The sequence below is a fragment of the Maylandia zebra genome, linkage group LG7 (genome assembly GCF_041146795.1).
Source record: "Maylandia zebra isolate NMK-2024a linkage group LG7, Mzebra_GT3a, whole genome shotgun sequence".
In the NCBI taxonomy this organism is placed as follows: domain Eukaryota; kingdom Metazoa; phylum Chordata; class Actinopteri; order Cichliformes; family Cichlidae; genus Maylandia; species Maylandia zebra.
Genome location: NC_135173.1, coordinates 19,066,924 through 19,211,102, shown reverse-complemented (window position 1 = coordinate 19,211,102; position 144,179 = coordinate 19,066,924). Strand labels below are relative to the sequence as shown.

Sequence of the window (144,179 nt, the reverse complement as noted above, 5' to 3'; positions counted from 1 at the left end):
TATGCGTCTGAATGTGTGAGGGGAATGGTGAAGGATAAATTAAGGACTTAAAGTCTTTATGTGTGTAAGAGACACAGAGCACAGCGTGCACAAGCTGAAGGCACGGATGAGTTTTCTCACCTTGTGACAGTGGTGCACGGCGGAGACTATCTGTCTGAAGAAGCGCCGCGTCTCCCGCTCGCTCAGGCGCCGACGCTCGCTAATGTAGTCATACAGCTCGCCCTTGCTGGCATACTCCATCACAATCACGATCTTGTCCTTGTTCTCAAACACTGAGAAATGATAAGAAAATAGCAACACATTATTACCGACTTTCCAAAAACATAGAGGTATGGGAGGACAGCTTCTTAAGTCTGCCCAGGTTCATTTTGCCTTCTTAATAAAAATATTAATGAGCATTATTAAGTAAAAAAGCAGGAAAAAAAACGTTTACTCCGCCCTTTGTTTTTTTTGGAGGGAATTGGGAATCCAAATTCCAAAGCAACACATTACATCTCTACATTTCTCCCAGGGTTACATCACCCAGACCCCACCTCATGTGCCTGGCTCCTTCACAACACTACAGCAGGGAGGGGCTGTTAACTCAATCAGGCCTTGCTCAGAGAGCAGAGCAAGTGGAGAGCAGTGAAAACAGACCACAAAAAAAAAAAGAAAAGGAGAAAGAGTTACCTTCACAGGCTCAGGTGGAGGTTCTGCTACAGCTTGAGCTTTGCATCATGTTGCCACTTTTCACAACACAGTCCGATATTTCTAACAACCAACCTATATTCTTCTATCTTCTGTACCTACTCTTACAAAGCAGGCTTTTTCTCTTTTGGACCTTGAACTTTTATTACGACCGAAGCAAAATGAATAAACCTGGTGACACGTGTGCTGATTTTTAGAGGAATGCTGTTTCATTTTTATCGCCATTGAAATACAGCTCACCAGACATATCATTGTGTGTCAGTTTTTAGCCATCCGCTATATAATTTCAGTTTGGCAACATGCTTCTTGGCATGAAGAGTATGACAGCGGTTAGGGAGAGAGAGGAGAAGAAGAGAGAGGGGAAAAAAGGCTAGAAAAACACAGTCAGCCATGTTGCTACATATTGTCCGTGTTGATTTTCCCACACAGCAGGGTCACTGAGGTGGGGGCCTCCGCTTTCTGTACTCTTGAGTGAGCACCTTCACAGTCTGTCACACTACTTTCCTCAGCACCCCACCCCTCCTCTCCTGGGGTTCTTTTAAAGATATAATCCTCTACAAAAACACACAGTTGCTGAGTGATGGTAATGCTCCCTGATTGTGACTGTCTGGCAGCTCGGGAAATAACAGACGGGATGTAAGCCAAGCACTTGGGAGGGCAAAAGCAGACTCAGCTCTCTGATTGGTGGACAGAGGAGTGACCTGGGGTGACATTCACGGCGAACCTTGATGGGGTTAGGCTGGGGGAGCCAATTCTCAGCTTGCACTCCCATTTACCTTTGAGCACTTGCGGTGAGGTAATTACCTGGCTTACATAACTCGAGTTTGTTACAGCCCACTGGGCACGCCAGCCACCACTAAAGCCTCGCTGTCACTCACTGGGCTTTGTTCACAGGTCATGCCCTCACATCTGACTAATTAGCGCCTATTGTCCTAGTGTCTGCACTGATGATAGACTGTTGTTGAAAACTTGCACAAGGGCCAAAGAGTCACACAGAGGAGTGGAGGGATAATTCTAAAGTAGGCCATAAACAAGCACATTTTAATTAATCTGTAGGGTATTTTTCCCTTTGTTTATCATGTTTACTTAAGATATTTGGAGATATAGGCTGATTTTTGCCTAGATTTAGCTGACAAATTTAACACCATTGCAAATATAGTCAGCGACTTAGCTTAGCTTAGCACAAAATCTGGAAGCAGCACTGAGAAAGTGAACTCCTGCCAAGGTAACAGAATTGGCAAGATCTTAGCTTTAGCTTTGTATTTTCTGTGGGGACACAAGAAGAGTGATCATTTTTTATTTTGTTGTAAGAAGGTAAATTTCTAAAGATTCCCCTCACGCTGAAGGGTTTGGGTTTTTTTCCCCCCTGGCTGAATCAGTTCATGCTGCTTGAGCATTTTGTAGGGTTGACTATTTCTCTTAAAAGGAGGGCACTGCATAGCTTCGCCTGAGGAGCAAAGAGCAAAAAAAAAAAAAAAAAATACTTTAAATGTCCCCACACAGCATGCTGATGGATGCAGAATGTGAGGGAGTGGTAAAAATCAATCTTCACGCACACATCTGGTTCAGCTTTGCTTCACACAAGGCAGTTAGCAGGGGCTGTTGAAGAGGGTGTTGCCGGATACACAAATCTTTAGGCCTCCTATACATCTCTAAAGCAAGGCTGGGCGGAGGCCAGGCCACAACAGTAAACGCTGGGTTTGAGGAGAAACACCAAAGAGCGAGAGCAATGAGTCTGGTTAGGTTTGTTGGTAGAATTGACTGCTTTTAAAGGAAGGCAGCACACATAGAAACACCATGCAGGCTCGCCTGAGTTTATAAAGCTGGCTGTTCTTTAATCATTCTCTTGCAAAACACATAAAATTCATCGGTAATTCAGCCCTCTGACCGACTACTGGCACGTTCCCATGACAAATAGTTATGTTTGTTACATATACACATTGCTGATAATGACCTAAGGACTTTGAAACTGAACAAAGGACAGTGGCTAAGCCAGTTAGGGAAGTACCACACAGCCTGCAGCCGCTATGCCAGGGCAGCTAACCTGAAAATGGCATTGAAACTGTTGCTATGTTGACACAATAGTCACGAGTCACAAATCACATGACAAAAAAACAAACAAACAAAAAAACACACTGCAGTGCGTTGTGAATGTAGGAGACGGAAAACAGACCCATACTACATATTATCAGATGATTAATTGCAAGCACTATGTTGAAAAAAATCAATGGGAACTGTTCAACCTTTAGAGTCGCCATCAATTCTAATCTAATGTTTTCTTCCGGTGATGTAAAGGTCATTCGTGAGGACTCATCAAAAAAAGGAGGCCCAAAACAATAAATATGTTGTCAATGTCTGACTTGAAGTCTTTGATATTTAGTGAACTGCTTCCTGGGGTAGACATATGTTGATATTGCTCCAAGGGAAGGCTTATGGTCTTTCCTCCTGCTGCATAGCACTGGATTGGAGTCAGACGGGGAGCAAGCCCGGGTGACTGAGGCCAATCCAGAGTCTCCTGAGCTACACACACAAAGGTTCATACACTGAGATAAATATACTGGGATTTATACAGACACATATGTGCAGACACACACACATGCATGAGTATAGTCTGGTTCCCAGCTGCTGTTGTCTCTAAGTATCAGCAGATGTCTGGCCCTGAGATCAAGACCAGAGAAGACAAGGGGATGTGACCTCTTAGATGTGGGAGAGGCAATCCCTTAGAATATCACCCCTCTTATAAACACAAACTTTCACAAATGTGAATGCAATACACACACACACACACACACACACACACACACACACACACACACACAAAGAGAAGAATCCAGATGTAAATTGTCAAAGTCATCCAGACTTTTACTAGACCAGGCAGCCAGACGGGAAGAAGATTAATAACATCCCAGAGCTGTAGTCCAGGACTTATTATGACATCTGCATGTCATAACATGACAGTCCTACAGCTCGGCCACGAGTGCTAAATGAGCTGATGGAGGGAAGAATTCTGGACATGTGTGATTTTGTTTGCATGTTCAAATTAAATAAGTGTCCATGATTTTTCACAGGTAGACATTCAAAGACCCTCACCTTCATATATAGAGATGATGTGGGGGTGGCGGAGGGACGACATGATCTCAATCTCTCGGCGAATGTGTACCATGTCCTGCTCATCCTTAATCTTCTCCTTCCGAATGGACTTGATAGCCACCTGGAAAGAGAGGACAAACACTTTTCACTCATGTGACTTCAGCAGCAAAGGAAAAAAAGCAAAAAACAAACAAACAAACAAGCAAACAAAAATCCCCCGCCTAGATATACAGTATCTTGAATGTGTCACATTTAACAGTTTAAAGTAAAAGCGGATTTGTCTTTTTTTCCAAGAAAATTGATTTGAAAAATAGGCTGATTTAATCTGGGAAGAGACGTGACTGCAGAAAGTCACTGAAATGAGATTAAGCTGCAACAGATTTATCTGTCACATGCGATTTGTTATCAGTGAACTTTAAATTGTACACTTCATCCACAGTACACGTCATGAGATGTCAGTCTGCACACAATGCTTGATTTCATTATCAAAGAAAAACAAACCTCCCCTGTCCACCTACAGAGACTTTTAATAACCTTTGACCTTACGAAGCCTTGCTGAGGTCAAACTATTGCAAACTGAAACACAAGTACCAACATTGTGGCCTGTTTTGATATTCAATCATCATGATTACAGAAGCATCAGAGGACAGATTCACACAGTGCAACATGGCAGTTTCCATAGTAAAGACTTCTCTGGGAGCAGCTGTTGTTAACTAATCGCCTGTGTCCAAAATCACTCCCCTGACTCAGTCATTCCCTCATCAGTATATAATGGTCACTCAATAGTTCACTCAATACGGCGCGCTATCTTGGAAACAGGGAGCGTTTTCGGAGCCAGTCTGGGACTCTGCAGCCATACTAGCACATAGTAGCGCTTTGTGTGAAATGCTAAAGTCTTCATGCTAATAAAACTATGCTGATATAATTATAAGGTTTAATTTAAGCAGTCATGGTCACTATTCTGCTTTGCTGTGTTAGCAAGCTAACATCTGTGCATTAGCACAACACACAGTGCAGCTTAGGCTGATGGAAATGCCATTAGGTTTGCAGGAATTTGGCAATAAGGTAATGGTTAGGCAAATAGCCTCTAAAGTACTGCCGTTCATCCAAATTGGTGCATGGATGTCTGCACTAACTGCCACTCCAACAACTGTGGAGAAATTTCTTTCGAAATCCCAACCACGTACAGCAGGCGCGGGGTAGAAAAGCCTATAAAGTCTGCACCATGTATCCCTAAAAAGCAGTGAGAAAGGTGTTAAGTGTTCACCGATTTTAAGAAGAGGAAAGAGAGAGCTGAAGGTTAGAGTGATCCTCCATCAATCGGTCAGTATTAACTTACAAAGCAAATTTCCTCCCTTGTCAAAAGTCCCCGAGAAGACCCTAACCACTACCCCCGCCTTGTATGTTTAGTTATTCTGATTAAACACAGCTAATGGCCCGTATTCGAAAAAGCCTGAAAAGATGGCCTGCTGAGAGTTTTATGGAGGTATCAGGAGAACGGGCAGGGGATGAGGAAGTGATTCACTCCTTGCCGTGCCAAATGGGCCCGTTAAAAGGAGCTTAACAGTCAACAATGACACTTGATTTGATGATTCTTCAGTGTCATGGCAAAGCCAATTCAGTTAAGAGTCAGCCGCAACAGGATGCATTCAAACCACTAACCTATGTACTCCATAAATGAGAGGTTAGCATCCTTCTTCAAATAAACCAGTGGAGAGCCCACGGTCTAGCACATCATTCTTGTAGCCTAAACAATCTGGATTGAGCCCCGAGTTGTTCTTTGATCAGGTCTGTAAAGCATCTTTTCACTCTGAATTATGTTAGTTTAAACTTTTGTCCTCCTGACTAAACTGCAGTATTCTGTGGAGCCCAGCTTTATTCCATTCAGCGAAAAACCACAGGCAGTAGCGAGTGCCAAGCTAATTACCGTGTACATCAATAAAAATAACCCCAAACCGGAATAGCTGCCTTCCAGAGCATGCCTTGATTACATAGAATTTAAAGAAATGATACCATAATAAACAAGCCAGGGTCCAGGGGGTTCACATGCTGTGTTCATAATTGGGAAAAGTTGTTTGTGTCTTAACACTGATGTTTTCCTTTACCTCATCAAAATCATCAGGATTTTATCACTGATCCCCAAAACGTGACTGACACTTGACTTTGCAAAGCTGAATGCAGCTTGCCTTTTTCAGTTGTTGTGGGATGGATGGATGCATGCATGCAAAAAATACCTGATTTTTTTTAAATTAGGGAATGAACTAAGAAATTGCCTACAAAAGTTACACACAAAGACAAGTAAAATGTGTAGAGAAGTTAATTCTACACTGCATGATAAATCAGTGAATGAGACAGTTCCCCAATATTGGGCTAGAAAGCCAGATATCTTTTGTGTATCTCCTCATGTTGCTTTGCCCTGACCTTGATGCGGATCATTACACAGGACCGCAGATCAGCTACTTGCCAGCTGGCGGAGCTGGCTGACGCAGCTACGCTTGTTCTTAAGTGGACCCCCCTATTACTGTCACTCACAGTAAACGGGCGCTGCACTGCTGCCCACGTCGATCCCTGCCAGGTATGGGGCGGCCTCGTCTGCCCCTCCCGTCGTCCAGACTTTGTTCTCAAAAGAGCTCGTTTGAAGTGAAAGTCCATGTTTCGCTTCAGCGGAGCCTGACATCGTTCTGGGCTTTCTCAGGCCATTAAAATAGATGAAGTATTCATCACAAACTCACTCGTCCCTGCATTGTCTAAAGATCATGATCATCTGTCGTATTGACTGTGTGTCTGAGTCAGACTTAGGAGGACGCAGAGAGAGGGAGAGTGAGTGGGAGAAAGAGGCCCGTCACTTTTCCAGAGAAGTGTATTCTCAAACAGAGCCAGGAATCATAATGCCTCATCAGCTGTACAACATAGAAAATAACAGAGGAATGCCAATGTTTTTCCCTCTTGCGTACCTCCCTATTGAGTCCATTGTTGGGGAATGATGTAATCTGGTGCTTTAAGCACATATTAATATGACTCTTTACCCCTTTTAACTGAGCCGGTTTCTCTCTTGTTATGGTGGTGAGCTTCCCTGTATCTCTGTGCTAACTCCCCAGCCCCTGTCTGTGATGGATCCTCCATACAGGATATTAACATTACCTTCTAAATCTAATTTCCTGCTGTGGATGGCCTTTCATGTGTCAGTGTCCATTATAGGCCTGACTGTCACCATAACCTTTTCACTATAGTCCTCTCTAGATGGCATGTAATACTTAATGCAGCTATTTGAAACATAGCCACAGGTCTCCTTTTACCTTTCACACACATGCACAGAAACACGGGTTGTGCACATCCCACAAAGCCACACCAAGTTCTCTGTGATCTGCTGCACTTCACTTAATGTTAGGTGTTTGTGTTTTTTACTGAGCGTGCAAATTGTACAACAAACGGGCTTCCAGGTGAAACCAGCTCTACTTTCACTGACATGCTGAATATGCTTGCATCTAATCTGTCGTTCGTTATTCCCATGTGTGTGCATGCACACACAGAGAGCTTCATCAGTTTATCTCTCCACTTTGTTCTTCTCACTGGGTCTGTGGAACAAGCCAGGAAAAGGTTCAGGGCAGCTGAGATGATTAAATAACGTTCTCACCACACTGGTTTACATGCCAAATGGACACAAGGGACTCCCTCTGGATCAGAGGTCAAGTAAACTCTAGCAGCGTAGTGCCATATGCATAAGCTGCGAGATGGTGAGTACTCTATGTGCACAGACTTGGGTCCCATATTAATAGTTCTCTATTTTAAGTTTTAATGCTAAGCTCAGCTCAGTGCTGTAGATAATAGGAGAACTGGAGCCACTGGGCTATAGTTTTTTGACTTACACATAAGTATGTTGGGTTTATTTATATATTTAGTGACTGGCAAGTAGTGCTTTATGGCTTAGTAACAAAAATATAATAAACTTGCCAACTATTTGACAAACATTGTCAATTATTTAACAAAAGATTTCCAAGATATCCAAAGCCAACAATCATGCAATACACTTTGACCTGTCCAGTTAGTACAATTGCACAGTTTTATGATGCTAGTGAAATTACATTAATTCATATTACACTTGCTACCATGGCAATAATGCCGAAAAACAAACGGAAGAAAGGAGAAGCTGGCAAGTGGGACAGGTCAAACAGGAATGTCGTACCAGGGGGTTTGCTGCCCCCCTTCCCCTATTAAACATGCATTTGCCAGGAGCTATGAATCCGCTGGGGGACATTGTTGGCCTGTACTAAGTTTCAGTGGAAATTTCCTCATGCCCTGCCAGAATGGGCACTGGGGTCATATTTTGCCACATGTGGAAATAGTTGGTAGAGATCTGCCGGTCTGCAAGGACATCACAGCAGATGGTGGGTTTACTGCCACAAATATACAGTTCATCACTTTCAAATAAAAGAAACGCAAAGTGCCAGACTGAGCCATGCAGGGGAAAAAAAACTTGGCACTTTAAAAATAGAAACAAAACGGGAAGGGAAAAACTGTACGGCACTGTGCAGAGTGATGAATCAGTACAAGTAACCTACTACTTTAAAGACTGAGACTATGTCAAATGCTGGTCATTCGCATAAGAGTGAATTTGGGGTTGATCTGAACTTTGCAATGCATGTCTTAAAAACTTTACAAATTATGAATGAGCGTGGACGCAGGACACTTCTGGGGAACTTTTGTGAAGCTTGTGAGGGTCAGACAAGTCCCCATAAGTCTGTCAGTAGCCGGAATTGCACTCCGGCATCCGGTCGTGAGGCCCTGCATGTGTGCAGCGTAACTCCCTGGCCCCACTGGCCTTTTTGGAGCATGGTGGGGGAATTCCCAGCGGGGGTAGGTCGTGCACACGCGTCTGGGAGCAACAAACCACTTAATTTGGGACCAGTGCTGTTTGTAGTGGCTGCTAAAGGGCGTTACAGAAGTATTGTGAATTACAAGCGTCTGGGTTTACTAAAAGCATCGTGACAGATGTTTGCAGCTGCTTGTGTAAATGGCTCACCTCTCTGCCAGAGTGCCGCTCAATGGCCTTCTTGACTTTGCCATAGGTGCCTCTTCCCAGCGTCTCCAGCAGCTCGTAGCGATGCTTCAGGTTGTGCTTGTGATGGTGTTTCTTCACGCCCGAGTTTCTCCGTCCATCACCACTCGTCGGGGTCTCCTCAGGTGAGCTGCCGGCAGGTGGAGTTGAAGGTGGTGGTGCAGCGGAGGGCTCACCCGCCGAGCTTTGGCCCTTCTGGGCCTCGGGACGGGTGCCCCCCCGGTGCGACGATAAATAAGCGGTTTCCATCTCACTATAAGGAAGGGTTTAAAACAGCCTTCCCACTGTTAAATATATCACTACCTACCTAAAAAATAAATCGATAATATAATACTTATAGGCCTAATAATAGTAATAATAAATAAATAAATTACAAGGAACGACGCCAGTCATGTTATCACACGTGGAAACTGACATTTCCAGATTGTCTCAGTTGATCAATAGGCTTTGATCATAGTGGCCAGAGATCTCTCCTTCTACCTATTCATATTAATAATTGCTATATACTAAAGGATTACTACATGAGCGCGGAAGTCTAAAAGGATCGGACCTTAATAACCTGGTACATACTCTATCATTGGTTAAAAATACATTCTAGTGCCAATATAGTTAAAAAAATATAGTGTATTATTCAGATTTCGACAGCAGGCTGCATGCCGGAAGCTCAGCACACTTTCGATTCAGAGATGCTATACTGGCTATAAATATGTGCAAGCTCTCTATCCCATTAAAATAAAATAAAATAAAATAAGACAGCCTAAATAAATTGCTACGATCCCCTTACTCCTCAATTTACTCGCATGATCTGGCTGTGGTTAGCTCTGGCTCGTTCACATCATCTGTCGTCCCAAACACTGCCAACATCACGAGAAAGGCGAGAAAGCTGCGACGAAACCGGCGTTTTGGATGAAGATGACCCTCATTTTGTCCACGGCCCAGGTAAAGCTCCTCATTCATCAGGACTCTGTCTATTGTGCGACTGCATGCTCCGAGCCGGGGTCGACGGTGGTGAAAGTGCGCTGGGATCGGACTCTATCTCAAGCTGAGACGTTTTGGATATTGCCATGGTCGTTTCACTGCTCCCCCTCTTTTTCTTCGTGGCCTTCTTGTTTCTCCTTCCCTTTCTTTCTCTATCTCCAGCGTGAGGGGCTGTGAAGAAGGAATGCGAGAGGATCCGAGACCGGAGGCGGAGTTTAGGCAGATCTCCTCCTTCCCTGTCCTTTCGCTTCCCTTCTGTCTTTGTGCTCCCCTCATCATTCCCTCTCACATCTTTTATGATATGCCGAGTCTCACGGGCGTAGCCAGCGATCATGTGCACGGGAGGTGACACCTCCCTCCCCCCACCCTCAATGCCCTTTGTGTCTTATTGCCACTGTCACCCCTTCTACCAGACAGATCTGCAGTTCACCTCCACATATTTTATGTAGTACCACTAATAGCATATATATATATATATATATATATATATATATATATATATATATATATATATATATATATATAGTAATCAGGTTGTCATACACTGTGATGAGAAAGAAAGAAAGAAAGAAAGAAAGAAAGAAAGAAAGAAAGAAAGAAAGAAAGAAAGAAAGAAAGAAAGAAAGAAAGAAAGAAAGACAATGGTGCATTCCTTAGTTTTATAAATTGAATGCATATGCTGCCTGGAGGGAGCCTAGTCTGCTGAAAAAAATCAAGTTTAAACATAAACAATCTGTCAGATTTGTTAAGTATTACATTATTGTCAATTTAGATAGGTGTGGTTTTGCTCAGTTTTGGTCACAAAAAAAGGAGGAAGTTACATTTGTCAGGGCTCGTGTGCGGAGGCGAGGAAGGGATGACCCACATGCAGGACTCGTGGTGCAGAACGAGGTTTATTGAATATGTAGACAACAGATGATAGGATGGATGGATGGCTGGCTGGCTGGACTTAGCGGACTGGTAGACTGGCTGGCTAACTGACTGACTGGACGGAACACACGACAGAAACAACATCATCAATGACCGACACTGAATGGGTAGAACAGAGGGCTTAAATACACAGACTGGTGATAATGATGATAATGAGGGACCGGTGAGTACACAGCTGAACATAATGAACAAATGATAATGGGAAGAGGATTGAACATAATACACACAGACCAAGGCTAACACAATAAAACAGGAAGTGGAACAGGCAGTAGATAAACAGTGAGTGTGAACTGAAAACACTGGGTCACCGACCCAGGAACCCTGACAACATTTTAAAGTGTGCATTGTTTCTGGAGTCGTAATAATCGTCACAACAACATATAATGCATGGGACATGGTGTTTTACACATTTACCCACTTTTCCACGGGAATTGTGTGATTATTCTTAAATGTTTTAAAAAGCCATTTCAGTCTGTTTTAAATATATGCAAAAAGTTGAGTGAATTTTACTGTTGGTAACACTAAACAAAGACTGATGGACAGGTAGGGACTAAAACTGCAATTAATGGTGTTTAATAATCTTTATGAACAACTTCACTTGCTAGAATGAAGAAAACAATCTCATACAAATATTATTATTAATCATTGTTGATGTGTGTTTTTGGAGTCACGAACACAATGTATTTCCATCCAACAACCACACCAGGCTTGACTATGCTGGTATTTGCTAAGATGCACATGTATTTTAGCTTCTCATGACAGAAAGAAAAGGAAAAAGTTGTTTGGGCTCATGTAATCTGTTTTTTTCCTTTGGTTCTCACGTAGTTGGCATAATTTCGCATGGCATTTTGTTGTCACTAAACAAAGTTTAGTAGTGTCCACTTATAACAACACATACTCTGAGATTATCTGATGTGATACTTCCCTTGGCCTCATTTGCACTCTGTTGTGCAGCCTGTGGGACGTCTTGTGTACAAAAAACACCACCGCTGCCCTCTTGTGGTAAAAGCTGGGACCAAGAATTTCAAATTCAAATTAAATCAAATTCAAATTTTATTTGTCACGTACACAGTCATACACAGTACGATATGCAGTGAAATGCTTAGACAACTGCTCGTGACCTAAAGAAAAAAAGAAAAGGCTATGAATAAGATAGGAAATAAATATGAAAATTAAAAAGGGTAAATTTAACTAGGAAGGAATAAAATAAAATATAAAAATTAAAGTTAAAAATGAAATAACTGTACAACACAAATTAGAATGAAAGGTAAATTTAACTGGGAAAGAATAAGATAAAATATATAAATTAAAGTTAAAAAAATAAAATAACTACAACAAAATACACAATACACAGTATAGAACTATATAAGAATGTATGAAGAAATATAAATATATATATACACAATAACAGCAGCTGTACAAGTATTAACTGGAAATGAAGAATATAATGTCCAGTGTTGTGCAATCCACATTATGTCTTGTGCAGTGCAAATATGCTTAAAGTGATTTAAGTGATGAAGTGAAAACAATGTCCAGAATGTCCCCTTGTGTAAGAACTATATGTGTGGGTCAGTACTGTGTGGTGGTGTGATTGAGAGACCGTATCGCCTGCGGGAAGAAGCTCCTCCTCAGTCTCTCTGTGTTGGTCTTCAGGGAGCGGAATCGCTTTCCAGACCTCAACAGACAGAACAGTCCATTGTTGGGATGGCTGAGGTCCTTCACGATCTTCCTGGCCTTGGTCCAGCACCGCCTGCTGTAGATTGAGTGCAGGTCAGGGAGCTCGGAGCGGATGGTGTGCTCGAAATTTCGAGAAAATAACTCGGAATTTTGAGAAAATAACTCGAAATTTTGAGTTATGGATCCTTTTTTTTTAGTGGCTTCCATACCCTTCAACCATGTTATGAGAGTCGATTTTTGATACTTTGACCGCCAGAGGGCACTATGCAATTTCCCTTTTGACAGCAGGTGTTTCTGAACCAAGGAGTTAGGCAGAGTAAGCAGTAACTAAATAACTACTCATTACAAATCTTAGAGGCATCTGTTCATGGTTCACGAGTCTGAAAGAAACAAGTATTGGATTTCGAAATCAGTAAATATCGGCTGTGTCCCAATTAAGAGACCGCACGCTTGAAGTACGCATTTTGAGTGCGATTACGTCACCGCCACGCGACGACGGCTGTCCCAATTCGAAGTGTACTTCAAACGCGTATGGCTGCGTCCCAATTCAGGGTCTGCACGCTTGAAGTACGCGCACTACGCGTACTACGTAGTGCGGAAGTGAGAGGCTTGTGAAATGGGACGGTCTAGCCTTCGTAGCGCTGTTCAGGTTGCCTAGGAACCATGATACTAACCGCGAGAAACGTCTCATACAGCTTTGTGTGACAGAAATGAAGGAGAAAAAATGTTTTGTTGGTCATTCATTTTTGTCATGACATCACTTTGATTAGTTGAGTATCTGAGGCTGAGACCACAGGACTGGAAAACATGATAGTTGGGCTTCATTTCTGTACTGAACAGTCATTTCAAGAGTAGTTAGTAAATAACAATTAGCTCTTGTTGTTCATGTTCACTAAAGCCATCTCACTGTGGTAATGTAAATATAATATGGCCAATATCATAGTATTGTCAGATTATTATGATATCTATCTATCTATCTATCTATCTATCTATCTATCTATATATATTTAAATATATATATAGATATATATATATATGTGTGTGTGTGTGTGTGTGTGTGTGTGTGTGTGTGTGTGTGTGTGTGTGTGTAGAGGCTTTAAACCCAAGTTAAACAAGTTACAAACATCACTAATGTCACATAACTTTGCTGATATGTGGCCAACAGCAATGTTTTAATGTTCTTCGTTATTAAACATTCGCACATAAATAGGTGACATCATATTCAATACTTACTTTTGACAGTTCACTCTTCGGGGGCTCCCTTCTGCCGTATTTTGCGGCAAAATTATCCACACCCACCGCTGTGCTATCAATTGTGGGATATATGGGAAGTGTGCACCGGACCACGCTTGATATTTGGGGAAATCGACGGCGCATTTGGAGTATGCATTTGAAGTACACTTCGAATTGGGACAGCCGTCGTCGCGTGGCGGTGACGTAATCGCACTTAAAATGCGTAGTTCATGCGTGCAGACCCTGAATTGGGACACAGCCCCTGAATTGGGACACAGCCATTGACTGTAGAAAACATGGACGACGCGACCCCGCCTCCTACCATTGTGCAAAAATGAAGCCAAAATACCCCGCTTGTGGAGGCTGCCAAATTTGGAGACAGAGGCTGTATCCCAATTCAGGGTCTGCAGCCTTAAAGTACGCAGCCTCAACGGTCCTCAAGGGCCGCGTACTCAAAGACCGCTAAGGCCTGAAGTGTGAGGCTTGTGAAATGGGACGGTCTAGCCTCAGTCGCGCTGCCCAGGTTGCCTAGCAACCATGATAGCTGGAAACCTGTGGTTGACAGAAATGAAGGAGAACATATTTTGTTCATTTGTTTGTTTCTACACGAGCTTTGTGTGATTTAATAAGTATCTGAGGCTGAGACCACAGGACTGTAAAACATGATTGTTGGGCTTCATATCTGTACTGAACAGTCATTTAAGATTAGCTAGTAAATAACAAATAGTTAATGTTGTTCATGAGACTAAAGTCAGTGTAAATATGAGATGGCCAATATTATAGTTATTATATTAATCATTATTAGTTATTACAGCAGTGAGTTTGAACTCACAAATCAAATCACTTCTATTGTCACATCACATGTGCAGGTACACTGGTACAGCACATGTGAGTGAAATTCATGTGAGTGAACTCTGTGTCAAATACTGAGCTTCAGTAAAGATCCAAGTTGCAGCTATTCATATGTCCTATCACCTTAAATCTTCACTCAAAGATACTCAAGTATCTTTGACAGTGTATATATAGATGTATTATATATAAGAGACAAATGTTGTTTCTTCAGTATGTTGACATTACTAAATTTGGCTCAATACTTACATATATGTGTAAAAAGCAAATGTACGAGCTGTGATAACTGTGTCTGATAGAATGAAGAGTAGACTGATATATTAAATATTCCTTTATTGGGTGAGAAAATCATACCATGTCATAACTGCTTTAAGTCATACAGAATAGATATCAGAGCTTTAAATAGGCTGTCTTCTGCTAAATGGGTCAAACTGGGCAGAAAGTAAACAAACACAACATCCTTATAGAATATGATGTAACACTATAGATCAACTTACCTCAGAATATATAAAGCATATAAACAATTACAGCAATATGATGCAACAAACACAGCAGTGCTACTAATCCAAAATACTCAAAGCTTCATAGAACTGAAACAAACATTTATTTTTAGCTCCATTCTGCTGCTGATACATACTTTATGTTTCTGAACATTAAACTTGTTGCTGCATTTCATAGTGTTTAACGTTAAGGCCCTGAGTACTTTCTCCCACACTGAAAACACTGGAATGATAAACTTATTTGAACATTACCTAATAAGACTGATTCAGGACAGACAGTTAGTTATTTTAAACCTTTCTAGCAGTCCTTCACAAACAGGGAACAGTCTGTCTATTCTCTCCATCTGTCAGCTGCTGCTGGCTCTTCCTCCTCCTCTTCCTCACACACTGCTGAGTTTGTCCTGGTGGATCATCAGGGGTGCAAAACCTCACAGATGATGTGCAGCAGTGGGTCCCTCAGTCTGTCCTCACTCTGGACACTTGCAGTTTTGATTTTGATTTTTTTTTTTATTGATTAGCATTCAAATATCTCAGTGAAAACAGAACAAAGATCTACCACAAAGCAAGAAAGCATGAGACAAGGCTAATCAAAAGGTATTGGCTGAAGCATTTGCTTATTACGCCAACCCTTTTAACAAAATATCTTTTTGCATGCAGCTCCTGTACACAGGGCTCGAAGCAAATAATAAAACAAAGCAAAAACAAAAACAAACAAACAAACAAACAAACAAACAAACAAGAAAAAAAAAAACAACTTTCCACCTTAGATAAGTAACTACATCAAAGCAAAAGAATCAAGAGGGTTTTGTTTTTTTTTGCTCTTTTCATTCTTGATTTATATATTTTTCTAATACTCTATTTTAAAACATATTTTTAAACAAGGAAAATGAACTACACCTTTTTAAAATCACTGTCATAACTATTCCACAGGTTAACTCCTCTAACAGAAACACATCTCTGCTTTATATTTGTCCTTATCTTGTTTTTTTTAAAGAAATCTGTTCCCCTTAAGTCATATTGACTCTCTCTGACTTTGAACAGCTTCTGAGTACTGGGGCAAAGCAAGTTATTTTGTGCTTTATACATTATCTGTGCCATTTTATATTCAACTAAATCATAAAATTTCAGGGTATTCAGATTAATAAACAAAATGTTAGTTGGTTCTATATAGTTTGATTGGTTTATAATTCTTATAGCTCTTTTTTGTAACTTGAAAATAGGAAGAGTGTTCGTTTTATATGCATTACCCCATATCTCCAGACAGTAAGTCATATATGGAAGAAACAGAGTACAATAAAGTGTGTATAATGATTTTTTGTTCAGGACATGCTTTGTTTTATAGAGAATAGCAATGGTTTTTGACATTTTTGTTTTCACATGGTTTATATGAGACTTCCAACTCAGCTTATCATCAATTATCACTCCAAGAAATTTATTTTCGTACACTCTTTCAATTTCAATTCCATTAACCCTTATTTTAGATACAGTTTTCATTTGTCTAGTGCCAAAAATAATCAATTTTGTTTTCTTTATATTTAATGATAACTTATTTACATCAAACCAGTTTTTTTAATATATTTAACTCCTTTTCCGCTGTAGTCAGAAGCTGTTCTAGGTTTTTAACCTGAGCAGTACAGATTGGTATCATCAGCAAACAATACACATTTTAACAGTTTGGAAATGCTACATATGTCATTTATATATAATATAAATAATTTAGGGCCCAGCACAGAGCCCTGAGGAACACCACAAGTTACCTTCAACTGCTTAGATTTTACATTATTGAATTCGACATATTGATATCTTTCATCCAGGTAACTTTTCATCCACTTGTATGCTATCCCTCTTATGCCATATCTCTCTAGTTTATTCATTAATATAGAATGATCAATTGTATCAAACGCCTTTTTTAAGTCTATAAAAACACCAACAGTATATTCCTTATTATCTATAGCATTCGATATCCCTTCAACAAGTTCCATCACTGCCATCGAAGTGGACCTTTTCACTCTAAAGCCATATTGGTTATCACTTAGGAGATTATGCTTCTCAATATATTTATCAAGTCTATTAACAAATAACTTTTCTATAAAATTTTTGAGAACTGTGGGAGTAGTGATATTGGCCTATAATTGGTAAACTGACATCTCTCTCCGTTTTTATGGATTGGAATAACTTTTGCTATTTTCATTTGTGAGGGAAACACACCAGTTTGAAAGGACAGATTACAAATGTATGCGAAAGGTTGCACTATATATTCTATAATACTTTTAACTAATATCATGTCAATACCAAAACAGTCAGTGGACTTTTTATTTTTAAATGTCTTCACAATGTTAATTATTTCTCTATGAGTTATAGCACCAATAAACATGGAGGACACATTCTGAGTAATATGTTTATTCAGGTTGTTATTATTTCTTGACTCTGGAATTTCTTTTGCTAAATTAAAGCCAACATTTACAAAGAAATCATTAAATTCATTTGCAATGTCTTTAGTTTTATCAAGCACAATATCTTTATCTTTTTTAAAATAATCTGGATAATTCTTATTTTTTGAGCCCTTTTTGATTATACTGTTTAATATCCTCCACGTTTCTTGTGTGTTACTTCTACTTTGCTCCAATAATTTGTGGTAATATTCTTTCTTACTTGTTCTTATAATATTTACTAATCTATTTTTATATAACTTGTACTTTATTTCAGCATCTTTTGTCCTCTGTTTTATGAATCCCTTATATAGATTATTTTTCTTTTTACATGCATCTTCTATCCCCTTTGTGATCCATGGCTTATTTGATCTGTGATGCTTTCTAGTGATCTTCATTAAAGGACAATGCTTTTTCATATAGTGAAATTACTGTTGATAAGAGTGCATCATATGCACTATTTGAATCTTCATTTGCAAAAACCTCATTCCAATTGTGTTCCTTTAAGTCCACCTGGAGGGCAGCAATGGCTCTTGTTGTTCTATGTCGTATCATATCAAATATTTGATTCTTTTGTTTCGTTTTAATCCCAAAATAATTTTGAAAAATTGCAAAAACAGGAAGATGATCGCTTATATCAGTTATAAGAAGTCCACCTACTATTTCATGGTCAATTTTATTTGTGAATATATTATCTATCGATGTAGCTGTATCAGTTGTTATTCTACTTGGTTTTATAATGACAGGGAAAAGGGAGTTACTATACATTGTATTGATGAAATCTGTTGTTTTCTGATGTCCATTTGGGTTTAGCAAATCTATATTAAAATCACCACAAATTATTTGCACTTTTTTATCATTTAAGTTGCTAAACATAGCAGCAAGTTTTTCATTGAATATCTCAAGGCATGAACCTGGTGTCCTATAGATGCAACTTATAATTATATTGTTAGCTTTTTCAACATAGATTTCAATAGTGACACATTCCAATACGTTATCTATGGTGCTTGACATACATTCAATCAGACTACATTTCAAAACTTTATCTACATATAAAGCAACACCGCCTCCTTTTTTATTCACCCTGTTCATTGTAAATCATTCGTATCCTTCCAGTCCCATTTCACTAACTTTCTCATTATCGAGCCATGTTTCTGATATTGCAATTATATTAAACTTTTTTAACTTACTTAAACATTCTGTAATTTTAGAACATTTTTTATACAGGCTTCTACTATTGAAATGTATGACCGACAATGCATTTGCCATTTTAATATTCATATTGAATTGGTCATCTGTATAGTACTCACAAGTATTATTGGTGTTATTGTAGAAGTGGGTATCTGGGTCAATGTTACTTTCAGGGTCATGCATGTTGTGCTCTGCATAGTTAAACGTTTTGAAGTTCGTTTTCTCAGTGTGTGTGGCAAAATAACCACCTTGACAGTCCTTCTCATAATCAAATTCCTCCTCTTCAATATCTCTGAATGGAAACCTATAATCTGTGTCCAAACTTGTCATTTATGTGTTTTTGTTGTTGTTGTTTCCATTGTTTTTGAGCCGTAAGGCCAGAAACACTTTCCATACCCATTGTTCATTATCCAATCGTCACTTTTCCAATAGATTCCATAGCAGATTCCTGATTATTTATATTGCTCTAAGTCTTTGAGTTCTCTTATCATCACAACTTCTTCGGGATTGCCATTTAGTCTTATCATTACTTTGCAGTTCCTCGTCCATGTCGCTTGTATCTTATTTTGTTTTCTCAGGCGGCCTGTCTTGCAATTTCAGCAGTCTTTTTTGTTAAATGTTCATTTAAATACACACCAGTCCCTTTTAGCTTCTTACCCTGTTTCAGTAACTCAATCTTTGTTTTGCGACTCACAAACCGAAGAATGATTGATGGCTTTGTTTTACTGTCTTTTCTGGGGAGCGTGTGGCATGCTGCAATATGATGGCTCTGAATACTTACATTCTTCGTTTGAAGGAATTTTATCACTTGCTGTTCAAGCGTTTGCAGCTCCTCTACCGGGGCATCTTCACCGTCTTTACCTCCACCAGCTGGCGTAGGTTCGGTGTTGCGTCTCCAGTCCACTTATGACTAAATCATCCATTCTTGTGTATTGTTCAAGGTCCTCGATTCGCCGTTCCAAGTCGTCTATTTTCTTGTCCTTGTCCTTTATGAGGTTTTTTAGTTGTTTTATTTCATCCATTAGGTCATGTAGCATACCTTGTTGTTTAGCCACTTTGCTCAGTTCATCAGACATGAAAGTAAGCGATTTCCTAATCTCCTCCAACTCCTCTTCAACTCCTGGGTTTGCTTTTTTAGGCGGCATTTTGAAAATGATGAGATTGGTATTTCCTTGTGATGGCCCGTTGAAGTCACTGTCGATTTACTTGTTGGTGCCTTGCTAGAGGAGCCTGGGCCCAGTGGCTGCTGGAGGATCCTGGGCCTGGTGGAGCAGGAGGATCCTGGGCCTAGTGGCTGCTGGAAGAGCCTGGGCCCGGTGGCTGCTGGAAGAGCCTGGGCCCGGTGGCTGCTGGAGGATCCTGGGCCTAGTGGCTGCTGGAGGATCCTGGGCCCAGTGGCTGCTGGAGGATCCTGGGCCTGGTGGAGCAGGAGGGTCCTTCTGGTCACTCTTGGCTCCCAAAAAACCCCCAAAATAGCAGCAGCCAAATGCCAACCTGAGAGATACAAGACACCCAGCAGGATCTTCACAATCATCATGCTGCTCAGTTGTCACACATGGAAATCAAATGTGTGATAAGCTGCAGGATTCAAACACAAGTGTAACTTATAAATACATGTTCATACTTTTATTCCACAATCAGAGAGAAAGAAACAGAGAGAGAGTGCAGGACAGACAGACAGGTGACAGTCTCAGGTGTATACACTGCTACAAAACAGGAGGATTTAGTGTTTGTGTTATTACGAGTGCTAAACAAGAAGAGTTCCCAGATGGTACAGTGGACACATGTGTGACTCCTGTGATTAAAGCATCTTTCTTTCAGCTTAACGAGTGAACCGTCAGCTCATTCAAACACACGTTAAAGTCCGTTTGGCTCGACACCACCGAACAGAGGCAGCAATATAACATAGCTAACATTAACAGTGCAGTGGATCCTGCTTGTGCCGTGATATTCAGGACTGCAAACCGAGCAGCATCACTGACTTTCAGCTTGTTGTGTTTGTGGATATATGACTGACTTTAATTATCCACAAAATCATTACATTCTCTGTAAGATTAAGGTCGACTATTGTATTATTATATTTTAAAGGCTTTGAAAGCAAGTAAAAGCTGAACGTACAAACATCGCTAATGGCAAATAAGTTTGCCGACATGTGGCCAACAGTAATGTTTTAATGTTCCTCATTATTAAACATTTGCACATAAATAAGTGACATAATATTTAGTACTTACTTTTCACAGTTTACTCTTCGGCCGCTCCGCTTCTGCCATCTGCGGCAAAATTATCCACACCGACTGCCGCGCTATGAATTGTGGGATATGTTGGGCGACGAAGTCTACACTGCCACAGCCTTAAATTCAGGGAAATGAAGGACACATTTGAGGGCCGCATTTCGAGCAGCCTTTGAATTGGGACAGCCTTCGGCGCGCCACTGTGACGTAATCGGCCTTAAAATGCGGCCTTTAAGGCTGTAGACCCTTTTTAATCATTGGCTACAGCGAGACCTGTCATTGAAGGGTAGAGTTCTGCTATCGAAGGCTGAAGGTATCTCCCGTCTAACCTATGCTGCCCAGTCACTACATGTTGATAATACAACCTGTAAGTCAATTAACAAATTATTATACAATTTTTTATGGAAAAATAAAACTCACTACTTACGTAAATCAGTAGCTTTAAATTCATATGATAAAGGAGGCATAAATTTTATTGATTTCGGTGCTCTTAACAACACCTTTAAAATAAACTGGATTAAAAAGTATTTAAGAAATCCCACTTCTATCTGGAACTTTATCTCACATCATGTGTTCTCTAATTTAGGCGGCCTTAACTTCCTACTGCTCTGCAATTACAGTATTCCAAAAATACCACTGAAACTTTCTCACTTTCATCAACAAATTCTTTTGGCATGGGCGCTGATTTACAAACACAATTTCTCTCCACAAAACTGTTTTATTTGGAATAACTGCAATATTAATTATAAAAATAAAACCCTTTTTTAAATAACTGGTTTAATAATGGAATAATCTTGGTTAGTCAGTTATTTAGAGAAGATGGACTCTTTTATAATTACTCTGAGTTCCTCAGGAGATACAATGTACCGATAACGCCTAAAGAATTCTCAATAGTGTTCGATGCCATCCCATCTGGTCTGTCCATGTTACACAGATGCTCCCACAGTGCTCCACTACAGGTCACTCCCCCGGATGTGTTACATTCTTCTCTTGGCAATGTTTGCTTTTCCTCTCATAAGTCTATAAATACCAAAATAAGATCTCTCTTTCGGGATGCAATGGTCTCTGTTCCATCAGCCATATTTTATTGGGCCAATTTTGTAACAGATATTGAATGGAAAAAAGTTTGGACTTTACCACAAAGGTTTTTCTTGACAAACAAAATTAAAGAGATTTCTTTTAAGTTGATTCATAAGTTTTACCCTACCAAACAATATTTGTCCAAATGTATGGCTGAAATAAATGTAAATTGTACCTTCTGTCAAGAGCAACCTGAAACAGTTTCTCATCTGTTTTGGTCATGTAAATTTACGTGTAAATTCTGGAAGGATTTCCACAAGTTTATTACTGACTTTGTTCTCCCTAATCTTCAACTGTACTATAAGGATGTTATCTTTGGCTATTATAATTTTAAAGACAAGGACAATGATGCTTTCTTTTTTATAAATTTGGTTTTATTTTTGGCAAAATTTCATATACACAAAAGCAAAGTCCTCGGCAGAAAGCCTGAACTTCTTGTATTAAAAATGGAACTTGCACAATATATAAGGACAATCTCCTCATCAAAGAACACTAAGGCTCTCAAGACTGTTAACATCTGTAACCTATTGAAACTGCTAACTTGATTTTGGCTCTTGCAAACTTTTGTTTATTTATGTTCCCCTTGATTTATTTTATTTTTTGTACTCACTTTTGTCTTACTGTCTTTGTCACTCTTTCTGTTCCTCATTGTACTACCACAATGTTATCTTTTATGTGATCCCTGTTTTACTTGACTGTATGTCTATAATGTGATAAATAAAGTTAAAAAAAAAAAAAAAGCGTGCAGACCCGGCAGTCTTTCCTTCTCTTCTCACTCCTCCTATCACCTGCTTACTGTGTACTTTACAGCGCCCCCGTTTGGTTAAATCTACCCTCTCTCTCCTAGCGCCGCCCTTCTTAAAACTAGCCGTGACCGAGCGTCCCTGCGTACCTCCAAAGTGTCACGGATCTTCAGGGTGGAAGAGCCAACAGGTCTCGAATCAGACATTTGAAAATTAGTTTAATGTCACTAACTAATTTATTATTAACATATTCTCACTACCTTTATTTGTTTAATAATGTTTTCAATTGTTTTCTATTTGCGGGCTTTTAAAGTGAGGTAGCTTTTAGCTAACTTTTCCTGCGACGTGTGAACTTGTTAACTTTCCTGCCCCAGCTAATTAGCAGACATTGATAACTTATTCAACTTTATGACTTCACTCAGTTGTGTGTTCGATTAATAGTCTGTTAGCGAGTTAAGTGTAACAACGGCAAACGTACAGCCTGCTCTTAGGTGGATTAAGCTGCCACTGGGCGATTAAGAGCAGATCTCCTGTGTCCTGTTTTCTTAGTGCGGGTAGCTAGCTGCGTGAGCTAGCATTTTGCAGATATGCTTACTGCGGTGCGTTGTGTGCTGTCCAAGCTGGTTTCTCCACTGTGGAGGACAGTCGAAGTGGAAGGAGACATTTTCTCCCATGAATCAGGTAAATGCAATATTACTTCAAACCACCTCAAGGTAAAAGTTTGGTCAGCTTAATTGTGTGTATTGCTGATAGCAGAATACTAACACATTAGATTAGTCAAGTTTGGTTTGCATTTTTTTTTCTTGACCAGGTAGGGAAGACATTCGCCACCTGAGGGGCCAGGTGATAACCCAGCTGTGTCTTGACTATGGCATGATCGACGATGCCATCTACTTCACTAGTGGTGAGGTCTTGGGTGGCGTGCCACTGAAAGAAGGAGACCTGGTCAACTGTATAGCAGTAAGAGATGGTTCCGAAGGGGGATGGAAAGCTTTAAGGGTGAGGAGCCTGTGCTTCATGTGATCAACAGCTTAAATTTCTGTTTATTTCGTAGTGTGAAGTTGTTTCTATTGAGAACTTGTTTGTTGTTCCCTCCAATAAGGCATTCACAGTGAGCTTTGTTGAACCATGTCCTTTAGGTGGAGAAGAGTGCAGACGCTTGGGAGGATGGAGGAAAAACCTCCTTAGAAGCTGACATTATGCAGCTGCGGCCTCTTGTTGGCATGGTCACATCATTTGATGGAGATGGTGGCTACATAAATCAAACCACATACTTCCCATGCCACAGTCTTTGGGAAGGTACCTCCCACTTCACGTTACATGCTAAAAGCTTCTTCCACCCGTGATGCTTTGCTACACCCATTCTTGGTCATTCAGCCCCAGCCAGTATTTTGGACTGATTTAACCAAGCATGATCATTAAAGCATGATCTTTAAAGATCATGCTTTCAATCTGCTGAAGGTTTACGTTTCTGTCTTCTCGCAGGTTACGAGCCAATGAAAGGAGACTGGGTCCAAGCAAAATATTTTATCAATCCTAACCAGTGGACTACAAAGGCTCATTCTGTGGTCCCTTTACGCTATTGCCGCCTAGACCAAGTAATCGTATCATTGTTTTTTAAAATGCAATACATGCTTATTTTATTGGAGTCCATTTAGTTGTACTTTACTTTTCTGCTCAATTATTTGCAATGGTAAAACTTTGTAAAAACCCCCCCCATTTGTCATTTTCACCTCCTTTCTGTAGGTGCGTGTGACCAGTATCTATGGTCGTAGTGGAGTGGTGGATGACAGTGTTTTCTTCAGCTTGGACTCTCTCCTGCTCCCTGCCCATTACGAGCCTTTAGTAGGAGATTTGGTTAACCTGATAATGGTGGAGAGCAGTCAGTCACTCTATAGCTGGAGGGCTCTTTGCATGGCACCCTTCTCTCAGAGGTATCAGCTACAGTTTTTAAGCTTGAAGTGATGACTGTATATTTTGTGGGTTTGCTTTTTACAGTTTCTGCTTGAAAAATAACTTCATTGAGCAATCATCAGCTAGCGATCCGGCGGTGTTATTCCCATTACCCGCCGGGCAGCGTCCGGGAAACCAAAGTCTTTGGGTTCCGGGGGGAGTATGGTTGCAAAGCTGAAACTTAAAGAAATTGACGGAAGGGTACCACCAGGAGTGGCGCCTGCGGCTTAATTTGACTGAACACGGGAAAGCTCGCCCGGAGACGGAAAGGATTGACAGATTGATAGATAGTTAATCATAATGAGTGTATTTTTTATTCTTATTGCAGTGCAAATCTTTCTGCTACACCTCTCAGAGAGGCTGAGCTGAAGAGCATCTTAGAAGATAAAGGAGGGCTGAATGTAACAGACTACGGACAGTTTGGGGAACTGATGACTGGGGAGACGCGAGAGCTGGTGCTCTGGATACAGTAAGTTAATCAGGGAAGAAATAAAATCTTAAGAGCACTCAAAATGAAATCTCTTTAAAATTTATGTACATCTTATTAAAAGCACTGATTTAATTCTGCTTTTGTACCTGTCAAAAGTGAAAGTGCAGCTACTTTGCTCTTTTGTTTGATAAATGTCATTGAGAGTAAAAACATTGTAATACTTTTTCCACGTGTTCATATGAGCATAAATTAAATGAAACTAATTTTCCAGAGGCAACCTAAATGGGAACCACAGCAGACAGAGCAAGCATGTTGGCACTATTTATAAGGGCACATAACTTGAAAACAAAACAAATGATGTAGTCTCTTGGAGATAGAGGTCAGCATTGATCAGCACAAAATGCTCCCTGTGCACATCCTTTTAGAAGGGGAAATGAGTGCTTAATCACAGCAAATTGTGCTACTGCATCACAAACTTTCAGAGAACTGTGGACTATATATTATTGAGAAAATGCGATTTTAATTAGTATTCAGTAGGATTGCGTTTTAGTGTCTTCATCTTTCTCTTAACAGAAATAAAGGTTCAGAGACCCACAAGTTTACACACTGCGACTTTGCTGGCTGGGACTCAGAAGAACAGTTCACTCTGGTTAGTGTTAAAGGATTGACGTCACTGAGGCAAAAAGGGCAGCAGCTGCAAGAAAACCCTGTCAAGTCTTCAGAAATCCAAGTAAAAGATGGAGACAAAGATAATGGCGATGCGCAGAAGGAGGCGGTCCATTCCCCTGGTCTAAGAAGACAGGAAAGCGAGTTGGATATTTTACCTGGAGAGAGACTGCCAGTTGTTGTAGCCTGCGAGGCAAAGTAAGTTTTGTTTTTATTCCTCATATCAAAACAATGATAAAAATAATACAATCACTAATATGGGTAATGTATGAGAAAGAAGAACTTTGCTTAATCTCACTTTGGATTTACTGGTTAACAATTTATTAGAGTTTCACCGTTGGAGGTGTCGTGTGTCTCTATTGGGCCTTTGTTGTTATGATTTTTATGTACAGTTGAATTTTGTTTGGGAAATTTCTCAAGGAGCCTGGGAACTTGTGCTGAGCTGCTACTGCTGCACTTCTCTTCTTTCACCATCGGGAGGCGCCTGGAGGTCACCGTGCGCAGTGAATGTGAAGATGTGCTTCAGCCCTCTGTGCCCTACGCTCCTACTGATAGTCGCCCAGTGGCAGTGAAATCTTCTCACGTGATCACAGTAGCTGCTCCGAAAATAACACCAAGGTATCGAAAGAGCTGATTCCAATGATTCTGATCATGTGGGGGATTATTGGTGGGCATAATTATTTTTCCCCCCCTAAATTAAGTTTCACAACAAACCCTTGCTACTTGCTGTGTAAGGCTGACTGTCACTCTTCTAGGCTTGCTAATCGACGGTTGCCACAATTTCTACCCAACTACCCTGTGCCTCAAGCTCTAAGAGACTGTGTGGAAGCCCAGAGTGATGTCCTGGTTGTTGAGCCTTGCCTTGGAGAGGTGAGCTTGCCTGTGGTCAAGTTAATCTGGTCCTGAAAAATAATGACAAAAAACATTAGATTTTTACATGATTCCGAGGTGTTGTTTATGGTTGGCTGACAATAATTTCACTTTCTGAATCAGTAAAATAACAAACTGTGGATCTTGAGTAAGGAATTAACTTTTAAGCCTTTCTGTAAGCAATGTGATGTAAAATGTTAGGAACTGCCTCAGGTGGCTGGTGTCTTGTGCCCTATTGAAAATAGAAAATCAGAATTTGCATGAAGTGAAACAGTAAGTTTTTGCATTTTGCTCAGGTGCTGTCCCCGTCAAACATGCAGTCGCGTTTCTCAGTCCTTCTGTGGCTGGAAGAGTTGAATGCAGAAAGGGAACTGAGAGAATTCTCTATCAGCGGAGCGCTTCTCAGGAAAGGGGCTGTCTACCTGCACCTCGAGGTCCCGGGTTTGGCCGAAGGCAGACCTAATCTCTATATAGGTAAGGTGGCCTTAAGCGCCTTTCATCATTATTGTTGCTTTATTGTTACTGTTCAACAAAAGAAGAAGGTTGACAAGCTTCCTTTTCAGGGGACAGAATAATACTAAAGAAGCCACAAAGTGATGGCGTGGTAATGGAGTACATTAGCTACGTCACAGAGGTATGGAGATATTTCTTATTGTAAAGCATATTTTCAAAAACTTAATTTTATGTTAGTCTAATGCTCAGTTGTTACACAGATCAATGATGAGGATGTGAGTTTGCGAGTGAACTCAGACTTTCAGCGCAGCTACCTCGGAGAGCCACTAGATGTTGAGTTCTCTTACAACAGGTGAGAAAATGAGTAGAATCCTAATATCATAATTAATTTATTACTTCACATTTCAAATTTGTCTTTCACCTGAAAACAGTTTCATAGTTGCTGTGCCTCAGGGTTTTTTGTTTACCTTTTAATGTTTTTGATGTTTGTTTATTCAGATTGACGATGAGGCGGTGTCACAGTGCACTTGAACAGACAAAACACTTCGGGGAAAGTAAGTTCAATCTAAATTACTGTGAGTCTACATTCCAGACTCATTTTCTTTTAAATAATTTTATATAAAAATATATTTTGATGTAATGAAATTATATTTTGTGTAATATGTATCGAAAAACAGAAAAAGGCTAAACAGAGGGAAAACAAGAGTAACTGCTTGAAAACTCATCTTTAGTATGACACACATTGTCAGGGCCACAAAAGTGGCACTAGAGGGTGCTGTTTGACTTGTCTTGACACAGGATGTACTGCAGCGACAGCTTGTTCAGATGCCTTCAAACATTTTGTAAAAAGAAACACAAAGCTTGTTTTATTTCTCCATAGCTACATATTGATTACAGAATACCCAAGCATTTATGACTAACTTTAAAAGCAGTTTTTAAAATTGTCGGGCAGTTCTCTTCCCCTCCAGAGTGACACCCCGGACCCCTCGGTGGACTGGAAAATGGATGGATAAACTAGATGACAAAACGGTAGGGCACAATATGGGGGGGTGACAGTAAGACATTACTTGATTAAATTTAAAGCTTTTAATCAAATGTAAATATGTTTAAAAAAAAACAAAAAAAAAAACAGGCACCAGCCACTGAAAATGGAAAAGTGTCAGGCATTACCATTGACATGAAGTCAAAAGGCACACAGACTAAAGGTACAGATATTTTCAGTATCATATTGATTTTGTCTGTGTTTTGACTGATAACGTCACCAGCATCATCATTAACAAATGTGTAATTGTATCTAGATTGTGCACCAACATCTAAACCCATCCCCACCAAAGGGAACTTCTTTAACCCAGACCTGAACCCCCCTCAGAAGGAGGCAGTGAAGAGGATCCTAGCAGGGGAGTGCCTGCCCCTTCCGTATGTGCTCTTTGGACCTCCAGGCACTGGAAAGACGATCACCATTATAGAGGCCATACTCCAGGTGCACATACTCAATGCAATATAGTCACATGAATACATAGAAAAATATAATTTTGTAAGTGCCACTCTTATTCACACTGTGGCTGTACTCATTTTTACGTTTTGTCCATTGGTATTTAGGTTTAAGTCTGGATTGTCAATAGATAGAATTGTTGTTACCCTGCCTGGTGGGTGAGCAGGCAGCGTTGACACCCAAGTTTGTGAGTTCGATAACTCAATAAATTGACATAGCAGTTTCAAATTGATACCATAGGTGTATCTACTAAAAATCTTGATGAATTTGAATGTCAGTGACCATGGCCTCAAGGTTGGAGGTCAGAGGTCACGTTTTCTAAAAAAATCTTGTGAATGCAGTAACATGTGAGAACAAGGCAACGTAGGTTTTTTTTTCTTTTTTTTCTTATTTAAATTTGTACCCTAGGTGCATCTACTAGGAGGCTGAGGGGTACCACTGGCCGCTGCTGCCGCCAGTATTTTTTATTTTTTTAATTAATTAATTAATTTTTATGACAAAGTGAATAAAAATCCTTAGCACTCAGTCTTTTTTAGACTCTCATTTGCAAATGATGGCTGTTTGATTCCCATTGCTTGTATGAGGTTTAATCTTTTCCACATCCAGGTTTACTACTTTATGCCCAGTAGTCGGGTACTTGTATGTACCCCCTCCAACAGTGCTGCTGACCTCATCTGCATCCGCCTGCATAACAGTGGCTTCCTGCATGCTGCGAGTATGGCCCGTGTTAATGCGTCCTGTAGACAGAATGAGGTATTTAATATAGTATTTAGGCTAATGTGTTTGACTATTTCAGATTTAGATTTTTATTTCTTTATTTTTTTTTCTCTCCACTCCTCCCCGTAGTCTATCCCAGAAGTGCTGAGAGTGTACTCCAGGGCAGGAGAGGACATTCGTCAAGCTGCTTTCCACAGGATTGTGGTCAGCACCTGCTCCAGTGCTGGCATGTTCCATAATATAGGCCTACCGTAAGGCATGGGTTATAGTAGAGAGAAGTTAATCAGTTTTTCTCCCACTTTAGTCCTTGTTTACTAACCCTTTAATAATCTTCAGAGTTGGACACTTTACTCATCTGTTTCTGGATGAAGCCGGTCAAGCCACTGAGCCAGAGTCCCTGATCCCGATGAGCGTTGTGTCAGAGAGAGATGGACAGGTTAGCACAAATACACATGTACTGATTTCATTAAGACCTTAGTGGGTTTTTACATATGAGCTCTGGGAGAATCGGGTTCAGATGTTGTCTGTTTCACATATGTAGCCCCGCGAGCGTCTTCTTACTACTGGAAATACTGTGTGGATTAAACAATGGACCTGCCTGACTTGAGTGTTGTCAGACACTAGAAAATCTCAGGGTTGGGGTGAATTTGATGACTGGTTAAACTAATTTTCCACATATTTTTGTGTACTTACTTTACTTTTTGGCCATGACTGAACTGAGCTTTATTAACAATGACTCTTTTTGTTGTTGTTTTTAAAAAAAATACCTTATTTAGATTGTTTTAGCTGGAGACCCCTGTCAGTTGGGTCCGCTTGTGAAGTCTAAGATAGCCAGTGCCTTTGGCTTTGGGGTGTCTTTGTTGGAGAGGCTGATGGCCAACCCTCTGTACTCCAGACAGGACTGGGGCTACAATCCTAAGCTGGTTAGTGTTCTACATAAAGGTGTTTATGCTGTTGAGCATTTTTAAGTTGTTTTTTTTTTTTTTTTTTTTTGCAGAAATGCATCATATTACAATGTGTAAAGATAAAAGTTTTAAGATACAGTGCAGATCTAATGATAAATGAACTTGACTGGAATCTGTCAGTATATTTTCAGTCTACATGATAATCACAGGAGTGCTGTTTCATTACAACAACAGGTAACTAAGCTGGTCTACAACTATCGTTCTCATGAGGCCTTGCTCACACTGCCTTCAAAGCTCTTCTATCAGGGAGAACTGTGCTGTAAAGGACCCAGGCCTATTGTGGACTCCCTGTGCCAGTGGAAAAATCTGCCCAAAAAAAGCTTCCCACTTCTTTTTCATGGAGTCAGGGTAATGAAAGTGATAGGTTCCTTTACTGAGGAACGTTATATGACACTTTGTTGGGATTGCTAGCTTGCATTTTTATTTTGTTGCATGTTCTCTCCTCCCCCCCCCCCCCCCCCCCCCCCCTTTCTTTCTCTAGGGCACAGAAATGAGAGAAGGTAACAACCCATCATGGTTTAACCCAGTAGAAGCTGTACAGGTCATGCTATACTGCTGTCAACTGGCAAAGAAGCTCTACAATCCTGTCCATGCCTCTGACATTGGCGTTATTGCCCCCTACAAAAAACAAGTATGAGTTTACGATTCATCACTGTAATGTTTTTTTTCTTTTACTATTTTATTAGACAGAAAAAAAACCAACAATTTGCACAATTCAAACTGTTAGTCCTAATGGCTTTTCAACTTAAAACTGGCCAACTGCACTCCTGTAGACCCTAAACTCTTCTGGCTTTCCTCACCAGTGTGAGAAGATTCGTGTCCTGCTGGGGAAGGTGGGCCTGTCGGACATCAAAGTGGGCTCTGTGGAGGAGTTCCAAGGACAAGAGTTTCTGGTCATCATTTTGTCTACGGTAGGCAAAAACATGCTTTTAATTACAGGTAGAAATATTGGACTGTATTTTCCTCTAAGTAAAAGGCTAGCTGTTTGATTTTTATTTTATTTTTTAACATACATCTGTGTTATCAAATATCAAAATATGTGCAGTATTTTGATATTAATTTTGCTATCATTTTATATAAATGATAGCAAAATTATATAAACTTTGATATAATTATATATCAAATTATATCAAAGTTGAGTTTGACTTTGATATAACTATTATTATTATTATTATTATTATTATTTCTTCTTTGGGTTAATCCAAGTGGCAGACATGGGTGGGGGTTTTTGTTTTTTTTAATTGTCATTTGGATGGTTGGGTTTAGATTTTGGTGTAAACAACAAAAGCATAGATCATCCTACTTTGTATTAATTGTTCAGACTGGTGGTGATGCAACAGGTTACTAGCAAGGTGCAACTAATGAAGTGGCCACTGAATGTGTATATCCTTTAACCTCAAATTACACAGGATTTAAATAGTGAATACACAAATTAAACCTGTACCATGTAAAATTTCCACTATACTGAAGCCCCTGTTTATTTATTGAGTTTTTTAAATTTATTTTTTAATGAATAAGCAGACATGCTGATTTACCATACCACCTTTATTTATAAAGCACTTTAACATAAAACCAGAGTTCACGAAGTGCTGTACATGCTAAAAGCATAAGTAAAGAAAATTAAAATGAGATAAGATCAAATAAATAACTAAAAAAAACCTAAAATAAATTGAAACATGTTAAAACAAATTGAGTCAACCCCTCTAATCAATGCCAAAGGCTTCAGCGAATAAATATGTTTTAAGAAGACTTTTAAATTCAGAGAGAGAAGAGGCCTGCCTAACATGCAAGGGTAGATCATTCCACAACTTTGGAGCAACTACAGCAAAAGCACGATCACCTTTAGATTTATACTTAGTTTTCGGTACCTTAAGGAGCTGCTGATTGGCGGACCTAAGGGAACGGGCAGGTGTATATGGTTGTAGATTTAGTTCAACCTTGTGCCCAAACGTAAACCCGTAACATTTACATATTTTATGTTCACTGTCATGGCATTTAATCCATATAATTCTTCTATAATATAGGTGCGCTCTAGTGAGTCACTACAGAGTGATGATCTAAAGAGTACGCTTGGCTTCCTGGCCAACCCAAAACGCTTCAATGTGGCCATCACTCGACCCAAAGCTCTGCTTTTAATTGTTGGAAACCCCCACATTCTCATTAGGGTGAGTGACCTCTTAACTTTTTTTTTTTTCTCTCTCTCTCTCATCAGACTGGTTGTAATAAAATGCATTCACCCTATATGTTCTAAAATCATAATTCCTTTCCAGGACCTATGCTTCAGGGCTCTGCTTGAGTACTGCTTTATTAATGAGGCTTATCTGGGCTGCGATCCTCCTCCCTCTCTTCAAGATGTTCACACGTAAGTAAACAGGTTCATAATGGATATTCTGGACTATTGCAAGGCTACTAATCAAATATTATTTATTGTTAGTGCAGATGGTATTCTGATTTTTTTATTATTATTATTATTATTATTGTGCAAAAATGTGAACCCCATCTCATTTTCCCACAGTGTTGCAGAGGAGCAAAGGAGCACATAAAAGGGACAAAAACAGGGGGTGTACTGCAGCACAGTCAACCTGGCAATCAAATTGTGTTTATATTTGTTTTTCCTCCTTCACGTTTTCTCGGCTTGTCTCTGTGTACCTCTTAACGTAATTGCTTTAAAAAGAAAAATATCTTGTTTGCCTAAGAGCCAAATGCAGTCCCACTGGGATGAGAAATAAAGGTGATACTCATGATCAGGGCCCAAGCATTCTTGTGTCCTACCATTAAGTTGATGTGCTTGACAGTGCATAAGATGGTTCTGATTTTTGGGTGAATTACCAAGAATTGCACCTTAATGGTCCCAGTGTGTTTATCTACCCAGTCTGCACAGTAATGGTTCCACAGTTATTTGAATGGAATCGACCTTGCTTTTAAAGCAAAAAGAAAGTAATGTGGTGCCAGCTCTTTGATAATCAAGAGAAAATGGATACAACAAAACAAGGTTTTGGTATATTGAGGGCATTAACCTAAGCAGATGTCTGCGGATTTTATGGGCAAGTTGTCTGCATAAGTTGATATAACAGTGTCTACCCATAAGACCTAGAGACTGGATGTGACAATTGAGTGCTATTGAGTCTAAGTCTGCACACTCACCGTCAGCCCTACTGGAGCCCAGTGGGTGGAGTAATGGGAAAAGAAAAGACAAAAATGGGGGTTCAGTGTCTTTAAGTTAATGGGTCTATTAGGAGCAGGGAGGGGATAACGCTTATCTGAACTGTGAGAGAGCTCAGCTCAGACACAAAGTCCCTTTTCTTTTCTTCCAAAAGACACCCCCGTCTTTGATGTATGCCTCAGGTGTTTGGGTTTGTTTTTTTTTTCCTCTGGTGTCCCACTTCTCCAATAATAGCTGTACCATAGAGTGAAGAATACCCATACACATTTATATTGTTTAAAATAATGTTGCTTTGTAGGTTCTTAAGTTATAGTCCGCCAGGTTTCTCACTTAGATTTTGAAGCATGATGTGTTGTGACGTTGTTTTGCTGGCACAGTTACTATTAATGAATTATTTAAGACTTTCAAATGCACAGATTAAAACCCAAGGTCTGGAAAACAAATTTTTATTATCACATAGAAAAAAGGTTACTATTTTCCCCACAAGATGCTAAAGTCAGTGTCTGAAATAAGCAGACAGTATAAACCCACACGGGGTGTTTGTGGGTTTGTTTATTTTGGTCCCAGGACAGTGTGTATACCAGCATTATGTGCTCACATGTAGCACATAATGGGGACAGTCCGTGCCAGCTGCATTCTCACTAGTTTGTGCTTATTTTATTATAGCAGGTGGTGCTTGTAAGGAGGTAAGACATACCTGTGAATTCCTCAGAGCAGACAAGTTGGTTACCAAAGGAGGAGGGGGGTTATATCACATATGGAAAGATTGCATCAGCCCAAGCCTTTCAAACAAAAAAAACTACTTGCCATAAAGTGAAATGTCTTGGCCAGCTAAATATACAGCAAAAATGCAAAAGTTAAGATTGGTTAATAATGTTGGGGGGAAAACATGAATTAACTCATTAAGCAATAAGCTGTTAAAACAAGCTAGCATGGGCTGATTTTTTTTTTTTTTTTTTTTTTTTTCCTTTTTTTCTTGTAATCATTAGTGAATGTGCGGTTAGAACTACTAGCTAAAATTTGTAGATAAGTAGGTAATAATCAATAAATAGTTAACTTAAAGTATTCTTGTTTTTATTGTACTTATATAGATATGTATATATTAGATGTACTGTAAATACCATGTAGTTTTGTACCACTATTTTTGCACCATGACACCAAGACAAATTCCTCATGTGGGTAGAAACTTCGAAATAAACATAATTCTGAGCTAAATATGATACATTTACCTAATGAGGGACAATAAATTATATTTCTATAAGCTGTAAGCTGAAAATTTGTATTTTATGCATTTAAACAGGGAAATTCATTGAAAAACTAAAAATTCTGCGTATAAATATATATGCGTAGCTTACTCGATTTTAGGTATTTAGTGTAAGAATCACTTTAACTTAAATGAAAATGGTAACAGGTAATGATGGACTGTTTAAGTCCATATGACAGCCCTGAACTTAAAAGTTGATCGCTTGGTCGTACAGATCCTCTGCTCAATGTCTATGAAAGCCAGATGGTGCAGAATATGTAGGAAAATGGCTAAAGCTACTCTTAATTGTTGGCTTTAAGGGATAATTGTCCAAGCTAGACCGTCTACTGTATTAAGACAGAGCTGCTCAGGTATTAGGATCACTACACTATCACCTTTTCACTGAGGTAGGGGCAGGCAACACATTACCAAGACAGACACTGTGTCTACAAGGCATCCATTAGGCTCAACAATAGATCCCTGCTGGGCACTCAGCAGGGGGAGCTTGTTAAATGTGTTGACCTATTCTCCCAAATTAGTCTTGAACTATTGTTGCTCAGTTAGTCCCCATCTTACTGACTGTACTCGTCTACCCAAGCTCTGGAACCAGTCTCCGCTCATCAGATTGTAAAAGTTGACTAAGCTGTTGCTCATTGGAGGGCTTGCAACCATGGAGGGCTCAATGGTGCATTGTCCTCACAGCAGACAGCGTTGACACACACAAATGTGGTCAGTCAGAAAGCACTTTACTTTGTCATCTCTGATCACCAGCCACAGGAGGCTGGTTAGGATAGAGCCTTCTTGTTTGTAAGAGAAAGTCTTAGTGGCATCAGCCTCAGATACAGATCTAAACCTAGAGACAGACGACATCAAAACAAACATGACGATGCTGTAATGGAGTTCTGTTGTATTGACAAATGAGTGTCTTTATCTATGGTTGACAAATAAAGATGAGACCTTTGGTCTGTTGAATGGGTTTTTGGGATGCACTTTAGGCATAATTCTCACTGACGGTGAATGCTATACATTGCTGCGTTATTAAATTATTTATTGTTATTATTTTGTTAAAAAAAACTTAAAAAGGGTATTCTTTGACATATTTTCTCAGGATATTTTTCCCACCTCAAATGTACATAGGAAATTTATGGACATGTTACTAGAGAAAGAAGAATTGAAATGGTCTAAATTCTCTAAACTGATCTGGAATATGTCATTATGTCACTGCATTGGTTAATGAAACAGGAATTTTCTCAGCTTCTATTCCATGAAATGGATAAATTAAAGAGTTTACATCTGGATCTGAGGTTGGGTTATTGGTAGATCAAAGCCAGGTGTGCCAGAGGAGACACTGGTTTGCTAATAAGAACTGGAGGCTCTTCAGATGAGTCTCCAATTAGGAAGCAGGAACACATGAAAGAGGCTTGCCGTATAAGGGAGACAGCCTGACTGTCTACAAAACCTCATTTATTTATTTTTAAATAGAACTTTCAGAGATGCAAAACAACTTCATACACAAACTGCATTCCAAAAACGCTGGGATGCTGTGTAAACAGAAACAGAATGCAATGATTGTTATATATTAGAAACCCATATTTTATTAATGTTAGAACACAGAAATATTGTGGAACAGTTCCTTAACATAAATTTGTTAAGGACTGGTGAATATCTAATGAATCGTCTAAATAAAATTGTTTGAAAATTACGCAAATCTGGAGAAATCTCTGTGCGCAAGGCTGAAAATCATTGGAAATGTCAGGCCGAAGGTCATTTAAAATGGACCGAAGCGAACTGGAAAAATGTTCCACGGTTAGATGAATAGAAATTTGAAATTATTTTTGCAAAACATAGACTCCACATTCTCTACACTAAAGAGGAGACAGACCATCCAACTTATCACCACTCAGTTCAAAAGCCTGCACAAGTGAAAGCACATCATTAATACTTAAATGCACATACAACCTTTAAAACAGCATCCTGACAAAACAATTTTCACTCTTTAGCAAGACTATCCTAAACCTGTAACTGCAGCTATTACAACGTGGCTTTGTATAGTTGAAGAGTCTGTGCACTGAAATGGCCTAAATGCCATCCAGACCTTACACCAACTAAAACCATTCGGAGCATCATAAAATGAAAAATAGGAAAAGAAGACCCGGGACTGCTGAGCAGCTGAGATTTTATAACAAGCAAAAATGGGACAACACTCCCAAAAATCCAGCAGCTGCTCTCCTCAGATCTCAGACATTTACAGACTATTGTTTAAAAAAACAGTAATGCTACACAGTCGTAAACGTGACCCTGTCACAACATGTCACACCCTGTGTGTGTGAAATGTTGCTGCCATCAAATTCAAAATGACCTTTTTTCCCCCTGAATACTGAAACTTTCCTTTTTTCTTTCTCATGAACATTTTTGTGCCCTGTAGACCTATAAAAGCGAATGCAGGAGACCGTGTGACTTAACTGAGTGGTGAAAGTTGGGGCTGGGATTCCCCAGTGTTTCCCCCTCCCCGCCCCCCTATTCCACACACCATCTGCTTACTGCCACCCCCCCTGTCGTCTGCGGTCATCACAAAACAAGTCGTTATCTCCAAAGACACGTCTCTGCATCTTTGATTGGTGGTTGATAACAGACCTACAGACTCATGGGGCTGGCTGACCTTGCTGTATATATATCATGCCATTTCAGCAGAGACTGGCAACAAGAAAGCTGGTTTAAAGCTCTCCCTGTTTATCCTTGTGTCCTCTCCTGGTTTGGCTTTCTGATCCTGACATTATGGCTGTTTTCTTCACTGTGGCTCTTATGACTATGGCTTGTCCTTTACTGGCATTTGACATGGGTCAGTCTACTCGTTGTGTTGCCATTCCCCACAAGATGCATGTCTGCAAAGATGTTGGATACTCAGAGATGCGTTTGCCAAACTTTTTGGGCCACAGTAGCCTGGAAAGCGAGGTGGTGCCACATTCAGAGGATTGGAGGCCGCTGTTGCAGACAGGCTGCCACCCTCAAGCACAAGCCTTCCTCTGCTCCCTCATTGCCCCTGTTTGTCTTGACACGTAAGTAGATTTTCTGTGTTGAGCTTTGCTTTCTTTTTATTCTTTTCTTTAATAATCATGACCGTTGTAATCTTGTTTGTTCACTGTGTAACATCTTGTTGCTATTTGTTCAGTTTCATCCAGCCCTGCCGTAGTCTGTGTGTGGCAGTGAGGGAAAGCTGTGCCCCAGTGCTTGCCTGCCAAGGACACTCATGGCCTGATGTTCTTGACTGTGACCGTTTCCCTGCTGAGGAAGACATGTGTCTTTCTCACCATGGAAAACCTGGCATCTTTTCTAAAGGTAAAGACTACATGTTCATTATTAAGGATTATAATGTTTAATTCCACTGGAATAATAGAAAACCAGTTCCTTACTCTTTCAGGTTGTTTTATGATTACCACAGTTATTTTAAATAATGTTTGATTTTTATCGCAGGGTTGCCTAAATCTGCCTGTCAAAACTGTCCTTATGTGGAAGAGGCTCCTGAATCAAAAACAATCTTGGATTCTTTCTGCAGCCATGATTTTGGTACGTTCAAAAAATCTCTCAAAAAGCTGCGGTATAGTCACATCTGTTTGTTTTTGTCACAACTTCCGATTTTCCTGGTGTTTATTATTATTCATTTTTTCCTTTACAGCTGTTACTGCCAAACTCCACCGTCTTCGCCTACCCACAGGAGAGCCAGAATTTGAAATTGAGGGGCGGGTCGAGTTTATCCGTCAGGGTCCTCTGTTGCCTTATGACACCCAGCATCTGCTCCAGCAGTGGCTCCTTATCAACGTTAGATGTGCCCGTGCCCTTGTGCGTCCTGGGAGGTCACAGCTTTATGTGCTGACTGGTTCTGTGCAGCATGATGGGACCCTTTCTCTGACTCGTGTCTTCCCTTGGCACAGAAAAGATGCAAACATTGCAGTGGCATTTCGAAAATGGAAGCACCACAGATGTTGAAGGGACATGGACCAAAACAGGAGCTTGAAATCTGTGTTTTGAGGCACAGATGGAGCTCAGTGGCACTGGGTTTTAAGAAGCATTTGTAAAAGAGGGTAATTGTTATGAGAACAGACTCTGACTCAAGCAATTTGCTCATCTGAGCAGGTCGCCGTCTCATTTCATCTTTGTTAGTGCTTTTGTTAGCACACTGAATTAAGACGCACTGAAACCTGTACATAGTATTATACATATAAATTTATAGTAGATTATATTTTCTGTTAAAAGCTGTATTTATGATGTTCCGTGTGTTGTTTGGAATAAATGACAATAAAATAGTCGTCCTATGAAACCACATATTTGTGAGGTTTCTTTCCCTCATGCTTATGCTCAAAAGCCTTGCTTTAGCCTAGTATGTTTATCTCTTTATTACAACCGTTATTTAGTTATTGCTCTTACAAGAGAGAACTAATAAAAATCAGAAATAAAAACCACGTAACACTTATGTCACCACAAGGTGGCACACTAATGCCACTTGTTCTGAAACATTGCATAATACAATGTAAAACTAACACCTAGCATGCAGTAATGGTTACAAATTGGATTGCCTATAAATTGTTCTGCATAAGATGCCAAACTGTTTTAAATGTCTTGATCACTATGTTCACAGCGTGAGGCCCATTCTGTGTAATGCTAACGAGAAGATCAATCACTCCCTTTACATTTGAATAGTCTTGTTTTCACAGCTCGTCCAAACAGACATAGTTCATGAACAATGGATGTGTTTGGTACTTTTGAAAAATCTCCTTTTGGGTTTTATGTTGTCTTGGAGTTTAAAATAAATGCTAAATATTTGACTGTTTTGGTGAAAGCCAATTCAGCCTCGGGAATAGCTGTGAAGTAAAATCATCAGCATTCCATATAATACACAATGTGTCACATGTCTGATGTGATGAAGGTTACTTTGATAATGGTCATTTATTTAAAATCATTTATGTGAACTGAAAATGAATAGGAGACAAGCGCAACAAATTAAAATCTTTTATTTATCCCCAATAATAATGTTCTTTATTTGAAATGTCTGAGTAAGTCTAGTGTCTGTAATACTTTTTCCCGTGTGGGTACATTGGCTAAGTTGCTAAATAAGCAAATTGTATGACATGAAAATATCATTTTTATCCACTACAAACAAATTTGTGTTTGTGGAATTTAAGAATGGTGTTTTTTTTTTTTCTTTCTAATTGTTCATGCCTGAATTTTCAATGCGTGGCAACGCGCTGGTCCCGATGGACAGGCGGGATTCCATGTTCCCTTCCATTCAGATCTCTCTATTTCATAGAGTCACACAACAGTCTTCAAGAATGCATGGCATCTCACAGACCTGCATGCTAAATTTGTGGGGTTTTTTCATGCTTAACAATGATCATCAATCATTACCCATTAGCCTTTATCTGTCATTCATTTATCATCATCAACCACCCTCATTTGAGTTGCCATTAAAACAAAACTATAATTGTGTAGTTTGTTTCCCCGTGTTCACAAAACAAAAATATTATTTCTTTCTTAACCAACAGAAAGTTCCACACATGGTAACCAAACACCACGTGACCAAGAGAATACTCAAAGACTGAAAGTGAGTTCATGATGTTGTTAATGATAAAGACATATGGTTAAGATAAGTAATGTCACTCAATCATAGTAGCAAGACATTTTTTTGGTATGGTGACTGGAGTGATGTTTTAAAGCAACAAGTTATTTAAGCTTTTCTTTCACATGCAACAACAACAACTGACAGGGTTGATTCTGACGTTATCTGTGGGTCTGGAATGAGCTCCTGTCACAACTACTGGAGCATGTAACGGGATCACAATCAGGATCAACTAGTACAGCTTCAACAAGGGTCTAGGGCTCACTGATACAGTGCATTTTAATGATTCACACTGCAGTTGAAAATGTTTCACTTTGTGTTCACTGCAAATCTCAGACGATTTTTTATGTTTGCAGGAATGAAGTATAAAATATAATTATGGCAAATTATGAAATATATATTTTGCGTCTTCTTAATACTCAAAAGTTCACTTTTAGTCCATATATAAATCCATCATACAATGCATTCTTTGAAAGAATTTGTTTTTTCCCTTTTATTCTTTTCAGCACATATTCGAAACATGGGTTACATCTCTGCATAGAGTTTAGTTGTTCTTCAGACTTTTTCTGGCTATAAACAAGGAGGATTCGACCATCATAACCTGCTGCTTCTGCAGAGACTCCAATAAAGTCAAAAATCATCTCTGCAGCCTGAAATGCACTCAGCTGGACTGTGATCACGATAGCGCGTGATCTATATACAATTCTGTTTTAAACAACAATTCATTATGGTTTTTGATACCTTCATTGTAATTATGCTCTTCCATTAACAAGATTATATTTAAGAGCAATGAATAATATATAGTAGGGTGATCACTAAGCACAAACAATGTCTAAAACAGGAGTTATCGAAATGCTTTATTTACAGTTGGACAAAAATATTTACAAAATATAGAAAGTGAAACATGAGTTCCAATGGACTTGGATTACAAACAAAGCATAAGTGTAGAGCTTATGAAAATGTGAAATATAAAACAGCCTAATATGGAAGTGCAGTAAATGAAGTGAATCATTCCGGCCTTTAATGGACTCCAATTACAGTCTCTCCTGGAAATACTTGTCAGGGTAATAGCCATGAAACTGCTTACTGAAGCCAGTGCACTGCAATGTGATTGACCAAGCAGCTGAACCAAATTGCATTTATCATGCCAAGAAACGTGCCATACACAGACAATGTTTCATCCATATATTTTTAGAACCATCAGAGTATTGTAGTCTTTTTATTTTGTAGATGTAAAGTTTGCCCTCCATACATTATGACCTCTCATGTGTCTTTGGCACTCTTTTGCTTTGATGATCTCTCTGTTTTTGCATTAGTGTAATTCTGTGGTTCTTCTTCCTGACCAAGACCGCGGGCCATGAGCTCATCCATTGGGGAACGAATGTTATGAACCTCCTTCTCTTTACAGTTTCGCCACTTCATGCGCCGGTTCTGGAACCAAATCTTTACCTAAAGCAGTGCGACAGTGTAAAGGTTTTAGTTCAGTTTGTGAAGTCCTTCATTATAATTATGTTAGCTTCTCATTTTAAGTTGTAAATGCAGTTTAGAGATCTTGGTCACTGTGTGGAATTTAGGTTTGATCTTTAAGGTGAGCTGTTACAGCTGTCACTTTCCCCTGCACCCTTTTGTAAGGCAGGATCACATATTCGAAACATGAGCTCATTTGAATTCGATTACCTGTGACTCCTTAAGGCTGAGATTAGCTGCCAGTTTGTTCCTGTCTGTCTTGCTAATGTACTTCTGTCTTCGAAAGGTCCTCTCCAGCTCTTTCCTTTGTTCTTCAGAGAACACAGCTCTCCTAAGGATCCCTCTACGTGAGTTTGGACTTGCATTAGCAGACCACATCTGAATGTTTGCTCCCTCTGAAAGTGAATTAGAGGAACAATAACATGTCAGTTTATTGACATCAGTTTCAAGTACTAGACATATTCAATGGGCTATTTATTAGAGCAATAAAAATCAATGGTGGGTGGTTCATCTCTGCAAGGTAGGTTGTAACACATACTGTATCAGTTTAAACAAAAAGTGTAGATTCATGAAAAAACATCTTGGAGAAGGTAAGTAGCAGACAGTGGAACACCAAGGTAGTGTCTTATAAACGGAAACAGGTTATTCAAGCTTTGGATAAAATCGGATCTTCTCCACATTTATAATATATCCACTTACTGTTTCACATTTCCTACTTTTTCAAACCCAGTTGTCTTTGTCACACTTACTTTATCGCACATTCTTGAATCCTCTTTCTATTTGTCCAATTTAACAAACTGAGGGTGACTAAATGAGAATAGAAAACCATTTCAACCTGGAAAAAGGAGATTTGGTGACCTGAGAGGGCCAATACCACGCTGCTTCACTCACAGGTGCACACACAACAAAAGTCAAGTGAAACAATTTATCTGATCTATTCAACATTGCCTTTTTAATCTGTACGACAAATCTGCACATAGACCACCTCTAGAGAGCACAAAACTGGTTTGGACATGCTTTTCACTTCTCTATTGGCATTCAATAGCTTTTACTTAAATAGCTGATTACCAGGTCATTCCTGGGCAACGTGTGTCTACTCTAGTGGGCCAACTATAGAGCCATATGGGACACCAACAATAGAGCTGTTCAATGGAAATGCCATTACTCGATGGTTCAGTGGCCCAACACTAAATCTTTTCTCTTGCAAGTTTGAAGCCAGTTTGTATGTGAAGATGAGCTCAAATAAGTCTATAAAAGTCACTTTCATTGAATGCTTTATGTCCTAGTCAAGAGGTCTTCAATGGGCAGGAATGAGAGTTGAAGGACAGGAGAAAGACGGGGGGTCGGCGAACCAAGCCCTGTAGCCACACAATGGGTGGGGGATGTTACTTGTCCAGCCCTCTTCTACTGAAAAATGGGAGACTTTTTTGTGCTTAGTGGAGTTCATTGCTGGAGTGAAAAATTGCAGCGAGGTCGCGTGTGGATGGTGGAGTGAAAGTGGCAATTGGTCATGGCTAGAGTTGGCATTGTTTCGTTGCCGGGCACTGTGGGAAAGTGTCAACCTACTAAGGGGACCCCAGGGACTTGTGGGATGACGGCTTTCTGATTTGTGCTATTTTGCACGACTCTTGACAGGCATCACAGGGTGCAGAAACTAATAACTTCCAATTAATGAGGGAAAATGACCAAATATCAGAACTGCCTGACTTATTTCAGTCTTTTAAATGATGATGAAGAATTAGTACTCTTCACAAATCCTAAATTAGATACTTTGAACCATGCTTTAAAAAATGTAAATTTTCCTTCAGTGGAAGCAGTAATAGCTTTTGTAACTGTTGCCTCATTTTATTCACCTTGAAAGTTTTATTTCAAACTCTTTGTGTTGCCACCCAAACTTGTTAATGTGCTGAGGGAGTAAAGCTTTGAAACATTTGGCCTTACTCAGCAGTAAGAATCACCCACACCTGGTAATTATTATCTTAATATAGCAGAAGACAAGATGTTTATTAGTGCTGCATATTTGCACTATTAAATGTGTATTTGCATGTACAAAAAAAGGTGCGTGTCTGTGTAGGGGGGCCTCTGGGACTCTTAAAAGCCTTGCAGCCCACCCCTCTTTCCCTTTCCTAAACAACCGTGAATGCTTATGAATAGAGCTGTGCAGAACTGAACGGAGAATTAGCTCTTTGGCATTGCATCGGTAATTAGCTGTGGAGAGCATGGGAGACCCTGCTGCTAATGCTTAGAGAGTAGCTGAGGCATTGCTGATGAGGCATAAAACACTCACTGGAGAAGACAGGAGGGGGGCTGGACCCACCGCAGCATGCCAACAGATACTGCGGGCTCGGCAGGAAAACACTGCTCAGCACATCTGCAAACACAGGGACAGTCAGATAGGGTAATGCGATTGCCAGGTGTGATATCTGTGATCCCCAAAAGCACTTACCTGAATCACTAAGCTCATATTTCTGAAGGCCTACAAAACTGAGTCTCAGATTGTATTTAAACATTAACGGTTTTAAAATAAACTGGCATTTGTGCGAATTATGATTTAACATTTTCAACGATTTTTAGAAGTCAGATTTTGTAGAAACTAAGTAAATAGTAAAATTGATGCATTTACTTACATCTTCGCTTACCAGTTGTATGTTGACTAAGCTGTTATCAGTCACTAGTTTTCTGTCTTTTAACTGACATTTATTTGCAAATCTGCATAGAATTTAGAGACTGTTCTGTTAAATATTTAGACTACATGTAATGACATTTTTTAGCATTTACAAATTGATGTTAAAAAACTATTACTTTTTTTTTTTTTTTTTTACAAAATGTTGTTATTACTCAGAAATAAGTGATTATTATTTCTTTCATGCAAGGGTATAAATCTGTTAATTATCTGTTCATTTTTTCATGTCTTGGACTCACACATGACACTATTAGCAAAGATGGATATACTTACCTACTTTCATGTTTTATAAAACCTCTAAGCAGCATCAAAAGTAGCAGTATTACATTATTAATTGAACAATGTTTTTCCTCTACATATCTGGGTTTGATAGATGGTGAAAGACCGGGGGGAAAAAATTAGTGTGATTTGAATGTAAAGTTGTAGCTTTACATTCATAAAAAAAAAAAAAAAAAACTACATTACATTACAATCAAATTAAAACATACAAGGAAAAACAGTTTACATTTTGTTTAAAGGTTCACTTGCATAAAATCAATCTCTTTACCAGAACGTGGCAGATGTGGCCCTCCTAAGTCTTTCACTGGCCGAAGACTTTGGGTCCGACTTTCCAAGGCTCCGTCCTCAGGGCCCCAGGTTCTCCTTGGGTATTCACACGCTGCTCGTCTCAGGTGTCCACTCGTTGTCCATTTTGAAGCGGCTGAAGGTGTCTGAGACTGCAGCAGATTGTCGATAAGAAAACTCTTTCCTGAGCTCCCATATCCCGGTACAGCAGGAGGACAGCCAGCCATATTCTTCCTGGTACAGCTCTGAACTGAGACCATCCTGATCACACAGTGACCTGAACACTAGAGTTTCCTCTTCAGCAGTCACAGCCCAGTGACACTAAATTCTCCTTTAATCCCTTTTTGAGTGACTAGGCCAACTTCATTAAACTCTGAAAAAACAACCACAAAAAAACCCAAAAAACCCCCAAAAGTTGTCTGCTCTTCCTCCTTCGGGCCTGCACTATGCTACAGGACTGTGTCACGATTGGCCGAGGGGCTCTAATGTGCTTCTCAATTCAGATAAGGCTGGGGCCTTTCTGGAGTGGCAGAAGGTGGGTCTGGCTCATTCATTATGTCAACTAGCCTATTAAATGATCGACACCAGAGACAATGAAGTGCTGGCCAAAGTTTAGCATGCACCAAACACTCTTCTGCAGTAGTAAATAGTTCTCTCCTTTCTCCAGCCTCCTTCGGAGCTCTATTGTGCACCATGCAAGCACCTCCGTCGTTCATTTGTGCTCTGTAAGAGTTGTTTTCATTGCTGAAGGTTTAAAAAGAACATCTTGCGTTTTTCTGGAATATCAGTTGGCAAATTAATCCGATTGTAATGTTTTTGCCTCACTTATAAGCAAATTTCAGTTGGGTCATAAAAAGAAAGTGTCCAGTTGTTTTTCTAAATCACTTGCACAAGACACCTTGCACTGTTTACAAGATAACTGGGCTTATTTAAGCATGCAGTTTAATTTCTTAATAAATAATGGAAAAACCCTTAATTTTTTTAGTTAAAATAAACCTTTTGAGTGAAATTTACAATTTTTCATCGTATTTTTCTTCCCTCTGGTTGCAACTGATATTAGTTGCAATTTAGGGTATTTTTTTCTGTAACATATTATATGAAATAAACAGTGCAATGAGCAACATTTGTTTATATTAGAAGACAAACCCTCAGAACTATGACTTGTTCAGTTTTGGTAATTGTTGCAGAACTCTATTTGTCAGCTTTAAAAATTTTACATGTACAAATGATTTTACAGAGATCCATAAAGCTCCTCAGGCAGAAAAATCAAGCACTTAAATATTCAGTTTTCACTATATGGATTGTATGTGTTGCATATTAGTGTGTTGCAGCTTCGAGATATAGGTGGCCACCCAAATACACACGTGTGTTAGTGTTTTGGCATAAACACATCCAATAAGAGGCTTGTGTAACCTTTCACACTGCAGCTAATGATCCTCAACATTGTCATAGAAAGTCCAACAAGAGGGGCGACAGACCCGTAGTTTAGGCACAGTAAACAGGCATATCCACACTCATCTGGGAGCGTGTTTGTGTGTTTGTGGGGCCGACTGGGAGCGCCAGGCTGCGCGTGTAGATGCCTCATGCTGAGCATGGAAATTGGCCCAGACAGCTCAGGCTATTGTGTGATGGCCAGGGAGCCAAAGGTTGCTTGTAATCAAATTTGAGGTTTTATTCCTCAGGCTGGTGGAGAACGCATAGTGCTCTGTCACATGATGAGTGTTAGCGCGTCTGCGTGCACTTTCCACTGTTGTTAAGCGAGTTCATGTTAACATGCTTCACATAGACCAGTGGCTGTGATAGCCCCCTGAAGCTTTTTGTTCGCCAGAGAGTCATTTGTTTACATGACAGAGAGAAAGCAGGAGGGAAGCCTTGTTTAGTGCTATTTTTAACTGTTTTTGTTTCTTAAATAGCTTATTGTGTATCAAGGCATGTTTTATGTGATAACACTGAGGACTTTCACCGAGTCACGTTCTCTGTTCTTAAATTAGCATTTGAGCAAAAAATGTCAGTGTAGTAAGTTTAAAAGAGGTCAGAAACATGATGACACTCGTCAAAGCATTATGCGTGTCTATTAACTTTGTATATTTCTCTGTGTTCAGTGACTTTTTTTTTAGGTAGAACAAATCTCATCCAACTTTGTGCACATTTTAAAAGGCATCAGTAAGCACGTATCATTATTAAAATTCACCACTGTGTAATTAGCCAGATTCCAATAGAGCTCTCCAGGAGAGGGAGGTATAATTAGGCTTTTCTTGACGGGTAGGTCTTAGAAACACCCTGAAGCAAGTTCATGTGAATTTATTTGATGCCCATCTCTTTTTAGAACTGGAGGGAAAAAACAGGGCTCCCTTCATTCAGATTCCTCACAATGGGTCTGTTGAAAACTAGCACTCTGCAGACCGACTGAGATCCCTTTTCTCTCTTTTTTAACCCCACTAAAGCTCTTAAAAAGATACTGGCCCATTGCACACGCAATTGATATTCCACCACTCGAACTTAATATCGTGAATGGAGGGCCAGGTTCTATGAATCAGGAGGACAATGCGCTTAGTTTAGCAGCAAACTGGCACTTTGTGTGCAGTGTCTATGCCCCAGAACAGGAAGTTTCTAATGTGAGCCTCTCAATTGTGTGCCTATAGAGTTCTAATGAGCTTCTGTATGCTGAGTGAATGGCTGCGGGCCATTCACCATGAGGGCCCAATGAGCCAGCTCACTGCACATGTTCACAATAGGATCCTGGGGGAATGGGAGTGGCTTTGTGGAGCAACTGCTCTGCATGGACAGTCTATAAAGGCTTCAACATACCTAAGACCACATTTTCATTAAGAGTACGGCACATTAAGCTGATTGCAATGAAAAGCTTTTGTTTTTATCTCCACTTTAAAGCTTTGCATGTAGGACACATGAGTCTCTATTATCAAAAGAGAGCGCTGAAAAAAAAGTAATGAGAGTGAATAAATGTATTAAATGAAATAAAGTGCCACTATGGTGTCTTATTGTGTACCTTTCACAAAACAACGTCATGCCTGTCGGATCATATTTGTGGAGCTGTGCGGCACTTAGGCATGAGAAAAACACATAATTTTCAGAATAAAAGGCTGTCAAAGCTGTGATCGAACTTTTCTGAGTTTTCAACGTGTACATATTGCTAATAAAAGGGCAACAATGCAGCCCCATTAATATAGATTTAAAATTATGTTTTCCCTTTACCATCTAAGGTTAGATATGAAATATCTATATATAATTTAATGTAAGTGATTTTGACTCATAATTTGTAATATTCAAATATAGTGTGCAAAAATGTTTTATTAAGCAGTCAGTTTCTACAGAAAATAATAGGGCCCTTAATACAGGGTGACTCTGCTCACAGAGATCTGGTAGTACATAGTTTGTCTTGCTCATTTTTGTCATTTATCTTGATTTATGTCTCATCCCTGAACTCACTGCACTCATAAGCCACTTAAATCCTGCTAGTACCAGGTTTGGCTAACTGCCTTAATTATTTGTGGCATGGATTCAAACCGGTGCTGCAAACATTCCTTAGAGCTTTTGGTCTATATTCACATGCTAGCATCATACAATTGTTCCATCAGCTGCACATAAATGATGCAGATCCTGTTTTTACCACATCCCAAAGGTGCTCTATTAGATTGAGATCTGGTGACTGTGGAAGTGAGCAAAGTGAACTCACCGTCATGTTCAAGAAATCAGTCTGAGCTCATTTGAGCTTTGTGACTTCCCTCTGATGACAGAAACACAGTGGTTAGATTGTGATGGCTAGATCGTCAACCATACTCAAGTAGGCTGTTGGTTTAAATAATATCTGTTGTAATTAGTCTAAGTAGTTGTGTGCTAAGAAAATATCGTCCACACCATGACATCATAAGTCAGGACACAAGTCGCCATGTGACTGGTTAATTAGGTATTAACAACAGTTATACCAAGTAAGTGGCCCGCGAGTGTATGTTGCCCATTTTTCGGGTAGTTCAGCATTTACCCTTTGGCATGGTCCAAGAGTGACACTGTCTGTTTGGCCTCAGTACTGCTCCACTGTGATCGAGTGCCTGCAATACTCTGTCATGTACCCACGATGGCGCTGAGAGAACGGGGACCATCAATATTTTAACTGCGTGATTCCCAAAACTCTGTCTGGTTTTTGCATCAGCATCAAATATTTAAAAATGCAGCTTTGCAACAAATAGCAGATGACTTCCATCAGTCCACCGCAGCTTAATTTAAATATTTTTCCATTTATATTGAAAATAATATTCATAATAATTAAAAAAAAACATGTCAAAGCAAAGGTATTAGAATACATTACTGGGCAGGATGATGCAATAAAACGTTACAGGTTTAATAGAATATAATTCAAATTAGAAACTCAGAAAAGGACATTATAACATAGAAATATGAACCAAATGAATCCCAGGAGACCCCTGTGGGAACAATATGCAAAGTTTTTTTTCTTTCTTTTTTCCCAGCAGTTCATTCGTATTCCGTCACTGCTACTTTAAGTGATTTTAATTTTGTAGATCTTGCATTAGTATGTCTATATGGTATATTTATTTCCTAAGTGAACAAGCCCCTGAGAGCTTTGCAATACATCATCCATCTAGTTTTCATTATTTATTTATTTAATTTTTTTTTTTAGATAAATGAAAGTACCGCTGTTCTTCTGCCTTTGCCTTGAGAGATTTGACGTGCGAGCGCAGGTGTGTGTTGGCAGTGCGCGTGCTTATTACTTTTGATTCTTTGCTGGGCGCATGCTTTAATGACTCTTATTTTCCTGATGGCACTTTAGGAAATGACAAGTTGTGGGCAATACAAAGTAATTACATTTCCTGTGTCTGGACCCAGAAGAAATGGAATTATTAATAATGAATAGTGGGTTGGTCGCCCTCTCAGACAACAGATGTGACACTGCATGAAGAGCCATTGCTTGTCTTTGTTTTGGTCACAATAGCCACCCATTAGCTGCATGCTGTAGATGCGCTCTCAGTTGGTACAGATAATAGCCTGTTTGTCAAAAAACATCTGTTTTGCATGAATTATAATTAAAACAAAACATGTTATTGGCATTGATGAAGGCTATATTGAAGGAGAGGCACATTTAAATGGCAAATGTGCTGGTGTTAATCTAAGGTCCTTGGGATGGATCTGAGCACCACAGCGGCCCATGAATCATATCTGCTGATGCCCACTTGTCAGCTCGACTTCAGAAACCAGCATAGCCAGCAAAAGATGTTTCTTGTCATCCAGGGATTGGCCTGAGTTTGTTAAGGACTTATGATCGATTGCCTCTGGAAAAGTCTTCAATTTATGTTCCTCTGGCAGAAAATTGATCAGGATTTAATGAAAATGTAATAATTTCAAAATCAACATCACTGGCATAACATGGATGCTGATTAAACAGTTAGGTTTCAGAAGGTTAGTATGTGCCATGATAAAGAAGATGCGAGATAAATAAATAAATTTTCAACCCACAGAGCGCCTTTGCTTCAATTGGCACACAGTCAGCCAAGGACTCAATTTTAATTTGCTTTCTTGGCACCTGCTGAAAAGCCAGACGTCACCTTTACAGAAGGATTGAGAACGTGTGCTTGCAGCAGGTCACAACTCTAATCAAAAAGCAGTTTTAGCATATATGATAATCCAGTAAAATGTTGTGCTTTTGTGACAGGTGGCTTTTTCTCCATTGACTTCTTCACAAGGACAGGGAAGGCAGATGGTTTGGAAGAGACGTAAAGGAGGTTATCAACATCAACTGAAAAGAAAACCCAAACATTGCTAAAAAGGAAAGGAAAAGAGGGCGAGCCTTGACAATGCCTGAAGGATTGTTTATCATGGTAGGTTCCTACCATTTACCACTATAATCGCTGGGACTTTTAACCTCCAAAGTTGGTACACAACCTTGACAACTTCAATAAACAGGCATAACTCATAAAATAGCTTTTTGTGCTTGCTGGCCTTCCACCTTTCAATAGTAGTTAGGCCTTTTGTGCTGCAATGTACTTAAGATGGAAAATAAAAACAATTATGTACCTTTGTCTCAGTAAATTGAAAAGCAATATACTTATACTAGCAATGCTTATCTCATTTATTGTTTCCTTTTTCCCTTTTAGACTTTTTAGATATCCCATGACTTAGTTTATATATAAAAACTGAAATATATTGCTCGGTTAGCTAGTAATTATCCAATTATGAATGATAGAGAGCAAGTGCATTTTCTCATTTGATTGGGCCGACTTTGCAGCAGTAACTCATTCAAATTTCGTTTCAAACATGCGTATCTATTTATACTAGACCTATTACGGTCTTTTCAACTCTATATTTTCATTCTTGGACTCTAAAGTTGTTTTGTTTGACTCATAGTTCAAAATAATCTTTATTTATCTCATGTTGAGACTTGATGCAACCCCTCACTTCATCAGCTGCTTGAAACAAGCTGTGTCAGCCTCTCTACGGAAACACAAATGAAGAAGTAAAGTAAACAAAGTGTTTAGAGCAGCCTAAAGTCTAAGCTTTTGACTCACCTGAATTATTTGTTGATATGCTGACGTCTTCATTTGAAACTTTGATTACGTTTAACATGAGTATCCAAGCACGTCACACCAAGTAGACTTCCAAATGGACAAATCCAAATAATAATTAAGTATGTAAATTGTACATCAGTAGCATATGGAGCTTATCTGCCACATATGCAGGTGCAAGACACCTTAAGGCTTTAAACACAAACAGTGCCACTGCATGATGGATTCTGTAATACACAGTGAGCCATGTAAGGCTGCCAACACTGGAGTAATGTGATCACTCTCTCTCTCTTTCTCGTTGTCCCACTCTATAATCTGGCTGCAGCTTTTTGGACTAATTGTAAGTGGGCGAGAGATGATGGACTAACTACAGCATGCAGTGCTCTAAGTAGTCCAGTTTTAACATAACAAAGTCAAGGAGTTTTTAGTCCGGAGATGGAAGAAACTGCTTCCAGACCACAGAATTCATTTGACTGTCAAATTTGAAATTGGAGTCAAAGATCAAGGTTGCTACCCAGTGTTTTAATAAGATGAGCCAAAACCCTAGGATTATCCCGTAATAATAACAATATAATAACATACGCGCACACAAAGCCTGTTTTTATTTATTTATTTTGCTTTATATAGAATAAAACTGAATAATTAGATTTTTGTCTTGATCGTCGTTACTTCTTGCTTTCTTAAACATTTAAACATTGACCCTAACCCTGAATTTCATGTAAGCTAAGGCACTGACAAAAATTCCTTTTTTTCTTTTCTTTTCTTTTTTTTTTTAGAGAGAGATTACAGTAGACATGGGCCAGGATGAGGCGTGGTTGCAATCGAGATGCATGTAATGGATATAAAAGCTTTTCCCATCTCAGGCCACCAGGGGGCCCCTCTTTCCCCCTGTCTCTCGCTCCTTGACAGGTTTCTCCTCTCCCTTCCTCTCTCTGTCTGCACTCCTTCAGCGCACACAGCTCGTTCGCACTGCTGTAGGAGCGTCTGTTGAGCTGCCGAGGCAGAGCAGCTCGCTTTGTCCGTCCTCTGTCAGCCACCTGTGCCGCGGATGATGCGGATGGAGCAGACCCTGTGTTACATGGAATAATTTCAGCATCATTGCTGTGTTTTTTCCTCCCCCTCTTTCGGATTTGCTTCTCTCTCCCCCCTTTTTTAAAAAAAAAATTCGCATCGCCGGGCATCTAAAGTTGTGATGATGCCTCCGCTCAGCATTTGGGATTGGTAACAGCCTCCCGTGCGAGGGTGATACATCATTCGCATGTGATTGAAGAACGCTGTCTCTCGGAAGTGGACAAAACATGGACTAATTTTGCTTTTGTTTTTTTTATACATTCATCATGAGATTATTACAGCTGTTTCTGATTTCCGGTGTATTTTTCGTCTCCTCAGGTAGGACAAAAGGCTGTCACTGATTTTTAAATGAACCGTTATGTCGCAACATTTTGCTTTTTAACATGAGATCAGCTTCATTAAATGATGTGCTGTTTTGCTTAACTTGTGACCAAACCTTCTCAGAAATAATCAGCTCTTAATCTTAACCTGACCTGACACATCTCCCCCTGAAACAAACATGATATTTTTTTCTAGCATCACAAGACTCTTTTTTTTAATAACAGTGGTTTAAATAAAATAAAATGTTTTCTGTTTGTAAATTAGTTATAGGTTTTGGGGTTGACCCTGCCCTGCGCATCAGCGTATTTGATGAACTAACGCTTGGAGAAGGCTTTGATGGAGTTACTCAGGTCCAGGGCTTCCACAGCGAGTCTAGAGCTTTCCACTTCCAAGGTACCATAACACACATTCACTCTGTCTCTGTCTGAAGTTAAAATGTAAAGCAGATGAGATGATGTCCATGCAAAGAACATGTTTTCCTATGATAACTACTCATTTCATTTTGTTTATTTCCTTTGTATGTTTTGTTTACACAACTAGAAAGGCCAACATGATGCAGCCCAGTAATCCACAGATCCTGAGCTGAGATGCCCGTAGATGTCTGATGTTAGATCATCGAATAATGCTGTGCATCAGATTCCTTTATATGATTCTTGTGTTTGTCTGTTCCTGTGTAACAGACTGTAAACTGCAACATACAGTGCATTATCAGTTTTTTCTCTCTATTTGGATTTAGCTGGGGGGGGGTGGCCTCAGACTACCACCTGCCTGAACAATAGGCATGTTCGGTTTTCATGAAAAAGTGTTGTGTTGAGGGCAGGCAGAGGGGGAGAGATGGGAGGATCATACAAAGAATCATAGAATGCCTGAGCTTAATCAGATTAGGCCGAGACAAAAATCCCACAGTCAGAGTTGATATATGAAGTGAGTCTGGAGAGTGAATGGGCCCCCTGCAAGAATTCACCCATTTGGTGATCTTCTGGAGTGTGTGAGTTTGAACAGTTTGCGTCGCTAAAAATGTGAATGGGCCGCAGAGTGATCATGTTGTCAGCTGCAAGGCAGTGCGTGTAGCGTGCAAAACAGAGTTGTCAAAGATGAGGTCGTGCTTGACTTTTTAAAATGCTTTTTCACTTCTTTTTTTTAAAATTTCTGTCAGTGTTACGTCTTTGTTACTTGATGTCAGACGCTCATTACAATCCAAATGAAACTGTTAACAGCTCCATCACAGGGATGGAGATGTCTATCATAACCCAGGCAAAAGTAGCAAAAGAGGAAATTGTTTTTTGCTCCCAGATCAGTGGCAAAACAAAAGATATGGCGATGTAACACATCTCCACAAGAAGGTTCTCATCACGGATCACGTAATGTACCAAAGTGACGGCATTGTTTTGGGACAGAGAAACACCACAATCATTTGTCGACCCCGCCTCCTCGCTGATATCTTCTAATCTCCCTGCACAACCGCTGAGACAGCGGCACTTCTGCATGGAGCAGCAACTCCAGTATCTTTGTGAAGGCAGGCCATTTGATGTCCTCTGTGTAGACAACACTCAGAAGTGCTCTACACAGGCGGGTAGCAAAGGGAGAGTTAGAGAGAGAGAAACAAAGACAGTTAGTGAAAGAAGCTACCTGCAGGTTTCTTTCCACAAAATAAAAGGAGAAAAAGAACAACTATTCTGTGACTGGTACCCCTTTGTCATTGCGCTATCTTATTTTCCTACGATACCTTTTGCTAAGTACATACAGTTATCCAGGCGGAGACAGCAGTGTCTTATTTATGGTAGCTTGCCTCCATCCTTCATTTGGGATGTCTATGTTAAGTCGATGATGCTGGGTGAGGGGGAGGCGGGCAGAGCTGCAACGGCAGAACGGACCTGGGCATCTGCTTGTTTGCAATCAGGAACAGAAAGGAGGAGGCACGTTCTGTAAAAGAGAAAATGAGTGCGGGAGCTCGAGAGAAAGAAGCTGGGATGGGAAGGAGAAAGAGAGAGAGGAAGAGATAGAAATGCAGAGCAGAGCTGTCTGCCAGCTGTTTGATAGACTGTGCTGATTCCACATGTATGGAGGCTTGGCTAGCTGGGACCAGCAGACAGGCCCACAGTGACATTCCGACGCTCATTAGATAGCAGGCAGAACATATCCATGGCTGTCCCCTCCGCTGCTTGCCTGCCTGCCTGCCTGCCCAAAGGGAAGGCTGTTATCTCTGGGTGCTGGATGGAAGCGGGAGGGAGGGGGAGTAGCTGCTGAGAGCTAAGAGAGAAGTGGAAGAGTGTAATTCACAGTATAGAAATAGGTGTATGTCCACGTGCAGATAAGCGGCTGTTGTGTTGTGTGCTGTTAGTTTGCTGTATGCTGTTTCTATGCATCTCTGTTTGCTGAATGTGTTTGTTTTGAAAAAAAGGAAATAGGAAAGGAATGAGCAGTGGGGGGATTTCTGTTCAGCGAACCCCTGCTGATGCTTTTGAAGGTAGCTGTCAGAGCTACATTGCATGACATTAGGAGAGGTGGACCTCAGGGACGGGCATAATAAAGGCAGAAAAAAAGGCCCCCTCCCTGCCCCAGGCTGTGCTCCTCTTGTGCCAAGGTGATACTCAGGCTCGCCACAAAACCATCACATCATTAGCACTTCCCCCACAGTTTTTAATATCTAGACATCCGTATATCTATTGGTATACACGAGCAGGGAGGGGGGACCACACCCAGAAGCACTCCCTTCCCCCTACACACATACACCCACGCTCTCTCCCTCTATGGCTACAAGTGTATGGACCGAACTCATTCAAAGTGCAAACAACACAGTTGCTAGAAGCATTGTTTCAGCTGCAGCACAAGGCTCCCTTGTAATTGTGTTGGTCTGTGTTTATATGAATCCTGCCTGTCTCAGAAGCATGTTTCTGCTCAGGCTGTTTAAACACTGCCAGAGAGGTGTTTCTTTGTATGTTGTGGTGACGACGCCCCTGGCTCCTGTGACACTAAAGTGTAACAGGATGGAAGAGGCTCGTTTGTAATGCCTTGTTAGTGCGCGCGCTTATTTGTACATCTGTATGAAGCAGGGAGGAAATGTCGGTTTGTTGTCCGGCATTTCTGTGTACGTCACAGATGTGCTTCCAGTGCAGAGGCTACACTTACCAGCTGTTAGTAACTATGATGCAGTGGAGTACTGTGCTATAGAAAGATGTAGAGGTTCAGAGGGCAATTCAGTCCTTCAGCGGCAGAGCTCTGGAGAAAGCTTGCGTACAGGATAGCTGCACTCTGCTGAATTGTATTGAGCAGGTTCACCGGGTGCTGTTCTGCAAACCTCACACTTAGAGGAAGGACAATAAAGCAAAATGGGAAAGTGGCTTCAGGAAATAATAATGCAATTAACACTGGCAAAAAGTGGTTAGCGTAACACATCATGCTGAACTTCTGCGCACTTCTTTTTTCTCACTGCAAGTGCTGCGTTTGCTGCTTCTCTTTTATTGAAGTTTCACGATGCAAATAGATTCAATTAAAAGGAAAAAACCTCCTGAAATAGACAAGAAAATGTTATTTAATGTAGGAAAATGTGCCAAAAGAATCCATAAATAATTAAATAGAAAAATGTGCTAATGGGGTAAAACTAGCATACCAATCTAGCTCTGCAGGAGTCCTTAAAATAACTAAGAATCAACACAACTAATTTGGCATACAAAATCTACAAAACAGAAGGAAATTTGAGGTTTTTAGATGGAGAAAGATCCATTAAAAAACACCATTATTGGTGTATTGTTAAACTCTCAGTGCTTGCAGAAGCTTTCAGTTAAAATGAATATTCTACAAATCTTTTCTAAGATAATAGAATGGCTGACATCACTCAGATTTCCTTTGTCACACTGTCCATGACAGCTGCATTCACTTTCAATGAGATTGAAGCTTTTTACTCTCATATCAATACAAATATGCAGAGTTCAGCTAGATGCTTAAAACCATTTTACCTTCAATAAAACCATCTAGTTAATAACAGAAAATATGAATCCAAACAAAAACATAATCACTAAGCTCTGAGAAACCTTGGGTAAAGTTCCTCAGCCTTTTTTCACACTCTGATGCTGAATAGTTAAAAGGTTAACTTTCTTTTTTGCTAAACGCATCACTGACACGTGTGTAAATTAAAATCAGTTACATGTTAATTTGTTGATCGTATGGACTTCAAAAAAAATCTATATCCAAAGTAATAGAGGAACAGAATCCACATTCCTCCGTGCTCCGTGTGAAAATGCTCTCCAAAGTGAATCTGAAGCTAACATGAAGCTCTTACAGCCTCAGACAAGTCAGTTGGGTTTTCCTGAAGTCCTTATTATGAAATTCCTTCTTTGTGGATTCACAGAGTGTTTCCTTGATGAGCCAACGTAGAGGGATGGGAAAAGAAAGTGATAATTTGGTACTAAAAGAGATTGAGTGTGGAAAATCCCTAGCTGACTGTCTCACACTGCCGTAGCCTCACATTAAGCTGAAGTTCTGCGTTTCTGTGTGGAACAAAGATTAGCGATTTTATCCTCATCACTCATATTCTAACAGCATGCAGAAGGCATCGCTTTGTGGCAATATGGGCTGGATTACAGCGACTAGTAACACAGGTTTATTGCATATTGCATACGTGCTGTAAGTGTCCAAGTGGTGTGTATTTTATCTTCAGCGGGCGTGCGTGAAGCTCTGAGGAGATGTAGCCTCTAATTTGTTGTGATCTGGTACAATTGTCAGTGCAGATACTACACTTTAAGGGTGCAAACTGTGCATGCAACTGCCAAATGGACTCTAAGGTAATATAGTGTAATCCCAGCCTTAAAATATGAATACAGGCATGATTGTATTCAGGTAGGATGAATACAAACCTAACAAGAAGACTATAATATGTACAGAAACTCAAGAAACTCATTCTTTCAAGAATTTTCCAGGACCAAGAGTAATTTTTCTTGAAAGTGTAAGGTAACAAAGGTCTGCTTTATTCTGCCTGAAGCCAATTTTCCCCAAAACATTTTGAAAAATTGTGCAGTGTGGACAATTTTCTTTAGCAGGTTTCAGAATAAAAACATTTTTAAGACTCAGGGGCTAATGTTAGACATTAGATGTTAACATAAATGTTAGATGTGAACTTTATTCTTAGCAATCTTTAACACCATAACATTTTGTTCTGCTTAAAGATGAACCAAACAGAATTGTCGGTGAAGCTGAAGCTAAAAGCAAAATTTACCTGAGGTCAGAGCTTGCTTGATCCATTCCACCTGCATTTTATATTCATATAAAATAATCCCATATCCTTCGATATACAGCAGTCGTTGTGTCTTGTGCTGTATTTCAAAGAAAAGTTGTCCAATCTTTCCTGATGACTGACATTATCCACAACTCCCTGTGGCCAGTCATTTTTGCTTGCTGCCTTCTGAGGCAAACCTGATCCTCTGTTCCACACAGGAGCTCCAGTGACCATGGAGGGGGAGATATTTCTATCCCCCCAGGGTTGTTATACAGTTGGGTGGCTGGAAGGCTGTCATTAGCTGTGTGTATGTGTGAATGTCAGACAGGCGGTCACCGAGGAGGCGATCTGAGAATTGGGAAAATATTGCTGGCCAAGGCACTACTGGAGGTGCCCTTGGCTCAGTTTAGTATTTGTTCCAGGAGAGTGGAGACACAGCAGGGGGGGAGATGGTCCGCCGAATGCAGATTGCCTGAGTGTGGCGGAATATCTAGGAGCTGTAACGACCTTTAGGGGGCTGGTCTTTGTATATGTGTCTAGTGTATGTAGAGGTACCTTACCGCAGACCTCTGCATCCATTTCTCTCTCTGTACTGACGCAGTGTTTGTTTAGAGTTGCACAGGCTAGGCAAAATGTTGGCATTACAGTGTCTGCGTATGTGTTGCTGTCCACACCTGTTCATCTACGTGCATGCGTTCACAGGTGATTGTGCGTGTGCATTGATAGTAATGAAGGGTTTTGAGTTTGCTTCTGGCGGAGAGTTTATCATTATTCTAATCCTCCAAGAGAGATATTCTCTTGCCTGTCCCTCCCACGCACATCCCTCTACACTCAGGCCAGCAGATAAAATGTCTTGTGTAAAAACATTGTGTAATATGACAAGTTTACATGGTTTATGGCAGCGTTGGGTCTTCCCTCCTCTGATTGCATCAATGCGTTATTTGGACCCCTCTTGGCTTTATACATTCTCTGCAGCTCATGGCTCAGTCCCTCTTAACTGATAGGAACATCGCTTATTTGGAAACTGTTGTTGAAGAGTTGTTGCAAAAGATGTAGGAGGTGTTATTTTGTTCTGGCAATCCACTAGAGACCGGAGAACGAAACTCTTCATTATTCGCATAAAAACGAGGCTGTAATCTTCATACTTAATATCAGCGATGGTGCTTTTAGTAGCAATTTCACTCCGAGAAATTTATAAATCGCTAACCAATGCCTTTTGCGTGGTGGGAAGACAGAAACTCGGCGTCTGTTCACTAGAAAAACTCCCATTCTGTGAGCGCAGGTCGACATGAAAGCAGTGTGTGAGAAAAGGATTGTGGCAAAGCTGGGCGTATCTGGCCTCTCACGCTGTGCTGTGGGGGCACCTGTTCGAAATGCTAAATGTGTTAGCTGATGATTGGTGCGGTTCTGCCAATATTTTTCTATGAGAATAGAGTGCGTGGGTGTGGGTGGGGGTGGATGGGTGAATGGGAGTGCTCGGCTTGTGTACCATGGGTCAGACAAAATAAGACCGTTAGACAGTTAAAGATTAGACGTGACGCTGAGGGATGGAAATCGTGGCCTGAGTATAACTAATAAAGCAGAATGTACCCAGGAGATAAGATTAGGCTGTAGCCCTAAGCTGCGCTTCCGAGGGATGCTATTGAGCCTGAGGCTTTTGGAGATCTTTAGTCAGCTGATAAAACTCTGTGTGTCTCAAAAGCAGCTTCTTCACTATCAGCTGCTCCTTATAGCCTGTAAACATCGACAACAGATGACGTGAGATGTGTTATTGCACCGAAAATACACTGATTAGAATTTTATGCACCGTGTCATCATTTTCAAGCTATTTTGTGTCGGTAGCTCACATCAGAGTGGTCATTAGGAGCAGGTGGCTGTCCCATCCAGGCACTTGCCAATATATAATTGACCAAAGGCCCCCCTCAGCAGGGCCTTATTGATTTGGCACACGGGAAAGTTGTCCTACTCATCGCAGCACAAACTCATCTACTCGTTTTTCACGTATATGTTTAAAGGAATGCAGAGATGCTCCTAATACATATGCTAACTTAATCTTTGCTGGATTGAATTCATTCAGTGTAGACAGATCTTTTTGCTCCATGCCAACGTAGCCTCTACTCGACAAGCCCTTAAAGACCCATATAAAGATGCCCCTTCTCTTAAAGTAATAAGATGGGTGATGAGAGTTGTCCACATATAGCCAATGGCTCATAGCTGCCAAGTTGTAGAGCAGACAAGTAGTAGAGGTTCCTTGATCCTTACCATCCCCCCTGCCTCATCAACCCTGGGCCCCGCCCTGACAGATGCTCCTGCTGTGCTTATTTTGCTCATGATTGAGATGTCATTTTTACTTTCTGTTCAACTCATGGCATGGCAGTAGATTGACCGGTGCATAATATCAAAGACTATAAATGTCACAATCTGGTAGTAGGAACTCAAGCGCAGAGCGGTTAGACGTCTCCAAAAACAGTTTATTTACAGCACTAGTGCACGATATATACAGTGAAGGGAAATCCAAACTCCAGGGAATCACGGGGAAGCGCTCTCACACTCGCTCACGTCTTCTTGCCCAAACTTACACACGTTCACACGGCAGGGAGGTCACAGGTCCGGGGAGGAAAGTCTCTGTAGCAGAAGAGAGGGAAGTCACTCACAACGCACAGGTTCACAGGTGCTGGGAGAATCACTAACGTCTGTAGTACAATCATCCAGCGACGAGAGGATCTGTGTTCCAGCCTCAAATAGTGCTCCTAGGTGATGACAGCTGATTGTTGTCAGGTGTGTGGGCCAAGGGCGGGAGCCCACAGTGAGCTCCGCCCAGGCAGAGAGAGAGAGAGAGAGAGAGAGAAAACCAAACAACACATGTAGCCGGGCAGGAGACCATGACAATAAATATATGACTTTTCTTAATAAAAGCAATTAAATCTGACTACAGATTAAATTACCATTTAATAATTTGATGAAAACAAACTCATTCTGAGATTATTGTCAGCAGTGCCATTTGGAATTGGTTACTAAGTAGGATCTGTTGATAGCAGCAGATTATTGCTCAGCAGAAACCCTGTTGCAGTCATTGGGCCATCTGTCCCACCCCGGCCAATGTCACTGGGATGATACTCCACTGGTGATGCAAAATGCATGAATCCCTGCCCTCTGCATTTCCTTTGGTGTGAGACAAATCTAGTGTACGCTTTTGTTTAAAGAGAAATGACTCAAAATATGCACCTAATGGGCTTAAAAGCCTGCATCAGAAGAAAAAAAAAAGCTAATGCTTGCACTATAAGTGTACACTGCAAGTACCGCAACTGAATCGAAACAGGCCTTTTTTTTAAAGCATGCTGTCATTGTGTCTTATGTAAGTGATGAGTATGCGTATTCAGTCTTCATCACAGCGTTTCTTGAAGTTTCACATTGCATTGTGTTAATTGGCTACTCCCACCAGCTGGAAGTAATGCTAATACACTGAGGAAAAGCCACCATGCTAGCTTCCTGGAGCGCTTAAGTGTGCCAGGGCATCGTGCATGCATCCCGTAGCTGGAAGTGAGCTCTTTGATGTGATTGCTTCTGAGAAACGTCATCTTTTATTGATGCTTCCATTAAAGTAACATAGACGTCTGTGTAGACTTGGTGGGGAGGGAAAGGGGGCACGCTGGTGGAACAGGAGTTTACCAGCTAACTACACACAGAAAATACCCTCCCATCCACACCAGCACCCGTATTACTTATTTTTCCTCTAGTCCTCAGCTTAATACGGCTATTCCAATACTACACCTAGGAGTAAGTAACTTGACCTGATTTTTAAGTTAGCCTGCACCAGTGAGAGAAATCATTATCCCCTTTGGCAAATGATGACAGATGATGAATAATGTTGATCTTTTTTAGCAAGAGCACTTGTTATTTTCTAAGATATATTAGCAGCAGTTAAGTTATAGTAAACATTAGGGTTGAGCAGTTTTCTCCATAGTCTAATTATCTTATGCCAATAACCAATACCATAGCTGCCATGCAGCCATTAAGATTGAGGAATCTGCTGTACATTGTGCATAGTATGTGGTCCAGACATACAGCTGCACTGTAACTGCTGGCCAGAGAGACAAAGACAGAGAAGAGGTTATGCCCCATTTCCAGCATAAAGAGAAAGAACCAGCTGGAGAGAGACGTTCACACACAGCCATAAATGATTTACACTTAAGTTTGCTTTAGGATTATAGTTCTTTTTATCATAGCTCTGCTAACTTGATCAGTCTGTTTGATGCATAAAGGTGGCTCACCTATCTCTTCCTGCTCTGACTGTGCTCACCTCACACACAGCAGGGTCTTTTACCAGAAACTCACACAACACCTGGTGACATAAATAAGGTTAAAGACGAGATAAACTAGCATCTCTGCAAACACACGGCTACATTAAGCTCCAATTTTAGAAATAGAAATGTTCCTCTTCTGTTTTCGCTTATTTTGAGATGAGAGTGGTTCGCAACGGTAATTTGAAAGAGAGCAAATGTGGGAACGTGAACTTGTGTGTTCACACAGGAAAACAAGTCAAAAGGAAAAAAAAAAAGAGCACTTTGATTGGCAAGCTGTTGTCACGCACTCTGACTGTTGTTTATCATCATCCACTGATACAGCCTTAGTGTTGTAGGTGGGTGTAAAGGCCAGAACAACAAGGGCCAAATCATTATGGTAGATGACTAGGTTAGAGCAACTCCAAAATGACAGGGCTTGTGGCGCGCCTTTGACTAGAAGCGGTGAATAGCTGTCGAAGACAGTTTAAAAAATGGATGTAGCTACCGTGACATTACCCACTGTTTTCTGAAGTCCCATTTTGAAGACTTGATGAGATGAGTGTTTCTGACAAAACACAGGATGTGCGGGATCAACTTTGATGTAATTCACAGCTCTTTGAAGATGCTGGAGCTAAAAAATGTTTGTATCAGATACCACACAGCATTCTCAGGTCTCTTTGTGTTTATGTGGGTCAATTATCCTACAATACAAAGGACAAACAGCATATTAGACAGAGGTGGTCATCACTGTCCAGCTGGTACAGTATTTGGCAGCAAAGGGTTGTTGCAGGCGGACAACTTCAGAAGTTTTGCTTGAGGTGAGATTTACAGCAGCTGGCCTTTATTAGGAAGCCATGAGTTTACAATAAACTATATATATGAACAATTCTTGGACCAAAAACAGTACTCAAGCTGTTTTCCAAATGAATGCAGTAAATGTCAAAGGTTTTATTTGGGAAGTATTTGACTTGCAGCTTAATAAAGCTTTTAAGCTTGGCACTTTTTTGTTGTTCTTTAGCATTTTGTTCTCACTTTAATAAATAAACTGTAATTTGTGCCAGTGCTCTGAATGTTTAGTGCTGATTTTTATTTCATGAATTAAAATTTATCAGGCTTGTCTTATGTCACTACATGAAATATTTATAAAATCCCAGCAGAATGTTGTCTAGTTTTCCACAATACAGCAGATTCACTAGAGCACATTTTACTCATAACTTTCACATCGACTAATTTGTTATTCTTACTAAATTGTTAATATTATATATCAATAGTGGCAATAGAGTTAACAACAAAAGGAAAAGGAAAAGTTGTGTCGATTCACTGTTTCAACCAGAACTTCTGTTTTTCATACATCGTTAAAGGAGCTGAAAAAGAATAGATAACTCATTTAATTTTTATTTATATAGAACCAAAGCACAACAGCAACTCCCTTTTTAATGAGAAGATTCCTCATGTTTCTTCCATCTGTGGTGACTGGTTTGGGAGAGAAGGGAAGAGGGAGACATAACAGGAAACAAAGTATGGAAGAAAGCCAGTAATTAATAATAATTAATGATTAAATGCAAAGTACGTAAGTAAGTAAGCACAAAGAGTGAAACGCAGTGAGTGAAAAAGAAAAACTTATGGGAAACCCCATAAAGACTCAGGGTCTCTTGATCCAGCTCTAGCTAAAGACACATTGTTAGTTCTGGAGTTTATTTTCCCAGTGGGGATGTTTTGGTCAGATGAATAGACAGTCTTTCTGAGGACGTATTTATTGATGGTATTAATAATTTCTTCTAATCCCTGTCTTTAATCCAGGGTCCTCCAGGGAAGTAAAAGCTCCCATGGAGGTCTCAGAGCAAATGGTCCAGAAGCTAAGAGGCAAGAATGAGTTTACTGTGTTGGTGACCCTCAAACAGGATCACCTGAACTCTGGGGTGATCCTCTCCATCCATCATTCTGAACACAGGTAAGATCACTTCTCGTTTCACCACGTGTGTAAAACGGCTTTTGTCGTACACAGGTAAAGTGGAGCATTAGCTAATTTTGGATTTATTTGCAGATACATGAATGGAATACACTAAATAAAATACATTTTAAGAAAGTTCAGTGATTCATGTGTATCACTGGGAAACTAAAGTATAGCTCATTTAGTACAGTGAAGCCTGTCAGAATAAATCTCCCTGCCCAATGATTGCAGTTTCGCTCTAAATTTAGTAACTCTCTGTTCTGTCATATGAGCAGACTGGATATTTGTATTTGATAAGCATTTAGATGTTTTACACACTAGTCAAATAAACAAAGAAAATCACCCTGTATGCCAGAGTATTATTCACAGTCCATCAACGATGCAAGCGTCGAGTCTGTAATTGTGAATCGAAAACTGATGAGACACTATCTGCAGTTAGCATGCTAATGTTTTCCATTACTTTGTGGTAGCTGAGCCGTTGGATGAGCAGAACAGCAATCTAAATTCCACATAATGCGTTGATTGAACAGTCTGTACATTAAAGTCGGTCCTGAGAAGAGAGCTCACAGGGATGTTAATGACTTTCTCCCACTGATGATTAGCCTTCCCAGCCATTCATATGCAACAAAGCAGCACTGCATGGTTTCATTTAAAACATGGCAGAAATAATTCAGCATCCAAAGTGTTAGCTAGCGCGTTTATGGAGTCAAGATGAATGTGCATGCACGGCTAGGGGAGAGTAAATCTATTAGATGTGGTTTGCAGATAAATCAATTCCATTGCTACACTGTCTATTTTTCTTTTGAATAATGTTTCTTGAAAATGACTCTTGTTCAAATAAGTCTGTCTTTAAAACGCTGAGGTGATGAGTGTGTATCGGCAGCTCTTTCCATTAGTGTCACTGTGCTGGGTGAATCTCGGTGGTGTGGAGAAGAGGATTCTCCTGGAATACTAATGCTCTAACGTAAAGAGTTGAATCGCTGCATGCGGGCCATTGCTGTGTGCTGCTGATGTTGCATTAGACAGCAATACAGCACCCCTATGTTTAGCCTTTAATGTGATCAAATTCTTAATAGAGGAGTTCAGACAGTTTTGCATTTCTTTGTGTGACAAATACATTTTTTTAAGCAACACGACTTTGCAACACTGTAAGACGCAGGAAGGTGTCACAGAACTTACCATGGTTTTTACTTAAGTTGCTGGAACTATTGTGTTGCAGGTTCCTGGAGCTCGAGAGCAGCGGCCAACGGAGTGAAGTACGCCTTCATTATCGCACCAAAGGGCAGCAGGATCACACGGAGGTGTTCCCTTACAGCCTGGCTGACGACCAGTGGCACAAGGTCTCTGTCGCCGTCAGCGCATCTCACGTCATACTACATGTGGACTGTAACAGGTAAGATCCTGGATTGAGAGTCTTCGCTTTTAAAAGGAAAAATACAGATTTAAATGTCGCTTGTGTATCAGCTTCAAACTTTGCATGTACTAATCTCATGCAACATACCGCGTAAGGACCTTCATTATCTGAATGACCTGATCTGCCATAATATAATTAATTCACATAAAATCTGTTTTCTGAGTTTCTGCAATGAGTTGCATTTGTAAGCCTCCAACTCACACGGCAATAGATACTGCTATGTTAAATCATGTAAAAATTATTGCAATGACTCCAGGCTTAGAGAGATACCGATTTTAAATTTGGGGAAAAAAGAGATTTCTCATACTGAATTAGCATGTGGTGCTTTAATTTAAATAGGACTTTAAATTACTTTAAACTAAGTGATCAAATCTATTCTGGATCATCTTTCAGGGTTTTTTTGTCTGTGTCTTTGCATGGAAAAATACAATGTGTAATATCTCTCCAAAAGCAGAAACTCACTGAAAGACAATAGTGAAACCAAAACCTGTTAGGTAACAATACGGCGCTTTAAACTATGGTTTGTGTTTTTAGGCCATGACATGCTGCGTTGTGTATGGACCGTGTTCACTTGCTGACTCTGGCATGCATGTATCGACATCGGCCATATGTCTCATGGGTCCGGCGCAGGTTGAACTCACCTTGAGGAAACCGGCGTTTTTACATGCCTCTGCTGCTCACTATGACATGGGAGTCACTGTTTGCGTGTGATGATCCTTCTTGGCACGATAAGAGAACAGACGGCAACGCCATGTGCATCCAAGAAAGCATGTGGCTATCTATACCCTGCATAGGGAAAGAGTTAACAGAAGGATTTAAAAGGGCAGGACCTGCAGTGTGGGTGGGGGGGGGGGGCATCTTTTCATCACATGAGCCAAACAGGTAGCATAACTGACTTTTTTGTGATTTTAGCCGTTGACCAATTTATGATCATGTTTTTTCAGGATCTATGAGCGGGTGGTGGAACCTCCCTACATGGACATACCCGAGGATACTTCCTTTTGGCTCGGACAGAGAAACGCTGCTCATGGCTTCTTCAAGGTTAATGCTGCAATAAAAACCTCTTTTCCAGAATATATGCATGCTGATGCCTCTCCTGATCTGTCATTACTAAGCCATAAATGATTCAGAATAGCACAAACAAGTAATTCATTTCAGCTGCGGCACCATCTTTTCACCCCGTACTCAGTCTTGGTTTATACTGTATCCTTTCCCTCTTTGTTTGGCTTGTTTGTTTTTATTTATTATAGCTGTTGGATTTAATTGCATGCATTTCTCAAGGCTTACCATTTTAATTTGAGGGCTGCTCTGCCTACCCTAGGAATTGACATTTTTTTGTCACTGTTTGTTCCCTGTGACTTAGTCTGCAGCTAAGCCCAGTGCAATTATCTCAGCAACCCCCACCATGCTTATTTGGGAGAAATCATTAAATAGCCTCTGGACTATGCTCATTAAGCTTAGTCTATAGTATTGTTTTTCAGACAGAGAGACTTATATTGCCTCTTTCAGACTAGACCGCACTCCCAAATTTCCCACCTGGGGAGACTTGCTGGGGCAAAATGTCAGCTTACTAGCAATTTTAACTACTTTAATCAATCTGCTGGTGACTAGGTCTGTGTTTGATGGTGCGGTGATGGCTGTGTGTATGTGTACCTGTTAATGCTTTATACACTATGTCCTGGCATTTGAATTTCCTCTGTGTTAATTGGTTGATGAAAGAAGCTCTGGAGGTCACCCACTAATCTTGTCACACAGCAGCATCTTTCCTCGCCACTCTGTGAATCCTTGATTAGTTGCTGGGAAGACATCTCCTTTTTTTCTTTTTCTTTCGTCTTTTTTAAACACTACTTCATTAGGACACATGCACGCCCACACACATAGAGAAATGGTCAATATCTGTATGTGTTAGCTAAAAATGAGAAAATCATCATTAAGACTTTAGACAGAGCACATGCACTGTTGCTTCTTTACTCAAGAAGTTTGTTTGTTTGTTTTTTTACATTCAGACACTATAGATAACTAAATGTCTTATCTAGTAACTGAAGTTATTCAGTAGTTCACTTTTTTCTTGGCCTGGTAGGGTATCTAATTTTTGCAGATCAAAAACTGGATTAATTTTTTCTATGTGTTAATATTAAGTATTTTCTCACTGCCCATTAAAAAAATCCCTCTTTACTTTCTAAAATATTGTTGGGCACAGTTATTAAATAATAGCTCCCTTCTTTCACACAAACACAACAATATTTAACCACTAAAAATTTCCTATTCAGCGATGCAAGCAAATAACTGTAATTTGGCATCTTAGTTTAAACAAAACAATAATGTGCAAGTAATATGCAATACACATTATAACACAGTTTCTGTTTATGGTTTGTAGCAGTTGTATTTTGCAGAATTTATACTGTGCCGGTAAGTAAATAGTGTTATTTCAAATTTGATCGACACAGCTCCTATCTTCTGCCATTTCTGCACGTTACCGTGAAAAATCAGCAAATAATTTCCCCAGGATTTTACATTTATGGTTGGCAAATTGAAGTGGTGAGACAATTTAAAAAAACAATTTCTCCTAAGTTGCACTGTTCCACTTCTGTAAAGGTAATAAATGCACCCATAGAGTGAAATGGACCTGGTTACTATGGCAACAGAGTGTCTGAACACAGGTATGTGTTTGGGATTCGGACGTAGGACAATTTGGACTTGTGAAATGATTGAATCTCTATCTCCTGTTTATGCTTATCAGAGGAGATTGGAAAAAAAAAATCCACGTTCCAGCTAAATTGGCCACATAATTAACCTCCTGTAGGTTTGCAGATATGAGATGATTGATCAGAGCGACAGTCTGGGACACATATTATCCAACAATCACCCAACAACCTGTCTGTCATACTTCACAGTGAAAAACACAATTCTACCTGTTTATTTTTGTGAGGATACATATGCTTGGGTCCCACATTATCTCAAACATTAATTAGTTAGACAACTTAGAGAAATATTACCACCCTACCCACACTCCCAACTCTCAAAGTCCTCATGTATTTACTACACCTGCTTGATGTTTCTTCTATATTTTTCTTCTTTTTAGCATGAGGTGTTACTCCCTATGATCAAAAGGTTGTTATGTCTGTGTATGTAGGGAGTGATGCAGGACGTGGAGATCCTGGTGATGCCACAGGGTTACATCTCACAGTGTCCAGACCTTAACAGAAGTGAGTGCAGTAATCCCATTACTGTTGATTCTGAATAACCCTCAAACTTAGTTTACACCGATTTTAACTTATTTACCTGCAACCCCACTTTTAGATCACAGTATAGATAAAACGTACATTTTGTATTTATTTGATATTATTATTTATTATTAGTAGTATTTTTAAATCCTGAGTAGCGCTAAGGCGTTTAACAGTTGTGGGGTGTTTTGCAGTTAGTCAATCAGCAAAAAGTGGGTTTTCTTGTGTGATCGTTATCCTCATTGTTGCCACGATTTTGATGATGGTTCAGTTTTATTCAGTTTTGCGAGGACAAAGAAACCAGCTGTTTATATCAGTGCAAAAAGCTGTGAAATTTTATCTGAGAAAATATGCTAGATGAAATAAACTGTATCAGGCATATTTCAGAAATCGGTTTCACATTACTTTTAAGTGGCAATCTGTGAGACTATTTGATTTAGAAATGTTCTGATGCAATGTTTTTTTCCCCATTCAATCACTGGTTGTACAGTGAAATGTTTTATTGTGCGCTATGATGATGTGTTTTCACTAGGAACCTTTTTTATATTCCAGGTGGCTGTTTTACCTATCTCATTGTTAGAGTTTCTGCAGACAAAAACTATTTTTGCAGAGAGTGAAAACCACACACCCACACCTCATGCTTTAAAATGATTTTTCACATGGATTATATGTTCCTGTCCCTCAAAAAGTTTGCTTAATGCGTTTTCCAGTAAATTACACCCTTTTACAGAGAGGACATTTTTTTGTAATATAAAATAACAAGTGAAATTTCCTCCTTCAAAGAAAAAAACATTAGCAAGTATTATTAATGTTATTATTAATTATTAACTATTACTGTTAAACTACTGAACTGTTTCTACTATTAAACGTGTTTAAAAACTGTTATATGGTTAGACAGGTTTTTATCTGCTATAGTTATGATGCAGTTAACATAGATTTTTAGAAATGATGACCACGTTATTGCACGTACCTAAGTTACTTTTGTATTGTTCCTTGTATGTCAGCATGTCCAACCTGCAATGATTTCCATGGACTAGTGCAGAAAATCATGGAGCTACAGGATATACTTGCAAAAACATCCAGCAAGGTAATGTAATGTGTATGTTATTTGTGCTGATTTGACATTTAATCCAAAACAGAGAGAGGAACGGTAATTGCTCCTTTGAATTAAATGAGTAAAATATATCCCCTTGTCAGTACGGTTCTGTTATTAACATTCACTGCAACAGGCATTCAGAGCCGTATTAACATTTGGCTCTGCCTATTAATGAACTCTTTTCTCTTCTGATGGAGAGACTGAGAGTGTATGAGGTGTTAATAGTATGAGTTTTGTGATGCTACTGGTTTGCTTTTGAAGCTCCTTTTTTCATGTGAATATAGACATAGAATGAGGCTGACTCATGTCTTCTTTTCTACTTGGTTTTTGTCTTTCGGGTGTGTTGGGGGGGGGGGGGGGGGGGGTGTTGGTGGTGCAGCTGTCCAGGGCGGAGGAGAAGATGAATGGGCTGGATGGCTGCTATTGTGAGAGAACCTGCAGCGTCAAGGGGGTCGTCTACAGGGAGGATGAAAGCTGGACAGATGGCTGCAGGAATTGCACATGCACGGTGGGGCTTCTCACAAGGGTGCTCGACTGCTTCTGCGTGCATGCTAGTGTGTGTGTGTCTGACCATTAAAAAGAAAGGGGAGGGGACATTCGGTTTTGTGATTGTGTGCATTTGAACATACTGGGTCTGAAATTATGTACTTGTCTCGCTGTGTGTGATTATATGTTTGCAGGCATGTGAGCGAGATATGAATGTGTGCGGGCATTTGTATGAATGGGATATGCATTTGTGTCTGACAACATGCATTTTTAATCATGCATTGTTGTATTTATTGTATCGTGTGCATGCCTCAGTTGATGTGCGACCGTGTGTGCAAGCGTCTGTGTGTAGACATACATTCTCTGCTCTTATTGTAAGCTGCCTTTTTGTCTTGAACCCCTGTTGATCAAGTGTGTGAAGATAGGGCTTTGGGTGAGGTAGAGGTGCAAAGTGCAGGGGCACCGTTGTTGACAGCTTGTAGTATCATTATTTTCATGCACTAGCTTGAGGGTTGCCCTAGTTACCCAAGAAAAGATACTGTATTAAAAACCTCCACAGTACTCAGGATTAGACGCATCAACAGCAGTGCTTAATAATACGCTATTCTCTCAAGGGTCTACTTTGTGCTGCACAAAGTGTGAATAATTGCCAAAAGAAGAATTATAAGCGGCTGGAGATCTTGTGCTTGTACTACATCGACAAACAGATTTCACTGGCTTTCAGTCTACTCAGCTTCGGAACATGAAACTCATTCACTGCTACTGAACTGCTCCAACCAGCCAATGAGATGACTTTGCGCACCACTGCCCAACATGCAAAAGATAGGAAATCACATATCTCTCAGTGCACCGCACCTAATTGCACTTGACAGATGATAATTATCATCAGGGATTTGTTCTACCCACTCATCCAATGAAATCGCTTCATTCGTCGGGATAGATGTTTTGCCACTCCTGGGCTGCAATTAAGGCATTAAATGGGATATGTTCTTACCTTATGTGTGGTAATTAGCTGTGACCTTTAAAATTCAAAGGTCATGCATTAAGATGTTCTCAATTATGTGGATCAGGTTCATAAATGTTGCTGTCACAGAGCTTTCATCCGTGGAAACTATGTTAATTACAGTAACAGCCGGAGAAAAGGAGATAGTATTGAAATATGTTAGATATGCAGATTACTGTAGAAATCTTCAGTTTAGTGGATTCGCAGCACAGTATTCATAGTCCTCGGCTTGGCCAGAACCCTCTGAATATTTAGAAGATGCAACATAGGATTTGGGGGGTTGAGTAAGCTGCAAACATCTGTGCATCCTGTGATTTATAATGTATTTATAATGGCATAATTACAGTCTAAAATGCATTAATTTCAATAGCAGCCTTGCATGCGTTTAGCCTATGCCAATTATACAAATGGGGTGAACAATATAATAGAAACATCAACATAATGTAGTAGTTCATCATTACCAAAAAATCAACAAATACTAGCTTCATAAAAATATAATTTATTGATGGACCACTGTGTTTAGCTTCAATTGTATGTTGGACAGTAAGGATTTAAAAATGGCTGACAGAAATTCCAATGTATGTTTGAAGTCCAGAAACAATGTTATTAGCCAATATCAGCCTTTGATATTAGCTGTTTCATCATCATTTATAAAAGCCAGTACATAAATTAAAAAGGAAGAGATGTGAGAAACACCCTTCAACTATTTTATGAGTGTCGACACTGCATAGATTGCCCACCAGAGGGCGCTCTGTAACTTTCCTGCAGTACCCCACCAATTACCACCAAACAGTACTGCCAGGAGTTCTCGAGTATTCCAAGTAAAGATTATATTTAATTAGCATTGTTATATTATGTTAATGAGGACAATTATTGGGGAAATCTATTTGCGTTTGAAAGAAAAAACAATATTGGCCGACATATCAGATTTTTAAATCACCAAATATCATTGTGGGTATCGGTAAAACCCGATATTAGTTGTTTTTCAGTTTTTCCAGTCTTATTTTTTAATGTTAAATCCTAATTATTATATATCTTGTTCAAAATGTAGTATTTGCCCAATTTAGGCGATTATTTCCAAAAAAGAAAATCAATATAAATATAGTCAGATTTTTAGAATTGTTGATACTGAAGTAATATGTATCAGTTCAAGCACCAAACGCCCAGTGTCACTTGAGTTCTACTAGTCACTCTTTAAACTAAGTGTTGTGTTTCTCTCTACCAGAATGGCACGGTGCAATGTGAGGCCATCTCCTGCCCTCCCCCTCAGTGCCCGGCGGGCACAGCGCCTGCCTACGTAAAGGGTGCCTGCTGCAAGGAGTGCCAGCGTGAGTGAAGTACCCTTAACCTCAGCACCCTCCTACACTCATACAATCATAGACACAATTGCGCACAAACGCGCACACATAACAGCAAAACAACCTCCATCACCAGATTTAGAGCACATATAACGCCTCCACAAGGGCTGCCTGACAATTGACCAGGGCTCTGCTGTGTTGCTAAGCTACCTCCTAACATGTCTCTTGAGATGAGTCCATCCTTTTTGCATATACATGGACCAATCAATTATTCACTAGCTGGCTTTCAAAACACAGATGGCCACCAGTCACACAGACATGAGCCAGTAAATCTGGGATCGCTGCATGTGATGTAAACTAGTTCCTATTTATGGCATGGCATGTTGAGGCTGTGAGAAAAGTGAAGAGGAAGGGAATGTGAAGGGTCTAAAACGATGCTCATAATCACACTGGCAATAGTGTCTCCATAAATGTCCATTTATTAACTTTTGAACACTGATATGTTCTAGCTGGATAAATAATTCCATTTCATCACATTGCTACATAGAGGGTCTGTTTTTTTTTCTTTTTTCCGAAAGACTTTGAGCTAAGCAATGAACTCTTATTAGCCTCTTCACCGCAGCACTCTGCATCTCATATTCTCTCAATTCCCCTCTCAATAAAAATGGATTTCAGTGGGTATTATCGTATTATCTTTTTTTTTTTACATTCTGCTGATAGTATCCCAAATGAAACTTTAACAGATGTGATATATTTTCTTTTGAGAGGCAAAAAGAACTGCCCGCCAACTTATAGAACACAATCTAGCACATGCATTAAGCAAAGGAATTTATTACCGTACGTCTGAGTGTTTTCAATAACTGGTGTTCTCACCTGAGATGTGTTGAAGGTTACACACCATATGAGCGATAGAAAAATGTACCAGACTTTGTGCGTGTGTATAGTATTTCTTAGCAGATTTGACTCCACGTCTTGTGCAGGCTGACTTCATTTGAGAGCTTCTTCATCACAAGCACCCACGCACTTCTGCCATCCCTCTTCCTGCTTTGCTTGTAAGCGAATGACACAGTGAAAATGCTGCAAAAGCAAATAATAGACAAGATTTACTCTCTATCAGGAAGAGACAATTAGTCTGGGATGCTAATCATCTCGTGTCAGCATCTTTTTCCACGGAACCATAGGCCTAGGCCGATACGCAGGGGCTTTAAGCGGGACTGTAAATCTGCTGCCGTGTTACCCAAATACAAACACGTAGCAAGTAATGCCCTTAAACTCAATATCCCTATTCTCCCTTGTGTCAATGAGGTAGACAAACACACAGCTAATTACACGTGCTCTCGCTTTGGAGAGAAGTGTACCGCAAGTTTCCTTGCTACAAAGACATGATTTGCTCTCCAAATTAAAGGCTTATCTCACAGCGCCGGGTCTGTCAAGTAGAGCGCCAAATGGCTGTTTCAGAAGTCCTTCGCTTTTATGATACGCTGCTTTGTGATAGGGCCTGACCTCCAGTGTCAATCATTTCTCCCCCTTGTATCAGACTAGATCTGTCTGACCCCAACTGCTCATCAAACACACGCTTTCTGCCCATGTGATTATTTTAACCTCCACCACCCCAAGAACCCCCAGTTACATGAAATAGCTTCTCCTCAGTGCCTCACTCAGGAGTGCTTTCTCCCTCTGCATATTAATTATGCCATCACTTCTTCTGTTGTTACTTAATTGAGTTTGACACGCTTGATTTGGTTCAACTGTATTCACCTGAGGGCTTTAAAAAAAAGGCCTCACAAAAAAAGTGTAAATAATAAGGACAGAGTGTGTGATGCACGTTAAACAGCACTGTTAAATAACTCTTGACATCTAACTAGTGTTTGCGGTCACAGCTGAGCGGAGACGCACAGATTTGGGTTCAGCAGTTACAAAAAGAGAACAGTATGAGTCAAATCTTTTTCAGATGAAACAAGAAAAAACCTCACAATCTGAACAAGAGCCTCTATTCTTTACAAACAACAGCAATTCAGATCAACTTCCTGTTAGATCCACATCATCTGCGAATTTCAAGAAAGGTCCCCTAAACAATTTCTAACACTCCTTACTTTCCCTTTAACTTATTATTTCAAATGGAAGCTCTCACATCATTTGTCTTTTTTAGTTTGTAACATTTGGTCATTTTCTAAAACAATGCTGTTAGCTTTGTGGCATTTAAAAAACAAGGGTCAAAATGTTTGCTTCCTTTTTTTGAAGTAATTTTGTTTGTCTGGATATAAACCAAGTAGAAATGAGCTCAGGGCTTGTGCAATTTCTGTTTGAGATAATTTTCTTACATGTCACTCTGACCTCTTTTCAAAATATTTGAATCTTTCTGCTCTGCCAGCCTGGAGAAAAATAGTGTCTCTTTATCAACTGTGTATTTAGCTTACGGGCGTGGTGCATTTTTTTTTTTATTATATTGATTTAACTTGGTGGGAGTTACACATGCTTGCATTGACCAGTTCTTAGTGTATTCACCACCTGCAACACATGCCAATTTCCTCTGCTTAGTTTTCAGCAACCGAATTGTTGTTCCTTGCGTGTAGCTTAAACTGTGAGCTCTCTCATGATAGGATGTAAGCAGATTATAAAATTCTGATGAGCCTTTTTTGAAAGAGCCTTTTGTCCTCATTATTTCAGCCGCTGGTTGTGAGGTCTAGTAAATTAGTTATGATGATGCGATTTTACAATTCAGATTAAATTTGTATCGGAATTCTTCAGAGAACATGCAGATCCCAAATCTTTTCAAGCCGTATAAGAAGCTCCAAACCAGAATGAAGCATCTGTTCTTCCTGGGGTGAAAAAGTGGTTACCCCTAATTTGGGTGATATTGTGACAGATTGTTTGGCTCTTTTAATTATTTTCCCACATCATACTAAATCATTTGTATGATGTCAGAGAATATATACACTGCTCAAAACATTAAAAGAACACCTTTTCATCAGAGTATAGCATCAGGTCAGTTAAACCTCTGGGATATTAAACTGGCTAGTTAAGTAGCAGTAGGGTGTGTGTGTGGGAGGGGGGGGGGGGGGGGGGGGGGGGCGTTATTAATTAGTTTCAGCTGCTTTGGTGTTAATTAAATTAATAAGAGGTGCACCAGAGGTACAACAGTTAGACAACTTACAAAACAGGAATGGGTTTACTGTTAGCTGCCACTCTGTTGCTTTTGCTAGTTTTTGCAGTTCTGGATCCTACAAATTCAATTACACATTAATACGTGCCATTACCAGAAGGTTTGCTGTGTCTCCCGGCAGAGTTACAAGAGCATGGAGTAGATTTCAGGGGATGGGTAGTTACTCGAGGAGAGCTGGACAGGGCCGTAAAAGATCCTTAAACCATTAGCTGGACTGGTATCTGCAGGAACAGGATGAGCACCGCCAGAGCTACAAAATGAGCTCCAGCAGCACACTGTGTGAATGTCTCTGACCAAACAATCAGAAACTGACTTCATGAGTGTGGCCTGAGTGCCCAACGTCCACTAGCGGGCCCTGTGCTTGCTGCTTGGCATGATGGAGTCTAATTGGCATTTGACATAGAATATCAGAATTTGCAGGTCCACTACTGGCGCTCAGTGCTTTTCACAGATGAACACGTGCCAGAAATGAAACGTTCTGGAGAAGCCATGGAGAACATTATGCTCCCTGTAATACGGTTCAGCATGACTGGTTTCCTGGTGGGTCCATAATGATCTGGGGAGGCATATCCATGGAGGTATGCACAGACCTTTGCTAGGCAGGCTGACCACCATTAGTATCAGCACAACATCCTTGGACCAATGTCAGACGTTCCTGGTGCACAACAATACCCGGCCTCATGTGCTGAGGATATGCAGGGAGTTCCTGGAGGATGAACATTGTCAGACATAGAAGACACACATGCACTTAGGGGCCACACGAATCACTCAATACTATTCTGAGTTATTCTGGGTTGAAAGCCTGCTGCATCATTTTTTCAATTTGATTTTCGGAGTATCTTTGAATTCAGCCCTCTGTAGGTTGATGATTTTCATTTCCATCAAGTGATGTGGCATCCTGTCCTTCCAAACACATTACCCAGTCCATATGACTCATGTATACAGCATGATTTTTTTCGTATTGAGTGTTGCTTTCAGTGTGTCCCTTTATTTATTTATTTTTTATCAGTGTATATATGAAGAGACAGTTTTGATCATTAGGTTCGATCTAAGGTTTTACCGATGAATTAATTTGAAAAGAAAGAACAATAAAGAAAATTCAAATAGAAAGTCATTATTTTCCAATTAATGAGGTTATGAATTCAAAATGAATTATGGCCATCTTGTTTTTCTTTGCATCTGATTGGTAGCTGAAGACATTATTAACTTATTAAGGGCCAATCTGAGAAACCAGAAGGCTTTTGTGCTGGCTTAACCTATGGATAATATTTTTTTGAAGGGACCATGTCCAGTGGATATCCAGGCAAAGACTGTGTTATTATGTGGTCCTTCTTTACAAATGCAGATACATTTTTAAAAAGCTAATAAAAATTGTTTTTGTTTTAACTACAATAGATTACAATAACACCATATAAGAAAGTGCCGTCCCTGCTTTGCTCTCTGTGGAGATCATTGATCTGCATGTAGCATGAGCCTAGCTGCTCTACCTTATCAATAGAATCTGAATACTTATATGCAAAAAAATAAAAAAAATAAATAATGAAAATGTATTCAACAGCTGTTCAAACTCAAGCATCATAAGTACTGAGCTGTTATCTGTTTGGAAATGAAAGGTGTCATTGTTCGCATCCTTCCATCTCCAAACCCGGCAACTGCAAGCGCTTTGTTGCAATCTTCATTTGTATTTTTTTACTCACATGTAATTCTACGGCTTTCACACAGTTCAGCTAACATTTCTGCTACTCTTTGGTGATCATTAAATATTGTCTAAATGTCTTACACCAGCACATTTTTTGGACCTGCATTAATTAATTAAAAATAGGTCACAGCCATTTAAAAAAGGGAGATGTAGGGTTATTATCCTGTGCAGATGATAAACCAACGCAGATTTTAAAAAGCACAGTGTTTTTTTATATGCATATTTGTTTAATGTTTGTTCATTGTGCCATTTATTTATTTAATTATTTATTTGTGTGCATTTATGTGTCTGCTAACAGCTGTGTGCTTATTTGGTGGAAGAGAACTGGTGGAAGGAGATCAGAAAGCTGTACGTGACTCTGCTGGCAGGTGCCTGCTGTTTGAATGCAGGGTAAGTCATATCAGCACACACACACAAAGGCACGCACGCAAGCAAACACACACACACACACACACACACACACACACACACACACACACACACACACACGCAACCACTTTCATTTAGAAGGCTCTTTAGAACGTCTTTTAGAAAGAGACCCCACATTACCTCATGGACCTAAACACTTCAAGTCTCCTAATTTCCATATTGCTCTGCATGACAGCTTACTAAATACTTACGCTGTGTGACCCACTGTGGCAGGATACAATACCCCATCTTGTGAGTTTGTCCGCTTTAGCTCAATGTCATTGATCTGTCTTGTCGCTGTCCTACAAAAAAAAAAGAAAAAAAAGAAAAGAAGACTGAATCCCACTACTCAATTTTACATTTGGAGGCCAAAATGTAAAAAAGAGGTGTACCTGTCAGTCAGAGAATGCCACATCTATTCTTCAGTACCAATCATCAGATACCACAGTGGTCCCAAATTAGATTCATTCCCCAATTATTCAAAGTATTTGCTTTTGTCTGCCTGGTGCACCAGATGGGTGGGTTGCTCACTTTTGGGAGTAATTCGCTTGATGACATTATTCCAGGCAGGCCCAATCAATCACAGAAAAATGATTTGAAGTTTTTAATCACCCAGCTCTATCATATCATCCAGCTCCTCCATGAATTCTGCAAAGCTCCATTAGAATCTGCAGTTTCAGACAGCTGCCTGGCTTGCTTGCCCACACCTGGCCCATCTGTAGTCCCAGTTAACTGACTGGCAGTCACAGGCAGATCAAAGAAGTGCTGTCAGTCAGCCCACTGCTGCAGACTTCTGCAGGCTTCCCCTGACAGCTGCTTGTCACGTCTCTGATCTTCTGTCTGCCTGCTGGCTGCGAGGGAGGTGGGTTGGGTTGGGGGTGCAAGTTTTGGGTGGTGGGTGCCCAGAAGTAGATGGCAAGGCTTGTTTGGAAAGTTGTTTGGGGACTTTTGGGGGAAGACTTTTGGGGACTTTTCGGCTCACGCACTTTACCTGTGCATGGCATATTGTGTATGGCATATTATAAGGACGCCTTTTTAACCTCCTGATTTAAGGTTATCCTTAGGAAAACATTTGTCCACTAGCAATTAACAGAGGAGGTCTGTTGTTTTTGTCGAACTATCTGTGGCAATCTGGAATCTAAAAGGGCATCAGCTGGAGGTACAAGGATGAGATCATCACATTGGCCTGCCAAAGGCATGCAGGGAAACAGAACCTCATAATCAGGTTTTACACTCTGACTAAACGCACATGCAGGGATAATCTAGAAGATTGATTCACTGTTAGTGTAATAAAGATGCATCATAAATCCTGATGTAAATTGCTGAGGATAACAAGAGAAGAAGAGCGTGCTTTCCCCTTCTTCTTTCCCTTTCCACAGGTAGTTTTTTTGGGGTGAAAAAATGTGATTGACCAATGAGTAATTGGCTTATAATGAACACAGCGGGAGCAGGGAGAGTGGGGCCATGAAAGAGGAAACACAATGGATGAATAATTACCTATATAATTACCTCTGGGCCCTTAGGAAATGAAGGGGGCAGAGTTCACCTAAGAAGTTGCTGACAAGGATTTTGCCTTCTCTCTTCACAGGACAGGACCATGCATCGAGTGGTCCCCAGTGAGCCTTGTCCCGAACTCAACTGTCCGGAGTCGGAGCAGATTGCTTTGAGTGGCAGATGCTGTAAAGTCTGCAGAGGTATTGAAGAAGCATGATCTTATGCTTCAGAAAACATGCAAGAATTCAGACCTGTTAATGCACGAAACCTCCACACCTTTGGAGCATGTTTATATGCTAACTGTTTGATTTTGACATTTGATTTCAGGTCATTCAGCATGCCATTTACACTTTTTTTTTCAAATGAATTCTCCCTACAAGGTGGTTGGGTAGTTTTTCTGTTCTTTTCTGTAAGAAAGATCTCCTTTATTTTAAAATAAATTGCAGCAGTTAAAAAGTGCATGTGAAAATTGAATTGAAAGTTGTAAAATAATAAGTATGGTCTTTAAATTTTTACCTACTCATTCATAGTGCAGCGTAGTTTTCTGTGAAGTCAGATGTAGAGAGCATATTTGAGTGTATTGCCCTCATATACTAGTAAAAACACCACAGTTAAGATACTGTGGAGGGAAAAAAAAAGGTGTGGAGCTATGATATAACCTTTCGACTGCCTCTGTATGCCTCTGTCACTCCTCTCCTTTTCTATCCTCTGAGTCTCACCCTTTTTCTCCCTGCCTCCCGCAGGTCATGACTTCTGCTCAGAGGGCAACGGCTGCATGGAGAACTCTGACTGTGTGAACCTGGAGGCAGGAGACTGCTGTGTTTGTAAGGATGGCTTCCGCCCACTGCGAGATGATAATGCCTACTGTGAAGGTATAGTGTGGTTCTGAATAACAATCTCTGTGTTAAAGTTTAGCAACTAGCTGCTCCCAAAAGCAGTGCCCAGACAAAGGCGAAGGTTTTATAGATTTATTGAAAAGCAGAGAACTTGAGTGGGAGAGGGTTTAGAGACAGAGGAGTGAAGAAAGGGTGGTCGGGGTTAGCAGTGTATGTCGGGTGAAAAGCATGATGAGGAGCTAAGTACACAGTAGGCTGTCAAATTAAGAATAATGTGCAGAATGGAAAGTTAACATTGGCAACAGAAAGAACAGGAGAAACTGGACCTGAAGTAATGGAGCAGCTAACTCTGGAGGTGATGGTGGGATCTGGCAGGGACTGAGAGGAGAGACAGTTTGATATACGTGGTGAGACAATATTATGTTGTGGTGCCAACCACAGGGGTTTAAGGCTGGAGAGGAATAGCTGTGCACACAGATATGTGTACACGACAGGACCAACAGACTAACAAGAGACAGAAAAGTCTTGGGACAAAGCGCTTTAGAGATGACATTTGCAGCGAGGTGGAAAATGAGGACGTGCTGATCAAAGGATATACTGGATATAAGTCTCTTTATTCTCTCTTACTTTTCTTATTTTTGATGTATTCATTCACTTGTTCAGTGTTCCAAAAGTAATACAGCATTTTTATAATGTTTTATATGAATCATTTTCCTTCCTTTAGACATGCCAACATAATAATAGCCAAGATTTTTCTTTTACTTCTGCAGAGGTCATCTTACAGTCAGTGTGACAGCTTATTTTCCAGCTTCCAAAAGAGTGTTTATGCTTTTCAGTCTGGAGAATTATAAAACGAACTGTACAAAATTTGCCTCAGGCCTTTGGTAGATAATCCAGCACAAAGAATCCAAAACATTAGGTCACCGTTTCTAAATGTTTATAGTTTTTATTTTACGAAGCAGCAGGTTATTTGTTTCCTAGTTTGACTAAATCTCATTCAAAAGGTTACCCCCCACTCTGTACCCAAAAATGTTTGGAAGCTGTAAATAAAAAGAGAATGCAGCTATTTCTGTAAATCATTAAAACCATAAATACTTGTCGAATGTAAAATTGTTTTGATGCTGACAACATGTGTCAGACTGAGAGAACAAAAGACTAAAAAGATGAAGAAGGCTTCAGCACTGTGAACGACTAATAGGGAAAATAGGTGAACATAGATTAACTTAAAAATAATGTACCTCAGTCTTAAAATAAGATAATTTGGGTTTTTCATCCTCAGGTTGCATGATGTCATTAAAGGATTCAGGGAATCTGGAGAAAGTGCTGTACAGGGGACAAGTAGAAACCAGCTCTAAATGGCCATAATCTTTGTGCCCTCAGGTAGCACCGCATTAAAAACAGACTGATTCTCTAGCTGAAGTCACTGCACTGCCTTCGGGAGCAAAAAAACATTGCCATCAAACAGCTACAGCAAATAGTTGCTTGCAAAATCAAAATCATGGACTCTGCGTGCGTTTTGATGCATAAATGGCAGAGAAACCATTCTGTACAGTATTGATGATAGTGTGAGGTCCATAAATATGAGTAACTTCCCATTGATGCAAATGATAAGGCCGGTTTTGGAGCAACATACTGTATGTCGCCATCAAGATGATGTCTTATTCAAGGACAGCTTTGCTAAACCACATCCTGCATTTCTTTAAACTTTTTGGCCTTGTAATCAAACACTCTTTGAAAATCTTCAGCTTGTTATGAAAAATAGAAAAGAATTAATGGTTCTCATCCTAAAACTCCAATTTTGTTATTTAATGTGTGATGTTTCAAGCACACCTGCTCTTCATCAGACTGTGAAACACAGGGCAGCGGCATCTTATCGCCTGTGACAGGTCACATGATTGACCGTGATTGATAGCAATAACATCTCATCAGAACCGAATCGTGCCTTGTATAGGACAAACAGTTGATAAATAATCTACAGGTCATGCATATTGTAACTCAGATAAAGGTGCCTCAGCAGACAAAAGCACATTATGATAAAACAAAAACTACAAATTAGGCCCCGAAACCCAGGAGAGTTAAATAATTTGCAAATGACTGCATTCTATTTAAATGTTATACTTTGCTGGTTTTATGCTTAGTTGGTTAAAGTGTCTGTCTTGTAAACAGGAGATCCTGGGTTCAAATCCCAGCAGTGCCTGATTCGTAGTGTTTGTTGTCATTGTTAACAGAAGGTAGATTTCCACAATTTCATGTACAATGACAATAAAGGGCTCTTCTATTCTATTCTGTTCTTTTCTCTCACACAGCCTGGCTTTCATCAGAGTCAGCTTTTTATATTTTTTACCTAAAAAATGGAAACACATGGGAGCATTTTCAAAATATTTTCCCATAAACCCCTTAGTTGAATTCATGGTCTTTTTTTTCACATAATCCTGTTGTGATGGGAAATGTAATCCTCTCATTATCTGTGTCCACATCAACAATAACTGCTTTTCATAATACAATTCGAGACCCTTGTGTTTGTCTTCTTAGTCAGTAGATTAATTTCTGATATAAAAACAAGCTCAGAGTTTGTATGCGTGCATATGTTATTGGTCTCTCTGTTGGCCATCAGATCGCTCATCACTGAGGTCATGTATTACTAAATGCCTGCAAAGGTTCACAAGTCTGCTGCCTTTCTGCGCTTTTAAGTCAAACACAATGGGATTAATTATATCAGCGCTCTTCCTTTACACAAAGAGACACTGTTTTCCTTTATTGCCTTTTGAACGCCCCACACTTTTAAATTGCCCGACTGAAAAACACTGTCTCCACCTCATTGAGCAGGTCATTTTATGTTGATGGGGAAGCTATGAAAAACATGCTCACAGAGTTCAAACGTTCACCCTAGAAATTGATGGCGCTTCAGATGAATTTCTCATCTGCCATCTTGGTGGAATCTTACCAGATGCGTCATTAAAAAATGATAACTTTATCATCTCCAATGCTATCCTGTACTAAAAAATGTAGCAAACATCATGTAATAACTGCTACCCCTGTGTATCTCTGGCGTTAATGAGCAAACAGGGTATCAAAGTTATTTAGATTCATCTGCTTTTGACCCCGACAGCTGCCCTGTCAATATTCAGCCTTCTTGGTCTTTCTTTTTTTTATTGTGTCTGTGCAGTTTTAGACCCTCAGTCCGTGAGTTCATGCCTACAGTCATCGCTCTCTCTCTAATGTAATCAAGATGTGGCTCAAGTGTCACATAAGAAGACAGGCTTCTTATTTTATTTTTTTTTAAATTGTAACAAGGGTGTAAAATGATTGAGTAGTAGTACTTCACAGCTTCAGTGGATCGCACATTAATTTAGTGATATGAGCAGTTGTCCAGGTAATTAGTCAGAGGGAATCTGCATAATTACAGATACTATTTGACTTAAGTTAATGAGGAGTAATGCTGTGGGTTGCAGGTTGTAATCAAATAGTAAATGCAACCCTCATCCACCATAGCAGTGTATCTCCATGATGTCCTTGAAAACAACATTCAGACAATGGTGGACAATAACGAACATTAACGGCAGCGCCGTTGCTGAGCTGGAACCAGTGTCACAAAAGGTAAGTGTAAACAAATGTGCAACAGGAATAATTTAGCACAGTGCTAAATAATTTGTTTTCTTAAACATTATTGCTGTTGTGTGTTTGTTTACACCTGCCCAGTAATAAATCCCACAGTGGTGGAGGTACTTGCTACTTACTAAACATTAGTTATAGAATATGAAACATTGTACAGCTTCTCAACAGGAGAAAGGAATTTAAAATGCTATACCTAAACCATTACCTTGAAAATATTGCTTATATTGTAGGCAGTACATCAGGAAGATTGTGAGTATGAGTCAGACTGAAGCAAAGGATTTTGTATAATAACAAGAAGACTGAATTTAAACTTTCTGTTGAATTAGTTACATTAAACTTATCTAAACCCCTGTTTTGAAGGCTCGTGTTGAGCTTTTTGGTTGCCTTCATATTTGTATTTTTTAAGTAGACGTTCAAAGTGAGCATCAAGCAAAAATTTAATTATATGCAACATTCACTGACTGGAAGAAATTAGTTTAACATTTAAACCTATTTTCTGCACATTCCAGCACATAAAATAAAATATTTTTTTGTGTTTACACTCAGTCTTTCAAATAAATGCAAATAAAACACAACAGAAAATAAATAAAATCAAAGACTAGCGGTCCTGTTGCTCTATTTTCACCTGTATAGCAGGAGTGACGTAGGCGGAGGTTTACCCTGGTGCAGGTGTGCCGCAGCGGTCAGTGGAACAATCCGCGAGTTTCTCTGTGAATTTCACATTACGTGGTAGCGCACTCGGTGCTTGCTCGGAAGTTAAGGGGTTTTCTTCCCACTCAGTGAACAGCGGACACTAATGTTTTTGTCACTTTTTATGGAATCAAACTCAAAGTAAGGTCAGTTCTTCCGCGCTTTAAACGCTGCACGCTCATACTCTCTCCCGCACTCGATATATTATCCATTGTTGATCTGCACACAGCTGTTGTCACGAACGTCGCACTCGCTTACGTCATTGTCATGAGACATTCTCGCAAGAAAATCACGGTTTTAGTAACGCAGTAACGCAACGTGCTTACGGGAAAGTAACAGTAATCTAATTACCGTTTTTGCAATAGTAATCCCTTACTTTACTCGTTACTCGAAAAAGTAATCGGATTACAGTAACGCGTTACTGCCCATCTCTGTTGTCCACACAAGAAGTATGTGAAGTAACAATATTATAAAAGCAGGAAAACTCTTGCAAGCATACAGAGGTGTTAGTGTTACAGGCATAAAATATCTGCGCTGACCATCTTAAGACTTTGAATTGATGGAAACTGAGCTTTCTTTTAGGTCCAGGAATGGGTTTCACCTCTCATCCGAGGGACTTCTTCAGTTCTAAGAAGTCCCTCAGATCATGTGACCCTTACGACTCACATGATAATAGGGTGGGTCAACCGCTCTCAGGGCCACCTCAAGTGACAACCCCCCACTGGAGGTTAAATACCTGCTATTCCCCATCAGCTTTTAGAACTGAAGAACCCTCACAGATAAGAGAGAAACGTGTTTATGATCCTAAAGCGAAGCTCGGTTGGCTTCAGTTCAAGCATTTAAGACTACCATAACCTGGCTGACTGACTGTGATATTTACTGACCCTTTCCTGTTAGCTTTCTTCGTGGTATGTTAGGTCTCCTGCTAGCAAACAGTCCACCACAGGTAATGTAGTGAGTTGTAAACACAGACCAAAATAAAATTGAATTAGATCGATCGTGTCTGCTGTCACTGACACTCGGCCTGGCATTTCAAGTTCGGATCAGATTGATGTCCCATCCGAATAACTGATCAGTGCATCATTTATACAGAGTATTCAATGTAACAACAAAGTATCACCTATAAAAGCACAACATTAAGTTCTTATAGGATGCACAATACATTACTATACATAAATAAATGTGGGAAGCATACACATGTAGTGTAAATATCCCAGCAAGTCTTTAATTCATTTCAATTCAATTGAATTTTATTTATTTAGTGCTAAATCACAACAACAGTTACCTTACGGTGTTTTACCTTAATTCAACAGTACAGCTGCTAGCTTGCTACACAACAGATGTAGTTACAGATATTTGTAATTAGTGATTGTTTTTAGGAAGGAAATAAAAGAAATATCCCATTTTCCTAAAAATATATCCAACAAGATAACCAGCATAACAGTGTCACTTAAGCTGAAACAGCTGCAGTATTGTAGTAGTGTGAATTGAAAGACTCAAAAAACATGTTAAAAGTTTGCAGCTTGATTCCTTTTGCTCTTTAGTGATCGCAAGTTTATCACACAAGCTCTTTGAACATTTTCAGCAGTTCATTCTTGTAGAAATAAGGATGTAGCCACCCATGTCATTACCAGCGTAAAAGTGAGTGCAAGCAGACAGACCTGTGCCTCCAACATCAACACTTCAGGCCCCAAGTATTCATCTCCATTCATCTCGAGAGCAGGCTGACTCTTGCTATGAAATTGGATGGCCATGATTGTGGTTAGTTTTTGCATCAAAGACTGCACAGAGAAACCTGAAATTGAGTCAATTTGATGATGGAGTTCTCTCAAAAGCAATTGATTTTTTCTTCATCTGTCTCTGTACACAGTACATGATTGTGTGTGTGTGTGTGTGTGTGTGAGTGAGTGATGCTCAGTTCAACAAAAGAATGTTAGTGTTCATGCACCATTTTGTGGCTGCAATGAGATGTAAAGAAAGATGAATGAAACCACCTGCTTTCAATTCTTAATGAGCTTCAATGCAGCAACACTTGTAGGTGGGATTATAATTCAAACTTTAAGGCAATTATTGTATTGAACAAAGTAGGGAGATTAAAAAAACATAAAAGAAAGAAAAGCATGGGTACACAGCATACAAGACTTTATGTATATGTACACATATGCATATTTTTGGGTTATGTCAAACATAACGCCAAAGATCACTAAAAGCAGAAGCAGATACTAGCTCTTTAAAACATTCCTAGGTCAGAGATGCGCTCAAAATAGCCGATGAGATCACTTCTGTGTAAATTTTTCATAGAAACAGCAGTAGGGAAAACTCAGGGGGATACTAGCCCTGCCTTTGTGTAAGTCTGTGTGGGTGTGTGTGAAGTTGCATGTATGTGTGTGTGTTTGTCTGTGTGTTTGAGCGCTGAGTTCCCCAACAGAAAAAGAGCCCAGTTTTCTCTCCATCCTATTCTCACAGAGCAGTCAGACTGAAGGCCTATTTTGCTACATGCGTGCATGTGTTTAGGACAGAATTAGACAGAGCGGCGAGCAGTGGAGAAGTGACAGACTGTGTGATTGTCTCTAAATTGAACAATCAGTATAGTTCAACGTGTTGAGATAATGCCATTATTCATCTCAGCATTGTAGAGGACTGCAGGCAGAGAGACATCTCCCATTGTTGTCTGCTTTTTGAAATGCCCTACTTTAGAAATTCACTGTCAGAATTGTGCAAAAATAAGAGCTGTTTGATTTTTTTGGTTGCAATCATATGGGAAATGTTAAAAACGGAACAATATTGTGTTAAATGAAGAAGTGGAGTATGCAACGGGGCTTTGTGTGCATACAATATCGCAGATTGTGGCATTTTATTAACTCACTTTACTCGCTTTACATGCAGGCACAGCCTCATTATTGAATTAATCATGATTTAATGAACCGCATTTAGACAAAAGCACTTCCAGTGTTAAATAGTACAACAAGAAGTGAGGTAACTATATAAGCGTTATGGGGTCATTTGATCCAATTTAAAAGTAAAACACCCTACATGAAAGGTATCTAACCATGAAGATATCAGCCTCTAAGATTTCCGTCTCTACTGCAGCACGGTGCTGGAGAATGGAATTTAACTGGGAATGCTTACGACGCGGAAAGTACAGAAGTATCGGAATAGCAGTAGTCTGTGTTTCATTATAAACAAATCAGCAAAACTAGTGACGTGTTTGCCTCAATGCTTCTGAGTGTCTGGCTTGTCTGTTTTTTGAGCCTGAATTTGTTATTTAGATCAAATGTAACGGATATTTAAAATAGAGGCAAATTCCTAAAACAGCTGTGCATTGAGTGCTCGGGACTCCTATAATCTGTGCATTATTACATATTTGCTGTGATAATGATTGTTTATCTTAGAAGGATGATGTAGAGCAAAAGGATGATGCATTGTAAGAGTGGGACATGTTGACTACTGATGTGGAATTAGAGCAGTAATAATAGTAATAATATAGATATATAAGCCAGGATTTAGGTTCACAGGCAATAGGTGTGGAGTTGTTCCCCTAGCTATCTGTTTGTTTGTTCTTGTGATATTTTGGACACTAAGTACAACTTTACAGCTAGAGAAAAAAACAAAGAAACAATAGTCTGGAAGATAACATTTGAATACATTATATGTGATATTTGGGTGAATTGGTCCTTAAATGCACACAGGATACAGCATATATGAAAACAAGCATGTCAACACATGAACATCAATTACGTACTTGAACAAATTACAATTGTAAACGGGGAAATATAACAACTGTATATAAAAGATGGACATACCGAGAGGAAAATTAACAGTTTCTAAATTTCATGGTAATTTATTTTAATGCAAAGAGACAAAAAAAAATCCAGAAAAAACACATTACATAAAGGTTATAAATTTCATTGACTGTCAAAAAGTATTTTATCCCCAACTCCCACAGACTGTCTACAAGTAATCAATCAGTTACAGATAATCCGGATCTCAACTCATTATACATATAGAGAACACCCATCCACAGAACCAGTTTCTCCCATTCATTTGCAATTACTTGGAAATGAACGAAACATAAAGTCAACAACAATCGCACTCAGTCTGGAGTGTAAGAACTTGCCTCATGGAGTGAGGATGATCACGAGAAAGGTGGTGGATGTGCCCAAAACTACTCGGGAGGAGCTGGGTAATGATCTGAAGCCAGTTGAGACATCAGTCACCAAGAGCACCGTTAATAACAACCCTATATTGTAATGGAATGAAATCTTTCAGAACCCACACGGTCCTCATACTCCTTATACTCCACAAGTACAGAGAAGACTTTGGAGAAAGTCCTGTGGGCAGATGAGACCACAATCAAGCCCTTTGGCGTCAACTCGACCCGCCGTGTTTGGAGGAAGAGAAATGCTCATTTGGAGCCAAGGAACATCATCCTCACAGTCAAGCAAGGAGGTGGAAACATTATGCTTTTGGGCTGTTTTTCTGTTAATGGTACAGGATGACTTCACCACATTGAGGTGATAACGGTTTGGGCCACATACCATACAATTTTAGACGAGAACCACTGTGTACAAACCTGGTGATCAACTACAAGAAACCGCTGTACTTGACAACAAAGGTTTAATTACTATGTCACGTTTTGTTTATTAATCACCTAATTATTCCACTCAATGACATGCAAATCAATTGGTAACTTTTACGTGATGCGCTTTTTTTCCGGATTTCAAGTTGATATTCTGTCTCTCTCCATTAAAATGAAACCACAAAAGAAATTCAACACATCTCGTTTATTTGCGAGCGAGCAGTCTTACAAATTCAGCTGAGAATCGAATAAGTATTTCCCCCCACTGTAAATGACAAAGTGAAGTCACTGTGGAAGCACCTTAATCGCGCACTCTCTCTAATTGCCACCCCACAACAATGGTTGCAAAAAGAAGTCCAATTGTATCGAAGTCTATGAGAAAAGGAACCCACTTCAAAACTGATTTATGAGCGCAGTAAACATTTCCCCGATGAGTTTATGGTCTCCATCAATAATTTGAAATCTGATGTAGTACAATATGATGTTTGTTTTGTAAATGATACTCTTCATTGTTTCAAAACAATAAAGATGATAAAGCAGGGTATGATTTAGTGCATGGCTAGCCTGTGATTGATTGTCCTCCGTTTCTCAGTCAGATTCACCCTTTCAAAGATGGTAGCAGTCAGTTTGTCACAACCAGTTAGCTTGTGCTAATTTTATATTTTTTTGTTAAGAATATTAAAATCAGCAAGGAAAACAAAATTGCACATAACATGTCCTAATGCATATTTTTTAAAAATGATAAAGCAACCACAGGATAATGAGACTGTTGGGCAGAGAACAAAAGCAAGAATTTTAATAATTGATTAAAAAGGACTGGACCACTTGCACGCAGAATGTGTTATCACCCATAAGCCATGAATGTGTGTGTATGTGTGCGCATAGTCGAAGTACACCTTGTGTTTGTGCGCAGACCAATCCCATTGCTGCAGCTGTCTTTTAAATGTCACAAGGTGGCAGCAGGCTAATTGGCACTGACTGAAGAGCACAGCCCGCTCCAAAACCCAATCACTGCTGGGATGAGCCCTGAGCCTTTGGGCTCCCCACCTGCTAGGGCCCTGACCCCCACGCACTTTGATGAATGGCACACATGCACACTCAGGGAAACATATACACATCCTGACTGGTCATGTGTGTTTACCTCTGTGACCCTGCCGAAATGTCACCCACAACAGATGGTACCACCATCACTGGGATAGTTCCCTCCTGTGTAAATAACAGTATCTCAACAAACTCACCCACTACCCTTTAAATGTCACATGGGAGATCACTCCTCTGTGGTTCTTTTCCAGATGGGATCACACTCAGCTCTACTTTTTATCAGTGCGTTACGGTTACTTTGATTTCAGTGAAGAGTCAAAATATTTAAAATTGGGGCTGTTAGAGTAGAGGGAACTCTTTTAAAGCTGAGTAACCACCCCAAGCTATTTTCATGCATCCCACTAAGTAATTACTAGGTACTGTATGCATATTTTAAAAGCAAGTCAATAAACTGCCACATCTTAGAATAACTTTAGAGTTCCCTATTCCAGATAAAATCAAAACTATTCTACAAAGATCCTCATGTAGCTCTCGATACAACCAAAGCTCTGCATTGGAATGCAAAACCCAGGAAAAAAGCAAAACTCAGTACGCAGCAACACATGTTTCAAGACTAAGCATGATCTTCCAATCAGCCTTCCAGAGAGCTCTGATAGCTGTTAATGCTCCTTTGTTAGTGATTGTTTAGACCTCTGGCCTACAGGCTACAAATAGTCACAGAGTGACGTGTGATGGATGATGATGATGCTCGATTGATTTACGCATGGTTGAAAACACTTCCCAGATTAATGACAGCCCTGATGGAGACCAAAGCCCCATTCAGGCTTGCCGCACATAAACAAGGCAGTTTTGTCCATGACGTTCACTTGAGACATTCCAAATTGAAGTGAGTAACGTGTGTGTTTAAAATAACTTTATTGACACACACCTACGTGCACTTCAAGCCTGTTAGATGTTTGCAGGTTCGAGGATCGTTGCAAAATTGGATGAATCTTTATTCCCAGGTGGAAATTCTAAGTTGCTGTTGAATGATGTAGATTGTGTGCAAAAACTGACAAGAGAACAAAAACACATGGTCTAACACACACACCTTCTGGCAACTCTACTTGCAGCGAGGCTCTTCCCAAACAGGTAGGCTTCTAAGTATTTACAGTGATTGATTACAGTGTGTCTGATATTTAGACGACTGCACTCTCAGAATGATTTATACTCTTGTTGCCTCCTAATGGTATTCTCTCCACTCAGTCTTCTTAATTGGCTCCCGCTCCTACCCAAATTGACAGTGACGTTTTGCATATTTGTTTTGGGTGTTTTCAGGCCGGCTTGTTTAGGAGTGATTGTCCAAATTGGCAAGTTGAAAATGTGCTGAAAACAGTTTTCTGCTGATCTGTAGTTCATCTTTAGGTACCGGCTCAGAAACGAATCATCTTTGTTCCATTTCCAAGAAACGCATTTGACTGTTGTTCTTTCGCACTCTGATTTCCCTACGGGTGTAAATGAAAGCAAGTAATTGTCCCTAAAGATTGGAAAAGTTAAAAACCAGACAGATTTATAAGCACCTCACTTCAGTGTTTCAAAAAAGTACTTTATTTTGAGTAAATTCGTTTCTTGATTAGTTTTTCCCAGGCTCACCTTCCAATACAACTTGCAGCATCACAATGCACAGAGACTCCCCCCACACTAAAACGGGCCTTTTATAACATTCTCCAACGCATTCATCCGTCCACGAGGAACCGAGGCCAACAGTGGAGGTAATCTGCTGAGTGGAACACAGATTGGCCAGCAGGGACAGCTTGTTGTCTATAGCGGTTTTTCTTTTCACTGTAGTACATTTGAAAGGAACTGGCTACTGAGAAATATCAGACAACATCTTGGCAAGCCTGGCTCCTCTGCTGTTTATTGGAAACCATCTGCGTGAGTAAGTGAGCTGGTTAGAGGAAGGAATGAACAGATGAAAAACACAAAAAAGAAAGAGAAAGAGTGGGAGAGGAAAAGAGTCCCTAGTTGAGTGGGACAGAAATGGGGTTCCTTTGTTGGATGTCCAAAGGAAATAGCATTGTTATCTCCCTATTCCTACATCTTGATTATACTGCAGTTTGAAGCAAAAAATAGTGACGGTAGTCCCTATTAAAAACTACATGCTATGCAAGCGAGCAGGGATAAGTTGCTATTTCCTATTTACAAACTCTTTGTGTGCTATCACTTAGCAGTAGAGGGAATATTTAAATGTCAACACAACAGCACTTAGTAAGCAGGTTTGTGGTATCATTATCCAAATGAAAGTTGCATTGGAATGCATTTATATTTATATAAACATATATAAAGTTTGGGTACACAGGCATCATCTTTTACTGAGATAGTAGTTGCATTTTGAAAAGTCAATCACTCATCCCAGCATTTCTCATCAACCACGTGCACTTTAGTCACACCCCCTTCACACACACCTTCACATCATGACATTAGACTCTACTAGAGTAGCTTTGCATGATTCACAGTTCAAAATAATCCACATTTACCTTATAGTGAGCTTTGTTGCAGCCCCTTAGTTTATTAATCGTCTGAAACAAGCTTCTTCTTCTTTTAGCTCCTTTTAAGCTATCTTTTTTCCTGATTGGCTGCCTCTCACAAACAAAAGGTTTGAGCAGCAGACCCAGAGTGCTGTGTCTGTGGTGACTGTATAAAACACATCTTCTCTTTAAGCCATCATATATTGTCGATCGAACAGTAAAGAAGAAGCTCTCTGAAACCAAATGCTTACACATGTCTGCAGCTTCTCCTTACAGCCATTACTTACATCCTTAAGTCATTATTTTGAATTTTGGTGATGCATAATATACATAATAAATATTGTAACAGTATATATACATACCCTTCAATCAGGGTGATTTTGCTGCTTTTTGCTGGCACAAATATTACTCAAAAAACATTTTGTATCTTTTTATTGTTCATATTTTCCTAAATAAGTGACTTGCACATTATCTCATTGTGTGGCAGCAGGAAGTAAAAGACACATCCTTCTCTAAGCATGGGAGATATATTTCTTGTCTAGACAATGCAAAGCTATTCCTTCTCCTCAGATATGACTATGATTGATTCAGTTGTTATGCATGAATATACAAAGATGAAAAAAAGAAAGAAAGCACAGCCACTTTCGAGCCATCAGTCGCTGTGTGGCAACAGATTGACCCCGAGCACTCCGTTCAGTGATAAAGGCTGCAGCTGACTCCTGGCCAACCTTCTTTGCCTAGTGCATCACGTATGTCCATGTGACAAGCCAATCAGGAAAATGGAGTGCATTAATGGAGATGGAGATGGTTTCTCTCCCCCACGCAGTCACACTATGCCCCTCATCATCTCACCCCCTAACATATTGTTTTAACATACGTAACTGCTGTCACCAGGGGCAGGATGGATGGTTATACTTAATAGGCTCTAAATCAAAGCTGCACTATGGACGGCCAATCAGAAAGTGGGAAGCTGTCACCAGATCCGTGCTCAAGGTTACTGCTGCAATAGTGAACACACTGAATTTTTCTTCCACTGCCTCTTCAGTTAATACCTTTTGGTGCCTTCTCTCCAGTTCTGTTTCTCTGCCATCTAAAGTCTCAATTGTTCACTCTCTAAGACACACTACACCATTTCACAACTTTTTTTTTAACTTTCTCACTCTGTATGTTTATTCTACAGGTTTACCTGCTCTTTTCTTCCAACCATCTTCTTTATCTCTCTCACTTCTCAATCTCAGTCGTTCGCTCTTTGTCCCTATCTGTCTCATCTCATCGGCTCTGCATTATAGCTTCTTGTACCTTTGTTTCTAATCCAGTTCTTCTACTAACCTGCCCTTTTATCTGCACCTTCTCTTTTGCTTTCCATTTTCTTCCTGCCTTCATCACCTCCCTTTGTTTTCCTTTTTCTTTCAGAGCTAGTAAAGGTTTGGCCTCCATCCATATAGTGAAGGACGCATGCACCTTCATAGGTGGTTTGTGATTGTCTTCTTGCTTTATTTATCCGGGAAGCCTCTGAATAGCTTAAGGCAGCAAGTATTGATGGAACTGTGAAAGGAAGAACACCAAGTAAATGTGAATGCAACAGTTGTAGGCAGGTGTTGAGCTCTTATTTTGCGGGGTGTGGGCGGTGCGCTACCCAAGGACACGCAAGCTGAGTGAATGCCAATGCAAATCTATTGAAATTCAATTTGAAGTGCTCTTCGCTACAGCATCTGGCACAGAACATATTCAGCGGTTTTGTATCCTTTTGCTCACTTATAGACACTGAATACACAGAATTAATAATAAATTGGTAATGTCAAGAACTATAGAACTTGTCTCTCATAAATTGTTTTCAATTGACCTGTATTGTCAGTAGAAATAAAGCCCTGATGGATGTAACATGGCTGAGTTTGTTCAGTTTGACTGAATTGCATTTGATTGCATCACATTATCTAGATTATTTTGTTTACCCTGGCAGTATTTTGCATCTTCTGTCTGAAGGTTTGGCATGCAGTTTAGAACCCAGGAATAGCTGTTGCCTTAGCAACAGCTAATATGGATCCAAAATTGGAATCATGAGAGTGAGAAGGAAAAACAAAGGACAATCTAATAAATTATGATCTTGAAGCTGCACTAGCAAAGTTTCTTCTATTAATTATCATGAAGCATAAAGCCGCCAAAAACAAAGCCACGGCATTGGTTAATGAAGTTGTCATGGTAACATGTTAGGGAATAATTGTTTACACATCCAACTAAGACAGAGTAGCTAGAGTTCCAGAGAGCTGAATGGATGAATCAGTGCTTTCTATTTAGATAAATGGCTGACAAATAAAAGCTTGGACGTCATCTTCCAAGATAGCCAGCTGACTGCGGTCATAAAAAATAACAACAGCTTTAAGTCAACCTAACTCAAAAATAGCTCTCAAGTCGTCATACTCTACCCCATACGCACAAACATTTGTGTGTAAATGATGCTCAGTGGAATGATTGTTTTTCATTCCTTATGGAAAAATTTATCTTCTTAAATTATGTCAGTATATGCTATTGATCTCATGAGAAAATGTCTTCCAAACGCTAAGAAGCCTTTCCTGCTTGGAATAACAGATGCCCAAGGCTAAAGTGGTCTTTGTATTACTGACCATATGACAGAGTAAGACTTGGATGTCCTAATCCCACAGTGATACTTCTGAGCTATTAAACGTCCACTGCTGCGTTTCAGTTTTGAAAAAAAAACCCCACCTAATAATCCTGTTGCACTGGTTATGATGAATTATATAATACTGATCTGGCCAGGGGGTGTTAATCAGTTTCAGCTGCTTTTGTAATAATGAGATGAACAAAAGGTGCACTAGAGGTGCAATAATGAGATACCCCCCCAAAACGGGAATGGTTTACAGGTGGAGGCCACTGACATTTTTCCCTCCTCATCTTTTCTGACTGTTTTTTTAAACTGTTTTTGGAGTTGGCTAGGGTCAGTGCATGAAGTGATGCCTGGAGCCTACAGATTTGCACAGGTAGTCCAGAGTATCCTCCAGGATGGCATATCAGTACATGCCATTGTCAGAAGGTTTGCTGTGTCATCCAGCACAGTCTCAGGAGGATACAGGAGATTTCAGGAGACAAGCTATTACTCTAGGAGAGCTGGACAGGGCTGTAGCGGGTCCATAGAATACCACAATTGGCAAGTCCACCACTGGTGCCCTGTGCTTATCACAGGTGAAAGCAGGATCACCCTGAGCACGTGTGACATACCATGGAGCCATGTTATGCTGCCTGTAACATCATTTAGCATGACCAGTTGGGTTGTGGGTCTAAGCTGATCTGGGGAGGCATAGCCAAGACCTTAACAGTCTAGGCAAAAGCACCTGACTGCCATTAGATATTGTGATGTAATCCTTGGACCCAACGCTGCTCACGAGAGTATATACAGAAGGCAGGAACTCATACCCATTACTGCAGCAGTGGGCAACTCCAGGCCTTGAGGGCAGGTGTCCTGCAGGTTTTAGATCTCACCCTGGTACAACACACCTGAATCAAATGATTAGTTATTTACCAGGCCTCTGGAGAACTTCAAGACATATTAAGGAGGTCATTTAGCCATTTGAATCAGCTGTGTTGGATCAAGGACACATCTAAAACCTGCAGGACACCGGCACTCGAGGCCTGGAGTTCCCCACCCCTGCATTACTGGTTCCCATGCTTGCCTGACCTAAATCCAATTGTTAACATCTGGGACATTGTGAAGTTGCACCTCAGGCTGTCCAGGAGCTCAGTGATGCCCTGGTCTACATTTTGGAGGAGATCCCCCAGAACACAATCCGCTGTCTCATTAGGAGCATTCCTACAAGTACAAAGTTGATATTTAACACTAACACATTACCCCTCCATATCAGTGGATCAGTACATATCCAGCATGATCCACCCCCCATTGAGACATGCTGTATTTTAAAGATTTAATTTAATTTTGTAATTGCATAGGTAATAAAAATCATGCAATCTTGAGTTGCAGTGAAAAAGTGTAACTCTAACCTTTATTTGAGACTAGAAAATAGAGAGATATAGCAAAATGGCAAATATATATTCAATACATAAACAAGAATAAACAAAGATAAATGCAAATAATATGTATAGCCAGACAAAGCCACACAGAGCCCAAGAGTTGATGGCAGAGCAGATATTTGAAGTTAAATGTCAGCCATTGAGATGGATCATTCAAGTTGTACAATTCTCTGTAATATATTTTTAAACAGTCTTAAATTATTTTCTAGATGGCAGTTGCTTTAAAATTTGAGGAGTGCTGATATACCGAGGTAGCTTTTGGAGGAGATCTTTATAAATAAAAATGACAGAGTGTGGGTTCTGTTCTTGTTGCCAGCCTGCTTTTTTCATAGGTTGCACAGTGATGAGTGTGAAATTTATCCCCTGTAATGAAATGCACAGCACAATGATAAACTGTATCAAGGTGTTCGAGGTAGAGTGAGTAGCATGAGAATGAGTCAAGCATAGACACGATGCTCGTCTGTGCGATCATGTCCCTGTCCTGAAAGCACGGAAACATGTTTCATTCAAATTTACGAGAACAATTCTTATTCACCGTTGGTGTGAAGAGGTTCGATGTTGCAAATAAGAAATGTAAATCCAGTGCAATACGGTCGCATTGTAAGAAAATACCTAAAACGCTTAGACAGCCAAGTTATGCCCTAACAGGTGCTGCTCATTTTGCTCAATTAGACCTCTGTGGAGCCTCTGCATACACAGTCCTTTATTGACATCACTCCCATTGCAGCTGTTATCCCACTGTTATTATCATTGTTTTTTGTACACAGTGTTATTTGACTATCTCTGCTAAGCTTAGGAGAGGCTTAATCACACAGGATGAGTAAAAATGTATTTGTTTATGTGCACACCTTTTAAATGAACTTCTCCAGTGGAGTGGTTCTGTGTAAAAAGTGGTCAAAGCACTGAGATCATCTGAGTGAGTGGGAAAAATGCAGACAAGCCGCTTTGTGCAATGATTCATTTTGACTGATTGAAAATCGAGCATTGCAATCTTAAGTGTTTCAATCCCCACCTCTTATAGACCCTCTGCATCTTTGTGACAAAGTGGCTAGGACAGAATTCATTTGCTATTTGTCACTTGCATATATTGTTATTTTGTGTTCTGTTATTTTACAGTCAGCCATAATGCTTTAATTTAGACATTGTTGGTGTAACTTCTCTTAACACACAATATCCCGGGTTTTGTTTGTGGTAGCAGTAGTTACATCCTTTACATCCATGCATGTGTTTTAAAGCAAACACTACTAACCATCAGATCATCTGAATTCTCTTCTGTTTACAGGCACATGTCTGGTAAATGATGTTTCTTTATGTTGCTTTGGTTATACTTACCATGGTGTCCATGTTGTGCATTCAGGTCCTATATGTGAGACAGGTGTATGGGAAGGGCCGCCCACTACTTCCTGTTTATATAGGGTCATGAGGTCAATGATTGCATCACTGGGTGTAACCAAATGGAGGATTTTTCATTTTGTATAGTATTGTTTGTTTTCTTTAAAGTAGCCTTTTGAGTTATATTGTATGCAGTGTTTTACTTTACAAACTATTTAGTTGAGTAAATGAGTTTGTCAGTTTCATGCATGACTTTATTCCTGTTCTTTGTTTAGAATTGTATTATTTGGTTTGACCTATTTTGTTTCAATGGTAGGGACTAACGAGGTCGGGTGTGGGCAAAGTCTTGTATAAAGCCAGTGGGATTTTTGCATGCCTGATTGATTGTTTTATGGTAAAAGGGAGATGCCAGCAATAAAATATGCTTAAAAAGAACTTCAATCGTCTGCTAATGATATTTACTTATCACCTTCCTTGCTGCTTAAGTTATGCTACATCACAATCTTGACCTCTGTCTCCCACTAATGAATTCAAATTCGTTTCTCAGTGGCTCTACGTGTGCAAAGTATTTAGGCCTACTAAAGGCCTAAGTACAGCAAGGAGGCTAAGTTTAACAGCAATGTACATGAGCTTCTTTTATGCTGAAAATCAAACCTAAGAAAAACCTAAGAAAAAAAACAAATGATTTCTTTCAGCAAGTGTCCAGAAAAAATATATGATTATGTTCAAGTGACAATTAATAGTAATATACAACACCCCAGATAATAGTAATCAATAGACCATCAGCCTTCAGCATGGGACATAACTGCTTGTTTTTTTATCTGGCCAGTAATTTCATTAGTTTTCAATTGAAAGAATTCTCAGTGAGCAACCCACATCTCATTTAGCTTTGTTCTCACCCCTTCTCTGCTTTTCTCTCTCCCCCTCTCTTCAGATATTGATGAGTGCGCTGAAGGAAAGCACTACTGCAGGGAGAACACCATGTGCGTTAACACCCCTGGTTCCTTTATGTGTATCTGCCATACGGGCTACATCAGGATCGATGACTATTCCTGCACAGGTGAGTTCGTATGCTAGCCTTTTGACAGTCAAGTACACAAAGTTCTGGTTTCATTCTACTTCTCTGTTTCAGCTATTTTGTGAAGACATTTATGAGACCTTCAAATCATATGCACAAGGATAATGCCTTTGCATGGGCGTGAACAATCTGTCTGCATACTTACAGCAAGTTACTGCCAGCTAGAAATGATTTCATTAACATCTTTAGTCATGCACTGGAGGATGGTATTATGGTATTTTATGTCGTAATAAGTACTTCAGCCAAAAGCTGCACAGAAGTCTGGAGATATAGAAGAGCAAGAGTCAGCCAGTGCCAGCAAGAGTCAGTTCAGACATAAACATTGTGAGTTATCAGCAATGTTTGACAGAATGAGGAAGCTGTGTAATATAAAAAAATCATGTAATGACAGGAAGACATAGGTATCAAGCAATACCTGCAAAACATGTTGTAAAGCTTTGCCATGCGCTACGCCTCCTCTAACTTTTTCTGTCACATCCCAGATGGTGGCTGGTTAGACACGTGTCTGCAAATCTGCCACTTGATGTGCATGTGGAAGGATAAATGTCAGAATTTCATTTGTACACCTTGGTCACTTAATATCTACAGTCACACTATGGTAAACAGTGGCTGGAGACCGCGGCATGACCAGGGTTGAGACAGCATGCAGTCAACTGCCATCTTTGAATCAAGTTTGGTGCTACGAGTTTGCTACGAGTGAACTGAAGTTACCTATTACATGCAATGTGTTTGTGATGATGAAGCATTTTACTGTGATAAATCAACAAAAATCACAGACGTGTTGTGTCTATCTAAATATACAGAAATTTAGATTACTTGCATTCAGAGTGAGTTCTGAAAAATTCTGAAATTCCTCTAAAGATAGTGACATAGTTGCAGCAAAATGACCTATGCACTGTATAAGAATTTTACCAGCTGGTAACCAGTTGCAACCACAACCACATGCAACCACAGATGCATTGTAGATGAATTGCGCTTATCAGTGCAGACTGACTTTGATTGATTGCAACATGTTGGCAATCTGTCTACATTTACAAATGAAGTAGAAATTATTTGCAATTACCAAACGCTGGCTAATCTGTCTGAGAATGACTGAGTCAATCCAAGTCAAACTGGTTTGGAGATCAGTTGGCTCCCACAAAGCAACCTGAGCAATTGCCTTGTAATTGAAAGTAGTCCCTCAGAGGTCAGGCATGCAACACCCTCATCCCCTGGGAGACCAGCTGGTTGCCACAACTACTGCCACAACTACCAACCCCCTGAGTGACCGTGGCTCAGGGGGTTGGGAAGCGTATCTGTAACCGGAAGGTCGCCGGTTCGATCCCCGGGTTCTCTGTCCTGGTCGTTGTGTCCTTGGGCAAGGCACTTTTCCCTACCGCCTACTGGTGTTGGCCAGAGGAGCCGATGGCGCGATATGACAGCCTCGCTTCTGTCAGTCTGCCCCAGGGCAGCTGTGGCTACAACCGTAGCTTGCCTCCACCAGTGTGTGAATGCGAGACTGAATGAATAGTGGCATTGTAAAGCGCTTTGGGTGCCTTGAAAAGCGCTATATAAATGCAATCCATTATTATTATTACTTGCAGCCAATCACTAGATGTGAATAAAATTCCAACTTAGTCGCAAGGAGGTTAGCATCCTATTGCTTTAGTTTAGCTGAGCTCTATCCCACAGTGATAGAGAACACAACCATGGAACACTTAGTATTAGCCTGACTGCTTGATACTATAAGTCAGCACAAGCTGATAGCAAAGAAAACACTGACAGCTGAGACGAAGTGTTAAATCAATTTTCAGTTGCCTTGAATTAATAGAGATTACAAATTCTGTCTTTGTTAAAACTTCAGCTTTGTCAAACTGCAAAAGTAATTACATATATATATATATATATATATTTATGATATAGAAAAACTTTCCATCTTTCAACCCTATTATACTGTCAGTTGTTTGTTATATAACATATTTACAACTCCAAACTTTTTCTAAAGGATTCCAATAGTTGGCTCAGACTTTATCCTCACACTAAGCAAAAAAAGAGGAAGGCTGTCTTCTTTGTGTGTATGTGTGTGTGCAGTCTTCATATGGTGTGTGAATGTACTCTGTGTATGTGTATATGTGTGAGGAGAAAAACGCCAAAGAGAACCTGAGAAACAGCAAACCTGTACGTGGAGGCGGCAGATCCGTTTGTTCGTGATCAAAGTTGGAACCAAAGTCATTTTCAAAAGATTGCGTGGATGATTTGCATTCTTTCTTATATGTCCGTATTATATGTAGAAAGAATGTCTTTGTGTAGCATACCTCATACCAGCTGGTCATTTTCTACTAGATGGATGCACTGTTGTATGTAAGAGAAATAGAGCCACGTCACATCATTTTATTTTGATATTCCATCGTGCAAAAGCACAACAAAGGAGTAATTTATCTACATTTTTTAAAAAGCCACATTTGCACATGTACTTAGCCAAGAGAAAACACAACATTTATGGATTCAAGGTCCAGACAATGGAAGCTTAAGGCAGTGCTTTAGAGAAGGAGCTCCTACCAGGAGGCAGTTCGGTTTGCTAACCCGCCACTTGCCTTGTAGTGTTTGTAATATTATTATTATTGATATTTATGCTCTCACTGTCTTAGCCCCGAAGCCATGGATGTTCCCTAGATATGCACTGTGTACACTCAGTTGAAAATCATGAAATTATTGGCAATTTTTCAGTTTCTAAATCTAATGAATGTTCTGTATTTTAACCCTGAGGGGGGCAAATTTCCCAAATGTGATCAAGATTTGCAAATTTGTACAATATTTTTTTTGCACTCAGTCAAAAAATAACATAATAATGAAAGCCAACTGAAATATTTATATATATGAATTTCACTTGGCACAACTGATATATTATTATTAATATTATGTAGTATACAGTAACCTTTGAAAGAAAATTAAACAACAAAAATCAGTGGACAAAGAGGTGAAAAGATTCTGCAGTGTCAGAGATTTACTCAAATGTGAAGAATGCTGCAGGAATATGGGAAGTCATATTTTAAATGGATTATGTAAAAGCTCACCTCTATGTGTCACTTTTAAAATACCATGTGCACATCCACACTTAAGAATAGAATATAAAGGGGGAAAAAATCAGTAATCCTTTTATGATGTAATGTCCCTGTCCTTCTACGCAACTGACACAATGTCATTCATCAGGGATGAGCAGCAGATCTGCCTCATTCCTCAGCAGTTGTTTGCAGCTTGTGATACACGATGCTAAGTAGCTCCCTCTGCGCATCATTTCCGAAGAGGAGGCAACATGCTGCATTTCCTCTGTGCCTGTAATTAAAAACGCAATTTGCACCAATGCAAACGAACTCAGTGGCAGCACAGCGAAGGAGCTGGCAGATTTAGGCTCACAGACTTCCTGCTGTGCCATTGGAGTTTGAATTAAAGCTGTGAGACTCAGCAACATGATGACTTTGAAACCTCCCATTTCCTGTTCCATTCCTAGCTGTAGTTTCTCTCTTACTTTATTAATGGAAATCAGGGAATGACAGAGCAAAGTTACTTTTTTTCCCCCCAAGTGTTTTTAAAAACAGGCATAAACAAGTTAAAGTTGAGAATGAGGAATAGCATTTTTGCGGCCGCAACAAAAGCACATTCATCTTTTTTGTCTTGTGCGCTTGTGATTTATTTAGAAAAAGAAACATCCTCGCTTACTCAGTCGTTTTTCCACATTACCTTTAGACAGCCACTGTACCTCGCGTGATTTCAATCACTGTGTTTTCTCTTGTCTTCTGAGCTGTGGGCAAGTTATATTGTTTTACCCATTTGTCTTTCTTCCACTGTGTGCTCAGGCCCCAGATTCCCAATGAAGATTAATTCCACAAACCCAATGGATTAAATTGTGTCACTATATTTTATGTAGTCTCCTATTAAAATGCCTTCAAGCCACTGTAGTGGAACACACAGCTATGCGCCTCCTTATAAAAGTCAATTTGTGTGATTAAACCTAGGCTTATGCAAAGGCTTGATGTAATGACTTTCCCCCCTTGCTTCAGTCAAATTACCGTCATGATCTCCCTGCAGTTTTATTGGACTGTGTTCTTCCACACAGCTACTATCACTGTCTGATACAGTGTGCAGTCAGTGGTATGGTATCACCTTACCTCTTAGACTAATTAGTAAGCCAAATTATAGTCAAATTAGGTGCCTTTATTCCTTAATGGAAAGTATATATGTGCCAGAAAACACACTTCTCCTAATGTATACCTGTGTGCTGAGATCAGTACCACCTTGGTAGTTGCAGTGGCAGTAACTGACAGTAACAACAGGAAGATGCTAAGTTACTAGCTGCAGGAATCTACCGCTTCTTAGTAATTGAACATCTGCTTGTGTTTGAAAATAGTCCAAAGGGAATGCTGATTCCTCTAAGTTGCTCACACATAAAATATTATAGCTGCGGAAGAAAAGATTAAAGCCCCCCCCGCACTAGCTGTCGCATGATGTATGTGTGACTACATCATTTATGGTGCCTTTCACCAATTAACAAATTGCAATCTCAGCAGAAACAATGGTTCCAGCATTGATGGACGAATTTCTGCATGCATTACAGTGTTGCATGTTAACCAGTCTGTCTTGGTAAAGAGGATTAAATTGACCCTAGCTCATTTCATGGCTCAGTGTTTATATGCACGATGGTGTATTAAAGGGCTGATCTGCAGATTTAGGCCTGAGAGAACCAGCATGGAACTGTGGTTTTATTTATCCTCAGCTTATCAGGGGGTCAGCGAGCTCAGACAGAAGACCATATTTTACATGAAAACCACCTGCGGTGAGGGAGGTGGATGGGCTCAGACCCCAGCTGGGGGTGGACTGGAACATGTGGACTTTGTGTACTTGTTTAAATGAAATATGTCCAGCCAAAAGCTGAGGCTCTATATGGTTGAGGGTACAGTGAGAGAAGCATGTGCAACTTTCTTTTGCTACTGTATCCTTCATCTTGAAGGTCAAGATTCCGCCTCCTTTCTCCCCCTCCACCCATTCTTCATCTTTTCCCCAAAGTGCCCGAGGTGCTCCCGGCTCTGTGAGATTAGCAGCTAATCCATGAAAGGTAGGGGATTGGTTGTGCTCTCCGTTTAAACGTTATTAAAGAAGGCTGTCCTGAGGTGTGTGTTTTTGCTAGGTGTATATGTGGACGCCTCCCCTTGTTCCTAAGGTGCCTATGTAGTTAGTGTGTGTCCCGGTTCTAATCCCCTGATAACCAGACCTGGGCCCCTGAGGCTGAGGAACCGGCTGAGGGCTGGGATGGCGGGAGACAAGGCGTAAGGCATGGACGAAGGCCACAGGTGGAGCAGGAGGTTTGTCAACAGCAGAGATCAGAAAAGATGACTTTTAATCTGATGACTCAAAAGGTCTTGCAGCTGACATGGAGGGTTTTTTCCCCTCTTTTTAAAGGACATCTGTATTCTGGTTGAACAACAGGATCCCATGGGCACTTAGACTTAAAAGTTTTCAATTTCTGCTGGTCTGAACAGTGTTATGTCTTTGGCATTTTAAAGGTGCCCTAGAGAGATTTTGTTGCAGAAGTTGCTAAGAAGTACAAAAACCATAAAAACACTTCTAGTTAAATTCCTCTCGCCTTTAAATATTCTCCTAATCAGTTTCAAAACACAGTAAAGGATTTACATTACAATTTAATTTTGTTTTTGCTTGCGGTCTTTTTTTTCTTTTTCTTTTTGCATCGTGTTAAATTTCCTGGTAAAGAAATAGTACAAAATCATTGACTGGACTGTGCATCACATCATCCAGGTGCAGATGTTAAAACAAAATGGGAAACATATTGTACAAAAATCCCCAAAACTGTGCTCCAGTCCTGGCTTTAAGTTATTAGAGGAACAAATAAATATTGGCTCTTCATCATTTAGTTTTCTTTTTTTTTTATCGTCTTGGTCACCAAAATAGGCAAACTGAGAAAGGAACAGAAGTTTTTCTTGTTGTAAAACATTATAAGATCGTAGTCTTTTCAAGCTTGGGATTGTAAAATGAAATCGGAGGTTACATTGTTTTGGGGAAAGCAGCTGGAAGGTCAGACATCAATGAAACTGGTGTTGTTTTGGCAGAAGGTGGATGGAGTCAAGCGGGAGGAGAAACAGACAGCTAGAGAGAGATCCCTGGTGACAGGCTGTACATAATTGATTGTTTATCTGTCTACAGCCTGAGCAGCAGCAGCCAGCGAGGAAATGCTTCTCTCACGCTACCACACACGTACGCATTTTAGGGATTTAGTTGGTGATTAAATTAGGAGTCGCTTACACTGAGTGCAGGAGTGTAATAAGCCTAAATTTATAAATAACCCAAATTACCAGGAACCAATACTAGAACTCAAGGGTCATAGTGATGATGCACATTCTGGATTCCCTCAAACACCCGGTGGCTCTGCTGCCTGTGTGTGTGTTCAAAGAGACAGCTTGGTGTTTGCTGCTCTGGCAGATGTGACCTTGGCAAGAAAAAAAGAAAAAGAAAAGCACCTAATTCTCTTTCCTCTCTCCTGTGCTCCTATTACTGTTTTTATATGCCCATGAGCAGACTTTAATTCTGCCCAACAGCAGGAAAGTTGTGTGTGTGTGTGTGTTACAGGAGCAGTGCAGTGGGCCCTACTAAGTGCCCTTCAATCCATCTCACACACACTTGCACGCATACATCATATTCTCGATGGAGGAGCTCATCACAATGTCACTTTCAATTTGGAAGAGCCCACGGTCTGCTCAGGAGATATAATGGATTGGGTGATGGCAGGGAAATGGATGATGCGGCTCAGGTCTACCGCAACAAGCATTCGGGTTTCTGATCCTTTCACCTTTCAGGTGCCGTCTTTAAGTCTTGACTGTCTTTACAAAGTGCAAGCATAAAAAAGCACAAAAGTTGAGCAAAATAAATAAATAAAAAGAACGCTCCAAAAGTTTACTTCATGTCTGAAGAAAATATATTTGAGAAACCAGCTCAGAGAAGTTTGTTTATTCCCGTCCCCTGGCAAGCTTGAAGCTACCCCCAAATCCTTAAAATAACAAGAAACGGTCCAAACGGTTTACTCCAGATTAGCACTAAAAGCTTTGTGTTTGTGTTTTTCAAGAGTCTTAACCCTTTTGGAGAGATTTAGTTGACTGCTTATCCGTTTAGCAACCATTAAAAGTTTTCACCACAAACAACATGATGATATGAATTGAAAAACAAGATTCTCCAGCTGAGAGAGTGAACACTGTACTGTATGGACCTTTAATGAACGGCTTGTGCCCTGCAGCCTCTCGGGCTACGATGGGATACAGAGATGTTAAGTATGGAAAAGAAGATTTCAAAAGGATAAAGTCTAGAAGGTTTTTGAGACTTATTCTGTGCTTGGTAAGCAAGTACATATCAGAATGCAATATTTATGTGAATCTCCCAAATACTATGGATGAGTATTCTTCTTTTGTGTGATTCTCAGAGGGATAAAGATCTGCTTTTATGTTCAGGGGCAGATGAAGGACTTGCATCAAGATCCATCTTCCCGTAGCAAGGGAACGGACTTAAATGCTTTAGAGTTCTTTAACTGTTTAGTGTAGGTCAGCTTCAAATAAGATTTTTTCCAATAACTCGTCATTGCATTATTGCTTCTATGTTTATTTACTGTGTAAACAAACACAGAGGCCTCGGAGGATAAAACAAAAGAAGTCAATAAGTGAGCACAGGCTAAAAACTTCTGCCACTGTATTTTTAATGACCCGTTTGAATCAAATAGTATAACAAAGCTTTGCAATTCTACCGGTGTAAACAAATTTAAAATACCGATAACTCAGCAATGGTAGTTTCTCACTTTATTAATACGAGTAATCGATAGAATGAAGTGCTTGTGAGGAAGAGACCGAAGTGGTGTTTGGTGTAAAACTCAGTACTTTTGTGACACTTGAGCATGATTTTGTTTCAAGGAAGTGTTAAGATCCACCAGCCACAAGCAAATGAAATCACATTTGTTTCAGAACACATCTTCTTGTGACAAACGAAAAAGCAGACACACAGAGAGTGATATCATCAGGATAACGTCTCCCCTGCTGCTTCAAATGGTTTCATTCACAGCACTCCTTTTTTTTAAAGAGGCCTATTTATAAGTTCGGATCCCTCAAGTAAAAATATGACAATTAATTGAGATTTCTTGTCAGCTGTCACAAGACATTGTCTTCCGTAAACAGCTACTTTCAAATTAAATGTTTTTTATTTTAAATTTGTACCTACTAGCCCTAATGGCTTAATTGTTTTCTTCTTTATGTGGCATCATTACATAGTTGCAACTGGACTGTTTGTTTTATTAGCCTTCACTCCAGGTTTTCATTTGATTCTGTTTTGCCACTTCAGTCTTCCCGAAGTTCTCCTCACAGAGGAAAAGAGATTTGTTTGCCAGTTGGATACAGTATGTTGTCACGGGCTGTAGCCATTAGTCAAGCTTGTCAGTGATTCATAACACAGCATATCACTAACTCCACAGTGATGGGAGCCTGGGAGTTCCAGTTCTACGGGGACATTTTGTTAATGCTTGTATAAAACATTTCCTGTGGGTACTTAACACGCCAATTGTGCCAATTGCAACGCTCAAACTAAAGGCTAATGGCTTATGTACTGTATGTAAACTGCTACACAAGGATGAACCGTATTGGTGTGTGCGCGGAAATTAAAGTGTTTATTTTCTGCTATTACGAAGCAGACACTGAGACGTCTCCGTCCCTCATGATGTGCAAAAACAAAAACGGCAAATTGCAGCAAAACATCTGAGACAATTTTTTTCACGACAAATCTTGATGGAAGAGAGAAAAGTGACTCATCCTCCAGTTGGCTGTTTGTCACTGATGTCTTATTACTAGACTCACAGCTGTCTAACTATCAAGTCGTTTAAAACAAGGCACAGTTTGAAATCTTGTCCTTGTTTTTTTTTGTTAATGGTTAGTAAAACAAATTACCAGCTGGCTGCGATCATTTCTGATATTTACAAAGGAGGATAAACGCTCACTTTTCTTTAATCAAGTGTTATTTTCTTGATGCCTGTAGGTCTTTGCAGATGTGAAGACGATTTCTGAACTGTTGCTAGAGTGTTTTCCTCTGCTTATTTGGGAAGATGCTGCATAATACGAAAAGTATACTTTGTACTAGTGAGGAACCTGCTCGGATTGATGCATGTTTTATTATTGTGTTGTTTGCAGAACATGACGAGTGCCTCAGCGGACTCCACAACTGCGATGAGAATGCCTTGTGCTTCAACATGGTCGGAGGCCACAGCTGCTCCTGTAAGCCAGGCTACACGGGCAATGGGACAGTCTGCAAAGGTAATCTCACCAGGTTCATTTTGTTTTGTTAAGTCCTGCTTCACTTGACCACTGTTGTTTTTTCCCCTTGTTTTAACAAACAGTGTTTTTCTAATTTAGATGTTGTATCACATACTATATATATATATATATATATATATATATATATATATATATATATATATATATATATATATATATATATATATATATATATATATATATATAAGAAATGTAAACAAAAACAGAATAATTTCTAGTTTTATTAATTTATTTTATTTTTTATGCTGGTTTTAATGACACCCTGGAAAAAAATACTAAACGTTCCATCCTTTTTCTCTGGGCCAAATTTAATTTAACCTCCTAAGACCCGAACTCTTCCACAGCATGCATTTTTAATTTCTCTTTGATATTTGGGCTGATTGGGGCCCGATGCATGTAAAATCAGAATTACCAGAATTACCAGATTTTTTTTTTTTTTATCTGATTTTTGTTTCTAAGAAAAATGAGAGCCACAAATGAGGATATTCGTTTAAAATTTTGATAGAACAGTAGCTGTCCTCGTAAGTGGATATCAGGCCCTTGTAGAGCAAAATTGAATATTTTGGTCTAAATAACCCAAAATGTGATGTCCACATATGTGGACGCAGGGTCCTAGGAGGTTGAAATTGACTGTGGAAAGATAGAAAATGATTCCCTTTTAGTCCTCGCTGAGGTCACCTCTATTCATGCCTTTAAGGCAGATGACCTGTGATGACATATGCAGAGCCCCACCTGCAAACATATACCCCCTGGTGATTCACTCACACCCAGAACTGTGACATATGCATGCTTACCTGTTGAGAGGTCAGATTTGATAGCTAAAGGTCTGCCCCCAAGCGTCGACGATCCAAAGGGCTGGAATCACCAGAGAGTCTTCCCTTTTCTAAAATTAAGATTTATTTGGCAGGTATACCTGCTTGTTATATTGGCTTTGATGTGGTGATGCCAGGTGCACATCATCTTGCCATGTGTGGTTTTTTTTGGGTTTTTTTGAAAGAATCTGTCAGCTGAGACCCATGTGATTAGGTTGACTTTGGTGCCGGACACCTTTTGTCGCCCCCCAACTTTTGAACTCATCCAGTCTGTAGATATGACATTTCTTTCATGTAAGACTGCATTGCTTCTCACTCTGGCATCTGCAAAGTCTTTGGTTTACTTTCATGCTTTGAATGTGCATCCTTCTTGCACAATGTTCTCTTCTGATGGCCTCAAGGTCATATTAGGGCTGAATGCAGGGTATTTATGTGAGAATATTCCTCAGGCATATAGCTCTATGGATTTTGAGCTTCTGAGTTTTTGCCTCCTCATAGAGAAGGCTATATTACATCTGTGCAGTACATGTGATTACACAATTTGCGAATCCAGCAACAGTAACCTCAAGGCACATTCTATTGCAATTTAAAGACCCTACAATAATACAGTCTTTTGTACAAAACCATTCAAACAAAAGTTATGAACAGGTAAATTAATGATATAAAATAAACATTGCTACCATCTTCATCATCAAATTTCTGTCAAAGATCATTAGTTTTAGCCATTGTTCTGTTAAGCATATCATATCATAAAGTATATGATGGTGATTCTACTCTCTCCACCACCCACTGAAAAGCCCTCTGTGACCCAGATTTAATGAGTGCCTCTGTCATGTTTGCAGTTCTATATGTGATCTCTGTGCTTTCTAGAAAATTGACCTGACCTCAGCTGGTTAATCTATTTCTTGAGTAGAAATCTATTTATGGTGGAGCTGCACATTAAGATAACTTTGCTTGGTCATGATGAGCACTAGGTACACTAGATAGAAGCTAGTGTACATGATAGAAGCTGGAACCCTTCACCCAAAACTGTGCTATAATAATTTATTATAGTTTAGACAGACTCTTGCATCTGTCTTTTGGTGTTTTTTTGTATCCCCCAACTTAATGAAAGTGCAATTCTTCATTTTTGGAGTGCTCTTTTTAAGCACTGCTTTTACACGTCTTACTAAACAGGTTTTCATTTGCTTTCAGTACTTTTCACTCTTTATTCTGAGGAAGCATGGTATGATTTTTGCATATATTACATTTATTTCCATTTCCATTTGTGTCAACTTCAGTGACTTCTCTGTGTTTTGGGGACACATTAACTAACAGCCTACCCACGGATAATGAACATTTTTGAATTAACCTTGGTGAGATGCATTAATCACGCAAAATAATATTGTGCAAGCCTATAATGAATCACATCACCAAATTAGCTCTTATTCTGTATGCAAATACATATGCTGCTGCTGGTCTAATTACATAGTTAATGCTCGTTAATCTTAGTGAGTAATGGCTCCTCTCCTCTGGTGTATCTCCAGCAATGTGTGACGGATTGTGCCAGAATGGGGGAACCTGCGTTTCACCTAACAACTGTGTTTGCCAGCAAGGATTTACTGGGAAGAGATGTGAAACAGGTAAACATTTGTTTTCGTTACGCTCTTACATTTTTTTCCCCCATAAAACAAACAAACCAAAAAAAAGGAACTTTTGATTGAATGTGTAAGAAAGAACATGTTGCAGGGCGAGGAGGTGTTTTACACTCTTGAGAATAAGACTAAACGAAGGAAGGAAAATGGGAGACTGTACTGTAAATGCTTTTTTTTTTTGCAGTGTTCTCACTAAGCTATATTAACTGCCCCCGTGTGCATTTGAATGTGTTTGTGGCGGTGTGCATGTCCGTGAACGAGTCTGACTTTGTGGGTCGGGCCTCCGTGGTGAGCGATGAGCTTGTGCCTCTCCCAAGTGGCCCAGTGGAGGATTTGAACTGCAGCTGCAACAATAATAGGCGTTAGCCCATACATGTCACAGCCCATATTAATCAGCATGGCATTCTCCTCATAGGCTTTATGCTACATGCACATTACAGCTGTGCAAACTCCTGATGCACCATATCAAATAGGACATAATAGATGAACTGAGTGTTAAGTCAGCTAGCAGCCATTGAGATATGTGAAACATTGTGATAAGGCTCAGGGCTTTCTATGTGTGTTTTTCCCTACAGTGTTGCTGATTTAAGGTAACCAAGAAACACTGTATTTCTTGTACTTGTATTTGATGCATTATATGTCTAATCTACAGCAGCAGCACCTTTCTCATAACCCATTTCAACCTTTCATGGAGTGTCCTTCAGGAGACATGTAGCCAAAGCAATAGAAAGCCATGACAGCTCTCTCACTGTGCGTGCTCGTGTTTGAATGAGGCAAGCTGAGCCCCTTTGCTTTCTCATTGGTTCAGGTATTGATTGCACATAAAGGACCTTTTTTTACGAGGCGCCCTTTTTACTGCCCGTCTTAAAGTAAATGAATTTCCCGAGATGCTGAGGAAGGAGTGTGTGTGTGTGTTTGTATGTGCGTGTGTGTGTGTTTGAGAGTGAGAAAGAGAGTGAGAGAACTTGTGTTAACACACCTAGCCAGCCATAATGCCTTATGCTTTTCCTCATTTTGCAGCAGAGAAGGTGCTGAGAACCTCGTCCCTTAGTAATTGCACGTTCCAAGCAATCACACATTTCATTACTTTCTTTAGTGTTTTAGATCCCCACTTTCTCTCCTTGCTCCTTGTCTCCTCTTCTATTTGCCTTTATTCATTCTCCCATATCTTACAAAACCCCCCAGAAAACTAGCCAAAATGTAAAAAAAATATGGAGCATATTGCACATTTTACTGCATATTGTAAAAACGGAGACCAAGACATAAATAGAGGACACTCCTTTGTTGTAGCACAACTTTCTTCTTCCCATACTGTGCTATTATTTTCTGGGTTACTCAATCACACTTGAGACTTTTCATGCTAGCGACTTGATCCTGCATTACATCGGCTCAGTATACAAGGAAGAAACACAATGTCATGATAGAAAATAGACATCCCAAAAGATTTTTAATACCAAATGAAAAAGATATGATGAGAATTTTTTTTCTTCCTTTTTATGTGCTTTTGTTTTAAAGCTGGTCTACCTGTTTCCCTTTGTTTGCTTCCTTTGTGCTAAGCTAAAGTGGTCGTTCACTTATGATTTATATTTAAAGAACATAAAGGAATGAACTTAATCTTCTTATTTTAAACCTGGGAATGAGCAAATACAGCATGTGTCATTCCCAAAATGTTTAAACCTTCCATTTTTTTGTTTTCTCTGCAATGTTTTCTCTGAAAAGAGAAAACAGTTCTTCTTAATGATGAGGCCACTGGGGCTGAATGACTGGTAGCTCAGGGATCAATCTCCTCCTTGTTGCGTCTGATTAGAATCTGAGGTTCAAACAAACGGGATCTCACATGTACACCCAATCATGCTCCTCAAGCCTCAGGCAGTGGGATTTTTTTTTTGTCACCACAGATGCCGCTGCTGTCGTTTGCACGCCTCCCTCCCACGATCTGACTCCCTCTCAGTCTTATCCAAGTCAGCCTTGTGACAGCTACCATATTGATGTTTTGTTTTTTTCCATCTGGGACCACCATCAGGGCCCTATTCTACAGGGTGAAAGCCTCTGGCATTGTTTAGTGACTCCACCAGTCATTCAGAGTGAAAAGACGAAGGTCTTTCTTACTGTCTCCTCAGCGTGACAGGAACTCCCAGTGACGGACGCGTCTGCTGCAGAAGCTCACAGAGATGTATGGGGGTTAATGTACTGTTGGATATTCTGCTCTACTGGTGGTAAGGAGGTGGAGAAGGGATGGGTAGGAGGAGGGAGAGGGGAAACTGGGTTTGGGAGGAAGAGATGGAGATGTACGGGGAGAGTGACAGATGCAACATTCAAGGAGGGAAAGAGAAGAGAGGTTGTGGGCAGGAGGGGGGTGAGAGGAGGTGAAGTGGAAAGGAAGATACAGACATGTTGGGGAAAACTGACTGATGCAGAGATGGAATGGATGAAGCGAGGGGATAGATGGGTGGTTAGAGGGTAGGGGTTAGCAAGTTTTCTCTGCATTTGGATGCGGAATGAGGCTGCTAGAGTTAGGGCTGCCGGAGGAGGAGAGGCAGAGCTGGTGAATGAACATGGAAAAGCTTTCACTAAGTCTGGGATCCTCACCCCCCCTCACAAGAACCCTGTGAGCTTTTAGAGGTCTCCCCAGGGACTCCACCGCTTCTGCTGCTGCAGCGGCAGACTGACGGCCTGTCATAAGACACCAAACTTCAAGATCCACACGCACACCTATAAGCATGCATTAACGTATGAGAGGATGCCAACAGTTTGCAAATTGTCAGCTGGCCCCCTTATTTCAGGTTTCAGTGTTTTGTGGTATGCATAAGTCGAATATTCCGCGTCTGTGTATGCATGTGAATGTGTTGTTGTCTATTTTTGCTCATGCGTTCTTGTAATTGTGTGCAGTGCACTCGCTGCCTTGTCATTGCCATTCAGGGGGAATAGATGGGGAGGGACAGGGGACACGCAGTGCTGACAGACAGACACCAGCTAGTGGAGAACTCTGACACATCATGAATTATGCAGGGTACAGCTGTGGCTGGGCGCATTCACTTCAGTCATGGATATAAATGTACGCGGGGCCAGCCATGTAATATGTGCCCTGAACATGCCGCATAGTCAACATGGTAGCCCCAGGCTGGAGCTGTATATGTTGTATGGCTTGGGAGAGACGCGCACATGCAGAAATATTATGTTTATTTTTCCGTAATGAATCTGCTTGTTTTTTCAGTACTTTGCTAAGATGTTTTTTACCTACAGAAGTGAAACAAATCGTATTAAAGAATGTCGAGGTCATCTTTTTCAGTGCTTTGTATTCTTATTGCTTATGTGTGTGATGTAGTATAGCACACTAGTCGTTTGCTCACCAAACGAAAACATATTTCTTAGACCATCGTCGATATAATCGTCTAAAAGTGTTTTTATCTTATGAACGGTGGTTAATTCTTAACACACTTTTCTTAATACCCCACTCAAAATCAAACAAGTATACACATCTTCTTAAATCTGGCTGGCTGTGCTATGTGGTACAGTTTAATACTTTTATGAAAACCATAATGCATCCTGCTGTAAACAAGCATAAATGCATACATCAAAAAAGTAAATGAATAAAGAAAAAAAAAGAAAGAACTCAGAGGCACTGAAAGCATCATAAAATGTAGCTTAACTTGAAGTTATCAGAGCTTCAAGCTTTCAGCATCTTATATAATCTATGTTGCTAGGTGAAAGTGTAAGAAAGTAAACCCAGTCTACTTTAGTAAATTGGCTGCTTGATGTTGCACTTAAGCCAGATTGGAGCTTCAATTTATGTGAATTATTAAAAAAAAACACAACATAGGTAGAATAGTGCAGTAAAATGAAAAAAAGAGCAATATAAAAAAGGAAAGAAAGTGGCATTTCTGATGAGATTAATGTAATATTGAAAACAGGTCTATTTGGGCATTGGCAACAACTTGCTTTTCAAGGTTGAAGATGAAATATAAGTTATGTACACACACACACACAGGTAGATGGATAGATAGATAGATAGATAGATAGATAGATAGATAGATAGATAGATAGATAGATAGATAGATAGATAGATAGATAGATAGATAGATAGATAGATAGATAGATAGATAGATAGATAGATAGATAGATAGATGTCAGAAGTAAAGAAATCATCGTGACGCATCATTTTAGACCGCTAAAGGATATTATTACCTTAAATAAAGCCTTTCAGTTGTTTCATATTTACTTCTGAGAAATTCTGCCTCCTCTGTTTTTATACCAAATATTGTTACTGACGTGTTGCCAATTAGCCTCGATAGTTGGATAATGTTCTTCTAGCTCTTTCTTTTTAGTATGATTTACTCATTTCTTAAAATTGTACATTTTCTAAATATTTGATATGTTTCAGTAAAATATGGCTTCATATTTACCTTGCAATATAAAATCCCATAACCACTGTTTTGTATGAATAAAGTAAATTAAATTGGATGCCTTTGCATAACTAGTAAATTGGTAGATATGATGATACCTGCTCATGGCCATGTGATTCAAATCCAGTAATTCCCTGTAAAAAGAAAGTGAAAGAAATTATTTTCATTTGTATAATTAATTTTTTTTCTCTATCCAGTCCCATCTAAAGGTACTTAGCCTTATTAAGATAAGTGGGCAGGAGGAACTATTAATCTATGCATCCTAAAGCATCTCTAGATATGAAACCTTTAGGAAAGCACCTCGTACATGTAAGAAGATTTTGTAAGGCCTTTATAAATATCGTAGCTCTGATAATCTTTTAGCTAACCAAGGACCTGCAATACCTCTATGAAATAATAATGGAAATCCACTCCTTGTTTAGGTTTTAGATTTGTGTTTGCCGACCTGTTCCTACAAGATGAATGGGGAGGTTGTGTCTGCATTTCCTTTATTTTCAGCTCATTAGCTTTTCCTTTCAAGCCTCTCTAAGCCTATTAGGCTGCTTGGCCACCAGTTAAAATTTTCTGTCACTGTTCTGTCAGATCTGTAATTAATGGCCATCTCTGCTGTCCTCGGCTGGCCTCTTGCTAGTTTCTCAAAAGGACACTGTGGGATGCTGAAGGGAGAGCAGCATTTGATCAGATGCTCGGGATGGACACCTCTGCCTTTCATCTCTCAATTCATCTGCAGTCTCGAATCCTTGTGAGCAGTTTTAATCAGCAGGTCCAAATTACGCAGAGGCTATTTTAGCATCGACAAAGTTCTTTGAGGACAAGGAGAAAGAGATAAAAGATTTTTATGTTTGGTGTTAATGATACAATTTAGATTTGTCACTCCTACACACTCCTGGAGGCTAATGTTCAAGAGCACGATCAAGGAGTGCTGGTGCAGCACACCTACACTGTAAAATGATGTTTTATTGAAAGAAAAAAAACCCACACTTGGTTACTAAAGTTACAATCATTTGGCAGCACACGTCTTCCTTCAAAGTCTTGTTCTCATGAAGAGACTTAATCTAAAGAGAATGTGTCTTTTCATCAGTGTTGCTAAATTGTTTGCTTTACCAAAGAAATATTCTACGAGTTTTAGCAACCTTTGCTCAAATATTTCTTCCTGTTGTGAGAAAAGGGAAAAGAAGAAGGATGGGAAGTGAGGAAATCATTTGTTTGAGGAGGCAATGGGTGAATAGTTGAGTGGGGAAGAAATGATATTTAATTAGTGGGTGATAGCAGATACGAGGGCATAAGAGTAGAATAGAAGAGACAAAAAGTTGGAGAATAAAGGAAGGGAATTATAACAGGGTATAAAAAATGGAAGGGGCGGGTGGGGGGGAGCAGTGAAGAAGAGGAGGAGGATAGGAGGAGACGCGGGGATGGCCAGTGAGTTCATGAGGAAACCTTGAAGGCAGTGAGAGAGTGCTGAAGTCATGCTGGCATATTGACTGGGACAGAGAGCAGAACGGGGCCAGACAAACAATTTGTTCCCTCAGACCTCATTTACATTGATGTTGAACTCGAGGAGGGTTGTCAGAGTTTTAGACAACATGACAGATTAGACAGAGAAAAAAGAAGAGCGGCTTGAAAGACGGACTAAACGGCAGATAAACCAGATATCCGACAACCCCAGTCACGCAGGCCGGAAGATAAATATCAAATAAAAACACATTCAGATGATAGGGCCAGCACTAAGTGTTTTATTATTATATACAGAGAGATGGGTTGCATGTGTATGAAAGCGGACCACTCCAGGGTAAATTTTATAACACTGCCAACAGTTATTGGAGCTGCTGATTGTTATAATTTGAAACAGCGAGAGCAACGGTGTGTGTCCCTACAATAGCCTGCATCTTTGAAAGCTTCCCTAGGCACCTCCCACCCACCACTAATGAATATCTAAAACCACATTCATTTTTTTTCCACCCTCTTGACAGCTCCCGTGATGCATCTCTGACAGCTCCCATGATGCATCACTGCAACGCTCCCTCCTTCCCTCCACAATTTACCCACAAGGCCTCGGGGCCCGCTCAAGCGGCTTGTTTAAGCACAGTGATTATGTATTCATTATTTATTTAGCGTCGGCCTTTCAAAGCACTCTCTCCATCACCTGTAATTAGTGTGTCTTAATTAGGCCTCGCTAATGGCCGGAGTTGTCGTTTAGCTGCGCGCAACCTGCTGCTTCTACCTAAATTACACATCTCACAGGGATAGGCGACCACTGTACCTGCTGCAATGCAGCGATCTGCACTGGCCACAGAACAGCTAGAGTACATTTAAATTAAAATGCTTGCTTTTACTCTGCAGGCTAGTATACACTAGATCTGTAAATGATATGTTTTGTGCTCTCCTTTGAGAGAGGAAGAAATAGTCATTATTTTGAAAAACGCATATGTGGAGCAATGTAAGCATCCTTTTGGTGTTTATATCAGTCTGGCATGAAATCAGTAAGATTTACACTGATTTTCACTGAACACAGCTACATTGCATTAGGTGAAAAAACTTACTTTAACAGTGAGAATAAAACAAACCTTAAAGCCAGAACAACTGGATTAAAGCTTCTTAAATATTCCACTAATCTAATAGCAATCGTCAATCGATCTGTGGGTTCGTCATCATCATGGGAAATTGCACATTCCACTCTACACATTGCATTTTTTATGTTATTAGTATTAAAGCTCAAATATTTGCCTTTCAGTATGACCGGTTCAATTCATTCAAATTTCCTTTGACTCAAATTTTGAGTCATAGTATTGTAAGAAGCATTTTTATGCAGACATGCATGCATTTCTGTGAAGAAGAACATTTTACTGTGCACCATTTGCTGTCTATCCACCACAGCATGCTAATCTTGAAGTGCTGAAAGGCGTGCAGACACATGGCAGTTTTATTAAATACAGTACATGTTCAATACCATGTGATAACTTACACTACATGTAAATGTAAACTCTTTAATCGGCCTTCTCTTTTGGCCTGGATCTACAACCTGCAAATGTCAATCACAAGCTGGGGCACACCGAGCCTCTGGCCGCTTTGACCACTGAACAAGAAAAAATAAAATAAAAAAATGACTGTGTCCTGTTTGTTGTAAAATGAGAGAGCAGCAGTACTTTGTGCAATTTTTAAAGCAGCGGTCCCCAACCCCCGGGCCTCGGACCGGTACCGGTCCGTGAGTCGTTTGGTACCGGGCCGCGAGAGTTGAGGCTCAGGTGTGAAATTTATGGTTTTCAGGGTTTTATCGGTTTTCAGCGTTATTTTGTTATCGCTTTTATCGTTTACTCGGTTTTCCTGGGTCTTTTCACCTGTGTTATGAATAAATTTTCTTTTTTTCGGTACCGGTACTAGTTTTATTTTGTTGTATTTATCCGCGACACCTTAAAGGCCGGTCCGTGAAAATATTGTCGGGCATAAACTGGTCCGTGGCGCAAAAAAGGTTGGGGACCGCTGTTTTAAAGTACTGAAATTACTGTGCTGGCCTTAATGGTTAGTTTGAGGTAATTATAAATTGCTGCACTTATCTTGATGGACATTTTTAATTTTATTTATGTTGAAACTTTGCATATTGACAGTTTTCAGTTCTTCAGTGCCTTAACCTTTATAGCAGAAAATGTGGACAATTACAACTTGTGAAGGTTATGTTCCTTCTTTTTTTAAAGTCCTGTCTGCGATACAGTGAACCAGTCATGTACATGGGTTGACTTTTAATTGTTAATACAAATAAATACTGTCATTGCAGATTCAAAAGTCCCTTCTAGCATGACTTCTGGTATTATAAGCTTCAAATTAGAAGTTTCCAGCACATGTTTATTTTGTGTCTCAATGCTCTTGTTAGCTCATCTATCAAACACATCCATACTCTCAGGCAGACGTTTTGCGATTAAAGGACCTCTCTGGGTTTTTTCCTTCTATTTTTATAACTAAAACAACCATCGCAAAGCAGTTTGTAGTCTCAGCTGTAGGCCTGCTTTAAAGGGTTGGGGAGACTTGCATGCAGACTGATTGCATTCTGTATGCTCTTGCAGCTACCAGTTGTTCACCAGACTTGTTTCCAATTTGCCGTGATTACTCATCCACTCTCCTACTCAAGTGCTTGCAGATATGGATTTGCTTTTCAGTGTCTGTTTCATCTTCAGGAAGTCAGTGTGTAACTAAGTTTGCCTTAGGTTTCACAGCGATTGATTTATGTGAGTTCACTCTTTCTCTTAATGAAGACTGAGGATCAGTGACAATCACTCAATTACACTTCACTATACATAAAAGAACAGCGATCAGCAATCCATTTCTTACGTTATCGCCTCCGCAAACATTATTATCGACTCTCCGGTCTTTTCTCAGCCTTTATTTTAAACCTGATCTGACATGACAAATTCAGCCTATTTTAAAATCCACTTATATTCCACTGGCATTTGACTTGACAAATGGCAGGGTGAGCTGTTGGTGTGAATAATTCTTCCCTGTGCCAATCAGGATTATCAGGTGGACTTGCAGGGAAATGGAAATCCTTTTGAATTAGGTTACTGTACGGGAGATGTACACGTGGCAGCAGTGACAGGCTTTGCAATGAGTGATGCAAGGCAGCAGAATTGCATCCTAACCCCTAGGGCTATCTGTCAGTCAAAGAAGGGAAGAAAAAAAAAAACAGGGGAGGAAGAATAGTGAAGGGAAGGAAAGCTGGAAGGGGAAGTCAAAGAATTGCACCTTTTATGCATCAGAATAGCCAGTGAGAATGATGTGAAGTGGTGTTCAGGAGCAGAAACAATGAAAGGTAGACATGAAGAGAAGAGGTAGGCTAAACTCATCTCTAAACTCTGGCTTTTTCTGCTCAGAGGGGGAGAAAACCACAGGGATTAGCAGCGGTGACAATTAGAGCACCTCTATTTTTGCATTAGATTTGAGACAGGCGGCTGGCGGAAAAAGGTAACACACGGACAGGTGAAGGCAGAGAATGAATATAAAGGGAGGAAGGGTGGTTCGTGGCAGAGTGGCATAACAAGCCCAGGAGGAGGGCAGAGAAAAGATGGTCCTCTTGTTTCTCACTTTGTCCTCTGAGAGCTGCCTTAATAGAGCCCTTGTTTCCAGGCTGCCACTCAGGATAACGAGTAGAATAACTGCAGTGTCTCTTCAACGATTCCTCCTCCATCTCCTCGTCTTTCTAATTTTTCTTCCTACTCCTCTTTCTGTCCTCCACCTTCTTGCGTTTATCTTTGTTCTCCTCCTCATCCAGCCCATCCTCTTCCCCTGCGTAGGTATTTCTGTGTTGTTTTTCTAGTCTTTCATGCAGTGAGGTAAGTCCAAAATAACTGCTGTACCGCTGCCTTGACCTCTCCAGGAGAGAGAAGCATTTTTTTATTTTTTTATTTATTTGTGATGGTGATGGGGGTTTTTTGGACTGGGTTTTATTTTTCCAGTGCAGAGAGGTAAAAAAAAAGAAAAGAAGAAGAAGCACGACATGATTTAACAAGTAAAAATACAGCCATCCACTTCTGTGATTCAACAAAAGCGAAAGCGCCATGATTCAGTAGTGACGGCGCTCCTCGGCAGCGCCCTTGTCTGACTGTCGCTGTTGATGGTTTAATTACAACGATCCTCCAGATGATAAAAGGGGAGGCAAGACTTTTTGTGTGTGTGTGCAAGCGTGCCGCATCTCCGCTGCACCTCGCACACCGAGCCTTGTCGGAACCAAGGTGCGACAACAATGAGTTGCATTGTCCTAAAACATTGCAGCACTTTAAAGGTTGATTTGACAGAAGGCTGAAAAGCGCTGCGCCATAATTGTAGCTGACAAGGTTTGCGAAGATAAAAAGGGGAAGAAAGACAAACCTTTTGCTGAAGGTGTAACCCGCTGTTGTTACAACCAGACAGCCGAGCGTTTTAAATACACCTGAATGAAACTGGCTGAAAATAACCCATTAGCATATTTTTAGACTGACTTCGCCCTCGGTGTTTGTTATAAATAGAATCTGACTACTCAGTTGTACTTTGAACTACTTCACACAACCGCATTGGAGAGAAGAGAATCATTCCAACAAATTCAGCATGATTTCTTTTTCATATACTGTCAACACCACCTCACGCAGCTCCTCCCTTTAAAACCTCCCAGCGCTTTTATCGCCCCTGGAATTCACAGGCAACAAAGAGCATTGGATATTTCTCTTCAGGAGTGGGGTGAATTCATATTCATTTTCAAAGATCGGCTGGTTATGCTATTTGCTGCAGACTCGCGATTTAAACAGCGTCCTTTAAAGCCAACATTGCTGTCCTTAGGGGGGGGAAATAAGGTGCTCCTTTCTCACCAAACTGATATAATTGGTGAAGTGTGTTTCACTTTTAAAGTCTGCCAGCTTGTAGGAGCGAGATTTTTTTAAACCTCACCAATGTGGAAAGTTTTTTTTTTTAATTTTAGAAAACCTGCAGTTCATGCAGACAAATGCGGGTGATTTTTAAATAGATAAAACCCTAATCTGTGGGACATTTGATCAACGATTAATCTGCTGCAGAATTCTATTAAAAGGCTGAGGGCTCATTAGCCAATAGATCTTAATCCCATTACTGCCTGGGCGGTGGAAGGGGGGGGGGGGGCTCAACCATGAGCCCGTCTGCCTGTAGCTCTGTGGGGGATACTGTTGCAGGCAGTCGCAGAGAAGGTCATACACGGCACACTGCCATTTTCATAATGAGAGCAGAGCATCATGCATCATGCACAATCATAAAAAAGCCATCACTGGCTATGCAGACACATTTAATCACGGTGCATGTCTGGACCTAACATATTTAGCCCCACTGCGTAATAACAGGCTTTATTTCCTCTCTCGTGTGGGCCCGGTCCTTAGTTTAATTAAATGCGAGCTAAAATATCAGAGTAATCTTTCTCTCTGTGTGTATTAGGCTCATTGTTGAAACCTGTATTGGATTTGTTCTTGGTTGCTGCTTGCAAGGCCGCTCGTCGTAATGAAAGGGTCGAAGGTTGGCCAGCTGTAGGCAGAAAGACTGAAAGAGAAAAATGAGAATTAAACAGAATAAAAGAGATAAAAGCAAAAGAAAAATGCACCCAAGAAGAAAGTCAGAACATGTAAGCTAAACAGAAGAGCTGAAGGAGGCAGCGTCAAGGATATTTCTAAGTGGACCTCTGTGAAAACAAACATCACCTCCATCTATTGACAGCCACCCACAGGTTGTTAGAAGCTGTGCCAAAGGCATTATAGAAACTCCTTTGTCCGAGCAGAGTTGTAGAAAACTGTGCACGCACTGTGGAATTTATTTGTTTTACTGCATATTTTGATGAGAAGATGAGACTGCAAAGGAGCTTTATGGCCTCTTCAGATACAAGCTAGTAACATCTCTGTCTTCCTACAGTAAACTATTTTTAGCTGCTTCTTTACTCACAAGGGGGTTGCCATGGAAGGTAGCTCCACGTGTTTGATTTGGCAGATTTTCTTTATGCCAGATGCCCTTTCTGACACAACCCAAAGGGATTTGTGTCTCCTCTCAGGATCGAACCGGGGATCTTTCGCGCGTATAAGCCACCATACTGCGGAGCCGCTCCCCGCTGCTGTCTTCCTAGAATAAGCTTGTTATGTTAGATTCATTCATTCCCTGCTATCTTTTATTGATACAGATGTCCTTCTCTGGCTGTGAAACTATGCTTGATCAATAAAGCCTTCGGACCAGATTTACTGATATGCTAGACATGTTGTTTTATCAATTATGAATCAGTCGGTGTTGAAAATGCCTGCCAGGCAAGAATGCAGCTGAGCACCCTCATTCACTGTACAAAACTATTTTGAACCAACATGATATGTTGACTAAATCCGAGGTGACTTTTCTTTTTCTTCATTTCTTTTCTTATCTTCTCTCCGTCTCCAGATATTGATGAGTGTGCGGACGGCTTTGTCGAGTGCGACAGTAAATCCACTTGTGTCAACTTGCCCGGCTGGTATCACTGTGAGTGCCGGGATGGGTACCATGACAACGGCCTGTTTTCCGCCAATGGGGAATCATGTATAGGTGAGTAGCCCGCCTTCACATACACAACACAAATATTGGCGATAAAGTTGTTTCAGGTTAATTACGTCTTTATTTAGCACACCACACGACACAGTAAAAAAATGAACACATAATTGGGACATTTCACACACTAAAAAAAGAAAATAAGTCGAATAATTCAGATCATTTATAAAAAAGTACATAAATATGATCGTGTAAAATTCTGAAAGTCTTAAAAGAAGTTGGTAGAAATTTCACACTTACCAAAACTAGACCTAAAAATTTTTATTTTAATGTTTTGTTTTTTTTAAGAATTGTGTTTATAAGTCTATCCGATTCTAAAAAAAAAAATGCCAAAAATGTGTCCTGTTGGAATTGACATAACGCTACGCCATAGAGAGAAAACTGGAAGCTGTTTCAGGCAGGAAACATACATAACATACTTCACTCTCCTCACGTTATATAACAAATAAACAATCCCAGTTATACAGTCCCAATCAAAAGTTTAAAGCCACACCTCCTTAAAAAAAGTACACCCCCCCCCCCCCCGAAAACAGAAATCAAAGTTCCAAACATGAACTCATTAATGATTAGCTCCACCGTTATTGCTGATCATTTCAAAAATTCAGTGTGGCATGCTTGATGCAAGTGTTTCCATGAGGTGAGTGGGAACATTTCTCCAAGTGGTGAAGACGGCCGCATGAAGGGCATCAAAATGTCCATTTTTGTAAACTTCCCTGCCGTCCATCCCCAAAGCTTCTCAACTGGATTTAGATCAGGGGAACACACAGGATGGTTCAAAAGCGTGATTGGGAAATCACTCTTTTGGACCTGGAAGAAGTCCCTTGTCCTGTGAACATTGTGTACTGTAGCATTGTCCTGCTGATAAACCCACTGGTTACCACACAGACGAGGGCCCTCAATCATGAGGGATGCTCTCTGCAACATCTGGACATAGCTAGCGGCTGTTTGACGCCCCTGCACCTCCTGAAGCTCCATTGTTCCACTTAAGGGAAAAGACCATTATGGCGCCCCCTCCACCGTGGCGTGTAAAAAACATCTAAGGTGGGATCTGCTCATCATGCCAGTAACATTGGAAATCAAGAGGACCAACAAGGTTACATTTTTCTCATCAGAGAATAAAACTTTCTTCCACCTTGAAGACCTTTTTTGTTTTTGAATCCCTTCAGTCTCAGATGCCGTCTGATGGTTATGGGGCTGCAATCGGTGCTAGTAACGGCCTTAATCTGGGTCGAGGATCGTCCAGTGTCTTGGTGGACAGCCAATTGGATTCTCTGGCTCAGTGCTGGTGAAATTATTTTTGTTTTCCACTTGACTTTTTTGTTCCATAACCCAGATCAGGATCATTTAAGAAATTCCAGATAACTGTACTACTGCGTCCCACCTCAGCAGCGACGGCGCTCTGCAAGAGACCCTGCATATGCAGTTCAGCAACCCGACAATGTTGAAAAATGGAATGGTTTTTTTTGGCTTTGCCATCAGAACGTCATGACAGTGTGACTACCTGACAGAAAATGACAATGAATCCACATTTTTACACAGATTTTGCCTTTCAAAGGCATGTGGTCTTAAACTTTTCATCAGCTGTAAAACAGCCTGTTTCAGTTAAAGCATTGTTTTCAATAAATTGCATGCTCAAAAAAACATTTTGTCTCTCTCCCATTTCTTCTTGTTGCATTTTGAAGCTTACTTTGAACCTTGTTAAGATCCAACCATGCAAAATATGTTTGTTTTTTTTTGACATTTTTCAAGTGGTCCAAAAATTTTGATATGGACTGTTGAGCATTTCTCATCTGTCTGCTATTTCAACCCCTCCATCACCCCAGCATCCAACCTGAGTGATCTCAGAGCACAAATGCCCAACTTTACTGTAGCAACTCAGTTTTCAAGTTATTTGACTTAATTAGAGTAAAGCCTGCTCAAGAGGATAAGGCACCTACTTTATCAATATTTGACCTTAATTTTTTCAAGTCCTTGCATTAATTGAGGATTAAATTCCAGTTCATACATTTCAGCAATGCAAGAATGCCACAGACCGCTATTAATGGCAACACCCATTCATTTTCTATTGACAGGCTTTTTATGCCTCATTTTTATCACATCATTAAGTCCCTCTCTTTGAGTCCCAGTATCAGGATTGAGGGCTTCAAATTACAAAAGCCGGCACTGAAAATAGTGCTTCTGAAATCTGAACTTTAAGAAAAAAAATCTTAAGTGATCCACTTTGAAAAACTCACTTAACTTTTGAGATGTTTTTTTTCGGTGTTGTTTTATTTTTGAAACGTTTGTGTGCCTGTATGATTGCATAGATATGTTGTTAGGAGTTGCGTTTTCCTTCCTAAAAATATCACATTTCCTTTTGCAGCCTGTTCATTTTCGGAAACATTCTCTCTGATTCAGCCTGTCAGAAAAAAGTGTCAGCTGTCAAAACGGAAACCCTCAATCTACAGTAACACTGAAGCGTTGCCTGTAACAATAGTGCTAGCGCTGCTCCACTCGTTGACCCAATCTTAGCTGTCAGTTTGAGTTGTGAGAGGAAAAGGAGGGAGAAAAAAGTGCATTAAAACCACCCTAAAAAAAATAGCCTGTGTGTTCGTCACAAAGCAAAGTTATAATTTTGCCAAAAGTGGGTTTCTGGGTTACATTACAGCTGTATACTGCGTGTTCCCAGCAAGATTTGAAAAATGTTCTATTGCTGCACGTTACAATTGCATTTCAAATCCTCTATTCAGCGATTTTCACATACAGAGAGGCAGGGCACTGTTGTCCTGAAAGAGATAAAAGCATGGCTGCTCACCAACATATAAGAGCATCAACGTTTACAGGGAAAACTGCTTTTACCTTATCGCCCTGCTATTAAAGCAACATTACTGGTCTTGTAATAAAAAAAAGAAAGAAGAAACTGTTATCTGCACAGAGCATATGTATGATGTCATGCTTTTTGTATTCCCTGCAGATATTAATGAATGCAAGACAGGAAGGAACACCTGTGCCAACGACACAGTGTGCTTCAACCTGGAAGGAGGCTATGACTGTCGGTGCCCCCACGGGCACAACTGCACCGGCGACTGTATCCATGACAACAAGGTCAAGCACAGCGGGCAAATCTGGGTGCTGGACAGCGATAGGTGCTCGGTGTGCTCCTGCCAGGTAATGAACAGGCTGAGACATATGCAGAGAATACAGAGACAAGGAAAGCTGAGAGGAAAAGCAAAGAAACAAACAAACCAAGAACAGAGTAACAAAGCAGAGGTAAATGGATCCGCTGAAACAGAAAGAGGCAGACAAGTGAAAAGACGAGGAAACGTGTCCACGGCTGTATATAGCCGAGTAATGATTTCCCCTGTCTCTCTGACGCGTGCACACTTTTACAGTATGTGCGTTCAGCTGATCCAGGCGTGAAACGTTTTCAGCGCTGTTATTTTTCACTCTGCTTTCCAAGTGTTTAAACCAGAAATACAATAATATAACAAAGCAAATGTAAACCTGGTTTTCTTTCGGAATGATGTTGTTCCCCACAGGACCAATCAGCAGCAAGCGTCACTTTGTTTTATCCTGTAGTCAGAGTGCTTCTCTTTAAACAAGCAGTGACATTTTATTAAAACAACAACTAAAGCGCAGCAGTGCAACAAATGATTCTTTCCCTTTTTAATTTTTAATTAGACATGACATGTGATAATTGATGTAGGACAAATGGGAGACCACCTTTGGGCACTGTCACACCCCATCAACAGCAAACATTTGCACCCAGCTTTGGCAACTTTGAAGTGCGAATTAGCTCCTGAGTGACCTTTCGAAATTCAAAAAGTCTAAAAATGTAAAATCGTCTTAGCAAATTGCATTTCATTTACTGCCTCTGTGGAAATTGGAAATTGTAGCATTCACCCAGTCATGGTAAACAGATGGCAAGAAGTGCAACTACAGATTTTCGTCATGCTACAGTGATTGCTGTTGATTTCTTAGCAGCTAAAGAAAGAGGTACAAGTCTCAAAAAGCTGTTGGAGATTAAAACAGAGGTAGAAAGGCTCAAAATTGACCGTAATACGCATTGTATTTATTATTTTTCCCAGTTTTTGCTATTTTCTTAATGACAGAACAGTTTTAAATCTTTGCAGTATTGTACAGAAATAGCTTGATTCTTTATTAATGATTGGCTTTTACATATAACAAGCCACAGGTGAGGATATTTCAGTTTGTCCTTCTTTGTAAAGAGATCATTAAAAGTCACCAACACTGACTGTAACCAGTGGCTAAGGGCAGTAAAGCAAATGTATTTCAGTAATAACCAGAAGGCTCCTGGTTCCAGTCTCACATCTCCTTTTTCTTTTTTTAGTCTTTTGGCCTGCCAGCTTCCTAAATGACTCTTCCCTTAATATTAATTTAATAATGTGTGTGGAGCTAAACATTTATTACCGGCAGAAGATCAGACAATTTACCACACGTGTAACTTTCAGTCTTTATTACCTCTGTCTGGGAGGTTATGTTTTTGGTAGCATTTGCATGCATGGCGTTCTGTCCGTTAACACGATAGCTTGAAAAGATTTGAATGAATTCTGATCAAACTTACATCCACCAAGGTCTCCAAGGTCAATGTAATGATTTCAAAAAGCTATTTTAGAAATTATACTTACAATTTTACATTTGACCCCCAACCTCTCCTTCCTCTCCTAAAGGTCAAAACAATAATAATACTTTTTAGTGCTATTTATTACAACTATGTTTGTTCCTGCCGTTGTTTGTATTGAGAACATATAGGCATATAGGGAATGATATATGGGGATTGTAAATATCATGTTAGTTTGAACCTCTGGCCACTTCTTTAAGGTCAAATAATGCCAACCTTCATAAAATGTCCCGTATCTTATTATATTATATAATAAGTTTATTCATGCTCAGTTATTTACAAATGAAACATCCATTCATCAATTATTTTCCGCTTGTCCAATTTAGGATCGTGAGGAGGCGGGAGCCTGTTCCAGCTTCCATAGGGTGAGGGGTAGGGTATACTCTAAACAGGTCGCCTCCTACATAACGTTTATATACAAAATACAATACTCTTCCCTTAAAAGTAAATACAGCTCAGATAGGGAGTTGTCTTGGCGTAGGTTTGTGCTGTCTGAGTGCTTTTCGTCTTAGATATGCAGTCTGCTAGGCTAATTCTCTAGCTAGTAATGTAGCAATAACGGTAACTGAAAATGCATGAAAATGTGAATGAATTTTGATCTGATGCTTTTTGCATGACTAGAGTCCTAAAATCAGGATGTATGTATGGGTGGATGGATGGAGATGATGCAGTAGTGGTGAGCAACTTAATTAAAGCGCATGAGCTACTCTCTCTATATAGTCCTTTTTAAAGGTCTATCAGAGTGATCGGGGCTCTTGATGTACTTGTTTTGATTGATTCCTGACATCAAAGTGACAAGGCATCTGGGAACAGTTGGTCCAGAAAACTCATTCCATCATCTTAAACACATTTTTTTCCTCCATGATTATCAGGTCACAGAGCAGTCATACTTTGCATTTCAGCATTTCACTCAACCTAATGCCAAGTGTCTGGCGGTAGTGGAAGGTGATTATAGTGGATTAGTGTCGGTAGTGAATGATCAAGCAGCAAATTATTCATTTGATTACAAAGGTCCAGGGCAGAAATGGCTCCCTAATTAAATGAGTCATATTAATTGATTTGAGAGATTGAAGAGCTGCCTGTCAAAATTAGTTGTATTGAGCAGTTCAGTGAGCAGAGGAGTAAACATGTTATTGTTTTGGAAGTGGGTGGACACAGCCGGATATTACATGGAGAGCTGCGATTAACTGAAGAGGGGAAACCAAAGTCAAACCCCAGAAAAAAGACAAAGAGCATCCAGCCCGAGGTCAAGCAGTACACAAATAGTTCATTGTTTTGCTCTGATTGCAGTGCTGACGGGTGGAGTGTAACCCATCGATGCATCTGGACCAATTTCAAAAACATGTTCAGAAAAAAATATCAAAATACCAGGTTAACTGGCAACATTGAATGCATTCCTGACAATTCTTTACAAAAAATGTAAAGGAATGAAAGGTAGACTTTATTGTCAGTTTTGTTACAAAAAAGAAATCATACTCATGCTCTTTGAAATCAATTTTCAATCCATTCTATTAACTCCTTTTTCAGCTCAGGGCTGGGCACTCAAGCCTATCCGAGCTGTCGTCGTGCAAAATGTAGGGGACCTTTAAAATACTCAAATTTAATTTTGTGCTCTATAGTTAATCCTATTTTTTTTTTTTTTTTTTTTTTTTTTCTTTTTCTGTTAGAGTTCTATCTGTAAGTAGAATTTCACTAATGTTATTTGCAGTATCTTTTAGTTCTTGTGGTGTTTTCACAAATCACATTCTTTTTTTTTTCCTTTTTTAAAAACTTTTGTATTTTGGTTGCACGGAGCATGGATTGTGTGACACAGTGAGAGGAGTGCGGTATGTAGGGGTTGAAGGGGTTTTAGTTCAAGGACCACATGAAATCAGTTTGATTTCATTTCAGTGGGTGTTAGGGCAGTTCAATCACTGAACTTCAACTTTAAAAAGTTTAATAAACATAAGTTAATGAATCCTCCATTTTTCAAAAAGAAAACAAGAACCAACAGTCTGAGATGTTTTTGGTTTAACCTCAGTGTAGCATGACAGGCCATGAGTTATTTCTTTTTCAAGAGGGAGTTGGTTTAGACAGCCACTCTCATTAGTTGGATGATTTTTAATTACTTTTAACTACTGCTATTAAAAAAAACAACAGACTGAAGAGACCACAGATTGTGCAAGTTCTACAGTTTGTTAAAGTCTTTGAGTGGGCTGAATTGGCTCCTCTGCCCTCATGTTTGACACCCCTGGTAGGTAGCTTCTGTTGAGTCATGTGATCCAACAGTGTAGAAAATGTGAAAGAAGGCTGGAGCAGGCAGAGAAATGAGAGACAAAGGACGAGCTGTAAAAATGAATACACACTAATCTTATGTAATATTGCAATTAAGTTTTGTTTGTTTGTGGGTAATATTTCATTGTTGTAGCAGCAAGCTTGCACCCGATAGTGTAAATAAATCCGCTTTAGTTGTCTTTGTCACAAAGTGACTTTGGTTTCATCGATGATGGAAGCTCAGATGCTCACTAGGTGTGCTGTACTTTTCTGTGTTATATTTTGCTGCAAATCAGGACTTCCTATTTTTACAATCGTCTGTATCCATCCTGAGCCGGGAAATATGTAACCGTATGAATATCCACAGAAAAATATCCAAATATTAGAATTAAACAGTAACAAGAAGGCAAAGCGGCGATTAAAATGGGATTGGATGGAAAATTTGCACGCTATTATGAATGGGTGCTGTTGGGCTCGGGATACTAGACATGCGTTTGAAACACCGTGATTAATGCACATATAAAGATTCTGTGGAAACAATCAACAGAAGTACCTGTTCCTTTCACCACCTTCTGGCTACTGCAGGGTCGTTCTGATTATTTTCATTATCAATTATCATGCAATTCTTTTTTCTTCTCTCTCAACCAATTCATAGTTAATTCTTAAAATCTTAGAAAATCCTAAAAAGCTTAAAACTCCTACCACGCTTTCTCAAAGCTGCCGATTATTTCCTGTACTCTGATGAGTTTGGAAGGAGTCTGAAAACACTGAGAACACCACGCTGATGAATAGAAACTATGCATCAGTACGCATAGAGTACACACTTTAATCTGGCGTGTCATAAATTGCTGCTTCAGAACAGTTTTCTTGGCATGAGCTAGACTGCCTTCATTACATTATTAATCATCAACATGTATGTTTAATGATCCCATCAAAGCAGAGGCCTTTGTCTGTGCGTGCAGCTGTTTTGGCCCATGCGTCATCCTGTGCTCAGTGCTCAGTTGTGCTCCCCACGCAGGCCGGCCAAGTGATGTGCCGCAGGATGGTGTGCGACTGCGACAATCCCAACGCCGACCTGTTCTGCTGCCCCGAGTGCGACCCTCGACTTAGCAGCCAGTGTCTGCATCAAAACGGCCTGCTCACCTACGGCAGCGGGGACACGTGGGTGGAGAACTGCCAGCAGTGTCAGTGCCTGGTGAGTAAAGGGCGCTTGTACCAACCCCCTCCTGCACGTTGATAATATTTCAAAGAGCGCAGGTATTTAACGCTTTCGTGCAGTGTCGTTTAAGGTGATAGCGAAGACAACATAGGCATTCGTTGCCGTGCCGCAGTGCCCACACGAGAGATGTAACAAATACTCCAGTCTCCATGGAAATGCTCATGAATGAGAGATGTGCTCTGCGAAAAAAGTCAAGGAAAGATGTTTTGTGGCAAGAGGGGGGGGAGTGATTAAGAGGTGAATAGGGAGGTTGCAGAGAGGAGAAAATGAAGATTTCTTTCTTCTGCACAAGTGGAAAACCAAAGCAAGTGATTACTGAAATTTTAAAGAATTCAAAGAACTGTAAGGGCTGCTCTCTGCTGTGCTGGAATTACACGTTTTACTGGAGAAGACATTCAAGGTTAGGGGAACAGTGTCGCCTATGAGGTGGGAGGGTGAAACAGGGAGTGTTATTCCTGTGCTTTGAGGAGGTTCTGCAGCGTGTATGTCTGAGGTGCTAGTTTCGAGTGTCCTCTACATCTAATCCCATTTCCCATTCAAAACAAAACAGCATTTCGTTCACTACACAGATCTTTCTCAGTCAGACGTATGCGCCGCTTTCTTTGTGTTCACATCTTCTGCTGCGTTGACCTTTTCAAGGTTTTAACAGTGTTTATGTTGAAGCAACAGGGAGGCGTTTTGCGTTTCCCAACAAACCTGACAAAAACAATAAATCTTCCCACCTGTGTTGCCCCTCTTACCATATTTCCATATGCATATCACATGCAAATTGAAGGCTTTAGATTCTACACCACTGTCTTCTCCTAACCCCACCCCCTCCTCCAACATGCTGTAACACTCACCCACACCAGTGTCAGTTCCTCTGTTGAATGACTCACAAACCGTCTTTGCTTTGGATCTCAGAGCAGCACTTTACAACTCTTATTTTTCTATTTATTTCATCCTCTTTTTGTTGCCTTTAAAGATCAGCCGTACTTGCAGCTAAGATACCATAAGTTGGCTCCACTCTGACAGATTTATGGTCTGAGTAGCAATAGCAATGTCATTTCCTCTCGCACCCCTCCCTCCCTCTATTGTAATGCCGTCCTGATGCCTGGACCTGAGAGCTGCTTTTTTGGATTTCTTACAGCGAGCCATTATAGAAGAGCTTGAAAATCACCGCTCAGCAGAGGGGCAGCGGGGAAGCGCAGTTGGCTGAAAATGGGTTTGCTTCAGCATCGCTCTCGCTGAAACAGTACTCAGTGTAGGCCCTCGTGTTGACACGAGCAGATTTGAGATTGCAGGCACGCCTGTAACAACACACACACGCACACACACACACACACACAATGTAAACATAGTATACGTGTGCTTGAAAATCTGCACACATCCTACATATGTCCACATGTACGCACAGATAGACATAAAACATGCTCAGTTTAAGATGCACAGAGGCACACGCAGAGCAAAGGGCCACCAGCACACGCAGTACAAAGAGCAGCACTTGAAAGGGAGAAGGCTGCTCCCGCGATACCGTACTGGGGCTCCAGTAGCGTGACAGGGACGTGAAATGAACCTTGAATGCTGCTACACTTAGCAGAGGCATGGCTGTCCAGACTCAGCGGGGGCCTTAAAATACACAGTGACAGCAGGGAGATGGGCAAAACATTCTCTCAAGTCCAAGATGTGAATCCTTTTGTATGAACCGTGCAATCATTTGAAATCAAGAGTGTGGCCTTTGCAGACCGCGCACACGCGGGCCACTTGCAATTTGCCATCTTGTTAAATCACCAAAATATCAAAGAAACCATTGATTTTCACAACCATACATGTAGATAGTAGCTTCATTTTTGAGAATAAAAATGGCATAATTATTGCAGGCTAATTCCCAAGCAAAGATAAATGTCACCAGTTCTAATTTCCCAGAGGCATTTTGTAACATTCAGTCTTAAAAACAGCAAATCTTTACATCTAGAGATTAAATAGCAGTGAGATATCGTGAATGGAGACATATTAAAAAATGATTTCATCTGAAGTATCACAAAGATATCAAAGTCCAGCGTCAGTTGTTTGTAAAAAGCTGTGCCCGACATCAGCCTCTCCTGTATGATAACAGACCACATCTGCATAAACAGACAAAGATGACATCGTCCCCTATCACAGTGTGGAACAGATACCTGAGGCTACACTCAATCCCTCCCTCTGGCAGCGAGCAGAAAGTGCCACTCGGGGGGATTTCCCACTTCGAATGTTTACACACAGCACAGAAGCAGGGAGTGGGCATTAGCTCTGTGTGAGAGCGCGCTTTATAGCCAGCCTAATTTACTACAACATTTTTGAAACGCTGAGTCAGATGATTTTGAGAGATATTGAATATCCCCGGTGGGACACTTGCATCAAACCTCACCATGCGTGCGCACCCCTTTTATATCTGCTGGTGTGCTTAAACATAAACAGTCTGAACTCATATTTCATTTCAATAAGGCGCGCGGCAGATATGCACATGTATGACAGCACGAGCAGAAGTGGGTCAGGACAGAATGATGTAGAGTACAGTTCGGTTAAGAGTTGCAAGGATGGACAAAATCTATGACCCGTTTTCTCAGGCCAGTGAAAACGGCAGCGGGAAAAATCCAAGAAGGCTTTCTGCGCCGAAAGTTTGCTGTAAGATTAATAGGAGAACAACGAGACTAGAACAAGTCAATTAGAAAGGTGGAACATTTACCTCCACAGTCTGGAAAAACTGCTGACGCTGCCGGAAGACTGTGCCGCTCATCTTTATTTTTCTAGCTTCCTTACAAGTCGAGACGGTCCCTCCAGCATACAAATACACTACGTCAGGAGAAATGTGCATTTGAGTGAATAACTTGTTTAGACACAGGAAATGCAAAGTGCATTTGCAGTGATTATTTTTCTTTTTCTCTCTCTCTGCTCGGCTATCCTTTTCAAATTCCATCTCCACCTTCGCAGCAGGGGCAGGTGGATTGCTGGCCTCTGCCGTGCCCGCCTGTGGACTGCGAGTTTACTGTGGTGCCCGAGGGCGAGTGCTGTCCCCGCTGTGTCACCGACCCCTGCCAGGCCGACACCATCCGCAACGACATCACCAAGACATGTACGGACGAGCACAACATCTCACGCTTCAGCGGCTCCTCCTGGATTAAACATGGCACAGAGTGCACTCTGTGCCAGTGCAAGGTAAGCTGCTAGTCCTGCCGGCAGCATGGAAACAGCAAATTACAGTTTCTCTAGTTCGTGGCAGGCAAGACACAAAAGAAAAATGGCTTGAAAAGTGAGAACCCTTTGTGCTTTTTCAGGGGGCAAAAACAGAGTACTAGTATTTGCAACAGAAAGGCAATTTGTGCATCTTTAACACCTCACAGAAGTTGAATTTACCAGTTGTTGTAAAAGGGCAGTTATTGGGAGCTATTTAGTTAAACCAAGATGCACACAGTAATTGCTGTGGGGAAAAAAATGAATCTAATATTCATTCTAAGAACAAGACGGCTGCTGTATCAATTCAAATAAATAAGATATGATGTTCTGTTCCGCAATTATTCCCTTTCTAATTTTGAGTTTATTAGATCATAGATTACATGTTTTATTTATATTTATTAACAAGAACGCAGTTTTCTGTGAAGCAGAACTTTGATACTTTCGGGAAATGTGCTTTTTATTTTTCTTGTTTAGGATTAGATGAGAATGTCTTACTCGGATGCACTGCACTGTATTTCTGCTAAATATGAAGCTGCAGTCGGTTAGATTAAAGCTAGAAACAGGCTCTGTTGAGTGGTAATAAACCTACCAGCTCCTTTAAAGGTCACTAATTAACATTTTTAATTAGTTGTTAATTAGGGTGTAAAAATAAGTTATAGGTTTACAATGTAACGTGCTGGCCTGCTTCTTGGTTCGGAGCGGCAACTTGCTGTAAATCCACTGGTTGCCTCGCAACCTCAGAGTGATGACAAGACTCCTGTTTCAGGTCTGTAACCTGAGTTATAATGAGCAATTTTTTTTTTTAAATGTCGAACTGTTCTTTTAAATGAAAATGAACTGAAATTCTGGCAGCGTCATTTTTCCTGGCCTCTGGCTCGGCTGCAGCAGGAAATCATGGATGTATTCTTCCCTCTGCTAAAGGAGCACACAGGTTTGAGGATGAAGTGCTGAAAACGTCTGGAGAAACACTCACATCAGCAGCTCAAGTAAATCAGATGGAGAAAGCTGCTCTTCGTGAGTTTTTATTTTGCAGCGCTGAGCAGTCACGGGGAGAGTAAACTATGCAGGCAATATCCTCTTCATTACCAAATGTGAGCGTAAATTGTTTGCCTGAGCTTTAGGACTTAATCCACCAAGGCTGACTCCCTCACTTGAAATTCTACTATTAAATATTCTCGTCGCGCGTGCCTGCAATGATGTCCGCATCTCAGACAGAAAATAACAGCTATTCTCTGAGGACTTTCAATAAACATCATAATTTTTGGAATCTCTACCATCCATTCATCTATCCAGCCATTTTCTTCTTCTATGCGAGTCAGGGTCGCGGGGGAGGGGAGGCATCTTTAGGTTATGCATCTTTTTTTGGGGGGGGGGGGCAAATTTTATTTAAGCACGCAGTTTTTAAATTCACCTAAAAACAGTCCTTGGAGTAGCAGCTTTACAATACAAGCCTAAAATTAAAAACCTTGGCCTCTTGGATACTTGAAATGCAGCATCCTCACCCTCATCACCAGGCCAGCTAGAGATTTTCGACATTGCTTTGTGGAAATATCAAAAGTGTAAATTTGAAAGTAATTATAAAGAGTCAGTTTTCTGATTCAACAGAAATGAAGCACAGCAATTTTTCATCCTTTTAGTTTTAGCATTAACACTCAGCCTCTTCACTGTGCATGAGTTTTATTTTTTAGAACAAATGCAGCATAGTCCCAACTACAGGGACCTCCGGGGTACACGCATCGTAGAAGGGGTTAAACCAAAGTGACTCTGTGACCGTTCACATTTCTCAGTGAGAAATCGCCACCTTGTATCAGTTAGCGCCCAGACAAACTCTAAATACCAAACCAAGTCTGTGTGCCGCAGCACTGCTGTTACCCAAAAATATTATCTGGTTGAAAAAACGAGCTGCCCTGAGGTTAAATTGTAACAAACTTGTGCCTCTCTTCTTTCTCTTTCTTTGTGTTTCCAGAATGGACACATCTGTTGCTCAGTGGATCCCATGTGCCTTTAGTCCTGGCAGATCTGAAGGCACCTGTACAGTGTTCTCCATGTAAAAAAATACAAAAAAAATACATAAAAAATAACACCATCCCTGTGTCTCTTCACTGTCCTCCTCACAGACGTGGGTCACATAGTGTTTGCGTTGTAAGGATTTGTTTTGGCCTGCTGAATCAGATGGGTGGAAGTTCAGAATAACACACCCAGTGTCACATTGTCAAATACAGACAATTGTAAAAAAAAATGTAACCTTTCAGGTATTTTTCTTTCCCTTCTGATTAGCCACAGTTGATTGTATGTTCTGTACAGTAAACTCCACCCATCTGGTGCTAAGCTTTAACTCGTAGAGCAAATACTCTATGACCGGCGCCTGCTTCCTCAACTCCTTTATACCAAATGCAAATGTATATCATACCAAACAGATGATGGACTACGGTTTCCTGAAACCCACCACTTTGTTATGTCTCACCACTTAGAGTGAACCTTTAAGGATCACCATTCCCCACTCCCAATCATTGCTACATGAAACTGTAAAATATTACTATTACTGGCATGACTCTGCTTGATGTCCAAATATTTTTTGATTTCTAAATTCTCGATGATGATGATGATGATACATTAGCTAGAGCAAAGGCAGTTAGCATAAGGTTCCGTTGCCACATTTGAGTCGTCTAAATTATGTGGTGCTTTGCAGCATTTTGTTCCATTTCTCTTTTTTGTAATTTTTTTTCCAGCTTGTTATTGTGTAATAGTGAAATAAAGTATTTCCATTTACATTAATTGCTTGTCTTTTTCTTATGTAATTTGGATTTATCACGATTTAACAGATATGAGATTTTATTGGCCATACAGTGGCTTCAATTAGATTTTTAGGTTTCTGGGTTCACTGTTAGTTTGTAAAACACAAACATGCATTACAAAATGTTTGCGATTATTCCAACAAAGAAGAAAATCTGATTAACTTTAGGTAGCAGACGTGTTTGTCTGTACTCATCCTCCAGCATGACTGCACCGATGAATGTATAGCGTGGGAACAAATGGAGAAGGGATTGTAATCATGTGCTGTAGCGCCTGAGCAGATTAGACTATATCATCTTACAGTCTGCATACATAAAACTGGATTTATTAGATCCATGTGGCACAGCATGACATGCAGTAAACTTTGCTGAAGTCTCAGAGTGTAAGACACTGTGACTGTTCAGAGGAAAAGAACCCTAAAAAGGAAATCAGGCAGATTAAAGTCTTAAATCCATTTTCTAATCATTTCTAGGAGATTGAAAATATGCAAACAAAGGTGTGGACAAAAAGTTAAAAACCTCCCCTCTTTCTCATTGCACATCCCCTCCTTTCCTCTCCTTCGATCCTAGTCACTCCAATCAGAGATGTGAGCTGAGCCATTGAGTATATAACATGATGTAGTATTGCTCCAGAGCCTTATTTTAAAGCAATCTCAAGCCCAACTACACCTGTGCTTTGTGAAGTCAGAGGTAACACTGTTTGCATTTTTTTAAATATTCATGGCTGTTTTAATTAAAGTTGCAATGTGGCAAGATATCACACCCTCTGTCTCACACACTTACAAATACTGGAAAAAAAACCCAAACCCTGAATCACATGTCTCACAATCATCTTAAAAACCGAAACAATACAAATCACTGCTTGTTTGAAGAATCACCCACCACGGTTTATGTATTCTGGCTGTGTGCCACGCCTCTTTTATATGCTGATGCACAGGATACACCTGCGCATCCTCGATCATAGCTCCTCTGCAAGCCCGCCTTCTCCTCTCTGATCCATTTTAGCAATTCAGAAATCCTTCAACATGGGATACTGAGATTGATTTCCGGGTCCCAGGCAGGAGGACGTAAAAAGAGGAGACGAGGAACCCTACACATAAGAAAAACAGAGGGAACAAAGAAAACCCACAAGCAGAGTGAAAACAAAAAAATGTCTGGACAGCTTGAGATTGTGAAGTCGATCGGACAAAGAGCAAAAGGGCAGTGGAGGACTTTATAGACTATGTCAACTGGCAGACTGGCTACAGGTGAGGCAAGAAACGGCTGTGGAAACTAAACATACAGGGAGTGACTTGAGCATGAAACAAACACACTACTTATGTAGTTATATTTTACAGACAGATTACCCAGTTTATAAAATATGACGCATCATTAGTCGATTCAGGTAGCCATGTGTACATAAAACACTTAAAACGAATTTCCCTTCCACGGGTTGCAGCAGTAAAACATTTTAATGTGAACGCATCGGTCATATTATTGCAGTCACACATTAAAAATGAAATAAACACTGATAGATTGACTTATTATGAATGCTGGTGTATATTTGATGCCTTGCACATAAAAGATGGTTTGTAAACGTGCCCTTTTAGAACCATCACCAGGCTTGTGTTAAGATTAGATATAAAAATGATCTGCTTTGAATAATATCTTTTTCCATTAAAAAAATCCAATGCCTTTTTACTACTCCTAGTTCTGTGAAAAAATGAATAACCGGACACAAAATGCGTCCTACCACACTCAAAGACCTTGTTCTCAGTGTTTGTGCCACGCAAGCTTGGCTTTAAGTTTAAGCTGCTCGTGATTCACTTCCAAACTAGCTGTGACGGTGCACACCTTACACTCAGGTTGGGGGAACTTTACGCTTTTGACTGATGAATTGGAATTAGTGCCACGCTGTGAACGTACATTATTCTGCACAGTGAAGCTCAAACAATTAAGAGAACAAACACTGATCAAAACTAATTTGTTCTGAGGAAAGTCAGAGATTTTGTCCCCCGCAGATATTGTACACTGGATAAGTAAATTTGTGTGATTTATAGATCTAACAGCGTTCTATCAGTGATTGGATTTTATACAAAGCCCCGTGTGGTGGATACACTTTCATGTCTGCATATTTGGATGCAGAGCAACGACTGCCGCAATTGTAGCACATGGATTCCTCTCTCCTCCCGACTTTGTCCTGTGCCTTTGGAGATGGTAGTAATACTTGTATCGCAGAAGAGCACTTAAAGCTCCTAATATAATTATCTATCCCTTCACAGCCACAGACAAATGAGTTCAGCCCGGAGATGGCTTTATTTCCCTGTGGAAAAGTCTCTCTCCACGAACTGATTCTACCTCGCAGCTGCTTACATTAACAAACACGCAACGTAATGGGGGCCCATTTATATTCCAACACACACTCTGCTCACTTGAGCCTTTTTTTTTGTTTCTGCATCGCTCTCGCTCCAAAAACTTTTTTTAACTCAGGTTATCATGACTCCAAACTCATCCCTGAGTTGAATGATAGGGCAGTGGACAGTGTGCAGTGGACAGTTCACAGCGGCTGCTCGTTGGTTGGCAAGGGCACCATCTGGCCTGCTTTGGTCCAGTGGCTTCTAGCTGGTGGTGGCATGAAGCCAGTGGGCACCTGAGTAGTGGTGGCACAGCAGGGCAGACTGGTCCTCCAGCTGGCTCCTAAATGTCCAATTTTCCATGGCAGTGCTGAACCCTCTGCAACAGATGCCTGTACCCACGGGGAGTCCACTTCACTGCCTGTCCTATATTCACTGTTAATGACCACACATATCATTGTGATTGTAGCTGGTGAAGCAAGGCAACAGTGAAAAGTCAGTTTTACTTTAAGTATGGAGTTTAAATCAAGAGAAAAAAAAACGCATTAGTAATACATTTGGGCTGACATGTCATTTTCAGTGATCTTATAGCCTTCAAATTGCTCTAATTGGTCTGCAAAATCCACTGCACTCTGAAGAATGAGAAGGGTCTTTATCTGACAAAAAGATACCAGGAGCATGCAATAATACAATCACCTGAAAATCATCTTTTTTGGACTTGGCAATCTCATGCATGTACTATGTGTAGGGAATTACATGGACATGTGCAGTTTATAGCATTTGTGTGTATTTGTACCTCTTATCGCTGCAGGGTAAACTCTGTTCATTCTGCTTATTTGTCACAGCTTGTGCGGGATTGACTTAATGCATAAGCATGTAGTGCATGAGCCAAAGCAAGAATGGAAGCCGCTTTGAATTGTCTGTGTTACAGCAAACATCCACACAAGTGCTCACTGTGCCCACAGCACCTATAGCTTTTGGTTCCAGCTTCAACTGTGGGTGCAGCCAAAGGTGCTACAATCAGGATATTTAGTACTGATTATTTCATATGAACTTGTTTTTAATCGACGAAGAACCTCCTCAGGAGATTAACAAAACTGTATTATACAGTTTAGTATACAGACCCCCATTTTGGTTTCAGAACTGTCTTAATTCTTTGTAGCACTGACTCAACAAGTTGCTGGAAACCAGGAGGTGTGCTATCCTGCTGGAAGCAGCAGTCGGAAAGCAGGGAACGCTGTGGTCACAAAGAGATGGGCACGGGCGGCAACAATGCTCAGGTAAGCTGTGGTGTTTACGCAATTCTGAATTGGGACTAAGGGGCACAAAGTGAGCCAAGAAAATATCCCACACACCACCGATAGCAAATTTGGTGGATACACGCGTTCATGATGGTTACACCAAATTCTGACCCTGCCATCTTAATGTCACAGCAGCAATCAAGTCTCAACATTTCTCCAGGCTTTTATTGTCCAATTTTAGTGAGCCCGTACAAACTGAAGCCTCAGTACCAGTAGTGGTACCCAGTGTGGTCTTCTGCTAGTGCAGGCCATCTGCTTCAATGTTTTGATGCTTTTTCCTCAGTTGCAAAGAGTGTTTTTTTGTTTCTTTAATTACTGTTGCCTTCCTATCAGTTCCATGCATTCCGGACACTCCTCTCTGACTGTTGGCATCTGCGTAATTTTGTGCTGAACATTTGGGGGATCAAGATCTCTGTCTAAATAAATAAATAAATCTGGGTAAATTCCCAGATGATTAAACATAAACATGCAACTATTTTGCTGGTAATACCTGAAATGAGTAAAGAAAATCAACAGCCTATTTATGCAAGATAATTCATAATTTTATTGGGGAGTTATATTGGTTGGATCTCATTATTGAAGGGGGGGGGGGGGGGGGGGGGGGGTCATAACCCCCCTAACCCTCCTCGAAATTACACCCCTGTCTCTTGGTCAGTTGCTATGACTTACTAGTATTTTCTGGTATTCCAGTCACCTGAAAATATCAGCTGATTTAAATCTCAGTGTGCTTAGGTCGGGAGATGGAGCTGAACTTTAACATATTATATAAAACTATTTAAAACAGTGCAGTGTGTGAGTTTTGCAGCAAGGCTTACAATGTCAAGATCAACTTTTTCCACTGTTCACAAAGAAATACGCTGCACAGTGACAGATATCTTTCTATTAGATATTTTTCTGATTGATATTTTCAGTTTTGTAGGTCCAATGTTGGTAAAAAAAAAAAAAAAAAGAGACATTTTTCCCCAACACTGGATTTTATCGTCATTTACCTGCTGCTCCACTGAAGGACATTGCAACTGAATTTTTTTTTAATATTCACCAAGCAGCTCTTCATTTTATATAACTTACGAACAATTTGAATAAAATTTGATCCTCTTCCTCGACACAGGAAGAGTAAGGCAGACATCATTATCACAAACCCACCCCTGGGGTTTCAGTCCTCTGAGTGACTTGTTGGAGGTTCTGAGAGATTTATCCGAGCCACATGTTCCTCTGTTAGGTATCAGAAACCCGCAGAAGGAATTGCTGATGAATTCTCTTTCCCTTGTGGCCACTGGGGACAGAAACCATCTCAGACTTGGTGAAAAGACTGAAGGGAAACCTTGTAGCTGGCTGGGACTGACAGTAATGATAAATTTCACAAGGTCTCTAAGAGTCACGGAGCTGCCAGCACAGAGTGATGGGCCATGCCAGGACATGATACACTGATCTAATTGGAGGATAGCTCAAAGACAGTAGAGAAGATTCCAGTTGATCTGTAGCTATGGCTCATTCCCTCTAGAGAATTTTTCTGGCTTATATTTAGCTCTAGGTCCAACAATAGTGCTTCATATCCTCCCTCAAAAAGCAGTTCTTATGTCTTTTTGGATTTGTAGACATGCTATTGGAACAAATAGTAAATAATGGGGAACATTCCAAAGGTGCCTGAAGTCAGTTTGAAAGAAAGCTTCTCTGTCATGAAAAAAAGAAGCAAGCTAAAAATTTGATTACCAGACAGAAAGGAATTGATCATGAACGTTTCCAACACGAATGCATCCACGGCAATGAGGGAGAAGTCGATACACTTTTAAGACAACGTGGGTATCAGGCTCCAACACCCCATAAACATTTTTTTTGAAATGCCTGTTTTGATGTGCTCTCTCACTTTCTGCATGGTCCTCAAAAAAAAAAAAAAAAATCAATATCTAATTTCTCAGCCCAATGGCAGACTTGGAAGAGGCCTCAGTAAAAACAGCTAATACACTCTGGCAATGGGATTTATTTCACAGACAAACAACGAGCATCCGTGAGACCTCAGGTATTCACAAATCTGCTTGCAGGTGTTTTAATATTTACTACTGAAGCAATCTAGCTGAGGCTCTTATTAAAGCTAATTTTGCAGTGAATGGCACAGCAGGATTCAAGTTTTGTGGGTGCAATTACACATCCCGGGATACACGGTTACTGACAATGGAGTGCTGGATTGGATGACACCTACGATAGCATAGTCTCACATCAGTTTGTTTAACTGCTTCTGTCACATTACAGATTTTTCATAACTCACTCCTCTGTTGTGTTAAACCGGTGGTTGGATTCCAGGCCCGTGAAGCAGCTTTCTACAGCTGATGGATGAAACAGTCACTGTTTAACATGATTTAACCTAAAACGATCAACCACTTTTTATCAGCAGCAACCCCTGCAGTCCCTTTTATCTATTAACAACCACATGCTTTAAGAATGGGTTAGATTTAGGCTTACATGCAACCCTTTTTAATAGAATCTTTGCATATATGTCAAAACAGAAGAGCTTACAAGAAAAAAAACCCTGCAAGGCCAAGATGCGTGTATGGGACTTGATCTGAAGGGTAACATCTGGTAGTCCCAAAAAGAGAGTGAAATCCTATATTATAAGCATGAATATGTACATATAATACATGGATGTCGACACAGAATAGCTCCCAGCTCATTTGAGTCGCCAAACTGGACCACATGACCGTGTTTGTGGTGTTGGAGCATTTTTAATAGAACAAACAATTTAAATTAGATTGTTTTATAGTTAAATTTGCGATCAGCACATCCAAGAGTCTTAGAAGAATTGTTGAATATTTCCTAGTGAAAGTGAATAACTGTTACATCACAGATCTGTCATAACGCACTCCTCTGTGTGGTATTTTCTCATTAACCACTGGTTGGATTTCAGCCCTTTC

At 40.2% G+C, this 144,179-nt stretch overlaps 5 protein-coding genes across 5 annotated transcripts in view; 3 read left to right on the top strand and 2 right to left on the bottom strand.

Moving 5' to 3' along the window:
- nuak1b (NUAK family, SNF1-like kinase, 1b) overlaps positions 1–10,109 on the bottom strand; it is an 18,023-nt gene extending 7,914 nt beyond the window's left edge. Inside the window, exons 1-3 of the mRNA XM_004563788.6 lie at positions 8,798–10,109; positions 3,778–3,898; positions 121–272 (exon numbers count right to left, since the gene is read on the bottom strand). Coding sequence (XP_004563845.1) covers positions 121–272; positions 3,778–3,898; positions 8,798–9,082 — 558 coding nt within the window. The 5' untranslated portion in view covers positions 9,083–10,109. The remainder of the gene's footprint in view (positions 1–120; positions 273–3,777; positions 3,899–8,797) is intronic.
- A 12,600-nt stretch (positions 10,110–22,709) lies between these two features.
- On the top strand, positions 22,710–32,964 carry mov10l1 (Mov10 like RNA helicase 1). Its single transcript, XM_014409905.3, has 27 exons — positions 22,710–22,864; positions 23,224–23,355; positions 23,486–23,673; positions 23,814–23,973; positions 24,160–24,272; positions 24,421–24,608; positions 24,956–25,096; positions 25,631–25,921; positions 26,144–26,341; positions 26,479–26,593; positions 26,890–27,067; positions 27,157–27,227; positions 27,307–27,398; positions 27,545–27,600; positions 27,999–28,075; positions 28,179–28,251; positions 28,345–28,526; positions 29,145–29,291; positions 29,385–29,506; positions 29,592–29,691; positions 30,032–30,178; positions 30,395–30,568; positions 30,702–30,851; positions 31,024–31,131; positions 32,245–32,385; positions 32,491–32,582; positions 32,736–32,964. The coding sequence occupies exons 2-27, from the start codon at positions 23,262–23,264 to the stop codon at positions 32,761–32,763; spliced, it is 3,426 nt and encodes a 1,141-aa protein (XP_014265391.2). The 5' UTR covers positions 22,710–22,864; positions 23,224–23,261; the 3' UTR covers positions 32,764–32,964.
- Positions 32,965–34,749: 1,785 nt separating this feature from the next.
- szl (sizzled) lies at positions 34,750–38,930 on the top strand. The gene is made up of 4 exons (XM_004563787.4): positions 34,750–37,682; positions 37,796–37,962; positions 38,098–38,190; positions 38,300–38,930. Exons 1-4 carry the CDS (start codon positions 37,402–37,404, stop codon positions 38,608–38,610), a joined length of 852 nt encoding a protein of 283 aa, XP_004563844.1. The 5' UTR covers positions 34,750–37,401; the 3' UTR covers positions 38,611–38,930.
- Positions 38,931–41,095: 2,165 nt separating this feature from the next.
- Positions 41,096–45,423, bottom strand: dbx2 (developing brain homeobox 2). The gene is made up of 4 exons (XM_004563856.3): positions 44,935–45,423; positions 43,992–44,075; positions 41,915–42,099; positions 41,096–41,686 (listed from the first exon to the last, which is right to left on the bottom strand). Exons 1-4 carry the CDS (start codon positions 45,209–45,211, stop codon positions 41,501–41,503), a joined length of 732 nt encoding a protein of 243 aa, XP_004563913.3. The 5' UTR covers positions 45,212–45,423; the 3' UTR covers positions 41,096–41,500.
- A 6,993-nt stretch (positions 45,424–52,416) lies between these two features.
- Positions 52,417–137,618, top strand: nell2a (neural EGFL like 2a). The gene is made up of 20 exons (XM_004563786.4): positions 52,417–52,873; positions 53,141–53,269; positions 64,172–64,322; positions 65,542–65,715; positions 66,681–66,777; positions 68,870–68,942; positions 69,965–70,047; positions 70,436–70,564; positions 72,771–72,873; positions 78,004–78,095; positions 79,702–79,807; positions 80,351–80,479; positions 99,183–99,308; positions 108,530–108,652; positions 111,012–111,107; positions 123,419–123,559; positions 126,516–126,709; positions 131,455–131,631; positions 134,605–134,829; positions 136,814–137,618. The coding sequence occupies exons 1-20, from the start codon at positions 52,822–52,824 to the stop codon at positions 136,853–136,855; spliced, it is 2,442 nt and encodes an 813-aa protein (XP_004563843.1). The 5' UTR covers positions 52,417–52,821; the 3' UTR covers positions 136,856–137,618.
- Positions 137,619–144,179: the final 6,561 nt, after the last annotated feature.

What these genes read in the sequence shown, in the direction of transcription:
- mov10l1 (XM_014409905.3), top strand. Translation starts at nt 23,262, where the DNA reads ATGCTTACTGCGGTGCGTTGTGTGCTGTCCAAGCTGGTTTCTCCACTG. An exon ending in TTGAGCCTTGCCTTGGAGAG is followed by an intron (nt 26,594 to 26,889) that starts GTGAGCTTGCCT and finishes CATTTTGCTCAG; the next exon opens with GTGCTGTCCCCGTCAAACAT. An exon ending in CGTCCTGTAGACAGAATGAG is followed by an intron (nt 29,292 to 29,384) that starts GTATTTAATATA and finishes TCCTCCCCGTAG; the next exon opens with TCTATCCCAGAAGTGCTGAG.
- nell2a (XM_004563786.4), top strand. Translation starts at nt 52,822, where the DNA reads ATGAGATTATTACAGCTGTTTCTGATTTCCGGTGTATTTTTCGTCTCC. An exon ending in ATGCTGTAAAGTCTGCAGAG is followed by an intron (nt 79,808 to 80,350) that starts GTATTGAAGAAG and finishes TGCCTCCCGCAG; the next exon opens with GTCATGACTTCTGCTCAGAG. An exon ending in GCACTCTGTGCCAGTGCAAG is followed by an intron (nt 134,830 to 136,813) that starts GTAAGCTGCTAG and finishes TTGTGTTTCCAG; the next exon opens with AATGGACACATCTGTTGCTC.
- szl (XM_004563787.4), top strand. Translation starts at nt 37,402, where the DNA reads ATGGCTGTTTTCTTCACTGTGGCTCTTATGACTATGGCTTGTCCTTTA. An exon ending in GCCCCTGTTTGTCTTGACAC is followed by an intron (nt 37,683 to 37,795) that starts GTAAGTAGATTT and finishes CTATTTGTTCAG; the next exon opens with TTTCATCCAGCCCTGCCGTA. An exon ending in ACCTGGCATCTTTTCTAAAG is followed by an intron (nt 37,963 to 38,097) that starts GTAAAGACTACA and finishes TTTTTATCGCAG; the next exon opens with GGTTGCCTAAATCTGCCTGT.
- dbx2 (XM_004563856.3), bottom strand. Translation starts at nt 45,211, where the DNA reads ATGGTCTCAGTTCAGAGCTGTACCAGGAAGAATATGGCTGGCTGTCCT. An exon ending in CCCCCCTCCTGTCTTCTCCA is followed by an intron (nt 42,100 to 43,991) that starts GTGAGTGTTTTA and finishes ATTCACTTTCAG; the next exon opens with AGGGAGCAAACATTCAGATG. An exon ending in TCAGCCTTAAGGAGTCACAG is followed by an intron (nt 41,687 to 41,914) that starts GTAATCGAATTC and finishes GCACTGCTTTAG; the next exon opens with GTAAAGATTTGGTTCCAGAA.